The 144,179-nt window shown below is 43.7% G+C and overlaps 1 protein-coding gene across 6 annotated transcripts; it reads right to left on the bottom strand.

Moving 5' to 3' along the window:
• Nucleotides 1-63,050: 63,050 nt before the first annotated feature.
• On the bottom strand, nt 63,051-114,900 carry LOC142074890 (mothers against decapentaplegic homolog 2). 6 transcript variants are annotated; one of them, XM_075135848.1, is made up of 12 exons: nt 114,828-114,900; nt 102,997-103,289; nt 89,233-89,292; nt 78,609-78,698; nt 77,264-77,457; nt 76,622-76,756; nt 73,430-73,504; nt 72,070-72,123; nt 70,758-70,970; nt 68,852-68,989; nt 68,534-68,678; nt 63,051-64,959 (listed from the first exon to the last, which is right to left on the bottom strand). In XM_075135848.1, exons 2-12 carry the CDS (start codon nt 103,230-103,232, stop codon nt 64,836-64,838), a joined length of 1,464 nt encoding a protein of 487 aa, XP_074991949.1. In that variant the 5' UTR covers nt 103,233-103,289; nt 114,828-114,900; the 3' UTR covers nt 63,051-64,835. The 6 variants fall into 6 exon arrangements, with proteins under 6 accessions (XP_074991949.1, XP_074991950.1, XP_074991955.1 ...); XM_075135849.1 differs by lacking the exon at nt 114,828-114,900 and adding an exon at nt 110,643-110,867; XM_075135854.1 differs by lacking the exon at nt 70,758-70,970.
• Nucleotides 114,901-144,179: the final 29,279 nt, after the last annotated feature.

The raw sequence follows: 144,179 nt of genomic DNA, 5'->3' as shown, positions 1-144,179 counted from the left end.
CTCGGCAGGAGCAGGGGAGGGAGGAGGGCAGCCCTCTGCAAATGGTGCAGGACCAGCCCTCCCCATCCACCACAGGAGCATCACTGGGTGCTGTGGTCCCTCAGCTCAGTGGCTTGGTGTGGACCAGCCTTGGGGTGGTCAGCAAGGACCTCGCAAGATCCCCAATGATTGCTTTTAGGAAACTGCTGTGACTTCTTCATCCACATCCTCAGCTTCATCAAGAAGTTGCTGAGGACCACGGTGCAGCCTGCAGCCATTTTGGGGGTGACGGAAATGGGATCAAACTCTTCTTGGTGACTTTTAGTGACCAAAACAAGGCCAGAAAGCAGAGTACAGACCTCACTCTCATCTTAAAAGACTGGAGAGGGAAGAGGACACTGGTGTGAACACAAGCCATACCGCACCTCTTGCTCGGTGGGCTGGGGAGCAGGTCTGGCCCACTTTACTTACTGGTAAAGATACAGCCATGAACCTCAGTGATGCTAAAATGATTTACACCCTCTGACTATGTGGCCTCTAGCCCTGGGCTCTAAGAAGAATCTCCTAAGGTACATGGTCAAGTTTCCTTCCTTCCTTTTTTTTTTTTAATTTTTTTTTTTAAACCTAAAGTGAATATCCTCTGTAATGATTTTTTTTTTTTTTTTTTTAATATCCTAGTTGAGTGATACGGGGAGAAACAGGGGGAGGGGTGCCTGTGTTTTTCCTTCAGTATGAGCTCCTAATTCCCATCCATGCTAATGGGACTGGCATGCATGCATCAAGGGGAGAAGAGACCCCTGAGGGTTCACAAAATATGCAGATGACTGGTTTTTAATGAATGCAAAATGTAAAACAAAAGAAGTATCACAGTCAAGCTGCTCATGCATAATAAAGTCACAGTGAAAAGGGAGCAAATAAATAGAAAAGTCTTCTTGGCTATAACCATCCTTAATATGCAATGGACAATTGGGAACAGCAGGCCTTCCGAAGCCCACATCATCAAATAGCAAATACATTTTGGCAACATGAAACCATCTACGGCAGCATTTCTCAAGCTCCGTCCCACCAAGTTATGGGAAAAATATTCAGGCCTCTCCCGATGTACGTTTTTTTAGGGGAAGCGGAGAGGTCTCCCTGAGGAGGCCGGAGAGCTCTGGCAGGATATTACAGCAGGGTGGTGGAGTCGAAGCCTGCAGAGAGGGGTGGATGCTAATTTTGCCTTGTTTTGGGAGGGGTTTCACCAGGAGTTCACGGAGGCAGAGCCGTAGACAGAGCAGTCACACTGTGGGGCAGGATGAAGCGAGGGAGTCATCCCACCAAAGTCAATGCAATTTGTTCACTTGCTAATTTGATGACATTCTGGGCAGCGGACTTAATTAGACATAATTTGAGAAGTCCAGCATGGGAAGCTGCTCAGAATGATGCTGCTCCCTCTTCCTCCTCCCCCGAACAACTTCATCCCCTCCTTAACATCTCTTTGCACCGCACAAAGCCCCTTCCGAAATGGGACTTCACGTCACTGTTGCAACTAAACACACACCTCCATGCTAGCGGTGCTGTTCAGCCGGGTCCAGAAATCCAGATCGTGCCTTCCCCTCTTTTTCTGCCAGCCTCCAGTCGTTGGATCCTTATTTCCCAATTTGACCTGCTTTCTCTATTGGTACAACCCCAAATACAAAGTCCTGCTCAACCTGAACCTAGCTGGGACAATTCACTGCTTATAGCATCTATATCCAAACATGGGAACATCCTAGACTTTGGGCTTAGCTTTGGCTTTTTAGAGGAATGTGAATTTTTTTAAATCCAGGTCCTGACTCAGATGTGACTGCTAAGAGGTTCGATACCTGTTCAGTCTGCTCTGCGCTTTGCCTTGCCCCTAACTTGAGGGAGTGCATGGCCACCTAAAAAACCTTTTTCCCAAGAGCTTCCTAGGGAGCATCAAATGCTCAGATGGAGGGTAACACGACCAAACCCTTCTACAGTAATAGCGCTTATCACATAATGAAAGTATCAGTGAAAACACAAGGAAGGCATACCACACCAAAATAAGATACTGCAGAGCTGTACTTAGTAAACCTCAAAATAAAAAATGAAACCTTAAAATAAAACCCCTAATAAAACAGTTTTCAGCGCTTAGAAAAATCAGAGAAATGATAATATCTGTGCTCTGTACCAGGCAACTAGGGGAGAGATTAAAGGGAACACATGTATAAATGTCATTAGCATGCTAGCAGTGATATAAAAAACCCTCCAACTTTTAAAATAAATGAGCTGCTACAAAATAAACTACCTTACGACAAAATGTACGTAGGGGATATACAAAGTAAATTAAAAAACAGATTAAAGCAACATCTGTATATTAACATCGTCATAAAACAGCATAGTAGTAATAGCAGTGGCGTGCAAAGGTATTATAAAATTATAATCTATCCAAGATGTTATGTCATCTTAATGAAACTGTACAGCCAATACATCTCAAGTATTAGTCCTTTATGGTTCAAAAACATCCTTTGCTGCAGCTATGCAGAATCAGGCCAACCTCAGTCCTGGTGCGAGGGGCGTGCACAAGTGCTCGCGGGCTTGCACAAGTGATACCCGACGGTCAGCATAGCCCACTAGTGCAGTGATTTGCTTTCGATGCACTTTTTTGCCTTTACAAATCCCATTTTGCCCTTTTCTCCCTCTCCTAATTTGAGAGACGGAGCCTGAAAACATCTGTTTGTCTCTGAGTTTGCTTGCCCGTGACGCACGCAGGACAGCAGCAAAATCCCACTCCACGGGTGACTTCTGGAGAGGAATTGGGCATGGTTTCCATCTTTTGGCAGAAATGTTTTTTCCACTATTTCATATTCTGACATACCCTCCCACTGCTGTCAGTGAGCTGAAGACTCATGTCCATTGGTAAAAACTCACGATTCACAGCCTTTTCTGTCCCCCTCCTTGCCTCTCCCTGCTCTCTCTGTAAAGAGCTGCAGAGTCACGGATTTCTGCTTTACAAAATTTTCACCACCGCTTATTGGTAAAGTCTGGTTCTCAGCATTTCCATGACATCCAAATGAATGCTCAGCGATCTTATGAAATTGTCTTTCCCCCCAAAGCTACACAGATTTTGAAAGAATTGTGCTGCTTTCTCCGTGGGATTTGCTATCCCAGGTTTCCTACCATTTCACGGAAAAACTAAGCAGACCTCTGCAACATTGGACGAGAGGAAATGGCTTCAAGTTGAGCCAAGGGAGGTTTAGATTGGACATTAGGAAAAATTTCTTTACTGAAAGAGTGGTCAGGCCTTGGAACAGGCTGCCCAGGGAAGCGGTGGAGTCACCATCCCTGGAAGTATTTAAAAGACGTGTAGATGAGGCGCTTAGGGACATGGTGTAGTGGGCATGGTCGTGTTGGGTTGACGGTTGGACTCGATGATCTTAGAGGTCTTTTCCAACCTTAATGATTCTATGATTGAGATGAGGGATGCCTGGGGTGAGGGGCTGAAAGTTTTGCCATTCACCTGGTTCTCCCTGAACCTTGGTCCTTGCACAAGGACCATGTCAGACCAAGGAGCCCTTCACCTTTGCTTGCTTCCCTGCTTAGAGTTTGGTACACCAAAAATCTTGGATTTCCCATTTTGCGGGGAGGTCCCCATAGGAAGAGGAGGTGGAAAACATCACATGGTGTAAATGGGAATCCCCGACTGCCAGGGAGGAAGCATGGGCAGACTGAGCCCCTCTGCACATGACTGACTTGATCCCCATATCGGAAACATACTTGTCTGGATTCATCCCACCTAAAAGGAGATGCTTACAGGAGACAGCTCGCTTTGGAGCGTGGTTGCCCCATCTCCATCCCTCCTTGATAGAGACATACCTGCAGAGAGCAACTCAGTCTTCCCAAGCTCAGTGTTGCCCTGAAGTCTTTCACCAAGTGCCTAACAACAATGGCATTTATTGGCACGGATTTATGAATACACCTAAAAACCTCAGCATTCCCGTTTACTTAACACTTATCACTAGCTTGAAGCCACCTACAAGTTGCCATGGGAGAGTTATGGACACTTACTACCCGTTTCTATTATTTACCAGCTGAGGCATTGAAATAGAAGTTCATGTGAGTTCAAAAAAGCCCAGAAAAATTTACAGAAGAAAAATACACCGAGACCTAATGAATACGAAGGCTGGACCTGTAGCAAGGGAGGTCCCAGAGCCAAAGGGTTTTGAGGGCTGGGACGGTATCCTGGGGAGGAATCTCTGCATGCTCACCCTGTTCCTATATCCTCCCCAAGGCATTGAGTGTTGGTCACTGTTGGATAGTGGTCTGGATTAATCTTTAGTCTGTGCTCTTTTGTTCTTGTCCTACACCCTTAGAAGCAGCACGGCGAGCCAGCAAGACAGCAAAACATGCTCATTCCGCACTTGCAACTTCCCATTAATTTTCCATTACACGACGCTATGGCAGTAGAGGGCTAAAAACGTCTCGCTGGATTAGGACTAAAATCTCATAGATATTATTAGCATCACATAGCACAAGAGTCCACATTTGCTGCTATCACTAACTTAGCACATTAATGACTTATGTAGCAAGGCTAATGCTATACGAATTATGCAATATATATCATAATTGCTGAAGCAACTATGCAAGGCTAATGAGAAAGCTAAAGGAGAGCCTGTCTATGCGATACGAGGATGGAAAATCCTGATACCGTGTACCTACCAGGCTTCACCAGCGCCTTGTTTCCTTTCCAGGTGCCTTCTCTCTTGCTCCCAGAAAAAGGGCTGGAGGAAGACGAGTGAGCAAAAAAAACCAGCACAGCAGTAGGTGGGAGAAAGGGGTTCTCTATCTATTGGAAATGTCTTTCTGCATGGGTCTCGCTTGCAGCTAATTTTCCCTAAGATATTACCTGCAAAAGTGGGCAGAGGTGGGAGAAATGTTCCGTCTTTGAGCAAATGTGGTTTGGTTTCACCTGTTGCCCTGTAGTTCTGTGTTGGTTTGGCTCAGCAACCAACTGGAGCATCTAGGGTGGACAGAGGAGAGCTGGGGAGGGACAACAGTCCCATGAGGCTCTCCAAAAGCCATGAGCGATGGGGCAGGGCTCATGTCCACTCACGCATCGAGTTTAGCTGCTAAAGTTGCTTCTGCTTGTGACAATGTATTGAACCCACCTGGATACCATGGCTGCAAACCTTGGTGGGGAGAGGAGTTGTGGCAATCCATCCCGACAACGAGAAGATCCTCACCACATCTGCTCAGGCCTGGGCAGATGTTTGTCTTTGGCAGGCAGCTGAGCAGACAGTCTCAGGCAGGCTGCTCTTTGCATTAGGTATGGAAAGTTGGAGGATAACAAGAGGATTTGAATCCAGGATGTCTCCTATTCACTAAAAGGGTGGTGGCAAGTAAACCTTGCAGACGGCTATAAGTTGGCTCACTCCTGTTCCGCCCTGCGGTGGTGCCTGCTAAAAAAAAGTACATTTCCAAAGCCTCAACAGTGTGACTGTTGTTACTACCAGGCAAGAGAAACTCAAAGAAACCACCTCTCTCAAACACAAACCCAAGCTCACAACACCAGCGCAGGGGAAGCATCCCCTTGGTGGGCTCAATCAATCCAACACCTCCTACATCTGCTCTTCCTGCCTCTGCAAAGACGTGCACGGCCACGCGGGACATCCCAGCCTCACCCCAGTATCTCCCCCTGCAACCCAGAGCCATACGGCCGCCTCCATTATAAGACCTGCTGCGTGTCAGAGCCACAGGTATATTTTTGTGTAGCTCCCTGCTGATCGAAGGACGTATGGAGAGCTCACCCAGCCCAGCTCTGGCTTTAACCGCTGAGCCATGCCCTGCTCGTACTCCGTCCACCTTTGTGACTGTCTCTGAAGCAAATCTCTCGCTGGTCTCTCTGTTTTGTCAGTCTTTTGGTTGTTTGTTTTTATTTTAATGCAATACCTCAAGTGAAATGCAGAAGTTTTAATAAGAGAGGAATGATCATTCAGTGGATTTCACTGCAGTGGGAAGAAACCAAAAAGGAGGGGTAAAAAATGGGAACATTCACGGCTTATGGCAAGGGAAATGAAATATTTAATAAGCAAAACGCTGTATGTGCAAGGAGGGCTCCCCCAGCCCCCCGCTTTCTTCCTTGGCAGAAATTAAACAACTTTTACACACCACGTAGTCTTCAGTACAGTATGCTAATGATGTCCCTGATGCCCTCTTCATCTGATCAAACTTAATTGTCTGTGTCAGGCTGCCAATTAACAAAAGGATCTCCTAGAGTACCAACTTCCAGAGCTACCTTAAAGGTTAATTGAATCATGTAAGCCCAATGCTCTGGCGGACTCAACTTCAGGATCCTATTCTAACCAGGGGTCTGTAGGGGTAAAAAATAAAGGAAAAGTTTAATTGCTAAAGCAGCCAAATCTAACAGTCGCATTAGGAAAGAAATGATCTTTCACAGCTCTCCCTCCCCCTTTTTTTTTTTTTCCAAAGCTTTGAAATAATCTTGGGCTTTTTATATATTTCAGGCAGTTTCTAGATTTCACTAGCAGGGGGTAAATAGGAAGAACCAAGTTCTGCTCTTAGATGCATATGCAAACTGGGTCAAAAAAGATACTCAGGTAAATCCAAAAGTGCGATTTATTCTTTTAATTCACCCACTATTTTCTGAAATGTTCCCCTACCAAATGCAAAGCGGCAGCGGGTGGAGGGTCACAGCACAAGAGCCGTGGGGATAGGGAAGCAACAAGCGCTGCCATCGCTCAAGGCATCGAAAGCCAGCTAAAGGGTATCCCTGTTTCCTCTCCATCTGTCTCGTTTTCCAAGATATTCATTATTATCCATTTCTGATGGTTTCCCTTTTTTTTTTTTTATAAACACAGTTTTAAAGTGCCTGTCTTGCCATGAAAGAGTGCTATGGCTGTTTCAAAGAGGGTGAACTGAAAAACAGAGTGGCCATAGGAAGTATTCAATAAAAAATAATAAATTACTATGACTAGGATAGAGGCTGGGTGGCCAGTAGGGACCCTGAAATCACAGGTTGGAGCTGGGGTCCCCCGTTCTTTTGGGAATATTTACTTTTGGGAGAAATCCTGCCACGTTTGGACCAAGTGTGGCATCACCCCTATTTGCCTTGGTACCCCAGAGCTGGGGTTTGAACTTGGGGGACCCCGGGGCATCTTATTTGTCTGGTCCCAAAAGCCAACACAGAGGCCTTTGGGGCCTAAAAGTGTACAAATCCACGATGGAAGTGGTGAGAAATAAAGGAAATCCCAATATTTTCAAGAGTCTGAAGGGGATATGAAAGGAAATATGAAAATATGAAAGGAAATATGAAAAAAATTCAAACAGGCTGGCAAAGCTGTGCCCAAACTGCAGCACCACGGATGAGACAAGCAGGGGGTTGGCGAAGGGGATACCCGAGCTGAGCGTGATTTCAAATTAATTCCACGAGTATGTAAACAGTCTGAGGACCAAGCAGAAAAAGGTATTGCCAAAGGAGTAAGAAATAATGTGATAAAACCAAGTCAAATATCAAACAAAAATACCTTGCCAGCAGGATTTTATGAAGGCATCCGATGACAGTGCTTGGCAGGGTTGGCTTCCCTGGCGTCCTGTTAACCCTCTGGGTCTCCTCATGCTTCTTCCAAAGTGCAGGAAAGTGGCCGGTACCCTTTTTCCACAGCTAAAAAACCGAGGTGCAGAAGATGGCAGTGCCAGGGGCAGCAGAGGTGTGGTAGGACAGGGCTGGGGAGCTGTGCCCCTCCACCCATCTCATACAAGGGGCTGGTTTCACCGCTCCCTACTTGGAGGGGTGACCTGGGAAGGGATGCAAGGGTGCTCATGGACCACGCTGCCCAACGGCTCAGCGAGGGGGCTCTGGGGCAATTCCCCCATTTCCCCAAAAATAGCTTAGCATGTTGACACGTCTTGGCCATCCCCCAGATGTGCCGAGTGTCCCTTCGTGTCCTGAACCACGGGTGAGTTAAGCCAAGTAAAACCTGCTGCATCCACCAGCAAAAAACCCACGCTGCTCAGGAGGAGCAGACAAAATACCACAGCCAAGAGCTTAGGAATGCATTTTAAACCGCAAAGTCTAGGAAAAAAGGGCTATAAAGCTAACCCATATTATACCCACGGATGATATGATCCTGGAGGTATTTATCCAGAATTTATTCCCAAACTTCTTTTATTTGCAATTTGACCTCTCCACCCATTTTTCATTTAAATATATAACACTTTAATCGTCTCGGCTTGGTAAAAGTTATTATGCTCCCCTTACAGTGTAACACTGCCTTTTCGCTCTTAAGAAAAATAAATGAAAAATCCCTGCATTCCTCTCATTTTTCTGTTTTGTCTTTTCCAAGGGTACTCCAGCAGCTCTTGCGCTCTCCTGCAAGAGCCCTCTCCCCTCCCGCAGCTGCGCATCGCGATGATGTTGGTGCTTTGCACTTAACTGACATTGTCTGCATGTGAGCAAACAGAAGCAGACACGACCGCCCCTCTAACAAACTCCTACAAACTGATCTATTATCAACGGCAGGGGCCTGCTGTATCGCTGGCGGGCACAGTAATTAATTTCCATGCATATCATTGCCAGGATCGCTTACTGATCCAGGGAGCAAGATCAGAGATGTCACACCATAAATTGAGTCAGAGCCTTCACCTCTGTGTTCAGCGTGCAATTTTACACGCGCTTGACAAAGTAACAAACGGGGGGTAAAAAAGGCAGCAGTTCCCCAGGGTGATGGACGGGGGGAATTGGCCCAATAAATTGTTCCCTGTAAAAAGCAATGTTTTCCTCATTAAAAGGCAGTGAATTCTCTATTGCTTTTCATTAGTTGTGGCCTTGCTAGACGTGAGGTTTAATTGGCAGTGTGTTTACAGGACGCCGGCCCCAGAGGTGAAGGAGACAAAGAGGCTGAAAAGAGATTCTTATTTATTAAGGAGAGGTGACAGGCAGCCGCTTAATAAGTTTTTGTGTGGGTCCTGGAAGAAGTTGCAGCGTGAAGAATGGCTGTGCAGGTGTAACCCCTTCTGGGCCATTGCTTCATCCGTTTTTAGCATCAGAATTTAAAGTCTCCATCCTTCCCCTTCTTGCAAGGATAATAAAATAAATAATACATTTTAAAAAACAATAAGATAATAATATCATACTAAAAATAAACTTGCATTAGTTTTAAAGGCCCCGGTTGACCGCTCTGCTCTCAGATTCTTTTGAAATACTGAAGCATCCTCCCCCTGCTTGGTGTTTGTAAGAGAGGATGTATTGGGATTACCCCACTCCTTCTTATTCACAGGAGGGTACGGGTGCAGGATCAGTCCCTCTGCACCCCGGTAAAGTGGAAAAAGCCCAAGGAAATGGAAAAATATCCATGTGCAGAAGGATGGGCCTTTTGCAGCTGTCCTCTACAGGCAGCAGCATCTGCAAAAAGGCCCTCAGCACCCAGCAGTGGCACAAAACCAGCAATATTTTAAAAAAATTTTTAAAATCGCGTATAGGAGTGCAAGGATTAAATTAACTCAAATAGAAAATGCAAAAAGGGAGGTGCTTTCTAAGGAGAGAAGAGAGGAACAAAGAGGAGAGAAGAGGCTCTCCCCGTTGATGTCTGGCAGATTTTAGCTACAGATCTGAGCTGAATGGAAGAAAAAGACTATGACTTGGCAAGCAATGTTATCTGTGACACTTTTCCCACCAAAAAGATATATCCGTCTTTGAAAATTATACATAAAGCAAAACAAATCCACCCTTTTGGCAAATTCCAACTATAATAAAATATATCTATAATAAATATATCTGTAATAAAAAATATCTATAAAAATACAATACTGGAATTTTGTAGTGATTAAACACATGACAAAGAAAAAGAAAATCTTAAATGCCACAAGTTCTTGAAAAAAAAATAGAAGATCAGAGCACCTTTCTATCTAACGGAGCTTGAATGTTACAGTTCACCCCAATTTAGCAATCAGAGAAAGCCCTAAGTTTATCATAAAGTGTGTTTTGAATCCCATCACCTGTCACCCAAGATGTTTTTGTCTTGCCTCTTACCAAGCATACGTAGAAGTGCATCTCTCCAGCACGTCTTCTTCCATGCTTTGAACTATCTCCCCCAAAGAAAAGGATTTCTCAAGGTCTGCCTGAAAGCTTGTAGATGAAGAGCATCACATAAATCGTTTCACTCTGTTAACATGGGTCTTTCCTTCTGATCGTTGGATGGGCCACGAAATGAGGCGGATGGGCCACGAAATGAGGCGGATGGGCCACGAAATGAGGCGGATGGGCTGGAGCAGCGGTACAGACTCTGCTGTGCTGGCAAAGCCAGCTTGTAGAGCAATTGGGGGTCCCCTCCCTGGGGTAACAAATGGAGGGACTCAGTTTCTGGGTGCTACCTAAGGTAGTAGATGCTTTATGTAACTCAGGGAAGCAAACTGCAAATAACAGTTCCAAACAATATTGCAAATCAATGCTCCAACACTTATCCCCATTTTATATTTGTCTCTAATCAACATATTTAAGAGCAATACGGCCATCCCGGCACTCCGCAGCTTGTTGTGCTTACAAGAAATACTGGTGGAATGGGAGCCTTAAAATTAAGTAGCATGGAGTGTCCAGTAATTAATTCGATTTTTACATCCATTCTTTATTTAATGCAACTTTAAAACTATGTTAGAAGCTGGAAATGAGCAGTGTAGCATGAAAATGAATTGGCCAGGTTCCAAGTGAGGCAGGAATTAGCATAATATTAAATGTTGAGGATCATCCTCATCACCGAGCTTGGGAAGGGGGGATCCAATAGAGGGAGAGACCATCCATGTGCCTATCACCAAGAGATCAAAGCACAGTGCTGTGCCGTGCAAAAAAACCATCTCTGCTTCAATCCCAACAGAAGAGAGGGGAGAGAAGGAAGCAAAGACCAGAGCTTTGACCAGAGGTTAGGAGGAAACTGGCGTCTGGATGGGAAGGCTGGAGCACCAAGTTTGGGTTCTGCTCTGGGGACCATCACACCTGCACTTTGCTCTTCACAATTCATGTTGCATTTGTGCCTCCACGAGTTGCTGGAATGGTCCCATTCCCCAGGATCAAATTGTTTAAGCTATATTTGAGGGGGATTCCTATAGGAGCTGCAATGAATCGCTTTCTCCTCTAATCCCCATATTCACAGTCTTTCCCATCTCTCCATCTGCTACATTCAGGCGAGCTGACACGATAACAGCATTGCTCCTGTGATTCCCACCATTTGGCAGTACAACTTTTTCATGCCAAAGTTTGGGAATTGAGGGCTTGGTTTTCCATAGAGCAATGCCAAAAAAATCCAGAAAACCTAGACCTTCGGAATAATTTTAAATCCACAGAAATTCCGGCTAAATAGCAGCCAAATATTTCTTACCCTTCATGCTTTTCTATATCAGCCTACATACAGTTCCTTAGACAATCTGTGAAACTTCACCACCATCTAAGACTATCTGGATGAAGTTCTGCAATGGCCAAGAAAATGAATTTTTCACTGAGCTCAGCCCCGTGGCTGCCATCTCCCCGAGCTCAAACCACATCTGCCCTAACCTGTCTCACTGCAAAAGATGAGCTTTCTTTGATCTTCTCCATTTCTCTTTCAAGGAAGTGCAGCAAGAGGAGACTAAGTGATGGAAAACTCAGTCTGGGTCTCGACAGAAAATATACAAAAATTTGAGCTGTTTTACTTGGGTAAAGCAGCCTAAGGAAAGCTTACAAAATCACGTAACATCAGCAGTGACTGGCAGATCGGACAAAGCAAAGCCAAGTATTTTTTGAGGAACACATTTCTGCTGTCTCTAGGAAAAAAAAATAAATAAGGATGCATTTCAGTCCCTAAACAGAGATCTGGGTCTTGAAGGAAATAAAAAAAAAAAAACCCTTTGCACTACAGTAACTGAGTAAGGAATTTAGAATCACCCAAATTCAAACCCAAGGAAGTTTTGGTAAATTATGCCATCAGGTTATCCTGATTTGGTGGCAATGAAAGGAACGTCTGGAAACCAGGGCTGGATCTGTGCAAAAGTGACCTTGGGTGTTATCACCCGCAGCCTTTCAAACCATCGGTCCCAGCCTTGATTCAATGACCGGAAAGGTGTGCAGCAAAAATGTTTATCGTTCACAGATGCCATCCCCCAAGAAAGACATGATGGCTCATACTCACGTGCAGGCTAAGGAGCTGGAAGGTTTAGGGATGCCCATGCTCAAGCCTCCACCCCGACAGTGCAGGAGACAAATATTTCTGCAGGAAAAACAGGAGTTACAACAATAATATAATGTTTCAGCAATTTCTCCTAGAGTTTGTGTTGGTTCTTTAAGGTAACTGTACGTGACCAGTTCCCAGTTCTCTGATACCTTGTGTGTCCCCGCTCTGCATCTTTTTGGGGTATCATCTTCTCTGTTTCTTACCAGATGTGAATGTCTTTTGGGCAGGATTTGGTCTGGTCATTGCAGCTGCTCTTTGCTGGTAAAGCACCTGCTCCTGAAAAGTTGGGTGCTGTCAGGTTTGGAGCCAAGGAGGCACTGGTGCTAATGCACCGCTCTTGGATATTCTCTGATGTGTTTGTTCGTGGACACCCCCCCAGTTTCAGGCTCTGGTCCCTCAACACACAGCAGACGGTTGCCAGCCCATCAATGGGCTACCCTCTGTCTGCCTGGGCAACCAGAACCTGCTGGCTAGCTGGCACTTGGGACTGCGCCTCTCCACCACTGATGCCTCTGCCACAGTCAAACCCAAGACTCAAGGATGAAGGGACATCTTCATTTAAAAAGCGTAGTCTCCAAAGCACAAGGTGGTGGCACTGCGATTGCACTTGGTGGTGAGGTGGTCTCGGCTGGCAGGGCTGGCTCATTTGCCCCATGCCTCGTGGCTGGCCTGGCAGGTCTGAGGGCTGTGTTTCCCTCTCCTCTTGCTGAACACGACTGCCAGAGCCACCCAAGGCTGCTCCCCAGCGCAGGTATCCTGCCTTGCTCACTTGCCCCTGAGGAAACCTTGCTTCTGCATTTTTTGTGATGAAACGTGGGGGCTACACAGCCCTGCAGCAACACCCTCTCCCTCTTGACCCACCTTCCTTCACTAACATTACTTCTTCACTCCTTGATTACGTTAACTTCCTGGCCTTAAATTTCAGACTTTGAGCTGCTTTTGACCTTTTAAAGCACAGTAACATGAGCAGATGTGATGGCACAAGCTCTTGTGAAGACGTTCCTACCTATGGCTTTGCAAAGAGACCTTGCATTGGGTCCCAGCCCAACGAGAGATGACCCGTGGACGGGATAGCCACGAACAGGACCTAACTGTGTGCAGTCCGGTTGTGTGCCAGCAAGCCCTAGCACAAGTATGCATATACTGGCCACACGTCTATGATGGTCCACCACAAGCCCAACCTAACCCCCACAATTACAGTCCCATTGCCAACCCTGCTCACGCTGAAGCCAGCAGCAGCACATCTCTGCTGCTTGGTTCCAGCCGTTGGGTTTCCAACTCCAATTTGTAAGAATAAAACCTTAAGGTATTGAGTACATAAAAGAGGCCTCACAAGCCATTACTGCAGCGTGCCCAACTTTTATGCAGGCTTTTTCCGTAGCTCGTATGCGTACTGAATGGCCATTAATGTTTATGTTCATGTTAATGGGTGTTGCACTCCAAGAGCAGCAGCAAAGGCCCTGAGGAACGGCAACCTTTATAGCACTGCTGCTTTCTTTACAGAGCATGTCCTGGCTTAAGGTTATCGAAAATCCTTCAGGCCTTTCTAATTGCAGTGAGTGGGTTTCAAAGCCAACAGGAAAAGCATTCGTTGTCAGATGGGCAACGTTCGTATTATCGCACTGTCTCAAAGTCTGATGCACATTGCAGTATGTAACAGGTAGGGAAGCAGAAACCTGGCACGTGAAAAATCCATCAGTCATTGAGAAGGTCGTTTCTTGTGGACACCTGGATGGAACCCCTGATGGACATCTTGTGGACCTTTCTTCTGGACACCTGGATGGACGCTGATCGACATCTTGTGGACCTTTCTTCTGGACACCTGGATGGACCCTGATCGACATCTTGTGGACCTTTCTTCTGGACACCTGGATGGACCCCGATGGACATCTTGTGGACCTTTCTTCTGGACACCTCGATGCCTACTTAAAAAGAGATTTTTATGGGTTTCTTGAATAACTAGAGTGTTTTCTCCCAACAGCAGCACAGTTGCTTATTGTTGGCTAATGCATGGGACCCAAATTAAATACATGAAGCCGCAGTGCTGGGTGCACGTGGCAGAGGTGACAGCATATAAAATACTTTTCTAAGTTATTTCTCCCAACACAAGGGCCTGGTTATTTTCACTCCATTCTTGCCTACTGCCCAGTGTTTATTGCTCCGCTTGGGTGATCTGTTCTCCAGATCTTCACACTAATTTTAGGTTTAACCTAATGGAGTGATAGAGCAGAGCAGGATGGTTCCTGGATCTTCAATTGAGCCCTTTCGCTGGTGCTTTTGCAAAAAACTGACCCTGGGGCAGAGCCTCAGAGCAGCTTTCCAGCAAAACGTGGCTCCACAGCACACCCAGGCATCACCTCACAAAACATCCCAGCCTGCACCCAGCCTGAATGAACGAAAGCAAAGCCCACCAGCATCACAGAGATCATCCACCACCCCTTTTATTCCGGTTTATTCATGGGATGTTCATTAATTGAATTAGCAACAAAGCAAAGATACTGCTGCCTGTGCACAGCCCTACCTGCCTGGTGGTGTACACCGGTGGTGTACGTCAATGTTTTCCTTGGGAGAGCTTAATAATCCAAAGGAAAGTCTGTATTTACAGCTGGGGAAGAGGGAATCATCCCCCATGGCCACCCAAGCACAGCCAGGATCGAAACGATGAGAGGTTGCCGCTGCCTCCAAGCTTGGCTCTGCCTGTGGGTCGCAGGGGAGCACAGAAAGTTCACCAGAGGCTTGAGAGGGAAATAAACAGGTCCTTTTTATAGCATTTACCAAACTATTCCAGCATTTACCAAAATATCCCAAGTGTCAGCCAAAGGGGCTCCAGCAAGGACAGCCCAGACCTGGTGCAGTGGGATGCGATGAAGGAGGTCGGGGTTTGGCCGCAGGCTCCATCCCGGGGCTTTGCCAAGGACGTCTCCTTTGTGGCTGATCCCGGGTGAAGGGAGTTAAAGCTTTTCAATGACAAAAAGCGAATATCCTGTGCTTAACACTAAGATGCTGAGGGATTCCTTGGCATCCAGGGAAATGCCTTTTTTTTTTTTTTTCCTTTTTTTTTAAACCAAGCGAGAGAACTACCTGGGTTTTTTTTTCCCCTGTCTCTGCATACACCCATTAACATTAAGGACATTTTTTTTTTTTAACAAAAGTTTTAACACAACAAGCACCGGGATGGCTCTACACTGCCACCAGTAATGAAAGTCAGGCTTGCCAGCCGGGAAGGCGGTTTAACCCCTTGGTGACACCTTGCCTTTTAATTCCCTTTGAATAGGCCTGATACAGTTTTGATGGAAAACGCACCCGGTGCATGGTTCAGAAGGCTACAGAATTGAGAGCTATTAAATACTAAAAAGACAAGGTGAGAAACAATTTGCAAAATCTCCTCTTTTTATAGACTGCAGCTATTGAGAAAAATTGAGTAAATTCCCCAGCTACCAAGACTGCAGTCTGTTTCAAGATTCCATCAATTTTTTACGGTACAATCAATATTTATGAATCCCCAAAGAAATGTTGCGAAGAGAAACATGGTGAAACATTTTCCATGCAGTTGCAAAGATGTAACACGGGGACCTAAATAACTTTTAAAATAATCTCAATGACAATCAAAGTGCCTTACATAGCCAATATGGTTTAATGTCAGTGTTTATATTAGCTCTCTTCTAAAGAATAGATCGAAAAGGGAAAAAAAGTAAGGAAAATGTTTGCAGTTTAATCTCTCCTAAAGAAGACATTTTGCTATAATAAGTATTCTGTAATTTGGTGCTTAAAAATTCAAAGGAAGTATTATATTGAAAGTTCTTTGATTTTTTTTATGCATTAAAAATATTCACCATCATGCAAGCAATGGATTTTTCAGTCAGCTGGAAAAAAAAAAAAGATTTCTATAAAAACTAGGCAAACAAATCCACATTCCTTTAATGGCTACTTTAGGTTTAATATCTAAACTTATTTAAATAACTCTGAACCCTCCTGCTGAGAAATATTGAAAGTAATGGATTCCTTTGTGTGTAATCTCCATTTACATGTAGAGTTTAATTTCCCTCTGGGCTGAACCTGTGTAAAACTTGCCTTGAAATGTCCCTCTGTAAAAACACAATGTTTAGGGGGATGCTTTTTATTTTATTTAAAATTTATTTTGCGCATTAAAAGCAAACAGCCAACTCGCCTACGAGCTGCCAAAATGGTGACTGTGGTATGAAGTTGAAAAATCAGCAATCGTGGCAAAGGTCAGTCGGCACCCCAGATGCCCCGAAGTCCACCCAAAAGCAAGCTCAGCCCTGCTGTGCTCATCACACCAGTGAGACAGGTCTCTCCGGTGGTGCTGGTACCTCCAACCCCGCTGTGTAGTGGAAGCAGGAGGAACAGTTTTGCTACGACTTTTCTCCAAGGAAGTCAGACAGAGTTTGCTTTTTGGGTGGAACTATCATAGATTTTAAGCTTCTCCCTTGATATTTGGATATTCTTTGGCTCCTTCCCTCATCTCAGTCCTGTCCCACCTGGCGCCATGCAAATTTTAGCTGCAAATGGTCTATCGTGCACATTTTTATTTGATTGCCATTATCTCTTTGTTCTTCTTCTCCTTTTTTTTAACTCGGAGGAGACAATGTTAGGAGAGATCCCTGTTAATGAAACAGTAACTCAAAGCATTTAATTACCTAAAACAAAGTCTTAGCTTTGATGCTAATATTTTATTTTTAAACATTAGCGAGGGCTAAAGGAGTAAGGAAATCTGATGAATTTGCAAAACACTTTCAGTGAGGGCTTATTCCCCCCAAATTAATCAGGCAAGTTGCAGCCCCAGCTATTTATAAGTCTAGTTAAGTGTTGCTCCCTCGTGAGGTGTCTTTTTTTTTTCCCCTCCCCTCCCATACTTACTGAGGTGTCTCAGTAATTCAGCCTCTTACCTAGATATCTCATCCGGGGGAATCTCGGTGGGAAGATCTGATATCTGATCTGTTTCTATATTTAATGGCATATTTCATCATGGGGGAATATTTTATTGAAATATCTCCCCTGAAATTGTTTTTTTTTTTTTTTTTTTTACAGTGAGCTACATTCAAAATAGCAATATTTTAAAACATGTTTTTGCTGGAAAACATAGAAAAAAAAAAATTCGTCTCTTCTTCCAGGAGGATTAGGCAGGATCGGCCTTAAGGAGAGAGTGGAGCAGCAGGAAAAAGGGCTTGTCCTCAGAAAACTTTGGAACATTATTTGATTAAAAAAAAAAAACCAACAACCTCTGAAATAAAGGTACCTGAGGATGGGGATGATGAGGCGAAACATCCACAGCAGGGTGACCCGTGGGCGCTGCACCACGATGGAGATGGGGACACCCTGGCCGTCTGCACCCTCTTCTGATAAACACCAGAAAGAGTTAAAAGATCAAACGCTCTTCAACCCCACGCAGCTCTCCAGTTTATAAAATATATATTTTTTAAAACGCCGCCCCTGCTGGGACAGAAAAAAAAAAACAAACCCAATAACGCTGCAGACTGGTTTTGTGACAGAAGCCCCCTTCTCCACCCAGACATCCAGGGCCGACTTGGCCAATGTTTAATGAGTTTACAATGTTACGTATCTCTTTATCTTTTAATCCATTTAATCAACAGAATTTCAAACAAACAAACAAAAAAAAAGGACAAGACAACAACAACAACAAAAAACAATGCCCCCAATTTGTGTTTTGTTTGACTGCGAGTAATATTCATGTCTGCATGAGGATGGCATGTAATTAACATGTCATAATCAAAATGACTAAGTTTGACACATTATAATCACTGCATGGAGATTATAGCATAGCCACAGGCGATCTGCACAGCCTATCTTAATATCATTTGCATAATGAAAGCATGGTGGCAGTAATAGCTTTTTTCTCTTGTTATCATAATTTCACCCAGGGCTGCAAAGGGCTTTGGTACTGTCAGATGTTGCCTGTTAAAAGTCATTGCGAGTTGAAGACTCCAGTCCAAGTGACCTAAGTATTTCTGTGTGAGCCATCGCCGCGTGGCTGCACGAAAATACAATGAGATGGTTTTTTTTTTTCCTGTGATTTCCCAGAAAACGTGTGCGTAGCCTTCATTTGGGGTCCTGATGGAGGACCTGTTTCTTACCTGCGCAGCTGGACTGCATTTTCTGAGCAACCTCCAAATTTCCCATGCATTGGGAATAACAGGGCACGCTGACGCAGCACCTTCCCCGAAACATCCACAGAGGGCGGATGGATGGTGATGCTCCAGCCTGGCCCCAGCACCCCATCAGAGGATGCCGGTGACGGTGCTTTGCTCTTAGCCACCCGCCTGGAACAGATGGACCACGTCCCAGCAGCTCATCTGGCTCAGGGCATCGACCACGGCTCTCCGAAACGATCCCGGGCTCGAAGGCGACCGCTCACCCTCAACGGAAAGCGGTGGGACATGGTGTAGTGGGCATGGTGGTGTTGGGTTGATGGTTGGGCTCGATGATCTTAGAGGTCTTTTCCAACCTTAATGATTCTATGATTCTATGAAGTGTTCTGGTGACCTGTACGGTGAACCGGTGGTCACTGCTGCAATCTCCTTAGCGGGTTCCTGCTAAGAGATCAGCACTGCTTGCAAAATCAGAGAAATGTCTGCAAACGCAGGGGAAAAGAAAAAGAAAAAAAGAAAAAAAAAAAGAAAAGGCTGAGAATTGACACCAGGTCTCGCAGAGCTGCTCAGATCGATGCCCCGTGTTCCCTAAGCTGAAAGCAGAGCCACGTCGTGCGAAGGGCTGGCGAAGATCAACCCGCTGTCCTTTGCGTGCAAAATGGGTGGCACAGTGCAGAGGGCTGTTCTTCAAACCGCAGTCCTGCTTTTGACTCAAGTGGCTGCAGACCATATCTTGGCACCTCAAAAGGTCCCATCATGGGAAGGGAGTATCCCAGCAGCTCCCAAACTTTGTCCGTCCCCCAGAATCATAGAATGGTTTAGGTTGGAAGGGACCTCTGAAGGCCATCTAGTCCAACCCCCCTGCAAGGAGCAGGGACATCTTCAACTAGATCAGGTTGCTCAGAGCCCCGTCCAACCTGACCTTGAATGTTTCCAGGGATGGGGCATCTACCACCTCTCTGGGTAACTAGACCCAGCCAATGGCCACAATGCCTCTTCTCCTGGCCAAACCAAACTCCTAAGGACAAATACCCAGTACAGGGGTGCATTTGAGCCGGACCTTGATCTGGATATGAACCTTGTGCTTCCAGTTTTACCTTTGCTCTAAGTAACGCTTGTAGAGTTTGGTATTTCTTCAGGAGTTCACTCGTACCAGTAATTCCGTATTTTGTAACTCACAATATCAGGCTTTTCTATCATTTCTATATTGTTCCAGCCAGTATACAGTCCAATCACATTAACACACAATAATCCTCCGGCAGACATTGCAGCATTAGGAATTACAAATTTATCTTATAGTAAAGAGTGTTGCAGTAGCTTGTGTAACATAAACCTATATAATCCTCCCAGATACACTCAGGAAAGTTCCTGCAGAATTTGGAAAAGACCAGAGCGACGAACCAAGTTATTTGTGCAGTGTTCTAGCAGCTGAGTAAAATAGAGTCATATATACAGAATTATCTAAAATTATTTTAGCATGGTATGCTGAAATGATTATGTTAAGTTAGGTGTTGGTAATAGACTCAAGTTGTTTGCTGGGATCCTAGCAGAGATATTATGTTGGCTCTATTTTATTTAAGTGGAATTTTTATTATATCCATGTACAAAGAAGAAATGTGCTTTGTGAGGTAATTTTGAAATTGCAATGGTATCAGTTAAAAGATCAGCAGTTTTCCCTAATCTGAAATTACCCAACCAGAGGTACAGGTCTGTCCATACTACATCTATTTGTCCTTTAAAATACCAGCCTTGAGTATTCACCCAGCTAAAAAGACAGGACATGCAACATTTCCTAAATACTAAGAGGAATGATATAATTTCAGAACCAGCAAAGTGAATTACAAAATAAAATGTCTTTCATGGAAAAATCTGCCAGCAGCTCCTTTTCCAGTATCTGCCCTGCGTGATCAGTTCAGGCTGGTTACCACCTTCCGCTTCTTATATCGGAGGTTGCAACGTTGCCCCACGCTTTCTGATGCCCATTCAGGTGTCCGAGGGCTCTGTAGATTCACGTCAAAGCAGCAGGACCCAGGATAAAGCCCTGTTTTTCTGTCCAAGTCCTACAGCTGCCGGCAGTAGCTCCCACAGGACAATAGTGAGAAGCATTGAGGGATGCACAAGAGCTGCTGCCTGTCTCCAAACTTGCAGCCCCTTGAAGCCTGCAAGGAATATATATTTCCTCACGGTCCACAAAGCATCATCCCAGCTGATTAGGTGGGGACCCCAAACCAGAGTTTTCCCAGCTGACAAACCAGGAACATCATGGCCTTCAAGAGTGAATAATGCATCTTCTAAAGCAACGAGGGTCCTTCCAGAATAGGCTCAATCAGCAGCTTGGTGATACACCTGTGGGCCTTCAGGCCACTATAATCCAAAGCTGCTTCTGCTCCAGTTGTGGCCACCTCATGGAGACTTCACAACTAGTTGCTAAAGAGTAAAGACCCTCAAAACTGTCCCCAGTCTCATGGACCCCCATGTCAAACCTGCAGTGTCCTACAAAGACCCATTCATCTCTATCTAGATGGATGCTTTTTCCAGATAAAGCATCTTTTGAATGACAGAAATACAAATTCTCACGTCAATCACACGTTTGTCAGTGACATCTAACAGAGAGAAATGCCTGCCTATGTCTAGCTTCCTGGTAATTTCTATGCTATTTACAGCATATTTCTGTCCTGTCAAAGTCTGATACCTTTACACATAGATTATAAAACACTTATCTTCTCCCATAAAGGGACCAAGGAGCCGTTCCCAGCCTAATTCAGAATCTCTTCTTGTAGCAGACTGAGTGACTGTGCCCCAACAGATATTATTTATATGACAAAAGCACCCGGAGATCCTGACTGAATTGCATTCAACTCCATAGCCCTGCCTCATACGAGGGAATTCATGCTCCAGAAAACTGGTATTTTAAACCAACAAAGCCCTGAGGTGGAAAGCAGCTGAGCCAAGCTCATAGGCTGGTATTAGAGCAAGTACCAGGTCCTGGATGGGGCAGGATGCTACCAGGGACCCCGGGCCACACCCCACCCTTGTCAGCCAAACATCATCTTGTCGAAAGGGTCGGTGAAAAATGCCTCTGCAATTAGGATCATCCCAGTCCCCTGCTGGAAATACTGTGCCGTTTTCCCTTCTGGGTTGTCCCGTTCCTGTACCCCATTAACAGCAGTAGGCTATCAGGGACCAGCACCTTGCAACGTGCATCCCACGCTGAACGCACCGGGGTTTCACCGAGGAGGATGCCTGGACTCTGAAAACCCCTCGTAGGCCCCAGACACGGTGAATGAGGGTCTCACCACCGGTTTGGCTTCTCGCGACAGAAACGGCGGTGTGCTGTGCTCCCTCCCGGGGCGGCCGCCTACCGCTATCGCTGCAACGGCTTCTTGGATTCCCGTTCTTAAGTCGGACTAAAGTCAAAGCCCATCTCGCTGTCATAATTCCAGTAGTTCATGTGTCTTCTAATCACATGTTTTATGGTTAGCAAAAATGCCCCATGAGAGCTGATTAAAGGTTTATGAGAACGAAGAAAATCTGATAGGATTTGGTTTGAATCCAACCAGTTTTTTTAAGTTTCCTATCCATAAGCTTTTAAGTACTTACAAGCCATTATTTCTGTCTTTGATGCAGTAGGGTGGTTGTTTTTCCTTTTTTTTTTTTCTTTTTTTTTTTTTTTTCCGGGGAAGGGGGAAAAAAGCAACATAAATCTCTGAGCAGAGATTTTTAAAAATGATTATCAGATTTGGGTAAGATTTATCTTCCTCTTTAAAAAAAGCTTTTCACAATCACCATGTAAATGCATTAGCACAAAAGCAGTCTAAACTCACATTCAGAAAGATACAACCCTCTGATATGGGGCTCCTTTAGTGGAAAGTACCTGGAACGTGAAAGCAGCTTAACTCTTTGCCTCCTGGGTCTTCACCCAGACCTTGCCTTGGTTATAGCCAGAGATACTGAAAATGTGATATTTCAAGCCCTATGAAGTTGCCTCAGCAGAAGGTCTTTGCTCGTCTATACCGAGGGTTTGCAATGCAGCGGTTACACCGGTTGCCGGTGCACGTGAAGCTTGCGATGTCTTCCAAATCAGTTTCTTCTTTCCAGTAATATTGCACAAGGCTTTTCTTGGCTTTTACGGGAAATGTGGAAACATCGCCCTTTCAGCCTGTCACAGCAGCTGGGCAGTGCAGCTAGCTCCCGGCCAAAGATGGTTGGGAAATGTTAATTCAAAGACATTGGCCCTCCACCAAACCCTTTTTTCGCTTTCTTCTTTCTTTCCCTCTCTCAGTAGGCCTTCATATAGTCCGTGGGTCTTGCTGTACATGACGGATTACTTATTTTCCTTGACAGTCTTGGGTGCTTCCCTTCTCATAGCAATGAAACACATTTGGTTCCTTCCAACCAAAATTATTCTGTAATTAAGGTAGTCTATAGAAGACAGACTGCACGAGCCAGGAGGTGCCGAGCTGGACAGCTGATCGGTTCACAGCCATAACGTGGGCGTCAGGATGTCTTGGTTCTGCATCCAACCTCTCCTCTGAGCAGTTTGGGGTGAGCCTCATTTTATTTCGCCTAATTTTTTCACCTACAGAGGAAGGGGCAAGAGTGCTTCATTAGGAATACTGGTGAATAAATAGATTACAGCTGCTGAAGTGGCAGGTCCAAATCCACCTATATTATACCTATTTTATGTGTTTCGGTGCACGGCAGGTATAGGGGCTTGCTGGCTAGTTCTGCTCTGACTTCAACTGCAATCAAGAGCAACTTCATGCTGTTCAGCATTGGAAGAAGCCACAAAAACCAATGGGCACCAGAAGTATCAATTGAAAAGTGTTTTGACAAAAAGTAGATGGATACAGGAGCAATAGCCAATGCCAAGAACATGAAGAAGAGACAAACATCTGCATAAATGTTCAAAAGCCTTTCTCAGGGTCTGCAATACTCTCCCTCCATCAGGAGCTGTTAATTTGATGTGAGTTATTAATAGCTAGATTTCTAGTAGGCATCGAGCAGGTCTTTGAGAAGAACAGTAATCCCCGGTCCCATAAATTCCGTTTTTTCCCCATAAAATGTTTACTCCCATCCTGATAATTCTGCAGCACGGTCTGCAAACTTCCACTTGTGCCGCTACAGAGGAGGGCCACAACACTGCCTGGATGCTCTTCTTCCCCCTCCATCAGCATTGGAGGAAAGGCTTAAAACACATAGCAAAAAACAGAGAGGGGAAATATTTACTCACTTGACTGGCACTTATTTGCCCCAAAAAAACCTAATCCGACAACAAAAAAAGTGCTTAAGAAAAAAACATAAGATGATGGTCTTACAGCTGGACCTAAGGACCTGCATTTCTGCAAAACATGGTCTTACCATCCCTTGGTGTGTACCACTGCTCCCAGGATGCTGTTGGTGTGTACAGACGTTTTGGGAACGGCAGCACCAAAGGAAGAGGCTGGGTTCAATCCGCATCATTCCCAGCATTGAAGATACAGAGATATTTAAGCTGACGCACGCTCTATCCTGGCATTCAACAGAGAGCGATGCTAACTTCTGGAAAATAGAAGAGCCCCAGGGCAGGCTAATAACAGCACTACTTAAGAATGTAAGACAATTATTACCTCCAACTGTGAAGGAGTCTGAGTAATTAAAAAGGGTTCTTTATTTTGATTAAAAAAGATTCCTTTCAGTCTGTTTGAATCTTTAGTAAAAGCCCTGAACGATATTTTTAGATGCCAGAAAAGAGACACATCAATTGATGCAAGATGCATAACAAACTCATTTGAAAAATTCTCCTATTATCATCATATTGTCCAAAATCAATTAATTTCTCATCCTTCCACCCACATCACTTCCTGAAGACAATGCAGGTCTAACCCAAAGCTTCCGAAACCTTCTTTGGATTAACAGAAATCCAAAATTAATTGGGTTTAATTACTATAAATTTCCTTCCCAATAAAATCTCAAGAATTTCCAATCACGCTGATTTATTTGAGTAATTAGAAAGCCATTCACAGATGTCACACTGTTAGGTAGTGTGGATAATGCGGGGTTTGCTTAACTGGATCCTGAGACCACAGCGCTGTGAAGAATGACAACTAAAAAAACTCCAATAAAAAGCAGGAGATTAAGGGAAGGCGAATGACACAACCTCCGGCTGTGCAGGCAATGCCAGCGGCTTCCCGCGGGAAACTCCCTTCCCTCCGCCGTGCCTCCCTGTGTCTGCTGCTCTAAAATAACTTGCTCTGGTTCTTGCATTTTGCACCAGTAGGTCTTGAGGGGCTTTGCAACCATCCCTGTTTTACGGAGGAGGAACCCAAGGCTCCCACAAATGAGGTGTCTAAACTAGCGACGCCCTGAAGGATGGCGTCAAATCTAAAAGAGGAGATGCACTGAAGTTTGCAAAATTCTCAGGGCGTCAGGCAAGTCCTACTTCATAGAATCATAGAATCATTAAGGTTGGAAAAGACCTCTAAGATCATCGAGTCCAACCATCAACCCAACACCACCATGACCACTAAACCATGTCCCTAAGCGCCTCATCTCCACGTCTTTTAAATACCTCCAGGGATGGTGACTCCACCACTTCCCTGGGCAGCCTGTTCCAAGGCCTGACCACTCTTTCAGTTCTGGGAGTTTCAGGAATTTAAAAACTTGGGGAGAATAATACAGATTTCAGGTTCTCCTTTCCTCCAAGCAAGGAGACCGATATAACACACCCTCCCACAAATGGAACACACTTGATTTAATTAGAAAGGTCATTTGCTGATTAGTAAATGAAAAGAAAGCATGTCAGGGTCACCAAACTTTAATTTGGTGCCATAAATATAAATAGCAGTTTACAAGAGGGGAAGAGCGTATTTTTAAAGATTCAATTGTGAGCTGAATCTAAGCTTAAATCTGAGCCTTGACAGTGAATTCCCCCCTTCCCCTACCCCCCCCCCCCCCCCCAAATTATCTTGGGTTTATACATGCCAGTATTTGACTAATAACATAATATTTAAATACCACAGTAATCTTAGCACCATAATCCTGACACTCACAGGTTATCTTAAATAAGGGTCAGCTGAAGAACATAGTGTTGTTCCACCCCCCTGGGCTGTCAGACATCCTCAGCCATAAGAAAATCATCTTTACTTTTGGCCTGAGCCTTTAATGGCTTTGAAAGCTGCTGCTTTTGTCAAAATACATACATCGTGCGGCAGTTTAGGAAATAGGTGAAAAGGCTTTAATGGAGAGATTAGCGCTAGGCATTGTGAAACTGCAACTAGGTCATAAGAGATTTCAGAGGTCAGGAAATTTTACGGGGTTTAAGTGTTTTGTAATGTAGTTTAGTTTGCCCCTGGACCAGGACATAATGGATGCTTCAAAACTTGATTTGCATTGATTAAAAATAACCCGGCTAGTATTCTGGGCTAAGAGTCACTTGACAAACTCCAGCATGTACCAGCAACTGCTCTGGTTGCTGCAATCATTTTAATGGGTTGGGGTCAGGTGGGGCAGAAAAGGCATTTCTTGCCAAATAAAGGCCACCAAAGTCAATGAATCAGAAAATCAGACAGTTAACAAAACCAGAAGCTTTTTGTCCCTCTTGTATAGTCATAGTCTTCCTAGTCTTTGGTCGGATGGATTAAGGAACATCTCATTAAAAAATTATATACCAACCATTTAAATAAGGTATTCAGGGGGAAAGGAGGGGTTTAAGTGCAGAATGAGCCTTCCGTGTAAAATCAATGCTGTTAAACTCCATTACACCAGCTTTCCTCCATGCCTAAGCAACCACCTTTCCGATACCCACCAGAGCATAAACAGTGACCCCAACCGGCACCAGCAACAGCCAGGAAAAGAGAGGAGTCACCTTTCAGATGAAGCATTCTTGGAGGGTTATTTAAAAATGAATACCTCAAAGACATAAGGTCTTTGTCCCCTCCACTGAGAGCTGCTCTTTAACCTCCTCAGCCCAATTTGCTTCTTTTCTACTCTCCCACATTTGTATAATTCAGCAGAGATTTGAGGGAAGGCGACAGAGATGCACCAATATGGGTGAACATGAAATCAATGAACGTTAGGTCAGTGAGAAGCCACCAAAGTCAACACCACAGATGCTGACAGCTCTCTGCATCCCTACTTACATGTCTGAAATGACACTTTGGTGCAAATTTATTTGGGTATATAGAGCATGTGGATTATCAATAATCCATGCTCATCATTGCCTGAGAAAAGTTATTCTGAAATTTGGGGGGAAACCTAAGCTGTGCTCATAGACAATAGTAATAGCACCTCTCAGAGTCCCATTCATGTCCAAAGTTGGGTGTCACTTCAGAGCAGTTTCTCAAGAATTTCTCTATGAAAAACTCTGGATTTGATAAAATAAAGATAATCCTTGGCAACCAAAACTTGTGATGAGTCATGGTCACTCTGGAGGAAGACTCAATACTGAAAAAGCAGCCTCGAGCCCCTCAGAGGAATGTATTTCATGCACCAAGGAGAGACTGATCCTGGAGTACTGACATCCCCCAGCTCTAAAACAGATGAGATGCAAAAATTGACTGAGATACAAAAAAGTGCCATGGACAATTTGTGACTGGAGAAAACTTCGGACAGAGAGCAAGAGCTCCATGCATCTAGCATATCAAAAGAAAGAGATTAATTATTACCCTCCACCATGAGACCAAGAACCTGCCCTTCCCAGGGAGAAAGTACAAGGTACTAGACAAGATCTACAACTCTACCAGGACAGGCACAACAAAAACCCACGGCTGGAAGCGAAAGCCAGGAAAATCGTAGCATGGCATTAGAAATCATTGGTAATTTTAAAATTAATTAACCATGCATCAAGTAATAGCAGTGTACCAAGGGATATGGCAAATTCCCCATTGATTGATGTCTTCCAGCCAAAAGCGTGGTTGCTTCTCTGGAAGATATACTTCAGGCAGACACAAGTTCTTGGCTCAATCAAGGAGGTCACTGGACCGAGATACAGAGCAAGCCAGACTGGCTGATCCATTCTGGCCATCATAAATCTCTGAAATCCTTCCACAGGGACTTGCCCTGGGATGCAAAGGATACATAGACTAAGGTCAAAGTGTTGGGTCAGCCATGTACATCTTTGTCTGAGACTTCCCTCCCTCCTCCCAGCTGAGCGAAAGCAATGGAAGCTGTAGCCATCAAGCTGAGGGGCAGTTTGGTTAAAAACACTGATAATGCACTTCCAGTTCTTTCTTCAGAAGATCATGCGGTTTCTCAATGTGTGAGGCCAAAAAAGATGTGTGGCCCAGTGCACTCTTGACAAAAGCATAGATTCACTGAAGCTCACAATTAATATTTAATACCAACAAGTCTTCTGTGATGCTGTGCGGATGTAAATAAGTGGAGAGAACGTGATATTTACCCCACTATAAAACATTCATGAGAGCTAAGCTATCTACAAAAGCTAAATACGACACTGTATTTACTGTAGGTCACCTCCCAGGGTTAGCGATGAAAAGTTTTTGGTCTAATGGAAAGTAACATAATACACCATAATAACACAACCACTGTCTCGTCTGCAAAGAAATATCTCCTGGCTCCTTCTTTCTATTGCAATTACAGGTGGGTAAAGCCACTACAGGGGAAAAAATAACAATAATAATAATAAAAAAAAACCAAAACAAAAGGAAAGGGTGCCCTGAGGAGACTCGATACTTTGGGCTTGTTTTGCTGTGTGCTCTCCTCGCTCATTGTCAAACATTGTCATATTCATGCAGGAACTCAGGTCAGTAGACGGGTATGTGGGATGACTTCACTTTAATTGAAGTTACACTATCCCAGGATTGCAAATTAAATATCAAAGTGCGCTGAAGTGATCTGGGGCTTTCCTTCTACTCCAGTGTAATTCAAATTCCCCCGGAAAAGCTTCCTTTGTATATACCAAAACCCACAATCAATATAGACGGGTAAATGGGATTGTCAAAACTTAAAATGCCCATACGCTGGGAGTGAACTTGCTGGTGCAAGTCTCATGGCATTAGGTCGAAGATTTACAGACCAGAATAGTTAGGAATTTGTTTCCACAAACTAACACCCACAGCAGACCCCCCACCAGCCAGCTGCATTATTCGCTATAAGTCTCAGAAATCACCGAAGAATCGTCAAAGCCAAAGCAGAGTCCTGATTTAGGAAGCATTTGGGTGAAGTTTTATAATAAAGACTAACAAAAATATTTCTTAAAAAGACACGTTTATCTCAGAAGTCTGGCTTTTTGTTTGGTTTGACATCCAAAAGCAAGCTAAAAATCATGTGAGTAATTTCTAAGGTGATAGGCACTTTTGGTGGAGCAGCAAAAAATGGAAAAAGCCAAGGAAGCTTCAGTCTTTGGTGCATATGGAAAGAGAACGTATGTTACTGTGAGCAAATTAGAAATGGGTCAAGTGCCACCTACCTCACTTTTCCCCTTACTCACGTGAGTATTTTCCAGTTGGGGACTTGCAGACAGCAGTCTTCAGCCCTTTGAAATTTTTCCAGGGAAGGAAAAATTAGGATGGCCGGATGGGTTGTTTGTTTACTGTGAATTTAACAGATATGAAAACGATAGATAGGGTCAAAACTAAAAATAATAGAATATGGAAGGGACCTACAATGATCATCTAGTCCAACTGCCTACAAAATCAAGTTAGGAGTGCAGAGATGACTGCCTTGTGCGTTAGAGAGGATTTTGAGAAAACATTCAATAAAAATGGAAGTAGTAGCTAACATCTCTGCTCCTCCACACCTGCAGGAAATCTCCAAGTAAAATGGGACCGCCAGCACATATTTGCCAACCTCCTTTCCCTCCAAATCCCTTCCCAACAGCTGCCCCAAGGCACATTGCTTCAGTGGACAGCAGCATCCCAATGTTGCTCTAGATATCACCAAGTGACGCCTTCTCTTACAGCTCCTGCTGTAAGACCCTGCAGCCTTTCCACCTCCTCCATCTCCAGTGGACTCAACCTCAGGAGCTGAAAGGGGAGTACACACTGACTAATACGACACAAGCAAAGGCTCCACATCCTCAGAAACCCACAATCTCCCATCCACATCAACAAGTTTGAAGTGCTAATGTATTTTTGATGATGTAGGAGCAAGTGATTTGCCCAAGGTGACTCCACCTAGTCAGTGACAGAACCCCAAAGCGCTCTCCTTCTCTGGTTATTAAGCTCAGCTCCCTATACAACCATCTATAGATCAAACCAATTCTGGAACCAGTGACAAGATAATGAATAGAGACAGCGGTCTTTAACTAAGGCCTGAGATCTATCTCTGGGGGCTGCTCTTGGGGGTAAATCTTACTACTGATACGCTTAGCGTGCGTACTTCAGGATAGATGATCTATCACTGTGCCATGCAAACCCTTTGTGATATCTACTTACTGAATTCCCACAGAGACTGATGAAGTTTCAATGTGATTGATGAAAGAGAATCAATAAAAATAGGGAGGTCTGCGGAGTTTCAGAATTATTTAAGAAAAGATAGCTCACCCCATCCCCTCAAAATTTTCCACAAAGATTGGAAGATTACCCTTCAGCATTTGGTGCTTCTCAAAGCATGGGCAGAGGGAGATGCTGTGCTGAGAGGCCAACAGGAGAACCCCCACTATTAACCTCCTTCGCAGACCAAAGGTGGTGTGATTTTGGACTCAACGTCAAGTTTGGTGACATTTGGGCTCATTGGCAATGTGGTGCAGGAGCTTTAGGTAGCCTTGATGTTCGGACATCTCATCCACCACGCAACGATGGAGGTCAGCTGGATGGAGTGTCAACTGATCTCAATGCGTCTTCCAATTAAGAGAGGTTGGACAGCCTCTCTTGACCAAACTGCAAAGAGGGTGAGAATGAAGTGCCCAAGCACAGGTATCCAGTGCCAGATGCCATAAGACTAGTCAAAACATCGCTAAGGGCATGGCAGACTGAAGACATGACCTCCAGGAGACATGTCTTGCACAGCAGCTGGTGACCCCGTTGGGTGCATTGAGGCACCTCAGATGTGAGTGAACACCTGGGTTTTCACCTGAATTCAACTCCAGGCCCTGCAGATTGTAGTCCAGTCATTGCCCACACAAGCGTGATGACTGGGACAAACTGAGGGGACTTCCGGGCCACAAAAGCAGCCCATGCCAGAGGAAATAAACTCCCTTGAGATCCACCCTGCAAGTACAAGTGGGGAAAAAAAAAAAAAATATATTCCCAGTGAAACTGTAATACCTGTTGCCTTGCAAGAACTACCGCTCAGCCACACTGAGCAGATTTGCACAGATTTGTTCCAGGTGACTCCAGACAAAAAACCATGTAGAGATTAAAAGATACAACGGAGGAACTTTTCCATTGGAGCAAAGTGACATTCACCATGTCGGCAGCTCCCATCTTTGTTCTTTGAGCAGATCTAAAAGGGAAGACCTGGACACTAGACTCATTTCACCGCGGACTTCGTTGCTAGCGTATTCAACCCCACTTAAGTACATGTACAAAAGTGAACAAGAGCAGAATAAAGCTTTTGGAAACATACTGGATAAAAGCTGGGGCATGGGAATTGGCAACACCTATGGTGCAACTGGAAAACAATCGCAACATGTGAAAGTGAGTGCTTTTTCCACTCCCAAATAACTGCTGCTTCTGGCCCAGCACCAAGTCTCCAGGCTCGCAGTTTCATCTCCTTTCTAGGCAAACAGTCCCTAAAGCAAAGATCTTGGTTTCCAAAAACAACCAGAGAAACTTTGGCTACCTGAATTAGAGAGGGGGAACAGGGGGTACCTACCTAAAAAGCAGAGTGGTCAAAAAGTTTGTCATTAAAAGACGTTTTCAAGGAGCAATGAACTTCTGGCAACACTGAAGAGTTTCTCATGTCTATACCGACTGCAACAAGATTTTTTTGTAAAGAAATGGAAAAACTTTTTAGAATACTGAAGTGTCTCATTTCAATTATTTTCCAAACATTTTCATTTCATCTTGAGACATACTTTATGTCATCTTTGTAGCAGAACCTCCCCTCTCCCCTAATTTAAATTTAGGGTTTTTTTCAATGAAATAGTTGTCAGACAGACTTTTTCCCAAAATCTAATTTTAAAAATGCACCAAAATATTGGCTTTTCATCCAAATTTGGTAAAATGTGAATTTTGAAACCTTGAAGTTTTTAACAAAATTTCTCCAACCTGCTTTACAGGCAAAGCGGCTCCCCAAAACTGAGATGCTCAAAACCACTGTCATTAGAAATTCTTGTCCCAAGACCCTGGTTTTGGATCTTGTTCCTCTCCATTTATTGCTCTTCTCTCAAAAGCTGCTCTGAAGCGTATTTCCTTTTGCATCACTTTTCCCTGCATTTCCAGCTTTATTTGGGAATATTCAGAGTGCGAGTTATTCACAAGAAAGGAGAAACAACCCCAAGTGTAGTGGACGAGACATTTGGCCATAAGCGTTTTGAAATGCTCCTTCTCACACCAACCCAGGGAGTTTCTCTAATTACAAATTTCTCTGTCAGCCACAGAAAAGCGACACTTCTTGTTTATGAGAGATGAATTAACGGGATGCTGGTGAGGGTTTGCTCAGCATCTGCTCCAGTGGACAGCCTTTACCTGGGAGCAGCCCCTAAGCTGGGATTTCTGCAAACAAACCCTGGTCAAGCTATGGAGACACAAGAACAAGGTGAGGTGGCACCTTGTGCTTACGGATAAATTGTGAAGAAATGATGATAAATGCACAAAAATTGGTTGCAGAATGTGAAGGTGGGTGAAGTGCTCCACAGCCCAGAAGACCAGCCCACGTGCTGGGGCTCTCCTGCCACGTGCAGCCTGCAGAGATGATGTGCAGGATTTACTCTCACTGCTTTTCTCTTCTGCATCTTAACCGCTCTGCAACACGCGGCGATGCTCTGCTACACGCCATGGGAGGGAACATTTCTCCATTTACCCTGTCCATCATCCCTGTTAGGTTCACTACTACCAAGTTTCTCCTGCAATGAAACGTCATCGGAGGAGACAGGATGGAAGAGAAGATGCCCCAAATTCTAGTTCCACCTCCAAGATATGGAGAAACCTTGTTTTTATCTTTCCATTCCCATCTTCCTCGGTTTACTACCCCGTACAAAGGAAAGGCACCGCCTTTAAAAGGCTGACGACTAGAGCTATGACATTATGAAATTGATAATGCAAAAAATGTTTAAATATCCTCCCTGCAGAGCTGTACTGAGTAAGTCAGGTAATCACTAAGGGGTGCACAACCATTTTATGGGTCATCAAGTGATAAAGCTAATATGCTGCTTAAACTCCCCGGGAGAGAGGTCTCATTTGGTTGCATCAGGCCATTACACAGGGCTGTAAAAAATGCAATTGTTTGATTTGCCTAAATACAGGTGAGATGTAATAAAACCCCTTATTTGCCATCCCTTGCTGTGTTATGGCAATCTCCAAGCAGGGACTGACCTTTTTATTTGTCTATGAAGCACTATTCTTACCTATAGTACCGTAGAAATAAAACTTAAGTATGTGTATGCATACACACAATCTATTAACGACGGCGTGGGGGAATAAAAAGCAAAAGGTCTTTTCAAGATGAGGCCACGCAGATCGGGAAACGCGATTTCCTTGAGTTCACACCAGTATCTTCAAGCTTGGGGGAAGGGAGGGAAGAGGATAGGGGAGGGCGGCATGCTCCTGGTTAAAAGGGGAACGGATCCGAGCATCCCAAATGCCGGAGCAAAAAGGTCAAAGAGTGAGAAATAAAAGCGTTCGCCGGTGCAGTGGGGGAGAAAGAGAAAAAGAGAAGGACCCCGAGAGCATTACATCTTGATCAAGGAATGACTGATAATATTCCAGCGCACCATCTTTCAGGCCCCTCGTTTGATGACAAAGCACGGCCAACATCCCACATCCATTATCCGCTTCCCTCCCCGAGGCGAGCGCATCAATAACGCTCCCTCTGCCTCTCGATGCCGCGTCCCCCCGTCTGCGCCGCGGCCGCTGCTGAGGGCTGGTGGGCATTTCCATACAGCCCGCGCGCATCATTACAGCCCACCAATCTTTCACCGCTCGCGCGGCGGATCCTGCTGCTACACAGGAGCTGCGGTTTTAACCAGTTCCTCTCCTTCGGGGATGCTCCATCCATCCCGGGAGGGTTGCAGGAAGAGCGCAGGGGCTGCTCTTTTATCATGCAAGGTTCATCTCTCCTCCCTTTACACCGGATTGCAGGTGGTGAAAAACCTTCTGCCATTTTGGCACCACCACCTATTTTTTGGGGTTTGTTTTGTTTTTTCTTCTCCCCACCTTTTAATTAACAAACACCCTCATCCCGCCTAGTTCATCCAAGAGGGCGAACAGTTTGAATTTGAATGTGAACATCTTCAAACATCTGTTGCCATAATTTGGCTGGATTAACAGTCTAGTTTGTTCGACCATCTGCTGCTCTCCAAGAGCAGAGTTGGCTCCTGGCACACATGGTCCCAGCAGCCCGCCAGCCCAAACCGAGGTGGGGATGGCCTTGTCCATGCTTCGATTTCCCCCCAAAAACCAGCAATGGGCTCTGATACCCTCAGAAGTCAGGGGCAGGTCTGAGCTCCTCACCTACCAACTCCGGGTGAAGAAGTAATGGTTCGGCTTGGGAAGGAGAGGAGTTGGACACAGCACTGGGAGCCTGGTGTGGATCTTCTTGACAGCATTTCGGAGGGGTCCTCGAGCCTGCAAGTACCAACAGTAGGAATTATTTTAAATAATTGACTATGGACCTTTCCCAAAGCTGCAGATGGAGAGAGCTGCAACTGAGGTATTGTCGGTGATGGAAACGAGGAAGACACCAATCAAAGGGTACAGATTTGGAAGATGTGTTAGTCAAACCTCTGACTAGCACAAGGTTAAAAAGATCTGAAGCAGACTCAGTTACCTGCCTGGTTTCCCAGCAGCCTTGAGTGACTCCTGGCAGTTGCTTCTGCATCTGTGTTTTGCATTTATTCAGGCCCAAAAGGTGCAGCTTCAGGCGTGGTGAACATCAACATGGGAACAGGAGCCACCTGGCTGGAGCTGTAACAGAGGCAGCTCTTGCACCTCTGCCATGCCCAGTCCAAAACCAATTTGCCCCTACAAACTGGAGCTGGGAGCAATTCCCTTTCTCCCTCTGCTGAAGTCAACCCACCGACTGACCGCTCCGCCTGTTCATCACGGGTGACCCAACGAGATGGCTGGTGGTGGAAAGCAAAGCACACCTAAGAAAAGCAGCAGAGAGCTTTTCTTCAAATTGCTGGCTCAAATCCCAGCAGGATCAGTGGTGGGTTTGAAACTAGATCAGGTAAGTTCCGGGCAGCTTCGTGAGCTTCAGGAAAAGATTACTTAGGTTCAAGTCCTTTGAAAATGAAATCTCAGCAAATCAGGAAAATTTCTGTCTCATACAGAGTCTCCCATTCATTCCTGGGATAAACGGATGCAATTGCAGACAAATCAGCTGGTAACATTTATAATGAACCTTTGATAGTTTTACAACATAAATAGGGATTTTTTAAAGAGGTGAAGCATCCACTGTCATGAGAGAAAGAAAAAAAGTTCCTAAAAACATCCCAGACCCACCAGGGTTTTTTTTTTGCTCTAGAAGGAACGAAGGGGAGCTCAGCCCATTCCTCCTGCTTTCCCGATCGCAGGTTTGCACTGCCTAAATGCCACCGTAAGAGCCAGGACTCAGCCGTCACACCACCAGCTCTACAGACACCACATCTTTCCCCACCGGCAGGAAAAGATAAGATATGAGGGACCGAATCCTGTGCTTAACACAGAGGGGTGAGGGCCAGGCAGTCTCCAACCTGTTGCCTGCTCCAGGACGGGCTAGGAGGGAAAGGTCAGCTCCATCAAAGCAGCCAGCAAAGTAAGCTACTTAATAGAAAACCTGTTTCTAATTGCTTGCTGTATTATAGCTACACCTTCAACCACCTGAGACCACCAGGAACCCATTCAAAGCCTTGCTTCCTAGCTTACACATAAGCCTTTCATGTTTTATTATAACCCTGCCGATTTTTGCTTTCATTTACGAGCGGGAGAAAATGGCTGCTTTGCTAGCCTCAACACACAAGGGGACTTTTTTTTAGCCTTATTTCCACATACATTGCTTCCAGAAACCCCCAGCAGATCCCCTCCGGATTCCTGCAGTCTGATGCTCAGTGCACAAACGGCTGCGTGCGACACGCCGCCAGCACCCTCGGGAGCGGGTTTTTCATCCTTTCTTGCTCCGCGTTCACGTGGGCGATGAAACCACGCCAGTGCTCTTCACATTTTGGTTGTGCTATTTTTAAGTGCGGTCTATTATTTAAGTCCCCTACCTTCGCGACTGCAGCAGCTACCAACGCATAGAGGAGGTCCTCCAAGGAGCTCCACGAGAGCTCCCCGCACCAGCAGCTCTTACCACGGCCTCTCGCTCGTGCCCAAATCCATGCAACCTCGTATGACACCATGGGCATGCTCCTTCCATCCCATCCCAGCCTCATCCAGGTCCCCCAGGATGCGACTCAAGCAATGGGTCAGGAAAGGGTTGGGATGCAAAGCATGGGGAGCAACCAGAGCCAGCCCCAGCATTCCTCTCCTGACTCAGCCCCACAATATTTTGGCTTTTGCCCAGCAGAGTATGACCTTGGGGTTTTAATTCCTGCAGGAAGCACCAGGATCTGGCCGTGCTCTCCTCTGCTCCCCCAGGATTCCCAACATCTGGGCTACCCAAAAGCCCCATATTTCTTTGGTGGGATGACAGGTCCTGGCCAGGCATGGGAGAGAATTCCATCCCCTCCCCAGACCAGGTCCCTGGCACCCTGCCTGATTCTCCCCTGCCTGATTCGCCTTTCCCTTGGCAGCCTACACCTCTGACAGTTAATTCCTCATCACCGACTATTAATATTTCATAGCAGCAGTCAGCACCAGGACTCCACCGCGACGGCTGCTTCAGAAACACGGGTGGACCATCCAGACAGCCTGATCACTAAATGGGTTAGGGTCGCTCTGGCATCACGGGGCATTATTTCGGCATGGCTCAAGCTGCACCCGCCGGCAGCACTGCCTTGCCCTGAGTTTTCAGGCAGACATGGTGGGAACGCACCAAATTACAGCCAAGCCCAGCCACGCTCAGCGTTTAATCCTGGCTCAGCTGAGCCCCAGCTACCTTGTCTCTGCCTTTTTTTTTTTTTTTTCCTTTTCCCTGTTATTTAAATGATTTTGAGCAAGAAAGTAGGCCATGAAAAAGGGGGTAGCATTGTTTTAATAATTAGCAATTATGATCGCTGCAATATTAATTGCATATTTCCATAGCAAACACCCCCCTGGAGGGAAAAAGTGAGCGGTGGTTAGAGACCGCCGAAGCCTAAAACTGGAATTCCTGGGAACAGGGAGGGGGAAAAAAGGGAGAGAGAGAATGAACTTCTTACATTCAAGTAAATTACTACAGGGATTCCTTAGAAACCTTTAATTAGCCCTGCTCTGCTGTCGCATTGATTGGTCTGAAACTCATCAATTATTCAATGGCAGCGGCTCTTTCTCTCTCTTTTTTTTCCCCCCTTCTTTTCATCCTTTAGGTGGAAGAGCCTGTTCTTAACCTGCTGGGGCGTTTCTGTTTCCATGCCATCGAGCCACGGGCCAGGAAACTCAGCTCGATTTCCAACCTCCAGCCCAAACCCTACGGGGACCCGGTCTGATCTTCACGCATGAGGACTGGGGTCCCATGTCCTTGCCTTGCTGGGGTTGTCTCTCCCTGGCAGGGCTGGGATGGTTAAGAGGTGGCCCATGAGGGCTTTTAGGGATCCCTCACCGGCCCCGGCTGCTTTCCAGCTTGGGTAATTGCACACCAGCCTCCGAAAGTGGGGTTCTCAGGGGACAAGGTGCTCCTCACACCTGGCATCCCTGCAAAGGGCTGTCACCGGAGGGAAAGAAGGTGTCACGGCTTCTCTCGAGTGAGGGCTGCATTTCCATGTGGGGAAAGCCATTTGGGGGAAAGCAAGAAAAGGAGATCCAGCAGCCAGCCCTCATCAGCTCCAGCAAGACGATGGGGCTGACCGGGATAGGTAGTTAATCTCTCCCCAGCCAAATTTGGCCAGGGAAGTTGAGAATCATGCACGCAAGGCACTATTCGCAAGTTATTATTTCCACCGCCGGTTTGCAGCTGGGAATCAGTAATATCCATCCTAAATCGGCCGCTTTCTCCAAAAAGCCACAGTTTCCACATGTTCATTTTCCAAACGAGGCACAGCCCTCATTAGCTGTCCCCTCTCGCACCGGCAATGTCCCAGCACCATCTCGCTGGGCTGATTTTATCCCACCAAGTCAATAGCAAACCCCTTCTCGGTACCTGTTTTTTGGCTACCAAAAGCACTCTGGACCTGGTCCTCCCAGCAGCAGCGAGCCACGGCAGCGGCTCGGCCACGGCACCGGAGCGTCACGGATGAAGATGAACTGCAACGATCAAAATTCATCCCTGGCTGCCTTGCACTATTTAAAGTGTTAGGAGAACAGCTTTGCTCCCCATGTGTGTACACATATTAGCCTGTGTATTTTTCGATCCCACTTATCCCTGGGAATTTACTCTAAAGCTGGCTTTTGGAGACCCCTACGTATGATGCAGCTTCACAGACTGCGCGGCCGCACTTTGCGGTTCAGCGATGCCGGCTCCCGCACGGCGTAGAGGAGCAGCCGAACGGCAGCGAGCGCCTGCTCACGTTAGAGCTTAGGAAAGAGATGAACTCGCTGGGAATACAGGGCGCAGACCTAGGCGGGCTTATGTTTTTCAGGCTTGGGTTTAAACCGCAAGCCTTTCCTTGAATTTGTAAATTAGAAAAATTTTGGTTAGATATGCAAAAGTTTGGTTGATTCCAAATAATTTTTTTTTCCTTTAATAGATGATATTTTAATTTTTTAAGTTTAAAAAAAAGAAAATCCCACTTTTTAATGGATGAAATGGAGATGTGAGGTTTTTGCTTGTCCCAGTAACTTTTCTGTCCCCGCTTCTCCCCACGCAACCACCTTTAGACTCGCAGGAAGATAAGGTACGAGATAAAGGACTTCAGGGGAACGAAAAATCAATGGGGAAAACACAAAAATCAAAGCCTTGATTTTCACGGGCGGCTCCAAAAGGTGCCGGGGGAGAGGCAGGGTGGGCAGCACAGCGGGCTGGTGCATAGGCAGCTCTCTTGGGTCCAGCAGACCCCGGTTCCCATATTTGCAACAGCAGCAGAAAAACTGAAGCCATTTTCATGATGAAGTGCCCAGAATTACTTTTCAAATGGTTACTCACCTAATTGAATGCAAACCATTATCACAAATGGTGATGACCGGCTTTTCAGAGCGATGAACTTGTCTGCAAATGGGGTTTGTGTTTTCCTCTGACCGAAAGAAAACGCTGAAGAGACCTAAATAATATTGAGAAGAGGCACAAAATCGGCAGCTAGCTTTTCCACACTCAAAAAAAAGTCTGTTTTCAATGAGAACCCCTTTGTTTCAGGGAATCCCAGCCACCTCGCATGCATTTTTGTAGTGCTACGGTCCCATTTGTCTCACCTTCTCAAGGAAAACCTGGCAGAGTTGTACAAATTGCCCTGGAAAATGGCTTGTCCAGAAAAGACCTCTCACCTTTTAATGGTGAGCTTGGAAGGTTGAGGATGACTTTAAGATAATTAACCAAGAATTAAGCTAAAAGCGGATGCGCGCAATGTAAGAGAAAAATAAAAATGCCAAACCTGGATGAACCCTCCAAGTGCAGTGCATCTGTGCTTGTACCCCCAAAAAAGCCATATTTAAACCAATGGGGAGAAAAAATCAGGGCAGCAAAACCCCTTTTCCACGGGTGCTGGCACAGATCAGAGCCACCCCAGTGCCCGTCCTGCCCAGGGCACCCCGCGTCCTCCCCACCGACCATCCACTGTCCCACAGAGCGAGTTGACTTGTTCTCCCTTATTTTGGAGAAAACAAGTTTGTCCGACCCATAAGCAAAGTTCTTTAATTTTTTCTCTTAAAGTTAAGAACACTTATTTTAGATTAAAAGAATGTTTAATTTGACCCTAATTGTTTTACTTCAATTCATTTTTTTTTAATCAAGACAGCAGTGGGGGCAAGGGCTTCACATTTTCAAATTAATTTTAGATAGTCTCAAAATACTATTTTGAAATGCAAATATCCCATTTAGACGAACTTATATTAATGCTTTACCTCTAAATTTTTTGGGACACTTTTTTCCCCCCAGACAAAATGTGTTTAATTTTATACCATTTTGTGATGGTTCACCCCAAAATCCACCTTTTGACATGGAAATGATTTGTCTTTCCCCCCCTCCAGCTTTCATTCACCTCTAATACGCTCCGCAGTTTCCTTTCAGTTAAGCTTGTTTTAAAATTTGCTATTTAAAACAAAAAGAGGAATGAGTAATCCGCGTTGGCAACAACAAAAAAAAACAGACAAAAAATTGAAACTGATGACATTATCCAAAAAATAGGACTTTCAGTACCTCAGAGGAACCCATCCCCAAGCAGCGTGGATGTGCCTGGAGACCCTGAGAAGGTCGGGATGGTCCCACCAGGTACCCCGAGATCTCCCCGCTCCTACTCTCACGTTCAGGAATAGCTACAGAGAAGTCACTGCTGCATACAGGCAAAAAAAAAAAAAAAAAAATCCAAACCAAACAAAACCTGAACCCCTTGCCCCAAGAGGGGGATAAGAAATGATCTATTGACTATGAATTTCATTTATCTTACCACCTTCCTCGGTTTGAGCAGTTGCAACAGCGTCGCTCACGATGCGTGTACACATATTAGCCTGTGTATTTCCCATCCTACTTATCCCCAGGAATTTATTCTAAAGCTCGCTTTTGGAAACCCATAAGTAGGACATAATTTGGAGGATTTGATGTTCTGGTCAATGTTTTGTCAAGTAGTTATTCTGCAAGCCCTGATATTGTGGAGAAAGATGTCCTTAAAAAAAAAAGGAATTTTACTTATATTATATATATGTAAAAATCAGAGCCATAGGAAACACAAACATCCAGAAACACACAGGACATTTGGTTTGCCTATCTGTGCTGGACAAGCATTTTGAGCCTATTTTACCCTAAAATAGGCACAAACGTGTTCCCTTGTTCGAGGCAGCTCTTCGAGCTCCCGGCAGGCAGCCAGGCACAACAGTGCCACCCAGAATTGGCAGAAATGCTGCCAGTTAGAAACTTTTTTATTACAGATAATAATTTCTACCCCTCTATTGGAGAGCTAGAGCCCACATGCTCATCCCATCACCTGCTGCAGCTGATGGGACATGGGAATTCTTCTGTATCTTATAGTTAAAACCCAATATATTACTATTGAAAGTCTTCAGAAATATTCTTATTACAAGCTTTTTGAAAACAATTGGATTATTTTTGCTAGTTTTGAAGGGAGGAGGAGGAAAAAGATGGCAGCTATTTCCTGGCTCTCCATGTTCCACCACCCCCATCTGCCCTCTGAAAGCAAGGGAAGGGGAAGAAAAACCAAAAATAATACTTTTTCCTCATTTTTCAAATTTTGTTTCCCTTTTTAATTTCAAATACAGGTGGGAAGCGTTACTGTTTTCTGTGGATAAAGAGGAGCGTGCTCAATTTCTATCAAAGTCATGATACTACATGAGAATTGACCAAATTGATCAAAACATTAACCAAAAACATACTTTCCCCTTGACAAAAGAAACCCCAAACCTCTAAGGTGTCTTAAGAACAAGCTGTATTTTCAGGGAAAGTATTTAATTGGATTTTTATAGGATATGTTGAAAGACATTTGCTTCAAATGCAGTTTCGTCTTTGCTGTTATAATTTAAATTTCCTGGCTTAAAAAAAAAAAAATTAAAAAAAGCCAGAATTTTGCAGTTTTTCTCCCTTTTCACTTTGCAGTACAATGTAATTTTTAGAAACTTGTACTTTCAGTATAAACTTTTTTTGCTATTCCTCCATGAAATATATATTCTGGGGGTGCCCAGGGTGAAGCTGCGGGGAAAAAAATGGGGTATCCTGAGCCTCTCTGGCAGCTGCCTGCCTCTGCCTGCTGGGACGACGTGAAACCCCCCGGGAGACACAACCACTTGCTTTGCTGGATCTTGTCCTCGATACAAACCCCAAAGCCATGCTCTCGCTGCAGGTCAGTAAAAAAAAACCCTTATACATGGGGATGGCAGCAGGCGAGCCGACCCTACAGCTGCGGGGTAGGAATCAACCGCTGGTAAATTAAAATTTCACGCACCGGGGAAGGTAAATGCAAGCTCTTTAAATCCTTACCCCACGCCAGAGAGGAGGGTAAGGATTTAATTGTTGCTAATTTTGTTGCTAATTTTTTTTTTTTTTTTAATTTATTGCTCATTTTTTTTAATCCCCTGATCAAGCCATCATTGATCCCAACACTTTCCATCGGCATCGCTAAAAGGTAACCCCTTCCCAGGAACACAAGTTTACACCCCGACTCCACCGAGGAAGGATTGCACAGGCTATGGGTCCACAAAACTTGCTCAAAGGCATTTAGGAAGCTGGAAAAAGGGCTGAGTGTGAAAAACATCTTCTCAGCCCCCCAAGGAAACCTTTTATCCCCAGCCTTGACGCCACAATCTTGTGCCGCAACGCAAGAGGGCAGGGACCGAAACTCTACCTGGCTCGCAATTTTTTTCCCTCCGCTGGTGGGTTTAAGGCTACCGTACATGAGAAAAAGCTTTTTCTGTTGTGGTGGGCTTTTTTTTTTCTGTTTTTCTTCCCCCCCCCCAGTTCCCTCCCTATCACTAAAGCAAACACACGTGCACGCACCCCTGCCTTTAAGAGAGCGGTGGTTACTTCACCCCTCTCCTTCCCCTCCCCAAATTTCAAGAAGAACATACAGCTCATGAAAATTTAATGCCATATGTAACAAAGCAAAATGAATATTTAATTGGGGCTTTTATGTGAAACCAGATAACAAAACCAGTTACACACAAGACAAAAAAAAAAAAAATTAAGCCTCTCTAATGTTTGATAAAAACTGGTACTGAAGCAGTTAAGCTATTGGCAACAAGCGGCTCCTAATAAACACTCAGCTAATTCTGTAGGAAAAGCACTAATTAGAAAAGCAATAATAATCGGTGTAATTGCTCTAAATTACCCTCCTCACAGAGAAGTGTGTTTGGATACTGAAACGCAGCTGCTCCTGCTCCATCCAGGCGCTCGCAGCCAAGGATGCTCCGCTTTTCTCTGCTGCCCTCTCCAGGTCCAGGAAGGTGGAAGAGCTGTCACCTCTCACATCCCAGGGAAAGGCAAGGGGAAATCCCCCACCCTGGGCACCCTTGGGTGTCCCAACCTTCCTGGGCTCAGCCTGGGATCCCTGGTAGCATCACTTGGATGTCGCTGGCTCCGGAAGCATTGGGCTCCAGTGCTGGGATTGGGGTGGCTGAGGAGATGCGAGGAGGGTTGGTAGGTCCCTCTGGACATCCAGCTGCTTATTTATCTGTCCAAATAGAAATAATAGAGCTCGGTGGTTTGGACGCATTAGACAGGGCAGGGTTGCTTTGACGTCGCTTATAGTGTTGTAAGTCCACATGCCGAAACAGTCCGGGGGCTTGGAGCAAGAGCTGGAGAGCAGCATCGCTCCTTGGGGCTTGCCACCTTCTCCCCACCTTCTCCTCAACAAGGGGACCCACGGACACACAGAAGCACAGAAGGGATGAAACCCACAGCTCTTAGACACCGAAACACAGCGGAAAGCCCAGAGCTCAGCTCAGGAATATTAACTCCTCTCCAATGCACGCAAAGGGCATGTGAGGACCAGATCGGCCCTTCCTCCGCAAGGGCTTTGTGGTGTTTTATTTTAAAAATCACAGTTAGGAAGATGAGGACACTGAAGACGCTGTGTTTTTCACGGTTCAGATTACAGTTAGATTTTGGACATTAGGAGTCTCCAAATGCTCCCCCGTGTTGTATGCAGAGCATTGAAATTATTAGCGTAGCGATGTTCCCTTGCGTGATATTTTTGATTATTGGCAAATTTGTTTACGCTAACTTGAGTAATAATGAACAGAATAACAAACTTCCATTGATTGCATGGCTGTACCAGCCAATGAGGTTGCACTAGGGTTGACAACCAGCATTTTCAGAGCAGTAAATTACCTCCCCATGCAGTAAGGAGAAGTTAAAAGACAAGTTCAGAGCGACAGGAGAAGGCCACCATACAGCTGGGGCTTTAGCCCAACCTCACTGGTTTCCCCCAGAGCTCTTCCTTCATCAAAAACAGTTAAATTAGCCGCAGACTGACAAGCCTTGCAGTTAGTTGCCAACCTGCATGCCTGCACAAGTCAACACCATCCTTGGCTTGGTGCTTCGGTGATATGGGTGCTTTGAAGACAAATAATCCCATCAGCATCCTATGGTGCTTCCTCCCTGGTCTCACCTGCTTTAACAGCACAGATTAATTTAAACCAACCATACTTAAGCTGTAACCCAGTGACATGCAACTATTAACTGATAACATCGAAATATTCACCTCTTTGAGCGTTCTGCGACTTTGCCTGGGAGCTTTGCCTTTCTCGGTGCCAGGTTGGTGACTGTAAGATCAGGACACCCCGTCCCCAGGTGACCACGGCGCAGCTTCCAGGTAGGGTTAGCCAAAACCAGCCCAACGCCCAATTCTTGCTCACCGATGCCAGGCTGGCCAGCACCTGGGAAAACAGCCCTGAACATTTATTCTCTACTGGTTGGGGTCTGAACATGCATTTTGCACCGCAGAGGCCACACATCGTGCCGTGCTTTCATGCAGGCTTCGCTTGTGTTGCATAGCCCCTCCTGGCAGCAGGATTTGGCTTTTATTATATAAAATTAAATTTTTAACACTACATTATTCTATGGTTTGAGCAGCTTTCCTGAATAAATCTGCATCGGCTCTGCACGCTGCAAAGTCCTCGATAAATAAGAAGGTGGGTGGATGTCCTCGAGGTTGGGGTTTTCCAGGCTGGTGGCAGAGGTGGTGCGGCAAAGCCCCGGCCGGCTCGGCTGAAATGGTCATCGAGTTCCCTTTCGGAGCTTGAATCTATGGATGGCAGACACACAAGGACAACTCCAAAATGTTCTCCAAAACCGGCCCCAAATGACATGATATCTTCATTCACTTCACTTCCAGCAGCTCCTAAGGCTGTAGAAGACATGGTCTTTTTTTTTTTAATTAATTTCATTGATCTTAATGCAATCATTACAGAGGAAATTATTCCAGGAACAAAGTAAAATGGTCAGAGCCTATCCCCAAATTTTCTCTTTAAGCAGAAAAGAAATGTAGAAGCTTAAAGCAGTGCCTTGGAAAGTCAAACCCCTCCTGAGCTCGGTTTAATCCCCTTCCTTCGGTGATGCTATTCATGCTGCACCGCAGCCTCAGAAAGCGGACAGTCACGCTCCAAGTTTCCCTGTGTAATTATGTTTAAATCCTCGTTGCTTCCATGCATGCTTCAGTGTTATTTATATCGGTTTAACGATCCATTAAACGAATACTGTACTTTGGGAAGCGCTACTTGGCTTATGAACAGTTACAGTTTCTCCAGCGTTCAGCGGTGCTAACCACAAAGAAGAGGACTGTGGTGAAGAGCCGGCTAGGAGTGGGGGCGTGGGGCTTTTGGGGGTGTGGGGAAGGGCTTTTAGCAAGAGTAACGTAACCCTTTCTGGTTTTGTGTATTTAAAAAAATATTTCGAGAACATTAGAAAGGGTTTTTTTGTTTGTTTGTTTTAAAAAGAACTATTTTTTGTAGGAACCCAAATTAATTACAACTTGATCGCACTCAAGAGGGGATTCCTACCTGGGAGGATTTACTCAGCTGGAGCCCAGTCCTGCAAATACTTCCAGAGTTTTGGTGCTGCGGACAGGCTCCAGGCAGTGAAGCACATCCCATGAGCCGACCTCACCTTCCTCATCGCAGACACTGCGTGTCCAGCCATGCACACTGAAGCACGTCCCATGATGATCATGTGTTTGGCCAAGAAGGGAAGACGTGGCCCCGGCCCCTGTGGCGAGCAGCCTGGTCTTCAGCCCTGGGATGGCCATGGGGTGGGAAGGAGGCCACAGACGCCCACCCAGAAAACTGGAGCTGCACCGGGACCTTGGGAATGGGGAGCAACAGGTTTACCCAAAGAGGGTCTTTGCAGGCAAGAGGCTCAAGGAAGGAAATCCCAATGCAAGGGAAGAGATGGGATTTGGGCCATTGCCCTTCAAAGGCAGATTTCAGCTAGATCAGCAATGCGATGTAACGGGCATGGTGGTGCCTTGCAAGCCCATCGCTTCTGCCCACGATTAACTGAATTTTTTTTTTTTTTTATTAATTTTAAACAGTCTTCAGTTGAGCTTATTTTACCCTTTCGGTTTGCTGCACGCATTAGGTGAGTCCCAGCACAAGGGAGGAGGATGAAAAGGAACCAGAAGGTAGAGGTGGGCAGGGACCTCCCCTGACCCTGGCAGCATTTGGGACTGTAAGACCCCAGGAGCGCTAGCAGCAGCTCAGGTCTGCAGGAGCAGGGGGATGGTTTTGTGTTCCACCTAATTAGGGTGGCCGGATGCGCCTGAAACGCGTGCCGGCTCTTTCATTTGCCCATTCACCCTTTACTCCTTTCCAAAGTGGTCTCCTGTGTCTTAAGACCTGTCTTATTGTGTTTGGTCTGGCAGAGCGGAAAATTTAATTTTAAACTAATTAGTTTCTAAGTTGCCGAATATCCTCAAATTACCGGGCATCACCTTTCCCAAAGGGGGAGAACAACATAACTCACCTGTATCCAACATTTGACACTGCTGGAGTCAAGAGCACAGAAACAAAGGATCCCCAATCGCTTATTGTCTGGGCTCAAAGGTCAAGAGTCGTTTATGACAAAGCTCTAATTAATAGTTTATTACCCGTAACTGACCATAGTCTCTTTTGTTAGCATTTAATATTATTAGCTAAAGGTTTGCTTTGAATGCAGAATGAGGTTATCTTTGAAATCAACTTGTCCAGCTTTCCTTGGTCTTCAAACAAGGCTGCCCTCCAGCCCGTCACTGCCGCGTTCCCTGAGCCATAGGCCTATTGGTGTCAGCAGTCTTCACCCGACACCAAATCATTGACGTGCTCTTGCTCTGATTACTTGGTCACTGAAAGGTCACATGGATATAAATACTATTTTCCAATTATTCTCATAAATGGGCCGGTAATCACGCAAGGACCAGCCAGCTCTTTAAAACTAACAGCAGCAGCGATTACCATCCAAATTTAATTTTTCAAATTCATACAACATGGGTGAGTCTACCAGCGTGTTATAGTTTTCAAAAGATTGTGTTGGTTGTGTTGGGTATTTTTCCCTCCTTGGTTTTTTTCCTTCAGTCCTTTGAAAGGCACAAAAAGGAGAAACCAGGCATCGGGGTGTGGATACAGCTGCCTTTGGGATGATGACAAGCTTCCACCCCATGGTTGGTTTTAGAAGGGGCTTTGGGTTGAAGCGACCCAAAGCATCTTCTCTCCTGGCTGGTGGCCTGAGCAGATAGCAACAGCGGGGACGTCCTAAGGGGATTTGGGGAGGGAAGGGGCAGGAGGGGCTTTGCACTGAGCAGCGTGACACCCAGTGGGTGCTTTTTACCTTCCTTACATTTCCGTACAGTCATTTATGAGTTTATTTAATGTACTTACAGATGAGCATTATATATAACAGGTTGGTGGAGATGCTGCCCATTCCCATTTGAGACCTCCTGCCGCCGTCGCAGCACGTTCTGCGAGAAGTCGGGTGGAAAGGGGCCGGGCAGAGCAGGTTTGGGGGGCAGCCCCTGCCCCAGAGACCTTTCCTATGCTAAAAAAATCTCCAACCTCCCCGTTGCTGCCTTGATGCCATTCCTGCACGTGGGATCTGCACAGGGCAAGAGAGGAGAAAAGTTATTCTAAGCAAAAAAAAAAAAAAAAAAAAAAAAAATTATTCTGTGCTCCTTCCACCCTCCTTTTTCATGTAACTTCATCTCACTCCTTGGCACAATAGCTATTTGCCTAGTGCCAAGTATGCCACAAGGTCCCAGCGACAACATTAATCACTGCAGATGTACAGCAGATTTTTCCATTCACTGGCAACTAAAAAAGATAACGTAACTGGGGGTATAATAGCAAAAAGTATTAGTAAGTTTAAGAGTTAAATGACTTTAAATAACTTTAATAACTTCAAATAACTTTTTTTTCAACTGGAGCATTTAAAAGTATGTTTTTCCCCAAAAGAATTAAATTCAAAATAAAAAATATTTTGAATAGAAAGTGTTATTTTGCTTCGAGAGTGTTCCTTTGAGATATTCCCTAAAGCTTTTCTTAAATCCCCTTTGTGACCCAAGCAGTTTGGCAGAAGAGACACTAGAAATCAAAGAATTGGGGTTATTCATCAACAAGAGTTAAAAAAGTTACCCCAAGTTTCCTTTAATGCAACGTGCCGTGGGTGGCTGCATCTCCATGGCACGTGGGAAGACTCACGCCCTTGCCTGTTCCAGCAAGCCCTGGAAAGATGCGGGCGGTACGGCCAGAAAATGCCATTTGCGCTATGCAGAAAGGTGCTTGCTCCAAAGGGCGGTCGCTGGTGGGTCTCACCCCTTTCCCTGAGATGTGCTTTGGTACCAAGACTTCTCCTGCTGTTGATGACTTCTGTCCCTTGTGAAATAACTCCCCAGTTTTGCTTCAGGAGCTCTCACACTTGAACACCCCATGGTAAACTCCCAAATTCCCCAGTACATCCATCCATGTCCCCTTCTCACTCTCCTCAACACCTCCGGTCGCCGCGGCCAGATCCAGCACCACTCGCAGGGGCAACCGTGGACACCCAGCCTGCAGCCAGACCACCACAGCCCTCGCTGCCTGGTTTTCAGAGATGCTGATGCTCGGCAGAAGCAAACCTCCAAGTGCGCTGGGCACTTCACGCTGCTCATTACATCATGGCATCCCCAAAAGCGGTACCCGAACCCTGCGTGGCCTTTTCCTCTCCAGGAGGGCACCGAGATGCTGTTGGCGAGCTCTCCCTGGGGACAGGGGACATCGTCTTTCACCTTGGGAAGGCCACATCGCCAAACCACGCTCCGCATTTCAGAAATCCCCCGTGCACGTTCCGCCCTGGACGGACAGCCGGGCTGGCCACCACTCGCCCATTCCCCGTTCTCTGCTGCCATCAGGTGGATGTTTCATTTTATTCAGGTTAAAGCTGCAAAATCCCAGTGTGTTTTCCCAGTTTAACCATCTTGGCCCCGGGCAGTAGATTCCCTGGTCTTTGGTCATGCAGGCAAAGCCATGGGAGTCTGGAAATGTCCCTAATAATTTTCCCTTTTCCAGGAACGAGCTGATTTCGGTCATGACAGAGAGCTTGGCAAGACCCAACAGACAGCACTGTTGGGTCTTGTCTCTTAAGTCAGTGGTCTGGATCCAATCCCACCTGGTTGACCGGCATTATTTATTGCTCCTCTTAGCCATGCCATCAACATCTCCCTCGCAAATCCCACCCCAGGAAGGGCAAGATGTTAAGCAGTGGTAGGATTTAGCGCTAGCACCCACCTTGGCACGACCCCAGGGCCAGGAGCTTTCCTGCACGTGCTTGTTGAGGAGTCAGCAGTTCTCCAGCACGGATGCCCCAGACAACACAGGGCAGGGTTTGTGTCAAGCGGGGCACCACAGCGTTTTGGAGATTTTTCTGGTGCTGAATGCACTGGAAGTGAAGTTGCTGGCAGAGAAAGAAAAGCAATGCAGGTCTGCATTTCCCAGCCAGCTTTCCTGAGATGATCACCCAGCAGCCAAAAGCTGCCACAGACAAGGACCGCTCCCATCTAATACCACAAAAGCATCTCCTTCGTGACGTGCCCTCCCACACGACTTCGGAGAATTGCTTCGAACTGCAGCATTTGTAAAGGTTTTTGGCGGTGTTTTGCACTTCCCCTGGAAAGCAGTAGCTAATTTAAAAAGCTATAAATCGCTATTTTCCATGCCACAGCACCAGCACCAAAAGCCCAGAGTATTATCTCAGGACTGAGATCTGAACAGATAGCTAGCATGCTTGTGCAGAAAAACTTTGGTAGTTTGATGGAGGAGTCAACCAACCTGATCCTGCTGAGACCCAAGATGTTCGGTGCTGATGCACTACGATGTGAAGTGTCACCTATAACCCAGGCCAATGTGTTCTTTTTGTACAGTAATTAACGACTACGAGGCCAACTCGTTCACTGACCTCGCACAGGGCTATACAGAACTAGCGCTAGATGTGCTGCTGAGCGTCCACCTCTGGTGCTTTATTCCTGGATCTTCCATTGCATTTCAACCCCTTCCATCGCGGAGAAAGTCCTCAAGGAGAGTTTCCCCACCGATCGCATCTCCTCTTGCCAGGCTGCACGCTCGCTCCCTGGCTGGCCAGTAGATACTGGTTCACCAGTGGTGGACCAAACAGAAGAGAAATATCACGCTCACATTGCAGCAGGTTAGTGGTGTGGATCTTCCTTCTAGGTGGCCCTAGAAGATCCTACAAGACTGAGCATCCCCTGTTAAACATGACCTAAAGTGGGGAGTGGGTTCAAAAGGCAGGGGAGAGCCTGGACCGACAACAGCGCAGGTGCAATTGTGCAAACTGAAAAACCACAGGAGGCATTTTCAAGTTAAAAAAGCACAAAGCAGCAAATCAGGCCAATGAAGAAGGTACCTTAATTTTTCCCCCCAGTAGATTTTGATCATCTACGAGTCGTGAAGCACTTCTCTTCCCATCTTGGTGGAAAGAGGAGGTAGGAAAGCAAAGCGACCACGGTGCAGGAGCCAGCACCGCTTCTTGAAGCTCCGGCATCTGCTGAGCCACAAGCAGAGCGCGGCAAAGGCAACGGGGGAGAGAAAGAGAGAAGCAGCCACAGAAGCTGGCTCCTACTTTCCAGGTATACAAAGCGCCCGCGGCCTGAAAGTCAGCTCCTATTTTTCCTCTGCCCTTAAAGTAAATGGGATGCTCAGGCGTTGACAAAAGACTATCAGCAGAAAGCAAGGTTAAAAAAGCAATAATTCAGCCAGTTAACTGCCATCGTTGTTCCTTCCTATCTCTGCATTCTTGATAAACAAATTCATAAAAAGATTTTACTGCTCCGTTCCCTGGAGCAGTCTATTAGCCTGTCGTTCAACATGCACTACCAGTCGAAGCCGAGCTCCCACAACACAATATCCCTTAAGATGATCTCCTTTGCATTCGCTATGATGTAATTATGCTAATTATCCAGCCGGCTTTAATATCCTCATATTTTCCAGGAGGTTTACGATCAAACCTGTTCCTTTAATTTACTTTCCCTGCCATCGGAGCCGGGGTGTTTTGATGCGCTCTGCCACACGTACGTCTCTCTCTGCGGGCTGTTACGGCTTGTCAAGGCCACGGGGAGCTTAGACATAACTTTGTCCCAGCTGACAAGAATTAAAAAAAAAAAAAAAAAAAATCACTTCTAACTAGCATTTAGCCAATGTTTGATGGCTTCTCCCATCTATAACATTACGCCGACAATGCCTGTGCATTTCAAGGTTTCATCTTTTTTTTTTTGCGGCGTAATATATTTCCCGGGAAACCTTCACATATTTACCCTCCCACTTGCAATGAAAGCCCTGCCTGTTAGATTAACATTTATCTGTGAGGGGGGAAAAAAAAAAAAACCCAAACCAAAACAACCTAGAAATTTTGGAGGCCGGATCCTCACAGCTAATATAAAACCGACTCGTATTATAAAACCGATGCAGCGACTAAGAAGCTGGCCTTTCGATGTCTGGAATGAATTGCTTTAAGTAATACATATGAAAAATATCATTTGACATAAAAATCTCATTACCTTCCCAACAGCCCTGAAATACAGAGTGGTTCAAACCCTACCAGAGCAGATGATAGAAAGTCCTTTGCGTTCAAGGAGTATTCGCTTACTTAGGAATATTTTCTTTCATCTTTATAAAGTTTCAGCGCAAATGCTCTGCAGAACGTGGTTTCGTTCGCTTTTTCATTTCAAGTTTTGCTGCGTGCTTTCTTTTTAAAAAATAAAATAAAATCTGAATTTTCATGGCTTGGGGCTACCACAAATTTTTCTCCCCATTAAATGCGATTTAAATACCAAGAACGGTTGGCCATAATCGTAATAAAATAACCAAACATGACCCAGATTCCTTTTACAGAGGGTTTTTTGGTGTGCATCATTTCCATAAATTCCTGGGGTGTGTGGTGGCCTTTAGTACTTTGTAATTTGAAAGTGTTTTCACAAACTGTTTCCTGTTTTTTTTCCCCGCTCTGTTACCGTTGAGCTGAATTGCCTCATGTCATTACGTGAGAAAAATGATGTTCTTTGTAATATTTTATGGATTTATTCATGGGCTGTGCAGAGGGTTTGCATGGCAAGCTCGGTGTCTCCTTGCAACAGCCCCAGTACAGCTCTGGAGACATGGAAATGGTGCGGTGACTTCTGCAGAGCCTGGACCAGCACCAGAGCTACCTGCAACTCGGCGCGTGGATGGGTGAAGGTCCATCACACCCCTTTTCCTCCCTATACAGAAATACAACTCCAGATGACTCCGTGCAAGCAGGTGGGAAGAGGCTAACCAGCACGCACGTTCCCTACGTACAGTTGTTTCACTCACACTGGATTTTATCTTCAAGTGACAATCTCCACCTAATCCCAGACATTTCCCCATGCCGTTAATTCAAAGGGCAGAGGGTCAGCCCTCCATTCCAAACGCAATCACGAAGCTGCTCAGCCCAACGTTGCGTCTGCCCTCAAGGCTTCAGAGACGGGACGCTGCTTGGAGAGATATGGAAGATGACCCACGACGCATGAAGGAGCACCTCAGCTCCTTCAACTTGAACGAGAGGACCTGGCAGCCGAGACTGGTGGTGGAGGCACCTCGGCAACGTGGCAGCAAGCCTCAACGCACCCTCCTCGCCTTTGCTTGGCATTGTCAAATTCTTACCTTGTAGCAGCAGTTGCCAATGACCCACCAGAAAGACCTTCAAATAGGAGAACTTTCCTGACATGAAGGGTGTGAAAAAGAGTGCCTTAGAGGTGTGAAGCTTGGGGAAGGAAACAAGATTAATCTCTTGGCCGAATTAGACACCGTCTTAGAGAAAAATGCGAGTAGACTCTGAAGGAACACTCTTCCCTTGAGAGCTGAGCTGTGTCAGCCACGAGGAGTCAGGTTTCCTCTGTCCTCCCACCACAGGCCAAGAAAGCAGATGGAGGAAACAGATGCCCAACCCACAACCAGGCATGGGGACAGAATGGATCTTAACAGAGGCAAAGTGGAAATCCAGGCTGCTGGCTCCACCAAGTATCCCAAAATAGTCAGAAGCTGTAACATGGAGAGGGGGAGGATCAGTTAGCTGCTCCTAGGAGACCTCTCTTCCCTAACTCTGACCTCTGGTACTACAGAGGAAGAGGAGTCGGTGAGCAAGAAGACCTGTAGGGCATCCCAGCTCTGAGGAACAGCATTTCAGAGTTGGGACGAATCAAGTGGGCAAGTCTCCATCTCAGGGAATAGCCCAGATGGATTTCAGGGACCTCAACAGTTTTTACCAGATTGTGATATGTAGACTGCCTCCAACCTGCTTCAGTGACTAGAATCATCAGAGCATCACCCCGTCTTCCTCAGAGCTTCACAGAAGAAATAGCAAAGCTTGGGAGAGCAACTCCAGGAGAGCTCAGCCATGCAATCTGAAACACCTGAGAAAGGACCCTGGGCACGAACCTCCTCAAAAGCAGAAGCATCAATGTTTCCCGGTCACATGGGAAATAAGCAGGCTGGGTTTATTTACATGGGGCTAGCCCCGCATCACATGCCCTAGAAATAATTTCAAAATAGATCCCCTACCTGGGGGGAAAAAAAGCAAAACTCCACTCAATTCATCTCCTAGAGCGTTCAAGGACAAGCAGGAGGGGAGCTGCTGAGACAAGCAAATCCTGTCGTCTTTCCACCAAACCCACAGGGAAATCGGGACTGCCTGGCAGAGGAAAAGGTAATCTTTTTGATATAGAAAACGGTGGTTGACAGACCAGAAAGCTTTGCATGAACGCCTTTTAGAAGAGCCCAGAGCTTTAGGGCATGAATGTGAAATTTCTGTGTCTACCAGGTCTATATCAAGGCTACTGAAGTTGCCTGTATGAGCTACTCCAACCAGAAAAGATGGTGCTTGCTAACGCTAACCTGGGGAGAGACAGGTTTTTGTTCCCAACCACCGAACAAGTCTTGCCACAGCACGAACGGTGACCAGGTTGTTGTGGGAAAGTCTGGCAGGAGAGTAAAGAGTGCAGCTCCATCTGGGAACACCTGAAGCGAAGCTTATATATGAAACCTTATGTGAAGAACAAAGACCATGTGCCCGAGAGCGATAGACACCGTCTGACCACGGTGGTTGGCTGGGACGTCAACTGCAGAACCAAGTTTAGCATAGTGGAAACCTTGCCCATAGGAAGTCAAGGTTGCCTGGCTAGGGAGTCTCAAGATGCTCTAACAAACTCCATGCTTACAATAATACAGGATTCGAATCAAGCTTGGCACCTACCTGAGACCACAAGGTCTTAGCTGCAACCACTGTAGGATGTCTTCGAACCATGTTTTTGTGGCCTTTTTCCAGATCCTAGCTGTCCTAGGCTTTGTGAAACCTAGGGTTTTGCACACACCACCTTCAGAGGGGAAAACGACCCCTCTCAATGACGCAGATGAAGAGATTGCTTCCCCAGGTTGTAAGATAATGAGGCTGGAGTGTTTAATAGCAGCATAGCACGGACAATTTTTGGAAGAAAAGACAGCCCTGTTGTTAGAAGGTAGGGAGAGGAGTGAAAACCATGAAGGGGTTTAGAAGTGGCCTGAATTCATACAACAGCTTTGAGAAAGGCTCACATCCAAACAGAAGTTATTGTGCCGTATATAACGGCTGGAGGAGCTTTAGAACTGAGTGCCCACCCTACGTGGGGAGAGTCAGATCATTTTCATGTTATATGGGAAAGGAAAATGCAAAGTGAGAAATATTCAGTACAAGACTTGTCAGAAAAATTTAATTTTGAAATAGCTGGAGACACATGGTGTGACATAAGCTCAAGGAGGTTTCCTGGCTGGAAAGATGACCAGGGGACCAACTTGTCTGCTTTGCTTTTATTCAACAGTCCCATGTAATCAACACTTTTCCATGTAACATTTCATCTCTGTCAAAAGTGCCTGGCTTTTTTTTTTCTTTTCTCTTTTTTTTTTTTCTTTTTTTTTTTCATCCGAAGTTAACGAAATCTGGTGGCTTCTTTTGTGTAGATTGAAAACTACCATCTAGCAGTGTTCAACAAAGGCTTTCTTGATAAGTTCCTTAAACCACTGTAATCAACACAGGTACCCCCCCTGCTTTGTTTTTTGTTTGAGAGTAGTAATTTTCAAAGGATTGAGTTATTCTCAGTGCAACACTAAAGCCAAGGTGCTAACTTGCTTTTGTTCTTTCAAACCTCTTCACTCTTACAAGGAACAGGTTATATTTAAAACCCGGCTAGCTAGCCGTGAAGCAGCATGTGTTACTGGTCATTCTCACCCACCTTCTCTGTGAGGTGAGAAGTGCACAGATTGTTTATCAGATTGCTTTGGAAACACGCACTGGGTTGATGCCTAAGGTCAAAGGAGCTTGTCTTACATAAGGAATCAAGGTCAGTGAGGGTCCTCAGGCCTTGTGCAAAGTAGCTTTACCCTTACAATGAGCAAGGACGGCTTGTAGTAGTGTCACATCTGCAAATTCCAAGACTACTAAGAACAAAAATAGTCCGTCAACTGATGTACAACTAGTTTCATAAATATCAACACCTGTTTCTCATTATTTTGACTCTTTGAAGAAGATACTTTCCTATTTCAGCTGGTCAGAAGGCCAACCCCATCTTGAGTTACAGTCTGGTCACAGTATCTCCACCACTGTCTCATTAAATAAGGACAAGAGAGCCACCCTGATGGGTCTCATTGGGCTGAAACCACGCCAATTCCACAAGCCAAAGGAAGGGGGACACAAAGCAAAACACATCTCTGTAGTCAAATACAAGTCACTTCAAAGTTTCCATGACTCAGAGCTATGGGCTGCCAACGGTGGTACCCTGTCGAAAAAATATTGTGGCTTAGTGAAATCGGCCTGAGGCTGGAAGGCAGGAAGATGTGGGTTTTAATGCTGGCTCTGCTGCTGCATCATCGGGTAACGGCAACCAAGAAATTCCCCACGAGTTTAAACTTCTTTGAAAGTACGTAGGGTTGACACACGCGAGAAGTACCCGAGGACTCCAGCAAAACAAGGACATAAAATACTACCCACTGACTGTACTTATCTGCTTTCCATCTGCACATAGATACCGTTCATCGTACTCTAACTCTGTCTTCCTTGGCACTCCTCCACACGAACTTCTAACAGATCATTTTCCCCCTACTCCTCCATAGTTGTGGAGGTTTGACGCCCGCGTTGAGTGAACCTGATGCCTCTGCTGTATAAAACAACCCAAGCAAGCACCTTTTAAGGGAGTGAGGTTGAGAAAGAGATCTACTGCTCTTTTTTTTTTTTTTAAACTTCTGAAATTATGGTCATGTTACCTCTATCGTATTCAGTATCAGTATTTCATCCCTTTTTAATCTTCACACTTAATTAGTTCTTTTCTGTGGAAAAGAGGCTCTAAGGGACTTGGCTTGTGATAGAGCTGACATTGCCTTGACCACACTGGATAACAAGAACACAAAATACAAAAAAGATCCCAGACTGCTAGGTTTCATCAATGCCAGCTAGAGCAGAGGACATTTAAGAATATCAAAAGAGGAGGAATAGCTCCTGTACACCTCAAAAGGCACATCTTGGGAATCATTAGTTTTGGAATTAGCTCAATCACGGCTGGCAAAAAGTCTCATAGCCAGAGCTCCATGGCTGCAGACACGCCGATATTAGCATCAGATACATGAATTTTGGGTTGAACTGGAACCACTGCTTAAACATCCCATGACATGGGAAGAACTCCACCAATTGCTCCCTGCTCCTTCATTGTTTTAATCCACCTACACGTTCTCTTAACTAGACGTCTTTCAATGATTGGGCCTAATATTAAAGAAATACAAATGCATTTCAATACCTAGCTAACTCATTAAGCTGGCTTTTGACAGGGTCCTAGCAAATTTAGCCTACCAGCAGCCTCTGCAAGCAGACTGGAGCACCTCAAGCCAGCATCTGAACCACAGTCAAAAAAGTCAGTTAATCCATTGCCATCTGTCTTTATTTTGTTAGCCGCCCCGTTGGACATAACAGTCCCAACGTTAGCAATTAGCGTGGCCAGTGCTACCTACTGCAGTGCTAATTAACAGCACATTAGTTCTTCTAAACATACCCAGATCTTTTGACAGCACCAGACATGGGGGATTGGGGGAAGATAGGGGGAGAAGCATCTTTGCTTACCCTAGGTCAGAGATTCAACTTCCCAAAATCCTGCACATCCTCCCAATGTCATGGTAAATCATTCTTTCTGCTCATTTAAGTGTCTCAGCTCTCAGAGCACGTCCAGGGGAAGCACTGGGTACAAACAGATCCCACAACTTCACAATCACCTTTTGGTTCCATAACAAAGACAACGCTCAAGGGTTTTGCCTCCAAATAGCGTCCACTGAAGTTTAAACTGGCCACAGCTCTACTAACATCAGGTAGAGCTCAGAGAGAACACACAAATTATGGTCATTATCATGTAATTTTGGTATTACTACAGCAGCAGCAAAGCCTCCCGTTAGTCCCCCTTGATTTCAACTAGATGATCAGGAATAAGGTCTGAGAGGGTACGTATGAACGCACACGTGAGAAATGGGACTACTGAGTTTTAAGCTTGTGCCCTTGGGATGGCACCAAGATCAGAACTGCCTTCCCATAAGCACCAAGTTCATTTCTCACATCACACAAAACCAATAGTTCAACTGATGGCTGACCCGTTTTCAAGTGTCTTCACCGGAGACAGGACACCTCTGCCATACTGTTTGTCAGCCAAACAAAAGTACACAAAACAACGGTGTCTGTTGACACAACAAACTAAAAATATAATACACATTTGTGATCAAGTGTTCTACACTCGAAATAAAGCCCCTTCAAGCTTAACTTCGACTAGGCTTCGGTCCATCAGCCAGGCAAGTTTCAACCCAGCGCTCTCAATCCAAACAGAATTCAAATATTTAGACTGTTACTTGCACACTAATTCCTTTCCCACCTCCCCCCCTTTTTTAAGTAGATAACTTTGAAGCTGTTTTTTCCTCCCCTCTTCTAATAGGACTTCCTGCTGCTGGCAAATAAGCATTTTGGAAAAAAAAATCCTTTTTAATATTCTTCCTAAGGGCCTCAGAAGAGCATAGTGTTTTCTCCACATTAAACAAGCACAGCTGCTGTTTGTCATGCAAAAATCCACTAACTTTAGATTTCAGCGTTTTTAGAACGAAATCAGGAGACCAAGAAGTCTCGCAGAGTTTCAGTAAGTCAGACTCTCTAAGTCCCTAAAAAAACAAAAATCCCCCTTCATAAAATCCCAAACAAAACACCGTCATTCCACAGGATGAGATGTACTATTTGCTGAGGAGCACTTGAACACTCCCAAAGATCATCTGAGCATTCTCATTAAAGAAAAAGCAGAATTGTCTTCTCCAGAATCAAAATTCATGTAGATATTACCTAAAGAGCAAACCTCTTCCCACTGAGGTTGTGAGCTTTTTATTACTATTACTAATTTGTAAGACTGCTTCTCCTTGTGGTCAGGTAACAGTCTCCTCCATCCAGTGCCAGGCTGCAGGACAAGTTGTGTCAGTTCTTCAGTCTTGAGCTCAAGTTGCTTCTCAAGGGACTACATCGAGCCTTAGCTTTGACAACAGAGATGCAAAACTAGATCTGTGCTCCCCTCAGCCCCATTTCCATTAGGCTTGCTCCTGTGCTCCAACAACTCTTTCAGTGCTGTAACAAAAGGAAAACTAGTTTTATGATCTTTAACAAGCCGATACGTATCAAGAGCGTTCAGATAACTGCTAAGGGTGCTTTTGTGACCGCGTATCACTGCTGAAGCTGAGCATCAGCCACTCTCTTTTTATTTCAGCTCCACCACTTTTCCTGTTCTACTAAATCTCAGTATTTCTCAGCCCTGGCTCTTTGCCCATTTTAATTTCCTACGCTACTCAAAACCTCAAAGTCTGAGTACATTATGAAGATATTTTCCCTCACATCAGTACTAACATCAGTGTTGCTAATACCTGTGGTTTTTCCTCCCATTGGACTCCCAGACTTCTGAAGCTGTAAAAGAAAAGATAGTGTACTTGTCTAGAAGGGGATTATTGTTCCTGAATTAACGTTATCATTTCCAAGGCTTAACTACAAAATAAGAGAGAGGGTTTATGTTGGCGTCTGAATGCACACCTCAGTGCTGTATACGCAACTCTTCTGTAAACCAGGATCCTGTTAGGTATATCCAGTTCGGAGGTGGATACTCTCCAGAGCAACCACAGTCCTGCCCAATCCACAGCCTGCCTCAGCGCTCGACAGTCCTCCCATACTTCTGAGACTGCTGAGCTCCTCAGATGCATGACAGCTCTCATCCAAAAGACAATTTCATTTGTTCCCCAGTACAAATCTAGTTTTTTCCCGATCCTCCTCTACCAAAGTCAATGCTCTCTGCTATTACAAAAAATACACGGCAACTAATTCTGAAGTCCTTTCTCCACCTTTGACAGTAGTCTGGGTAGTGAACATTCATTCAACCTTCAAGTGGACCCTGTTGAGCTCTTATCCATCTACACTGGCAGCAGAGACAAGCCCAAGCTTCATCTGCCTTTGCTAGCTTTGGAACCAAGCATGTGAGGAGGCACAGTACAGACGCACAGCACAACTTGGCTCAGGTCCGTAAGAAATTTCACCAGGACCTGTATCTGAACTAACATCCCCTCTGATAGCACACAGTCCTTCTCCATGCGGCACTACTCGGATTTCCACCAGCTCACAAACCTCGGCACTGCCTGCGCCACTGTTTTGTGGCAAGATAAATTTTGCTCTTCTCAGAGCTTCAGTAGGATCAAGCCTTGTTCCTCTCCTGAGGAGCCTGCCTCTCCTGCCTGAGGCTTTTTTATTTAACCACAGGCTCCACCAGTGATTCCACAGGAAAAAAATACACCAACACCCAGCTGTGAAAGCCCTGGGGAGCCCATTCTGAATAACCCCCATCCAAATCTCAACAGCTTAAGCACATCTTTTTCTCAGCTTCACTCTGTGAATCCTACAGATCAACTCTTCAAGGACATGCAACACAAACAGAAGAGACCCGACTTCTGAAGTGTTTCCAAACTCATTAGTCATTAGTTTTATTTCAGAGTAACTCACAAATCTAGACAACCTAAGCTTACCTGTATACTACCCCCTGTCCAACTGTTTCCTATCTCTGGAGAGTTTGGAGCATATGACAATTAACCCTTGGGAGTCTGTAATGCCCTGGTCCAGAGTATGGCTCTACAGCTTGACCTGCCTCTCCTTCAGCTTCCTTGTAAACTGGCGGCATGCTTGAGGCTCCAGCCTCCCTGTCTGGTTATTCCTTGATCAAAGGTGGCCAACCGCCTAGACAACTCCCTTCAAAGATTAAGTAAGAACTGATGGACACCACCCACCCCTTTACCCAAAGATAAACTGGCAACCTAAGTTTAATGATTTTTCTACGCTTGGTGCCACAACAGCTGTTCTTGGAATTTTACTTAAAAATGAAAAGGCAAGTAAGTAAGACTTTAAAGCAAAGATAAGTTTTAAAATCAAACGGAATTTGCAGCCTCAGGTACACATTGCTCATAAGCTCAATTAATTCAGGAGGCATACATAAATTTTTTATGATAGCTTACCACAGCTTTAGACAAGCACATAGCTAGATGCTGTTAACACAGAAAAATCAAGAGTGACAGCAGCTTTGTTTCAACTTTCACTGTTGCAAATTAAAAGAAAAAAAAACAGTAGGGCTGGAGCATATATGTCCATTGCCACTTTGGATCCTATTCCAAAAGGAACAGAACAAGCAACTGGGCTTTACTGAATCCATTCTGACAAGATCTCGTACATGGGGGAAAAGGATCAAGAGCATCGAGGTCTGACATCTTTACATATCCATTATTTGTCATTCATTTTTCTTCTGCCAACTAACTAGATTTAATCCTGATTACAGTTAATGAAACAACAGCTAATGTAACATCAAAGACTGTTCTCAGCTTTGAAGCCTTGATTCTAGTTTTCGTAGCTGTGACAATCTAGTTCCAGAAACTTACTCCACAAACTGTGCTTTCCCAAGAGAAGAAACAGCAATCCTACTTGGAGAATTTTTTACAGAAGAGAGATGGAAAAGAGGACCAACATGACCGAAGGTTAATTTTAAATGGCCTCCTTTAATACAGTTTATGATGGTTCTTTACTAGCCAAGCTTAAGTGGTCAGGAAAACACACATTTCATTACTATTTTCTTAATAGTAATAAACTTTCAGACCAGCTGCAATTTAATTCCCTGAGCAGGTCCTTCTAGAAGCACTTTCTAATACAGCTGGCATGTTACTTGTGATCTGTGTAATTCTTTTAACGAAGACAGTACCTCACTGACTCTTCAGACCTGGTATTAAAGCTTCAGTGTCCCCAAAATTAGGTTACAGTCAAACTTGTTTTGGTAAAAGGAACACTGCTTCATACTCAAGTAAAACACTCTGTGGGTGGAGTATAGTGAAATCCTGTATTTCACAATATTTTAACTCAAAACCCAGCTGCAGTAAAATTTCAGTTTGCAATGCTAAAAAAAGCTGTAACCACAACGAAGTATGACAAGTTTGAAGGTTAAAACAAAACACTTACAGTTCACTGTGCCAACAATTTAGAGCTGCAGATGATTATCAAACCCCCAAACGTCACACCCTCCCACTTCAACATGAAAAATCAAGTTGGACACATAAAAATAAAAAGCTCAGTTAAGTACCGTAGTTGTGATTTCTAGTTTTTACCGTGTAAATTAGTTTAAAGCTATTATTCCTAAACATCTAAGCTGACTACTTTGATAGCACCCAGGAACTTTTTAAGGCAGATATTCATACTTTATGCATTTATATCAGGCACCTCAGCCAACAGCCTAGGCTCTCTACCAGACAGCAATTCAGAGCCCCAAATTCAGACTTTACCTCTCCCTGCTGATTATTATACAGGAAGCCTGAAGTTAAACTATTTACACTGCCTGCTGGCAACCAGTCTCAAGGAGGTTAAGTCCTGATTAAGCAGAATAAGAACAAGAAAACACCACAGCAATCACCATGTTCTAGATCTGTATAACAGCACCTGGAAGCCAAAGGACTCCATGCAAGATGCTAAAGTAACAGCAGAGAGCTTACCCACCTAGATGGGAAACATGCACAGAAGAAGGGGGAAATACACAGGTGACGTTCTACTATCAGTTCTCACAGTTTAATGGTGCAGGACTCCAAACATTTGACATTGTTCTTGAAGCCCCAGCCCTGGCACTGGAAGAACTTCTACATGAAATTGGGGTTTTCTTTGGAGAGGGGAGGGTTCTGAAATGTCAGCTCAGGGCATCCAAGCTGCTAAAAGGCAACTCAAAAATAATTTTTAGGCTCGGGTGTTTACATCAACTACCTGAATTTTGGTTACTTGGCTTTGGCAGTACTATGAAAATCAAGCTCAGACAGGGCTAGTGACAAGAGAGATCAGAACCCAGGCACATGGTATCCCAGTCCAAACTTAAGGCAACAGCTGCATATAGAGTTTTTCCAGGTTCACGATACAGATAAGCAGCTGGCTTAAAGCATCTCCAGTTGAGATCCCCTGCTTGTTAAGTATTTTATTTAACCAAACAGCCCCATCGCAAAAAATAATTCACTTTTCATTTGTACTTTGGACATCAGTACTTTGACTGACAGAAGAGAAGAGGGATGAAGTCACATTCCTTACATACCACAGGCATTCCACATTAAGATGCTTGAGCAGGCACTGGTCAGATTTTGAGGAAGAGCAGAACAGCAGTGGGATAAGTCAGAAGGGCACTGGATTAAGAAACAGGAGTAGGTTAAAGTTACTCAAGAACTGCCAAAGGCATTTAAGTGAAATACAGGCAAGCAAACATTTCGAATGCAGATAAGTTCCCGTGTTCCAATAAGCTGTGGCTGAAACAGTAATGGCAGGAGAGAATATTTTACTGGTACTAACAGAAGTCAAAAAAAAGTGACTTCTACACAGACTGAGATGGCCTTGCACATAGGCAGCACCACAGGTCCACAGATAGTGTCTGCAGTGCCCTTGTACGTTACTTGGAAGTGCGCACCAAAAAAGGGCACAGTCGAGGTTATTACAACGTTCAAGGCAAAGCAAGCAATATCGCCATAATTGAAAGAACACATACAAAAATCCACAGTAAAGAGACTGCAGAATTAGGTCACCCAACTGATTCAAGTTGCAACCTGCTCATAAATGCAATGGAGTCTTTCACCCAGACAAGCCGCTCTTATCTAACTGTTTCACAGGTGACAGTAAACATCTGAGCTAGTAGGATGTAATTTGATTGTGGTAGAAAAAAGCAACTGCTTTAATAAACTCGATCTGGAGTAGAAGCCTATATCATTAAACACACACAGATCCAGAACCTCCACAATAGCTGTATAAGAAGTGATTTTAACGTCTAAACTGAACCTTTCCAGCCACAACACGCAGGACACTTGTGCCATTTCTTTGGGTGGGTTAGAACGATTCCTAACCTTCAACAGAAAATATATACAGCAATTAATTAAAAAACCAACCATCATGAGAATTAAAACTTTTATTAGTGTATTCACATATTAGGCAAATGCAACACGCATGAAGCTTATTTCTTAGGTTCACAAGTTCTACCAATACATTAGTCTACTGGTAAAACTAGCACAAACTGGTAACTGCTTTGCCAATTTTTTAAAGGTGTCTGGCCCACTTTTTCAAGGCTTGATTTTTGGTATTGCTTCTATGCCCTAGTCATTATGGCATAAAAATATCCATCAATTCAGTCAACTGATTAAAAGCTGTAACACTGGCCACATTTTTGTTCTCAAAGCTAAGTTATCACTAGCTGTACTTACAAAGTACAGTACTAGTGTAATGGATGAAACAATGGGAAAAACAGACAAAGGCAATCCTGCTACTGCCACAATAACAAAAGAATGACAGACAGCTAGATCACAAGATTGTTAGTAAGATGTATATTTTTCAAGTCAGAATAACCCTTCTATACAGTTTCCCAACCCTTCCCCAACCCAGACTTATTTGTAGAATATATTTCAGAATATTTTTAATATGGTGCAGCTGTAGTGTCCAAGGGTTCACAATAACATGCACTGTCACGAAGAACCTAGAAGTCCTCCTTCGCTGGTCATACCTCAGCAACCACTATCCTAGAGGTTTTGCAGAAGCAACTACTTTTAATAACAAGGCCCATTATGACATAATGAATGCGTATGATCTGGTACGTAAGTAAGCTATACAAAGCCACTCAGATCAGAAATTTAAATTCTGTTACTGAAATATGTTAAGAAGCTGCATCTATTTAAAACCTATAGAAAGAGTCTAGTTTACCCTGGGAAAGGATTTTTCAAGGTATTTGGCTCCAAAAACTAAAAACCATGATTTTTAGTGACATCTGTTTAATGAAAAAATACAGATGTAAGGGGTAAGCCAATAACCTTGCGTACTTAATCCAGTATCCAATGCTATGGTAAATTCTCATTCCGTGAGAAAAAACACTGATTTCAATGATTCAAGGTACAAAAAAGTCCTAAATTACATCCATGCCAGCCATACTGCTGGCAACAGATGCATCAACTGAGATGGGTAGGGAAAAGTAGACTCCTAGTGTGATGGATACTCGGAATTTATAATATGAATTCATTTTAGGCCCCATTAAGCATATAAAGTGTCTTAAGATTTCACAGATGAATCTCAAGACATTTCTCTCCCTTCCAATGGAGGGATTTTTTTTTTTTTCTTTAAGAAGGCAGCAAAAAGTTAAGCTTTTCTACAAGGAAAGTCTGCTTTTTATGTTTAGGACAACTCGAAAACCTGCTTATATAAAAAAATATAAAAGAATAAAGGAGTAGAGTCTTGGAATTTTATGAGAGATTTGCCCCAATCAAAAAAACAAACAACTATTTATGGGAACTAAAATGTAGAACAGCACAATACTGTGATATTTGAGATCATGATACATTACCTGTACATATACTTAGCTATTCATGTTATTGATAAACCATTAGGACACTCAATTATATACCCAATAAAAACACCATTAAGAGTCTTTAGAACTGTCCCTTCTTCTTTCTGAAGAAGGCATTTCTATACACTAAATTTTCATCTAGTATCAGAGTATAGGAAACAGAATCCACAAGGTGCTTTAATTGATGAGACCTCAAGTGCTGTTTTTCTTTTTTTTTTTTTTTAAAAACCTTTTTGGATAGTAAACAGTTCATGGGGACCACACACAAATACTACGACAGACGAGCTGTTATATTAAGTCTGTTGATTGGACTCGGTATTTAGCCCACTGGTAACGGAGGAAGGAGTTTTACGACATGCTGGAGCAGCGTACTGAAGGGGAGCCCATCTGAGTCAATACTTTGTCCAACCATTGTAGAGGTCCATTCAGATGAAGTTCAATCCAGCAAGGAGTGCTTGTTACTGTTTGCCGCCTAGGAAATAACGAATAACAGCAAAGTCAGAGAGCAGCTTTGGCTGCTATAAAGTTCTCCATCATATGATCAAGCATGTTTCCATCCATATCTACTACACAGAAAGATACCAATCTGCAACCATTACCATAACTGTCACTAAGCTTTTTTCAGACAGTCTTTGAAGGGGGAAAAAAACCAAAAGGCAACAAAAAACCCCAAAACACCCCATATCTATAAAGCACATCAATATTACATGCTTGTCCATAATACATCAAGAATATTCTGCTCTGGAGAAAAAGATAAGAACTGCAGCATTTGCTTCAAGTAGCACACCAAAAGCCTTACTTCTAAAAAGAAATTAAAAACTGAAGATTGTCCAGCCAATGTGGTGTTCACATCACAGATAGCTGTGTGCAGCTGCATCTCAATCTTCAAAGAGTCTGCATGCATAACTGCATTTGAATTTTGTAGACAACTACTGAGAAATATGGAATAGAAACACTTGGCTCTGCACTGTCAGCGTGGCCAAACAGCACAATACTATTGCAGTCATAAGGTCTGGCTTTTTGGAGCAATTGACAAGATAAATGTATAAGGAAACTGCTAGATGTTGTCAGAAACACTTCATCAAAACACAGTGTGTGGTTATACTGTGCTAACTGATGCTATCTCAGAGGAACACCAACCTTTATCTCTGATTTCCTGTAATATTACACCTCTACATGTGTTTTGTACTGTAACATCCTCACACAAACAATCTGAGTAAAAATGGTGTTTCCCTTGACTTCTATATAAACTTGCCTATAATTTTCCACAATAGAAGCCCTTAAACACCATATAGAAAGCCTCAGTAAAGCTGAAGGACTGACAGCCATAAAAGCTTCATTCACTTTCCCATATATGCTTGTTTCAGAGACCTGTTATTCAAAATCTTCCTTCTCATCTCCAAAGTAAAGAAATCAGTATTGGACATACTGCCTGAGAAATCCAGTTATTTCACTGTACCCACTCCAGGCATGGGAGTTTTCCCAAACTAGACTGGCAAGACTACTGTTGCTAAGCCAGTTTTTCCTAGTAATTCTAGCTATCCCAAAGTCAAAGCAAGGAGGCATTAAGATTCAAAGGCAGCAGATTAGTCAGACACAAACCCAGCCCCTTCATTTTTACTGTCGGCACTGCAACCCTTTGCTTTAAGGAAATCTGTTTATATAAACAGAGGAACTGAAAAGGCAGAAAGATTAAGTCAGTGAGAGGATGGATTTCAAAAGTTGTCTGTGGTTTCACATTTTCTAGGAGAAGAAAGCGGCTGGGGTCTGTGCTCTCTCAGCACTCTAAAACACATTGTTATCTTAGCCCTGAATGCCTATGCCAAAACAAAGTGATCCAATAAAAGAACAATCTAAACCACAGGAAATATAATTCCATTTAGTCTCGAATCCTCTCCCAAAGAAGGAAGTTCATTATTCCACCGCTGTCAACTCCCCTACAATGTGTTCCACAACACACTTCCTCAAAATTTTCTAACTGGTTCTGTTCAACAGCCCTGGCTTTGCACTACACTGGCAGAAGTTGATAAAATAGTGACAGTCACTTAGCAGCTGTCTCAAAGCTAAAAGTCAGCCTCTTCTACCCATGGATTTCCAGTTCACGTATCACTAAGTCTCTTTGCTGTAATTACCTCTACTTAACTTTCTTCAGAAGATGATCCGAGCCCTGGATAGTTCCTGCATTAACGTGAACACTTGATAGCCGATCTGAACTTCTACCACCATCCTCAATTCAAGCCAACAGGAATCGAGCAAAAAGCTATAAGCTATTTTGTCTACCAAGCTTATAAAATCTACCACCTTGCTGTATCTACACCTTTATGCACATACGCCATAAGCCTAAAATATAAGTAACGCTTTGGCTTTGCCAAAGCCTCTTCTATGAGAAACGTTTTTGACATAATAATGAAGCACGGAAGTTTTAACAAGAATGATGGATTTTACCCTACTTCCTGGTCTATTTTGACAATTCAGACTACATTCATCTAAATTTGAGGTTGTGTTTGCAGGAGCAGCCTCTTCTTGCTTTCACAAGAATCACAACTGCAGCATAACTCACAAGTTTTGTGCATCAATAATTTATTAGCACCATCTTAAACAGAGATGCAAAGAAACTAGTTCAGCATTATGTCAGAAATCAGTTTCTGTGCTATTCTGGCAGTGTTTCCACTGGAGCTTTTTCAACCCTATGATCTCTGAAAGGTTTATAGACTACTAACAACCAACATTCTCCCTCCTTAGAAATAACTTTACCAAAAGCCTCCCCACTGTTTTAACCCAGCAGTTACACTCCATTCACTTCAAGTTGTCTCCATATCATCTGAGTGATTAAGCCTTTCTTCTGTTCTGATTTGAATGTTGTATTTAATTATGCATAAGCATATACATACTCCTTTTGAGCCAAATCCAACAGTTCTTTAAACTTGAGCCAGATTCTTTCTTGTGTACCTCTTGCTAACAGAGGTACCAATTTATTCCATTACTCAAATTTCTCATTTCATCTAATTAGGCTTTTACAAAATCGGCTTCATTTAGCCGAGAAGCCTCCCCCATGTACTGACGCTGCTATTTACATGTATATATTTCAAGAGCAGATAAAAGAATCAAAACCCCAGGATTTACAGTGAAACCTATATGCCATTATTCAACTTCAGAAATTATATGGATTTAAAAAAAATCATTATGTATTGCAATAGGGTATTGATATGTCAGACTTCTATTCTTTCAGTGGACAATTTCTAGAGAGGTTTAAGGAATTTGTTTAAAACCACAACTCTAGCTCTCCAAAATAATGAAATCTTTAATACTGCTCTGTTAGAAGTCAATGCCTTTTCTTCCCAAGTTCCCGTATTACATTAAAAACAGGCACAGCCCTCAACTATAGTTCTTAGTTTGCGCTAATAGGGAATACCGTTGGAATCTATTCAAAAGCAGATAAAAAACTAATTTTTCCACTCAAAAAACTGTTTTTAGCAGTTTTACTACATAAACACAGTCATCTTACTCCTGCAAAGCTTTTTCCACTACAAGTTCCAAAATATTTGCCATCCCTTAAATGCGTGTTCGCCAGCAGTTTTATTCTGCAGAACGCACTCCAAGTGACTCCAATTCTTTCTGTCGAGTACTACCAGCTGCATCCCACACCACAACCTAGCAAACTCATTACACTCCATACAGAACAGGACAGAGAGCAAAATGACTGTACATCCAACAAACATCATAGCACAAACTGTGAAACTTCTAGATGTTGTCAGTGGTTTCACCACAATAAGCAAGCAAGCAGGAAGGAAACAGAGCTTTGACAACATTCCTTGCTCAACAGCTGACTTCAGTGCCATACTAAAATCAGTTTACTGGTCTTTATGACTTAGGAGCGCCATAGCTGAGGGGGAGAAAAAGGAAAACAGCAGTTCAACTTGCAGACAGCATATCTACAATAGCAGTAAGAAGCCTGGACGTATGGCTTTCAAGCCAGACAGAAACAGTGTATTAGCGAAAGAAGAAAGATTATTAACTCTAAATTTAAAAGCAAAGGTTTTTCTTACCTGTATTCAGCTCCCCACCCTTTAACAAAACTCATTCTTATGGTACACATTCTAGTAAGCTGATAAACTGCTTCAAAACCCTGATTCACAGATTGAGCCAGAAGAGCAGCAAATTCTTGGTTATTAAAGATTTTTAGATTGCATCCTATAAAGAAAAAAAGTCAAAAGGGTACAATCAATGAATGAATACTTGTGTTTGCTACACAGAAGCCTGAAACTATGAAGAAACCCCTTCTAGGTATCAAAAGGAAAGCAACTGTCATGAAGCGAATACGTTCACTAGACTTTTTTGCATGAGACCTTTGGTAGGCTACTAACCTGGTGGAATTTTGCACACAGTTGCAGGATGCCAGCCGTATCTTTGATTACAGTTGGGGCTCTGAACAAAAATCGCGCTATCGCTTAGGCACTCAGCAAAAACTTCTCCACCAATGTAATAGAGACGTACTCCCCTTCCTGTAGCAAAATTCAAAGGAACTCTAGTTATGAAATGACCCAAGCAGATTAACAAACAAGGGAGTATTTTGTTTCAGAGAAGGCCAAGGTTTTTCTTTATAACAGAAACAGAAATCAATTATCTGCAGGACCACACTGCTGGGCTGACAGCTGTAGCAGGAGCAGAACACAATTAACTTGCATTTTTCTCCCACGAACACACAATATTTGAAGGAGAAGCAGAATAATTTTTGGTCAAGAGCGAGATAGAATTTTCTAGCCATGTAACCAAATCCAAGTTAGGAAGCAGTGTTCATTACCAAATAACTTTTTCACTTAAAGAAATAAAAAGATTAGATTCAAGAGCATTAAAACTTGTGCTAATATTACAATGTCATATGTGAAGCGGCACAGGCCACTATGGCAAAAAAGGAAAACACAAGTATACCACTTCAACACTCTCCGCTTACATGTGCCCACACTATTTCACAACCCACTGCATACCTCTTCTCTGTACTACTTTGACAAAAACAACAGGACTTCACTTAGCCCTATTATAAAAAGATACCCATAAGAAATCCTATTGTTCACTTTTAAGTTGTGATCTTGCTCTCTCTCTCTCAGTGGAAAAAATCTGTATGGGTTATTTCTAGCACAAGTAAGACAAGTAATGTACAATTGATCTCCCAAAGAAAACTATTTATAATTAACAGGTCCTTTGTAAAGGCTATAGTTTCTCTTCCCCTTTTTCTTTAAAATTATTTTTCAAACAAAATGCAGGCTGCTCTATAAAAAAGTGAGAGCTCATTACATTTCTGCTTTTCCTCATCATTGACCATTTTGATCAGTCAGCACAGGCACAGCCTGGGTTTCTGCACATCTGATATTTTATTAGACAAGCATTTGGATTTGGCATAGAGGGAGTCAGAAGGTTCTACTAAAGAGATTGAACTTTTTTACTAAAAGTAAAAACAAAAAAGTCTCGTCAATGTTGCTAAACAAAAGAATCCAGAAAAAAAAGTAGTTTACTGAAGAACTTAAAGCCAAGATGCTGCAGTGTGGAAAACAATATTCTTTACTAACCATTACAAAGAAAATCTTGATCATGTCAAAACAGCGTGTTATCTCAATGGCAGCTTTTCCTATTTCAGAAAAGAATTCAAGAAGTACTACCAATGTCCATTCTGCATTTTATAAATTAGAATAAACTAAGCAACGTGTTAATATTTTGTCATTAAAGCTTAAATTTCAATTATAAGCAACTCTGAATATAAATGCTACCCAGGGCAGAGTGGTCCAAGGAGGAGCCTGAAAGCCAAAAACCTGCCCCTCGGGATGCTTTGATGCATCATCTTTTTCCAGAAGCCAGAGAACAGCAATGTGAGCAACAGAAATCCCGTACAGTTGAGTGGCTTCCTCCTGTGCCGCTCCCAGCCTGACAGCTGTGTGACTGCTGCTGCCACCAACTTAGTGACTACCGATTGAGGAAAGGCAGCTCCTTTCAGTTCCAGCCATCACTACATCTCTTGGCAACTGCAACCAGCTGTGGTAGCAGAAGCTGCTACATTTCTCCCTCATTTGAGAAGGGGTGACCTCTGCGTCTTCCCACTTCTGTCCTTAGCAAGGGAGACCAAGCTCTCCTTGTCAAGCCTCAAGAGAGAAGTTCAATGGCTGGCTGCACAAGGGTGACAGGATCCCAACAGACAGATCTGCTCATCCTACCTGGATCATTCCAGATAATTTAATGGCTAAAATGAAATTAAATACTTAAAAGATCAGAGATTTTTACCTATGTGTCGCCTTGTCATTTCCACTGTAGCATTTCTGTTTACATTGGAAAGCAGACCTAGACAAAATCGTTCTGAATTTGATGGATCTGTAAAGCCATCTACGGTCAGGGAAGGCTGGGATGCATGGAAGGTTTCTCCCACTCTTTGATTCAATTCGTAATATGCTATTGAACACCAAAACGCAGGCTCCGAGTAGGTAACTGGTTGCAAGTCTAAAAAAGATTTTAAAAAACAAGCTTAACATAGAATTTGAGGCTGAAAAGAAATCTGCCCTGCTATTCGTCTCTTCCAGAAACGACAGCGGTAGTCTCCTCAAACTACTCAAATTATATTTTGCTTGCTGTCATTTTTACCTACCCCAGTAAACAGAATGGAATTCAATATTCCACACAAGGGAAGGAGGAGGGGAAGGAGGGGTGATCTAATCTGACCACAGCTCATGTAGTTCAGTACTTGCATTTTGCTCAGTAAAATGATTAAGCTAATGTTGCTGTCAGTGCCAGACGTTGAGACATTTCTGTTGCCTTTCTATAACTTGCAAAAATTTTGGCAACGTTAAAGAAAAGATTAAACTATCAAACACTGAACCACACGAAGGCAAAAAATATTAATATGAAAATGATGTTCCCTTGTATCACACCATGTCTTATACTGTCTCTTTATCTAAAGGCAGCTCTAAGCTCCTTTTACTCTCCCCTACTAGAGCTCAGTATCTTCCCTGTGCATCTTCAGCTTTTCCTGCGCTGCTTCCCCTTTTTACCTACCCTAATTACTTACTCAGCGTTCTGAACAGCATTTTCCTGTCACATCCTGTCACCATTCCTTAAACAAACCCAAGGGAATCTGATCTTCCTGAGGCATTTATACAGACACACAGCAATGGCACCTGATCAAAGCAGGTGGGCAACTAATGTGGGAGCAGCAATTGTGTTGTGGTCACAGGTGAAACAGTAGATGAGAACAGCAGCAGAACACACATACAAGGGAGACAGCAAGTCTGGGCAGCACTATGCATAGACTAATGTCATTTAAACTATTTATTTTATAATTGCTATTCCTGCACACACAACTACATTCTTCTTTCTCTTTGCTAGAAGCTCAACAGTTACAGAAATAGAGTAGTTAACGAGTTATTAACCCAGCCCTATTATGTTTATCACCAGGAAGCCAACCTAATAGTCTCCTCCTAATACAGCTCTTACTGTTTTAAAGTACATTTTCATTTTTAATGTAATTATATATATATTTATCTCTCTCTCTCAAGAAGAGTCATCACACACAGAGAAACAATTAAAAGTATTTCCAGCTTACCCAAGCTATGATTAACTGGGGAGAGAGTACTAGGAGACAGCTCTGCTGGAGATCCTGTTGAAGCAATACAGATTGTTTCAGAGCAAATGATTCTTGTTATTTCAGATGGGTAGGTATAACCATTATCTAGATATAGTTTTACATTACAATTCTTTGGAATAAGAAACCTCAGAAATCCCACAACCAGTTTTCCAGCATGTCACATGCTTATTCTGAATTAAGATTACATTTAATTTACCAGACTCCTGGGAACCTACCCCTCCTTGTAAAGACTCAATTAACATCTTAGTGTTGCATTTGGCAGAGCTCTCACTTCATGCACACTCTGTGAACGTAACTTTATTTATGCACTTCTCCAGTGAGAAGGTAGTGACTTCTTCCCAAATTCAGTGAAAAAAGCTAAGAAAAAGTGGATGAGACAATCAAGATACTACCTCTCTATTCTCAAAGGAGAGGGTTTACCTCTAGAAAAGAACAAGCTGGATTTCCTCATTTGAGGAAGTTATTCCTTCCTGGAAGGACGAAGGAAAAAACTCAGAAAAACATGAACTCTCCAACACAATTTGTGCACTAGTAGGCAAAATACAGAGAGGCTTTGCACAGAAACACTCCTACAGTGACTGCTGATGTCAGGCTTTTTTAATTAAGGTACCTATTGTCACACAGTGGGAAAATATTGCAGTTCTTACAAAAACTAGTGCAGTTGATTCTAATTAACTGAAAAAGGTTGCTAACATTAGCTAACCAAACATACATTGGAGGAGTCTGCCAGCACAGAGCAGGAGGTTCTTATCCAGCACATTAACTGTGCTTTGTCCAAGTCTAAGGCCAACCAGATTATCTAGAATCTCTTTCATACTAAGGCACAAACGCTTAATGTTTCTACTACTCTTTCAATAGAGCCTTCCATACAAGAATTAATTTGAAACATGGCAGAAGTGATAAGGTTGTCAGAGTTAGGAGACAGGTTCCCAAAATGTAGCATTTCTTTAATTTGTTTAGGCCAAATAGACATTTTGCTCAATGAACCTGTTTCCAGAAGGTAAAGCTAGGGGTAAGTTAAAACCAGTAAACTACTAAAATCTATTTCAAAGCTTTCTGATGAAGACTTAATTAGACCTGTATGCTTTTGTTATGAAACAAATGAAATGTATTTAATATGGCACAGAATGTTTTAAAAGCATTCCCCTAGCAAAAAATTATTTTGTTTACAAAAGGTTGAAAGTGATATTTTAAACAGAAAACACCAGGTTGTACAGAGGGCTGCTGCCATCGTCATTTGGGCTGAATTCATGCCACTATGCAGAGGGATCACAACTAGTAATCCCAAGTCTTTAAAGTAGTGAAAAATAAATGTTACCTGTATCCATGCTTTGGTTCAACTGCTGGTCACTCGTTTCTCCATCTTCACTGATATATCCCGGAGGTGGTGTTTCTATCAAACAAAAAAATAAAATCCACCTATTAGTTCAACGACTGGGGAAATTTCTAAGATTTAGCATTTGGGGTTTTTGTCCTCAAGTCTTCACAAGCTCTGTATGATACCTGAATACTGAATTAGAATTTCATTTTGCTGTCCCTTTTTCCTTCCAGTAGGACTTTAAACGCATTACCTGCCTTACTGTCTATGTAAAATGTATCATCTCTTGTACACCAGTCAATTGCTCGAATATGTTATATAATTAACATAAAAGCCTTATTTGTTCCATTTAATACAAGATACTTTCACTACAATGAGTAACAATTTTGCAATTGTGATCAACAGCTTTCACATTTAGGAGAATTACAAATGAAAAAAAAAACCATCTGGTGACTTCTACAAAAAAAAAAAAACCCTGTGAGTTGTCTTTATGTAGTATAACCATCAGATCAGATGCCCTCCCACGCCTTATAGAAGTTGCTAGATTTAAAGTTCAGTCCCCAAATCCGTTTTTCTTCAATATCCAACAGTTGATTTCACTCAATGATAACTGTATTATCTACCTAGTCACGCCACACAAGCTCTATTATCATTATTATTCTTACTTCCAAGCTCTATTGAAACAATCATCTATTCTTTTAACTAGCTTTCTGTAAAGATGGAGTTTCATGGACCAAAGTAAACTCAGTAACAAGTTTGAAGGATTCTGATACTAGAAACTGTCTAATTCCACAGAAATATCTTCAAAACCCAGGAGAGTACGGTTGTTCCTTTCCTCCATTCAAAATGTACTTTGTAATCCAGATAATGAGTTAACCAACTGCCTTTCAGGAAATAATTTTCTTTGAACTGGGCAAATGTCTTTTCCTATATATTAAAGGCAAAACCTGGATTTCTTTAGTAAGTGTTTATAGCCAACTATCTTTACAATCGCCTTAGACTTGTCTCCGAGACATCTGAGAGATTAAACACATTTAATTACATTATTACCAAACAGCAGAAATTTAAAGATAAAGCCTTTTGCTTAAAAATTAAAATCAAATTATATCAAATATCATGTCTGAGATTTACAGCAATATAGTAAGATCAGAAGGAAGTCAGCGAGAGGAAACTAGATCAAGTTAGTTGATTAAATAAAAATGAACTGAAAGAGTTGTATCTTTGGTTCATTCTGTAAAACTAGTGTGCTAAATATAGATGTGACAAAACTCAAGCGAGAATTTAAAAGGAAGATTAAAGGAAATCTTTACTAGCAAGAGTATGATGACAAAAATCATACTTGTTTTGAACATTTTTATAGAATTCATTGTGATAAAGTGGACTCCACCCATCTCCAAAGAGCCATGGTAAAAGGTCAATAACCATTTCCAATCCGACCCACGCCTCTTGTTTCCAGTTGCTAATCTAGGCTCTTTGGCACAGATTATTTTCCATATCTAGTCTCTGTCTGAACAGAGAAGATTTCCTCCACCTAGTACTATTAATACTGTTTTAGGGTCAGAGGTTGAGCACCACCACAGCTGGAAACAAATGCCCAAGTGCGGCATTAAAAATTCTTAGCAGAGCTTGAATGCTGCCAGCAGTTTGGACAATGCAGCTCAGCACATCCGTAACCTGAAAGGGAACATACAGCCCCGAAGGCCATCCTGCACCTTGACGATCCCCATCTTCCCAGCTGTAGGTGAAACCAACCTCTCTGTAGACCAAGTACTGCGACAGTATTGCGGTGCAAAACTAGCATGGTTGTTAGTCTGGCCTGCCGCTAAAGAAAACGGTTCTCTGAAGCAGGCTGTCAAGACACACGAGACTTATCAGAACCTAGCTAAGTATTCACGATTAAGTTAGCAAGGTCAAATAAAGTAAGATGCCATGATATGAATACAACAGGAGGATGTCAGTGACAAAGAGAAGGAGGCAAGGTGTGGTTAGCTGTACGAACATCTGAATATCATGCGAATACCTGCAATCACCTTGAACAGACTTCCTGAAAATAACTACCTAGAGTTGTTTTAGCTCATTTTCACAGCACTGGATTTTCAAATGGTGGCTTTCCAGTAAGTTGCTTGCAAATGCTATCAAAAGCCCTCAGACTGAGTCAAGAAAGTATGCATAAGTTAAGAAAGCAACACCAATTTCTAGCACCTTAAATTGCTCTTTGAAGATCTCCTGTCCCTAGGCACAAATTAAACAGATGAGATCAAATTCATTGAAAATTTTTGGTGCCATTTCTGTTCTTGGATACATTTAAAAAAAAGACAAGCAACATCCTGTTTAAGACATGTAGATACAATTTGTACATTGCACATATTTGAGTTTCAAGGAAGTCCTCTTGTTTTTCGTGAGAGTCCAGATCCGAATTTTCAGCTTGTTCATAACATAGCTGCATTAAAAATTTATGGGGAAACTTCAGCTTTGCTTGGTTTTACACTCCAGGCAACTTCCTGAAGAGATAGGAAACAGGAAGTTGGGGCAGGAAACAAAGGTCGCTGATTTTATGTATCAATAAGGGTACAGGCTTTCGGGTGCACTGCAGCAGATTAGTCTTGGTATTTGTTTTGGGGTGGGGAAGAGGCAAAGAAGGGGAGGAGGAATTTGTTAAGAGTTCAATATTGTTAGGTCGTTCTTTCATCCTAAAAAGACAAAACTGTATGCACACAGTAGTAACAAATACACAAAGCAGATCTTGACTGATTGTGAACTACAGATCAAAACACTTTTTAAGTCCCTGTTTTGCAACGCGAAGCTTTCTCCACATACTACACATGGTGGGATTGAGAAGCAGTTTACTACTCGATCTCCAATAACCAGCATTTGGCAACCCCTATATGTTTGTAAAACAGGCTTAAAGCATAAGGTGAAGGTCTACTTTGTAGTCATTAGCATTTTGAATCTTAAGCTATTGAAACCGAGTAAGCTATTGTGAAACCACAGCAATGTGGTTTCACACAGGATCGTGTTCTGCAAATAACAGTGTTCAGGTATTTCCATTGGAATTAATACACAAAATCAACTAGATTTAATTTATTCGTGCATCTTCCAATTAATCTGATCACTTAGAAGGATGAAATTACCATCTTTGTTCCAGTGGCACAATGTTAAGTGTACTCTTTACAGTGGGAGTTAAGAAAATACCTGGTATGTAATTGCTCTGTGGTTCAATTCCAGCTGGAAAGTTAGTGTTTTCAGGAATGGAATGGGTGTAGTCATCGAGAGGCGGAAGCTCCGTTAGAATCTCAGTGTGCCGTGGCACTAGTACGGGAGGCAAGACTGGAAAAGCAAAATTCAAAGCATTAGTAAGACCTTCAAAATACACATTTCTGTGAGCTAAAAGAAAAAAAATAATCTAAAATATTAACTATTTCTTCAGATGTTTTGAAATTTTCTGACTCTCAGTACTGCTAAAACTGCAATTGTACTGCTAGTTACTGGAAGAAACAGATTCCTGAGGTGCCTCTTGAGTAAGACTATTCCACATCAGCAAAGGTAAGTCATCTCTATTCTCCTTGCCATGCCGGACCGTACTTAGCCAGCTGGAAACTGCTAGCAGTACTGGAAGTGTTTATGGGGTTATTCAAAACATTCGTAAAGACAAGATTTTTCAGTATCTTTACTATTAAAAACTTCCAGAGGATGATATTCTCAAAAGCTGTATCTCTAATCATCCTGTACTTCTGGCAAGAGAAAGCATCATCTTTCTCTATTTTTCATTTAAAACATTGTGCTGAACAAGTACGTACAGATGCTGCTACAGAAAGTCAGAAGCAGTCTTCCTACCTGGTGTCTCCACTCTCTGGTAGTGGTAAGGGTTTACACATACTTCATCCTTTTTAAGATTAAAAGCATATTCACAGTTTTCAATTGCTTTAAGTTCATGGTGACTGTGAAGATCTGGCCAGCGCCACAAACGACAGTAAATAACATGCGGTAATCCTTTACGATGAGATACCTGTAGACGGCCATCGAGAGATCTATATGGGAAAGATGTTGAGAAGCATTTACAGACTGCATGCTGTCTCTTAATCGCTAAAGCAACAGTGTACACACATGGGATGGGCAGTTTATTTATTCTCAGAATTCAGTGGATTGACACTGTTAGTGACATTTATACTCTTGTTAAAAAGCTTCAAATGTGATAAAAATGATGGTATCAAGCAGTGTCTTAACTTATTTTTGAGCTGCTCAAATTATTGCCAGTGAATTTAGAGTTCATTAAAAGCTACTTTACCTCCAACCAAGTATTTAGGGTGATTGCTTCATATACATTTTTTTAAATGCAGAAGACAGTTGTTAAAAAAAAAAAAAAAATCACACACTTAATAGTCCCTTCCGCTGCTAAACCTCAAGGCTTTACTGTGGCATGGATGCTTTATAGCTTTAAGTATAAGAATTCCCACAGGACTGCAAATAAGCCTATAAGCAGTCAGCTGCCCAAGTGATCCACATGGCAGTATAACTGTAATGCAAAAGGCATGAATGCACATCTTGTAAGGGCTGTACAGTTTATCTTCTTGACTTCATCTGCCTTGCTACCAGCTGAAAACGTTTTGCTAGTTTTAAGACAGACTGCATATGCTTACACAAATGCAGATGTTTATGATTGTTATGGGATGGGAGACAAACCTCAATACACAAATCAAGTAATGTGACATGAAAAAATAAAGACCCTGTTTAGAATTTGCCCACCATTAACTACTGAAGAATTTACAAACAATTCTTTAGTAGCTCGTATCTGAGCCAATTAGCAAGATTTAACTGAAAGCTTGTGGCATACAAAGCAGTTTAAACACTTTGTAAGATTAGGTCTAAAGAATTAAATATCCCAACTTTGTTAATATAAATACCAAATCACATTAGAGCTTGCATTTAACAAGTCTTCCCATTCTTTCAATGGCACTGGCGTGAAAAAGGAATATTCCAGAATTAGAGTTTCATTGGTCAAAACATCAGCTGAGAACACTTGGATTTCTACACTGGCAAGCAAGTATTTTAAAATGCTGTACCATGAGAGGCCTAGGAAGCATTTTAGTCTATTTTACAGCTAAAGCATCCCATTACAGACCCTCCAAAGCCAATCCCTCCCACAAGATTTCTATGATGCGAGAGAGGGCAGAATATTCACCTGGTTTGTTCAGAGAAGCTGTAAAGGCCTGTTGTATCCCACTGATCTATCGTGTTTGGTGTACTCAGTCCCCAAATTTCAGAGCAAGTGCTGTGCATAAATTGAAAACAAAAACAAAAAATTGATATGAATATGGAACATGGTTATTCAAAACACCATGATGTCAAACATGGAAAAATGTACAGAATACTTCCTTTCACATAGAAGATAGAGCATTGTTAGACTTGCATTTAAACTGACATCTCATGCTATATTTTCTATATGAAGGAGGCTATCAAAATGGAACACGTGATTCAAGGTAAATGATAATGTTTTTAAAAGGTGAACAAGTTCTCTGGTTTTAAGTAGTCAATACAGTTGTAATGTTCCTTAAAACAGGCAAAACTTCCTCAGCCTAGCTCTTAACAAAATTCAATTTTCAAGGGTAGTTTCTGGATTGGGTTTTTTGTTTTTGTTTGTTTTTAAACATAAGCTTCCCTAAGACTTCAAACAAAGGCCATGTGTATCTGAAACTGAACATCACAATCTACCTTTCAGGTACCACCACTTAAGCATTAATCTCATTCTCCACGCACATACTAATTTGCTGCTTTTCCCAAAACAGGAAAATTTGGACTCTGGAAAAAAGCACATTGTAGCTGATACCTCTCGCTGTTTTCCATTCTCTCCTTGATTAAAAACCTAAATATTCTTTTCCACTGTATACAAAACACAGGATGTTTAACACAGTTTTACAACACAGTATTTTAACTCTTAACTATAGAATAAGAAAACTTTAATTGCTAAATCAAGCAGGAGGAAAGGAAAGGCAACTATTTCTTTACCAAACTGGTTCAATGACAAGATCACAACAGTAAAGAAAAAGGAGCCTCCAATGATAGGCACGAACTAAAAGCAGCAGCAGATTTAAGTAAAGCAAGAAAACAGCATGGGCTCGTAAACGGGCAGCACATTTTCAGAATCATAAATCAGGCTCAGCTCTATCCCAGACTTGCTGTGTGACCATTGAAAACTGACAGTTTAATTTACATAAGTAACACACAACTAGACTTCGCACCTCAGAAATAAAGAGAATTTGGTTGACAAGCCACTTACAACTCCACTCCTTAATGATAAAGTCTGAAGTTTGACTGGCTGCTACATTGCCTTTAAAGTTAATAGTCTCTGAAAAGTTGCAACAGAAAAGAATCCAAGTTCACCAATCTCCTGGTTTTAAATATAGGCTTTGCTATTTAAATTTAAGCTACTAAGCTTAGCTGATACACTCACAAGTTTGGATTGAGTGTTGAAGGGAAGTGAAGCAGGTATTTTTATTTCTCAGAGAAATAAATAGAAATTTTATTTCCTTCACAGAGAAAATTCATTAGTATTATGAAACAAAAGAGCAGACAGCACAGCACTGTACTTAAAACCACTTTCAGGGCTGACAACCATCTCGGTTCCACGGTGACTTTAATAAAATGTAAGTGTGGGCTACCGACAAAGGGAACGAATGGTTCTCGTCCCCTTCTTGCCTTGTCCCACACGCCTCATTTCTAATGCCATCCCAGGGAGGCCAAAATGTCCATGCAATTGAGCAGCAACCCAAATCAATGAACTGCCTATCTGACCACAGAATATGTGGCTGAAAATTAATGTTTTGAGTTACTTTTCAGCCAGACCAGTTTTTCTATTCACTGTGGAGCTACACAAGCACTACAAAGGAGGAGTGAGAGTGTAATTTTGGGCAGCAGCCTGCATTTATCACAAATAAAATTGTTGAATAAAATATGGCCTTTGACATTTTACTGATTATGGACACAAGCTAAATCTTGTACTAGATGACTTTTTGTCTAGCAGAGAGCAGCAGAGCCACATGCGAAGGCCCATTCTCTGACATACATCCAGCTCTCCAAAAGAGCCAACTGTCCTGAACAAGTTACATCCATCTCAGACACAGGCAGCATCACAGCTCTCCAGAAACAGAGTGGGCAGAAGAGGGATACTGACCATCGCTGCATCAGTAGAGCCTGCGACCTCTCCTCTTCATATTCCTAAGACACTTCAAGGACGGTGGGCTGCCAGAAGCTGCGTAAGGAGCGAAATAGTTGCCCTGAAGATACACAGGCAGCCTGTGAACAGGGAGCATCCCTGCACTGTACTGTGTCCTTAAATATGCACCACTACTGCTGGTAAGACAGATCATCACGCACATTAAATTAGAAGAACAATCAGCAGACACAAAGCCTGCTGCATATTAATTGACGCAGTCAGCTCTGACAGCTTACTACCTTTGAGCAATGGATCTTTTATACAAAGCAGTGCTCCAAAGCCGATGCTGTCATACAGATTACATGTTCCCAAAATTGTGGGGTGCATCACTGGTGTAAATGGGACGTGCCACACAGTTGCTGCATAGGACTTAGACAGCACATGCAAAAATAAAATTTTATAGCCCTTGACCAAGCATGATGAACAGCAGCAGTATTTTATATTGCTAACCTCTTCTCTCTATAAATATTCAAACTATCAAAGCTAACAGCGTATTCCATCACCTACAGAAAAGACAAGCAGTGTCCTGAAGAGACTGTGTGACGGAGCCATAGCTTGCAATGAAACTCAGGACACCATGGAGGGAGGGCAGGCCAGGAGGTACAGAAAAAGTGATCAGTTAGAGCAAAACTGCTCCAATATTCAGCAGCTTACATGATGTGCTGTCTTCCAGGATGTATGCATGCTTAGAGCTAGGATTAATATCAATGTTTTACTGGCTCATCTATACTAGAACTATACTCCAATTCCAATAACCCACAATCCAACACTGAAGAGCCTGCAGGAAATCATCCTGTATGATCAATAAAGTCAGCTCACAGTTTTTACTGTTCACTGGAAGAAACGTCTGAGGAAATAAAGTGGTCTCCCCACTCTCTCGCTCACATAAAAGATCCACTGCCTAAAAGATGCAAGACCGTTCCCCCACCACGTCACCCAGAGAGTAAACTAGGGCTCTTAATATTCACACACACACCCCAAATCAGAATGAAATTCCTCACAACCATAAAAAGCATACTTCATACACAGCACTTCCAAGAAAGGCTACAGTATGTTCATTCATACGCAAGCAATAGCATGATGGAGGGCAGACACTCCTACTCATCCCAGAAAGGTAGTGGCTGGAAAGAAGATGACTGCATTCTGAAAGATGTTTGAACAACCACTAAAACCATCTAAAAGGGAGACAGAAGGTACAGACTTTTTAGTAGTACAGAATTACTGCCCCAAAATAAATAGGAGGCATTCTCTCCTAAACCTACCTTTCTGAAGCATCCCAAATCCCTTGTGAAGCGAAGGGTCCTTCTATGCCTTAGTCCGTAAAGAATTTGGAAGAATCAAGGACTAACATCTGTACTCATAAGTTAAGTCTTGTCTGGAAACATTCCCAGGCCCTGGAACACGATCATGTGTGCTAGAAAGCAGCTAGGACATTCCCCAGCACTGGGCCGTGCCAATTACTGTTCTCCCACACAATTCCCAGGTTTGCGAGTCGCATGCCACCAGGACCACTCGCACCAGGCAGTTCAGATGCAGCCACCCTGCCCGGGTAGCTAAGAGTTTAAGAGTACGCACAAGGCAGTCCTGAGCCAGTTGGCCACGGTGCCTGGGAACATTCCCAGGCACGTTTAATTTATTAGGAAGGAGGCAGCCAAGACATATCACCATGTCACCTTTAGAACACAGACTGCCCTCAAACTGAAGTCTAGAAGCACACTTCGGGCTTCATGTTTTACCAAACAGGGGTTTTTGGTTTTGAACTCACTGTATACTGCGGCACTGGTGAGCCATCACTGTTTCCAAAATATAATTTCGCTCCTGCATCCAAGCTGTACTTAAATCTTTCCTGTGTAGACAGCACTTAAATATACTCCAAAATACAAGCTTAAAGCTAATATATTTCCTCCCACCAGCGCGGACGCTTTCATTCCAAGGAGCATTTTCATTGCTGTTCTCAAAACAGTTTGTCTGTTGACAGAAACGAGGTCAACTATACAAAAGCTAATATTTTTATCTTTTCAACACTAGCTTAGATTAGCAAATCACCATGTTCTGTGGCCTCTAGCACTCCCAGAGCAAGCCTGCTTGAATACCAGATTGCGGCTTTTGCAGACCCCACAAAATAAGTGAATTTATTATAAGGGACTTCAGGAATATAAAGCATCAAATTGGCTCAGTTTCCGAGGTGTTCTGAAGTTCTAACAAAAGAAAACTATCTCCTAGAGAAAGGAGAAATGCTCAAAGGATACTTGCAAGGAATAACAACGACTCTTTGAGACCCAGGGATTTTTAGGGAAAAGTCAAAGTCTAGCAGACATCTGGTTAAGCTGCACTAAACCTCGGACAACTCAGTCCTGCAATTCCTATCTCGGGACTGACCAGAGGACTGATGTGGTTAAGAAAGGATCAGACGAGTTATTACTGACCTGGGTGGAATCGAAGCCACTTCTGTCGGAGCCTTTCCCTAAGTGGAAAGGGTTGCAAGAGTTGGCGTTTCAACCTGACTTTTCATCTGCTTGTAAGGAGCAGCATCTCAGATGATACTGTACAATTCTGGCAAGAAGAATCTTTAATGTGGCTATCAGCATGCAACAGCACACAGTATGCCTTCACTTCTTCCATTTCATCATTTCCTTTAACAGGAAAGTCTGAGTTCCAAAAAACCCTACTCTGGGCAAGAAATTACCTAAACAGCAAAGAGCTATAGCAATGCTTCACAATTTTGAGAAAAAGTGCCAAAACTGCCTTTCTTTAGTAAGACAGAAAATACTGACACACACAAGAAAAATGTGGACACAGGACAAACCTAAATGTCAAAGATAACCAAAAAGTATTTGTATTGCCTAGTCTACGTATCACGGATGATGTTCCCTATCAGCACCAACAGTGCAAACTATCTTAGTGCAATAATAGTATCTGTAAGCCTACTGCAAAACTGGACTATCAAGTCCCTGTTCAAATACAGATGAATTATTGATCTGCTCATGAAGAACGAACATGGACAAACGTGGTTTGTGCCACACTCATAAGTAAGCAATACGATTGCCTGCTTTAATGTATTATATGCCTATTTGAACAATCAAAGTCCACATCAAAATCCATTAATAACCAGATATTAACTACATGAGATGAAACAGTCTAAGGTAACAACACACTATAGTCACGTTCTAGAGTCCAAAAATACAGACGGTTATCATCTCAACTGGAACACACTGCCCAAAAATAGATTCTTGTAATTGCAATATGATTAGGTGGCAAAGGATGCTGACCCATCTAGGTGAAAAAAGGAACAGGATAAAGCTGAACAGGATAAGATAACCATTGCCAACCAGCATATTAATACGACCTCATCTTAGTGAATACAGAAAGCCATTTGCATCCTGGCTTGAAGTGGCAGTAGTTCTGAATCAGAAACTTCAGTAGTTGGAGATGCAGCTACACAGAACAATCCACAATCCCCTCACTGATGTCCAGATGCCAACAAATAAACCCACCTCAGGCTGGTACTCAACCTAGGCCGGTTAATTAGGTCCAGTTTCTCAGCACAGTTAAAAGCCAGATGTACTGATTTGTAGATCCAAGCAAGTATGTGCAAGTCCTGTCCAAACAGTCATGACCACAGCATCAAACAAGCTGGTGCCTACGCACAGCACTGCGCACACTCCAAGACATCCCTGTACTTTCCCCAAGTGCATTTGCAAAATAGAAGATACAACCAGGGATAAAGGTGGTAGGTCTCGTCAATAATACTCAGTTTTATAGAGATGCTGTTTGAGGCTATAGTTTAAAGAACCTGAAGCCAGCAGAGTTTTAAACAGTACCTTACGTGCACCAGAACTGTCACACATGTGCTTAGGCTGGTATATGCATATTACAGGATGTCGCTATATGAATTTATTACCAGTTTTTACCGAAAGACAGAATGAAAAAAGCAACTATCCTACCACTAACACCATTTACAGTATTGGCAATGCTGCATGCTCTAGGTACTTTTTGTACTAAATGAAGTGCTTGCAACAAGTACAACATCAGATGAAAATAGGCAGAACCACTTCAAAGATATTTACATACAAAGTACCAGAAACTCTACAGAGAAGTTGTTAAATATTGTCACAATTCATACATAACTACAATTCCACTTTCTTCTTCAAAGTCTTGCAAAGAAGTGGCACAGCTCTAAAGGAGCTAAAAGGCACAGAGTTCAGTTGACAGCCTCCTCTTTACCTGAAGTGGTAGCACTAGAAAGACGACAAATAAAACCCGAAATCAAAGTTGTATCATGCTAGTCAAAGCCCGTATTATAAAGGAATCATTATGGAATGGTCTTGGACATTTAACTTGCATATGTGTGAAGTACTACACTGAACCCCTAACATTTTCCTGAATCTTTCATATCTTTCAGAATCTACAGCCACTAAGAAGCTTGCAAGTCCATGGTCAAGGCCATCTTCTCCATTTGTCTTTCTCCTGCATCTTATAATCACGAGCCTTTCTTCCACTGAATCTAATTTGTCTGTCCCTACATTTTCTGAGGCATTTGCAGTGCTGGAACCGTGGCTGCAATGAAAAATAATTTCAGTAAACTGTGATAGTACCCCATTTATCTGTTTTTAAATGGGAGACGAGAATTCTAGAATTCTCATGCAAAGTCTTCCCTACCAATGTGAGACTGACATTTGTTTTCACTCAAAGACTAAACAAGAAAAATGCAACAACAACAGAAAAGATCATCATGTTTTCACTTGAACTAGAGAAGTTACTTTGCACATGCACACAAACACCTTTATACCAGCCTAACATTTATAGGACTTACTACCTTGACTGAGATTTTGTCAAGGGGGCAGAAGACAGGTACAGAATTTGCTTCAAGAGCTACACCAAGCTATCCAAAATGGAGTCACAGCAGTAAGAAATGGTCACTAGATTTATGGATTCCATTTTCTCATAGCAAATGGGCAAATGCCATTGCTTTAACATTGCTCATGGCTGCTTCTGTAAAATTTGCCTGAGAAAACAGGTTATAGTCTACAGATTGAAGATCTGTACCTTGCATACTAAGCTTTTTTGCCTGTTTGTTTTAAATCTTGCTATGTAAGACCTTAGATCCAAGACTTTATACAGCAACATACTGAGCAGGAAACCAAGGCGGGAACACCGCTATATTGACTTAGGCTCTGGTTCATCACTGATATAGCTGTATTGAAGTTGCGCTCCTGTGAAGACACTGCCCATTACTCCACTGATACTAACTTTGAGAAGAGGATTGACTGATGGATGAAAGAACAGAATCCTTCCTCTCATACCGGTCATCATCTTCCTGACGCAACTGGGGTTCAAGAACCCATAAAGACGGGAGGGAGCTATACCAAACCTTTGGAACTAGCTCAGAGAGGGTCTCAAAGACAACAGTAACAGGAAAGATGGATTTGAAAGGCTTAGGTGTAACACAGATGAATCAAAGTCAGCAATTAAAAAAGTTCATTGGCTTACATACAGTATTGTATTCAGCACAGATGACAGTTCCTACCAAATCTGCCTCATCATGGCTTCCTTAATTCTGGGTTTCAAATGAAAATATGTGTAGCTGCTTTTATGTTCTGACTTGACAGTCCTTTCTATATACTGGCAATTAGCATTTCTCCCTACTACAGCCTAAAATGTCTACGTACCAGCCAGCAGCAATCCTAATTATACTACCTGTCTTTGCAAACAGCACCTCAGCCAGCTGTATAGCCAGCTGTCTGAACAAAAGCTTACTGTAAAAACATAGTTTGGCTGACCTAAGCGTCTCAACTACTGAAATGTATGTTGCTCATGGTTTCTTTTCCCTATGCTGGGGGTGGCAGGGAAATGGTTATCTGCACTATGCTCGCTTAGAAAACATTAGAGAGATCTGCAATAACAATGCAAATGTTAAGTTAATTTCATGAGATATCCACCCTACTCCTCTTTGAATCTACATCATTTTGCATCCCTGAAGAATTGACCAATCTTTTTACTTGCATCTCCATCAGCCCATATTACAGTGACAAAATGTCATCTACTCACTTAAGTGTACATAACCAGCCATACACATTCATCAAATGGTGTGACTCAAAGCTACAGCAGTTCATTGCTGCTTGTGAATGATGTGAAGTAACACAGAGGTCCCGATCTTGTTTTCTTGCAACAGAAAATGTAAACATTCAGTAATTCAGTATTAAATAATGATTTTTCTTCTAAGCACCTGCTAGAGGGATGAGCTAATATCTTGACCAATGCCGAATAAAAAGCACAAGTGTGAATTCCTCTTAAAAACAATTTACACAGATCGCAGTGGCACTCATCCTTAAGAGGAGCTGGGCAAGATTCTTCCATGGAAACCATTCTGTGATAGACACTGGGGTAGAAAAGCAGACCCCTAGGAAAGTTCTGTTAAAGGGTAGTATTAGCAACCAGAGTAAATGGGTATTTACACATTGTAAGTACAGGTGGGCAGTTAGTTTGCCAACAGATTCTCCCATTCTTCAAAGGAGAAGCAGAGCCTGTTAAGTCTAGGAAAAGGATATTAAGTAATGTCTGAAAAAGCCCTGGACTCCACAAAAGAAAGCTCTTACAGAACTGAAAGCACAGGTTTCTCTGAGTACAAACTCAACAAAACAATAGTAAAACTGGCAGCTGGGGCACTCAGCTCCCAGAATTATGAGTGCTTCCCCAAGTGTCTCCAGTCCCTTAGATTTACTTTTATTTAAGCAATTGGTCTTATATACATAACAAAAAAGCCTTGTTTACCCTCTCCCCCAGAGTCCAAAAGCAGACCTTTTTTCTTCAAGCATATGCAACACAGAAAGATTACTTGCTCAAAACAGTAACTGTACCTTCTCTCCCTGCCTCCCTCCTCCCCACACACACATTCAGGACATACTACATCCAAGAAAGAAAGGTTTATGTGTGTGCATATTTAATGGAATATAAACCAGGAACCATTACACAACTTCTTATTATCAGAACCCTTTTATGAATAAAGTTTACATAGAATTTTATACAATACATTCAAAATCATTACATCAAATATAGAATGCAGCATCTGAATTGAGGAAAATTACTTAAGTAACCTTCCTTATAAATGGATGTATGCTAAAAAATTAACACATCAAAATAGCCAGAAAAGCAGGAGGCACAGGATACAATTAACCTCTCTAACACTGTGGGAAAAGAAAAAAGTCATTGAACAACTCCCATTTACTTCAGCTTAAACTTTAAGGATGTCCACAGGGGACGCAAAAGGGGAACGTGAGGTACAAAAGATACTCTGTTATAGCCTAACATCTGAGCCGCCCATTGCTCATTTCAGGGCCAGTAGCTAGTTTCTTCCAGTTTTGCAGAGTGCCAGGCCAACAAAGTCATCTTGATGAACAGTATATGCTTCTGTTGCCTTTTCTAAAGGCATACTTCTTCCCGGTCACATGTTCAACAAACTGCCTATAAAGGCAAAAATACAGATATAAGGCGGGCCTCTTCAAAGCACTTTATCCTCCTCCCTTCTCCCAAATCCTGACATGCTATCCCAATGCTGTCAGACAAAATAAAGCAGCCAACAATCAGCGTTACCTTTATTTTTCTCTCGACGCTAGGAGATGCTGGAAGGATAGCACCTCAAAGTTCAAGAGCAATTTTTCCAGGATGCCATGGAAACCACGCAGAAGTAAAATATTTATTTCTTTTCTTGTTGTCCATATGGTCTGTTCAGATGCAGATCCTATCAAGGAGTCTTTACTCTCTGTTCAAAGTCAGGTAGAGAGCAGCCTGCAAACTTGTAAGCTTCTAAATGGCAAGGTCAAGCAGCGCAGAGATGGTGTTCAGGACTGAGAAATAAAAAGCATGCAGTACAGCTCAGCCTCACTTAAGAGTCAGCAGGGAGCTGGCCACAAGTCTTATGCTAGAGAGACTGAAGACAGGGAGCACGCAAAAGCAGCCTATGGAAATCATGAGCTCACAGCTTTGCTGGGAAACTTGCCCTACAGTTCCCCACTCCCAACATAACACCACAGCTTTCAGCAGCTGCAATTTGTATCTCACAAACTCTGAAGCAGTCTTACTGGAGATAAGATGAACCACAACACAGATTTACTCCCCCCAGTCATATGTTCAAAAAAAGCCATCAAAACCAGTGACTTCTAGATGCCCTGCATCTAGTGAAGATGACAGATGTACAACAGCATTCACAATGGCAGCACCCCAGGGATTAACCAGGCAGGACAAAAAAAAAAAAAACAACAACAAAGAGGAAAAAAAAGAAAAAGACTATCATGTACACCCACAAGTTCTGAGGATGTGGATGTTTGTACTTTAAGATGGCATTCTTGAAATGATAACTTGGAATTCATACACTGCTTTCATTTGTTACACTATTATAACCAATCAAGGTTTTCTGATTGGCTGTATTATTTTGCAGTTTCTCACAGTACCTTCAGAAATGTAAATACAGCACTTTAACTGAGATAGAAGTTTGCAAGTTTGAAACTCCCGTAGCTGAAAGTACTGCGTTCATTACATGTCTGAGCAAACTCATGTTGAAGATAGGCTATCTTTTTTTCATCTGAGAACATCGCACCTGAAAACATCTTCGGGCTTTCTGACAAAAGCTTTCCAGAGAACACAAGACCACCACCTCCTAAAAGAAATAAAGGATCAAAACTCTATTATCGGAGTAAAGGAAGCATAACCAGGAATACGTGCTCCAAAAACATTCACTTCGGAAAAGAATCAGAGCTCCAGGTAGCTAGTGAGATGTTGCACCACATCATGTAGCAGGCAGCTATGAAGCAAGTATGTTCAGCAACTCAGTCTAGCTGAGAAATCACTATCTGTCCTCCACTCTCATTATACCATGCCTATGAAAACAGTTGATCAAGCAATTCCTTTCTAATACTTAAATTACCACTGAAATGCTCCAACTAAAGAGACAGATGACTAGCATGGCCTTCCAGACCGGGAACAATGTCAAGCTATTAAATACCTTTCTTCTACTTACAAGTTACCTAAGGAACAAACAACCTAACAGATTCATCTCAATTTCCTTTCACACCACATGTGGTTACTTTTTCTTTTTTCTGTTTTGTATTAGTAAGCAGTATCATGCAGCAGGTTAAGATGACACCCAATGCAGTTTCACAGATTAACGTTCTGTATCATCCTTAACACACCTAAACAGAATCAGAAGTATCAAAGGACAAAGTATCTTTATAGGAAGACATAGCTATCGCAATACTGGCTGATATATCCACAACAAATTGGTTTGTTAACTGCAGATAGCAATCTCATAGAAGATCCTACTTTCAAAAGACATAAACAGAGCTTGGCATACACATTTCAGGACTAGCACCAGACAGGCATTAAAAAATGACCTTTATCTCAAGTTCTCTAACCACTATTAGTCATAGTAGGTGCAGTGAAAGCTTTTCCCACAAGCTAAGAAGTACAGCTACCAAGGGCTAAGTCAAATAATTTTTCTCAAGTAGTCCGTCATCCTCCAAGTGGGTGAGCGGCTGATGCCACCGCATGAGTGGGCTGTTTTGCCACTGACAGACAGCTGAAAAAAGATGTGACGTTTTGATTAACCTTCTCAAACTAGTGGGTACTTGGGGTAGCGAGGGGCAGGGATTAGCTCTGCATGACATTTATCTTGTCCAGATTCCTTGCAAAATATGCTAACTTGGCAAAAAGATTACTCCTAGAACAACAGTTGCAGTATCTTCTAATGCCTCATTTCAAACTGAAGCTGCCTCTGGACAGCTTCCCCTATGAATTACACACCCGTCTCAAGAAAACCAGGAAGACAAGTGAACACAGGATATACAATGTAATTATATATAAAGTGCTCAATGCAGGGAAGCCACTACACCATGCCAGAACGACCCCTGTTGCAGCCCAAGCCATGTATACCTAGCAGAAAATTGGTGAAACAGAGAATACATTGAATTTGACCCATGTCCAAACAAGAGACTATCTCTAAAGATGAGGGATATGAAAATTCAAAGAAACATCAAGTATTATATAACTAAGGCATGCAGTGTTTCCTGTAAGATATTTCAAATGAAGTTAAGGTTTGAGCCATAGAGGAAGCTTCCTCAAGCAACATATTGAGGAAGAGTACTGAATGGTACTTCAGCCGTGACTTTTATATCATTTTGATAAATAGGTAAATACAAAAATTAAGTCTGACAATGATGTTACCTTCACTCACAGCAGTGCCCATATTTTATGAGAAATATTAAAGAAAAGTCACAACTAGCAAGGAAGCCATAAAAAGGCTTGAAGAGTTTCAGTGTTCAGGTACAAGAAAGCAGTATTTTATTTTTAAAATGAACTTAGTGTGTTTGCTGAGATATTATACTGCCTTATGTGCTTAGCAAAGGCAAAATCAAGAAAGCATCTTAATAGCCAAGGTGGCTAACTTGCCCTCTGCTCTCCTCAGGCTCAGAACAGAATAGAGGACCCCACATTAGATACTATTGATGAGTATGCAGGGGACACCCCTACAACAAGAATCAAAATCTATTTCCTGAGCTTCGCTGCCTAGAGCTAGACAGAAAGGAAGTGTTAAGATCATGGACGAGTCCTGAAGTCTTCTGCATCTTGCTCACGATCCACACCCAGAATACGCAACTGAAGACGATGCCCACAAGCACTGTTGCCTCACATGCAATTGCTTAAGTTAAAGCACTTTCCCAGGACATCCAACAGTTTCTTTTCGTCACTCCACCTAACAGGAGTCAACCCTGATCTACCACCATTTGCCCTCTGCTGAGGTGGCAGTTGCCCTGCTCTCCCTCTGTCCTACTGCAGCCAAGAAGATGAGAGTTTCAAAGGCTTGAGGAACATTAGCATTCAAGTAAATGGTTACGTGGCTTCTCGCTGCAAGGAGAGCTGCTTAAATCCTTCTTGGACCGCCTGTGGTTATTGGCCAAAACATTGAAGGGTTCCCACATGATGATCAAAGATGCTGACACTGGGCTCCAGTAAAAATGTCTTCCTATCATTGAACAGAGTATTACAGCATTTTTAAAATGGCTGCCACCAATGCAGCTTGCAACAGGCACAATCACTTTAGTAGGCCTTCTGTTCTCCTACTATATTCATCTAATTGAGACATACAGGGGACAGCAAAACATTGATTTTTGGCTACTAACTGTGCTTAGACAAAGCATCAGTCTGCAAGACAGGTACATGGCACACATGGAGAACATGAGACACTCAAAATTTAAATACAAAGGAACCAAAAAGGTATTCTCATTATTAGCTTTGTGGAATTCATCACAATGGACACACTTGACTTCCTCCCCGATATGGCCCTTAAGTTTACAGAAGGGAGAGATTTATTACAGAAAGATGTAAAGACCTATCAATAAGCTTTGGTGGTTGGATGCTGCACTGCTGTGAGCTTACGCAAACACAGCAAGGTTCAGAAAAGGTTCTTGGAAAATGTAGTTGGAGTCCATGAAATCAACATTTGAATTGTCCACTAAAGAAAAAAGACCTTTTCAACCAAACACCCAAGAGTCAAACACCATTTCAAACACAACCTTCCATGTCACAAAGCTGAAAGATTCCACATTCTTTGTTCTAAATTTCAGAACTACAGCATGAGTTAAAATTATTTCAAATACCAACAGAGGAACTTGACTTGAAGCTTCCCACAAAATTAAGAGGAAGTGAACACCAGTTCTGGGATGTAACTCACCAATTCAACTAAACAGCAACTTTGAAATTCTGCATTTAAGCAAAACTCAGAGTTTGCTTTTTTTGCACCAGGCTTTTTTCTATCCAGTACCTAAGAAAAGATAACCCAAGCATCTGAAGAAATGGTCAGTTTACAGGCAAAGACTATAAATGAAAACTTTCAATTCTTGACCTATTGAAACTTGCTTGTACGTTTCGGAATAAAAAGCCACAATTTGGGGGATCTTTTCTGAACAAACGCTGAAGTCAGATTACTGTGCAGCACTTGTCCAAGGGGATTTCCCCAATCTCATTGTTCTTCTGCCAATTTTGAAGCATATGCAGCGAGATGTGAACTTACTCCAGCTCCCGATTGTTCTCTTGTATCCTGCTGGTCTGCTGCAAACAATGCAGCATAACAGAAGCCAACGAAAGCTGTTCATGATGAGACTACAGTAAATTTTAGAAGTTTTCCACCAATCAGCACTGCAACCAAGTCGGAGTAAGTGAACAGAAACAAGCAGTAAACAAGACTTGGGAAATTACTTTTATTAAATTAGCAGGTGTAGATTACAAGCAGGATTAAATCAGTAGGGGACCCGTTAACTAGCTATTTGTGTTCAAAACTGCAGCAGTAAAAGAACTGCAGTATGTTGTTTATCCTATAAATTCTTCCTAGACTAACAGCCTGAGCTACACAATTGGGAAGTTTTTCCTGTAAAATTGCTCTGGTTGCCATAAAACATTCACACTAGTAAAAACAGCACTCAGGTGTTCTGTTACAGTACTAGGAAAACTAAATTGGCTGCCTTCTACAAAAGAAGAATATAATGAGGAGAGGAATCTTCACCACACTGAATAGTTGGCCTGATATAAAGACACTAATTACCACAGTAAGCCAGGGAATAGTTTAGCATTGACTTGGGCTGACTACAGCCCTGATTCCTTTATTGGAGAAAAAATAAATACTATTTATGAGATAATTTGGGGCTCAATATTGACAATAAAGCACACATATTTTTCTTGAGTGACCAATATGTCTTCTTAACAGTAGCATGAAGTGTCAGATACAGATATTACCCTTCCTAGTTAAAGCTCTGTACTGGGATCCACTGAGCAGGTAAGTTGCTAAAGTAATCACAAGTAGCTATTTTTCATTTGCTTAAAATTCAGCAGCCCCAGCATCAGTTGTTAACCTGCCAAACAATTAATGGCATATACAATCAAGCAAGCTTTAACAGTTTTTTTGATTCCGACTCTTCCTGCTTCTTACCATTAAGGCAATCCTAATGAGAAGCAACAGTAACTTGAAGCTAAAAACCTTCCACAAATTCCAACAACTTTTCACCCCAACATTTGCTTTCCGTATCACTGCTACTCCAACGGGAACAACGCCTTGAACTTACACTCCCTAACCAAGTAATTCAGCTTATACCAGGGAGATGAAGGGGTGGCATTATCACATGTCTTACAAAAATTCATTTCAACTTATAGACTGAAAAATGACAGCAAGTTAAAAACTTGTAAGGTTACCTGGGAAAAAGCAGCAGAGCCAAGGCCAGAATCCACATGCCCCAAATCTTTATCCAGTGCTCCAGTTAGTATACAACAGAGTCCCCAAAATTCAACAATTTTTCCTCCTGACTCGACAGGCAAGCTCCTTTGAACTACGCAGCATTTTTCTATTCGCTAAGTATCTTGCACATTTATATTTTTACATGTTGACCTACCTGAAATGACATGCCAATACTTTCTGCTTGGCATACCAACTCTGTAACAAAGTATGTGGGCAAGTCACATGGCTTCCTGAATTGCACGAGCTTAGAACTGGCAGCCTTAAGTTTCTTTGTTTAATACTCTAAGACTTCCTTTTTCAGGATGACATCAATATTATAAGATGCTGTAACCTGAACTATGTCTACATTAAAGCTTAACCTTAGTTGCAGCAATTCAGTCCTCAACGTCATCCACAGCTGTGCAACAACCAAGCTAACAGTTATGTTTTAGTATTTTTAATAAAACTCACTCAATTGTACATGAATACAGTCACTACTCTAATTTCAATTAACACTACATTAGAAGGCTTCAAAACTTAAGTTTTCAAATTTGTCTTCTAAAGAATGACTTACCTACGCTAGAGCAAGGCCCTGACAGCTGTAATACGCAGTGTCTGGACAGCGCCCTACTGTTGCACATACATTCTTCCTTACACAGGTATCAGGAATAACGTCTTGCTGCTAAGTGGCCATTCAAGTAGGAGTGTTGGTAGAGGAAAAATGTTCTATTGGAAAAAAGACATTATCTTAGGCTCATATTAATCCTGTATCCTACCCTACATATCAAATACACTGAAGCTATGAAGCAAACAGGAGAAAGCAAGCAAAATTTAACTTGAGGCGATAATTTTTAAGATAGTTTTGTAGTTCAAGGAAATGCATGAGAGTAGATTTCAAACAGATGCAGGCAGCGTCACCAACACTGTCTTACTGATTGCTTACCTCAAGTTTTAGAAATTAAATTTCACAGAGACTTGAAGTCAAACCTGGCATGACATTATATGTCCATGCAGCATCTAAAGCTGTTCTGCAGTCTAGAATGCAAATCTATGTCATTTTACGTATGTATAATTAGGGCCAGCATCCTTCTGTCTACAACGACACCATCCTGAACATTTGGAAACTAAGAAGGGCTGGACTCATTTATCTTTGGGCAGGAGATGGTCTTGGGAAACCAGGTGCCAGCTTCTGCCACCCCAGGTCCAAGAAAGACCCCAAGGAAGTTAGTGCAATCTCTCAGAGCACTCTCGTTCTCTCTCTGCACGCTAATCCAGACTGCACAATACAGCACTATAGAACATGGGCCAGCTGAAAGCAGTCATCATAGAATTATTGAAAGAAACTCTCAACAGATTAGAAGACACTGCAAAACGTCAGAAAAACGTCCCGAAAGTCAACTGCTTTGCAGTCGCCGCTTTCAGCAACAACAGACTGTTTCTCTTGCAGGATCATCTCTTCGCATTTCGTCTTCAGGCTATGCAGGCGGACTCTATTCACCTGGCAAGCAGCTGCCTGGCTGTTTGCTAGGCCTGACATTCGGGCTGCACAACACCATTTACTAAGAGGAAGTCAGGAAGCTACACAGCAAGCTGCTGGAGGCGTACGTATGTACGCACGGGGCAAACCGAGATGAAGAGATGTCACACACAACAGGAAACCACTGCAAAGCACACCATCGTCCTGTCCTTACTGCCCTGCAGAGGCCAGAGCCTGGTGCCACACACCTGGAAAGCACCAAGAACTTCCTTTAGTCTTTTACAGAGAATGTAGAGACAACGTTCAAGTCCCACCATAATTACAGGACTGAGAAGATCAAGGGCAACTTGATCCTCTTGCTACACCTTTTCAGTGAACACATCCAAAGCCTTCACAGCATCAGCTATCACAAGGAGGATCGGGGATTTTGAAGCTAATCTTGGCCAACACTCCCCAAAATCTCAGCCATCTCTTGCCATGCTTCCAGGAAAGATCTCTTTGGCTTTGTTCTAAAGCATTATTTTTATTGAAATTCCAACAAGAAAAAAAAGCAGAGAGGGCTCTGCTTCATCCTCAGTAATCCTGTCATGAGAAAAACGAGTCAGCTTATCAACAAACAATTTACAAGCACGCTCTTCCTGTAATCTCGGCAATAAAAATGGTGCTTTAGTGTATTCTGATGTACTGTCTTAAACATTTCTACTTAGTTTAGAAAGCTTAAGATGTTCAACTGTAGTCTTCAAACATTTATAGAACCAATTTACATCTGAGTAAATGCATTCAGACTGAAATACGGTATATGGCTTGAGGACATTCTTCATACATAGCAGTTCTCAACTTGTGAGCTATGATTAAGAATCAATGTCCATCCCCAACCTGAATCGTGAATTATCCCAGCTCTGCTACAAACTAACAGACAGCGCCAAGTTCTGTTTCTGGGAAAACAGACTTCACCTCTGTTTGGATAGCAATGTTATTTTAGCATCTACTGTGCCAATCCAACTGCCTGCTGTTGTCCTCTTAGCTAACTCGCTCATAGCTTAGCAGATGTTGGGAACTCTCCTAAAACAGTTTCCGGAAGAACCTTCCCCCCACCCAGTGTAATTGTTGAAATCACCCACCTCCTGTGGCTTTAACCTGAGAAGGAACAAAGGAATTTCTGTATTGCTATCCTCTGAAGTAACCTATTTTGGGGAAAGATCTTAAAGCTTGAAAACAATCTATTCTAGAAGGCACATTAGCTTGACAACTCTGCTCTACGGGTGATCAAAGGCACCCCCAAAACTAGGTTACTGCATGCAGCCATGTGATCACTTTCCTGACAAATATTCCCAACGAATTCAAAAAAACATGCTAACTGGTAACACAGGTTATATTCAAGAACTGTGCCACCACAGCCCTTTACACCTAAATTAGAAATTACTTTTTACTCAGTTATGTGAAGAAAAAAGCATCAAAATGTCATCATTTTAAAAGATTCGTTTGCTCTCGAACAGCAGTTCCAAGCCAGTTGTCCCATCTTTAAACAGGTCTTGTCTTTGCCTAGTTTAATTCTGCAGTTAACTCCTTTGTAGACACTTTGATCAGCACTAATAAGTTCCATGGATGGAGGCTCGTATTAATTAAGAAAGAGAGCTAGCCTTCAGAAAACAATTTTAACATGTGCCATAAGCTATGCCTAGGCTGCTTATCTTATCCATAGTGCTAACTCACAGCAGGGAATGAAGAAAGGGCTGCGGGACAAGCAAGCGAAGGAATAACACTAGCATAATGGAGAAATTCATAGCTTCTTTGGAGAATTTTGACCACGTCAAATGGTCTTGCCTTCATGTGTTTGATGAACTTTCACTAGATTCTGCAGCTTTAAGTATCTTAATACTTGTAGAATACATCAGAAATACAACAAAATTAAGATGTACTGGATTTACTTCCTGGACACTTGTAAGCAAGTATGAGAAAAGAAGCGTCAATAGCATTAGTCACTTTAACATGAAGAGCAGCCTTTTAGGCTCAGAAGTCACATGGAAAAGAAACTCCTGGATATGTAGACTTTTGCTTCACAAAAAACCCCCACCACATTACAGCCTCCAGAAGCAGTCAATATATATTACTACATTTTTACTTTCTTAAGGAAAAAATATTAAAAAGGTATTCTGAACGCAATGCTTAAATACCACTGCCACGCTATTTCCTCAGGGGAATCAGGGTGTGATTGGTTCCATGACAGCAGTTTAAAAAGTTACCAACCCTCACTATTGGCTGAAGTGAAAGATATGCAACAGGCATGGCTTTAAAATACTACTACTTCATCCTAACAAGCTCTAAGAAACATCAGTGTAAGTGAAATTGGTCAGTAAGTAGCTCCTAAGTTCAATGTCAACCAACCACTTCACTCGCAATTGTCTGCTTCACATTCCCAACACTCCCTCACAATCTTCCATATTCCCAAAACCATGGAACCCATTGTAAGGTTTCTTCTTTGCTTCTGGATAGTACAAAAATGCAGAATTCATCTCATATTTGAAGCAGAAGCCAGGTCTTAATTGTTGACTGTAAATTCCAAAAATCAGCTACATTCCTCAAAAAATAATGGCAGGATTTGAGCCCCTCTCGCTATCTCTCTCACTTAAGTCAGAGCTGGGAGGCTGCAGAAAACAAAGCAAAAATAAGCTTCTGAAAACCAGGCAACATAGCACAGGGATGCCATCCTCATGTTAAGCAAGAAGGACAGAGGGCACAGATAAGACTACATTTTCTACATACATATTGAACTGTTAAGCAAGAAAAAATTTTTCTGATAATACCTTCTACAACTCTAATGGCACAGCAGGCTGAAAGCAAGGGTTTAACAGGAGTATTATTAGCCTTCTCTCTGCACTGGAAGCAACTGCTGCATTTCCCCTAAGACTCTAAAGCACTTGCATGGTACTAGCACCCCAGCAAAGAATCTCTGAATCGGGATTTAAGGAAGTTGGTCTTAAAACCTTCCTTCAGCCAGTAATCTGCCAGATCACTTTTCATCGACATTCAACATCGCTTTGCTTTTGCACTGTAGTTTCCTCCAACATCAAGCAGTGATAAAATTTGCATCCTCTGCAGAAACTCAGGACCTCCCAATAAAGCTGAGTCAAGTGTTAAGTACTGTTCCACACATAGTATCAAAAGCAAGTTTACGTAATAACCGTAATTTAACTACTATTAACGTCAACAAAAATTTTCTGTTCAAGAAGAAAGTTTGTTATCACTCAGGAAGTTGTTTGATGCTGTATCAAACCCTTCTACAGTACTGAGATGAGTACACAAACATCTGGAAAGAGAAAATAGAGGTATACTGTTATAGATGCATCTTTTAGCTGCCCCCTTCCTCCCAACTACAAATAGCCTTTGTCAGGGCATGCATGAAAGCTGTATTCACTATACAAAGCTAAAATGAATGAAAGCTAGAGACGCTGAGACTGATGGGAGGCATCTCTCTCTTCCTTATCCTCCCACATATACTGGAAGAAAAAAGGTGCACCTATACATGGAGTGATCTCATATGCCTCAGTTCAGCATTGCATCGTGCAGACCGTGTCAGCAGTAGAACAGGGAAACTGCCAGCAAGGAGATGAGATACAACAGTGCTCTGCGGGTTCAACAACAGGTAAGCCAAAGCACAGTGCAAGATGGAATCTTCTGGGGAAGAGTGAATGGGTTACAACATGCAACAAATGAGTACTACCGTTGTACCTGGGGAGTACTCCATAGAGGCAGGTCATCTCCATTACTACTGATCCTTCATATAAGATAAAACCCTAATACAGTTGTCAAATTACCCAAATTTTGGCATTGAAGCAGAATTCAACATGTGATATGGATGTTACAGCTCAGGAAGGACACAGTTCTGCATTAGTTTTCAGATACACGTGTTCTAGAGGAACATAAGACATCACAAAGGAGTCTAAACTCAGTGCTTCCCTTCCCTTAGCTTTTTTTTAGATTTTAAAAGTACAGGAGCTACAACAGTCCAGGTCAACATTATCCCAAACCTACTCCAACTAAACTCTATTATTAGTTGTACGTTATCAGGCATTTTACAAAAACAATCGCATTTTATTAAGTTTTATTTAAAAGCAGCAAGAAGAAAGCATGAAGCATATCTGTTTTCTTTTTAAGACAGAAAAACCACACAGCTGATCACACCAAAATATCGGGACACTGAAACTAGTGATTTGTGTTTCCCTACTTTGGATTCCAATACCCTGTACTGTCACCACTGAAATGACTTTTTAAATAATGAAGATAGACTATGAATATGCCAGTTGACTATTTACTACATGGCATGTTTGGTTTGTTAAAGGCTTGGATTTTAGCTATCACTAGTTACAAAGTATTTATTTCAACAGAACAATCCATGCTAATAAGGAATAAACTGCTTCATCAGAAGATGACTTATATAAATGGATGCTCATGCTCTGTTTCTTCACTGACTGCTTCTTGTGCCCCACTTGCGTCAAAACGGCAAGGGAAAGCATAAAGACGGGATCTTAAATGCTACCGAATTCATTACGTATTTTAGAAAAGTGAACTCACGTGCCAACATTTAGTTTCAGGATACACACGGATTACGCGATTAGAATCCCACTGGCTCCCTGGGAGGATTCAGCAAGATAACTACAAATTACTTAGAGGGCTAGTGTCAAAAGGACCTCTGCACTTATTTAGCCTCTGCTCTAGATTACTGACCCACTTATGAAGAGATAAGCACCCCTGCTGTGTGATGCCAACACCCACTCCATCTGTTTGCTTCTGCTTTCTCAGAACCTCTATTAGTCTGTGTAAGAAGTTGTGTTAATTACCACGAGCAGCTTTTGCATAGTACACACAGTATCAGCCTCACTTAGTGTGTAGTCACCTTGAGAAACAGCACAGAACCAGAACAATCCTAATCGCAGCAGGATTACCAACGACATACAGTAAGTATATGCAGATTTCTGAAGAGGCAATTTAATTAAACTTTTGTCCAAGTTGCTCTCAATTTTGAGAAAAGCTTGTAGGTGTTTAGCTGTTTTAGGTTTCAATGATGAAAAAGTACACCAGAGTTAAGTACCGTATCAAACTCTCTGGAAGTCTCCAAGGGGACAAGAAACTTGTGAAACCACAAGTGAAACTTCTGTTGAGAGAATAATGCAACAGTTGCGAACAGAAGCATCCCACAACACTTGTCAATATTTACACTGAGTTAAACTGTATTAGTAATTAAATCTAAAGCTAGTTAAAAAAAAAAAAACACACCACCACACAAAACCAAAAACCCTCCCCAAGCAGAAGAATATTTGGAAAGTTAGCCCAGCTGTCACATCAGAACTGCATCTCAACAGCTTAGCACCTCAAACTTCCTGCTAACTAGGAAGAAAACAAAGAGTTTCAAATTCAGCATTTTATTATTTATCCTTGCTGATCTGCAGATCTTAAGATATTCATTAAAGTGGGTCTCAAGCAGTAGTTTCATTAACTTACTAAATCCAAGAACAAGAATCTCCAGAAGTCATTACAGTACTGAGTTGACATTTGTTCTTTCTTGGGAACCCAGACTACTGCTGTCAAAGTGAAATAATATCAACAGTCCAAAAGCCAACTGTGAAACTCAAGAATTCTGTACAGCACTGCTGGCAACCCTGATATCATCTCGTCCCTTAATACCAAAGCCATTTCTTACTTTAAAATTAAACCTTGTGTAATAGCCAACACCACTTGAAGAGCTCTCCAGGTACCAGCTTACTCCTAAGGTAGTCAAGAAAAGTAAAACCTAGGACCAGTCCTTTTTACAGCTGACTGGAGGATAGATGAGAACAGTACATCATAGCCCAGCAAGAACTGCTGGTCACAACAGGGAGGCTATACAGAGTATAACAGAGCTTCATATTCTGTTTTAAAGAATTATTTACTAGGACTACTTTAACACAAAAGGTCATGCAAGGAGGAGATACTCAAATACAGACAACAAGTAGACTAGGAAAACAATGATATATTAGCATACTGTTGTATCTTCTAACATCATCTGCAAAATTAAATTTAGACAATTATTCTTCTGAAGTACCAATATTTACTGCCCCAGAACCCCGCAGGAGAGATCTAGGAAGTCTCTCTAAGAGCTCTAAAAGTTAGATATACATTTTATGTCAAGTGCACAGCATATTTAGCTTCTGTGGTATGAAACGCCTTCCAATTAAGCATTTTGTCTTTGTGATGGTAAAGACTTGCTAAATACATACAGTCATCTCATGTCAAGTCAAGAAATATATATCCCTACAGGTTTCAATCTTAGTCTACTGATATACACTAAGACAAGAAAGCTCTAATATTTTATTTCTAATTGTTTTCCAGCTAGCAAAAGGAAGAAAGCAGAAGGGAAACCCACAGAATTTTGGGACTGCTCTAGGGAAGAAAATACAAGCAGAGGGCAGTATTAGAAACAAATTTGCGAACAGAAGAGAGAACAGAATTAAAGTAGTCATTCATTCAGAGCATAGTCGTGATTTTCCCAGAAAGCTGTGTCAAATCTAAAAGAGAACGCTAAAACCATTATCAGATAACATCTATAACACATTTGATATGTGGAAATCATTACTGACACCAGTCAAATCTAGTTTGCGCTATGATTAATACGAAGTTTAAAAGTAGCTGGGATTAATGTGCTAATACAGAAATTAAGGTCATAAACCAGATGCAGTTTCTCTCTCCTAGAAATTATTTGAAGCGTCAGGGGACTAAGTGCCCAGAATATTCCTGTGCCACCAGATCCTCTAACTTTATTTTCATAGAAAAACACACCTGTGAAGCGATTTGGTACTTATGTCACACATAATGAGTTTACACATGCACCTTAGTGGGACTTCTGTACAACGTGAATTGAGAGCAAACCACATTATACTTACAAACATAACCCTTGCCTCTCGCACAGCAGTTGCTATGAATTAAGTTGAGAAAGTCAAAAGGGGTAGAATGCAAGTCGTTCATCTAAATGTATATACATATCAGGAGCAGAAGAACAGTTCTAGAAATCCTCCAAGTTATTAAATAAAAAGCACTTTCATTAACCAATAACAAATAATAATGACAGTAAATAAACTGGTCTTCAGACAATCTGCCTCCAAAGATAAAATTTCCCTTCAAAGGGGAGAATGGATGCAGCTTGTACAACTTAAATGAAACTACCATATACAACTGAAAATAATTAGATGACTGAAGTGTTGACCAAGGAAAAACTAGTCTTTTTTTTTTTTTTAAAGTGGAAGTTTAGGTTCAAGTATGCCCCTCCAATTATACACAGGGTTATTAAATAAAAGCATAAGGCAGTGCTACAAACTAAGAGCTGTGCTGGGCACCACCAGAATACATATAAATTGGAATCTACGTAGTAATGCAAATTGAAATGTAAAGTTATTATTAGAAACTGTGACTTCACAAAGCATGTGATTCAGTTGTAAGCAAGCACTATGTAAAACCAAAATAGATTTTAAAGAATTGTTAAAGAATCAAAAGCATGCAACTGATTTTTTAGTCATTTGTTCACAGGATAGCCTAAACACCCGTTCAGTCATTTCTTAAGTGGTTGTAACAACTTCAAACACAACAGCACTTACCTTGGTATCGTCACACATTTTGTATTGCAATTCTGAGTGGTAATTGCCTTCTCAAGCTCATCCAGCTGTCCTGTTTTCTTTAGCTTCTTGACCAAGCTTTTCACTGCTTTTTCACACCACTTTTCCTCCTGACCATTCTGCTCACCACCACCAGCCCCTCCAGAGCCACCAGCAGATTTTTTCCACCCCAGAAGTCTCTTCACAACTGGTGGAGTGAATGGCAATATGGATGACATGACTTTCACCAGACAGAACACTCAGCAAGCAATAAATTAGAGATTCCCGTCTGATCCCTAAAAATACAAACCAAAACAGACACATTAGCACTGAGATTTTACATGAAACAAATACCTTACTTAGGACCTTTCACTACCAAATGCAATAGGACACTGCATCCCAAAACAAATCAGATAATAGTTCAGAAGTAGTCTGCATCATGGTTAGATACTTCATCAATAAAGTTAAAATGCAAGTCTGCTGCAGACTCTTCAACAGTTAGTGCAGACTAAGGTTACTGTTGGATTAGACATTTAATTTTTCCTCAAGTCTTTCCTGGCTAAAGTCAATTCCAGAAAATATAGAAGTTGAGTCTAGTTTTGTACCTAGGCTGGCTGGTTTTAGTCATTTATTAAAATTCTCCACAAGTGACTGACAAATTGCATACACATATATGCATGTTCTGCCCGTCTCCAAATTAATTTAGCAAGTAAAATTGTGTTTGGAGTATCATTTAGTCATTACGGCTTGACAGAAGTCTTCCAACAGCCAGCCATTTCACAAGCCTTTTCTCATTTTGTTTGTCATGTTTTAAATAACTACCAATTTTTGTTCTACTAGGGACACCGATTTGAAATTCACATCCTAAGTTTGGTAATAAGCTTATTCCCATCTTTCAGTCCAGAGTTCAATGGCCTGCAGATAAGGAATCTTCTCAAGTGGCAGTACTTAAAATCATCAAGTCTTTCAAAATTCATTAAAGGATATTTAAAATCTTAGTTTGCAGGCACCTGAGTAGTAGAACTGTCTGTTTTCATTTAGCATCAACTACCCGATCAGGATGATTATATAAAATAAAAGAATAGAAGGGATGCTGAAACTTGGGCCATGTCTAGCATTCACTGCAATTTGCACTTCAAATCGTTTAAAAGAAAGGTGCTTAGAAAAAACACCTTGTTTTTGCAGCTTCTGTTAGGCTAGTTTTCGGTTTTAAAACATAAGCCCCAAATCAACCATATTATTTCAGGCAGACAGCTGTTAGAAATCGCTTGAGGACATAAAGGTCCTATGGATAGAAGTATGGCATTGAAGTCAAAAACCACCTTACTTCCAGGCAGCAAATGGGTATTTGAACTCCAGAAAGTTACCTTACTTCCAAACTGTATAAGTTAGTTCAGTCAGCTGAAAATATCTTGTTTAAGCTAAGAGCTAACACTACCTTCAGGCTACTCGATTTGAGCTTTCAAGGCAGCTTACATGCCTCTCCATCCTGTACGGGCACATGCCTCACTTCTATCCAAAATATACCAACTTAATCTTATTGGAATTTCCCATCCGCAAAACAGCCATGGTTGATTTGGGATACTTCAGGATACAGTATTCATGGCTAATTTATGCCTTCTCATGTCTTTGCTGTTTCAGTGAGGACCAACAAGTCAACAAACACTAGATTATATTCTACAGGTAACTTTAAATCATAACTTTCAACTTCCACAAGACAGAACATTCAGTAGGAATGACGTTTCAGTTTCAACTAAATTATACCTCTATACACCAGCTTCTGAGAGCACCTAAAAATACAACTGAAGCAAGAATTGTAGTTTTCTGGGGTCAAAGAGACAGAGGTTCCAAGTAACAGGGACTCAAGATTAACACTGGTAACTTTATACAAGTGATTCAAAATAATCGATCCTAAATCAGAGAATCATAGATGGGTTTGGCTTGGAAGGGACCTTTAAAAATCATCTAGTCCAACCCCCCTGCCACGGGCAGGTTCATCTTTCACTAGACCAGGTTGCTCAAAGCCCCATCCAACTTGACTTGATTTCAACACTTCCAATGATGGGGCATCCACAACTTCTCTGGGCAACCTTTCCAGTGCCTCACCACCCTCATCATAAAAAAATTTCTTCCTTATATCCAACCTAAATCCACTCTCTTTCAGTTTAAAACCGTTGCCCCTTGTCCTGTCAGTAGAGGCCTTGGTAAAAAGTCAAAGCATTCATTTTCACACAAGACTATAATATGAAAAGAACTTTTATTCTTTCAATAACGTTAAATTATTACAGAATTGTCCCCAATATTTCAGACTGCAGGTTTTGCAGATTGCCCTGGCTGCAGCAAACACAAGAAAAATAAACTCAATATCCAACATTTTCAAATTAGACACTGACTAGGACACTCAGGGTACAGTTTCATAGGGAGCCAAGCCAACGCAACAGCTTGCTGCCACAGGAAGCCCAGATCTCCTTCCCTTCTTTCCTGTGGCACCACCACCACCTCGGCACCAGCGCCGATTCCTTTCTACAAAGACTCAGCTAGATAACCAAGTAAAAACTGACCAAGTTCTTTTTTTGCTGAGTTAGTTCTTTCAGGTTAACAAGTTGCACCAGCTCACACATGGTACTGTAAGTACTCATGCTAATGTCAGGTGAATTACAGGAGCGTGGACGGAGGACTCCAGCCCCAGCCTTCAACAGCAGTGTTAGCGTTGACTGCATCGCTGGAAATGCAACCCAGGCATGTACTTTAATTTAGATCATTTATTTTGGTGGCAAAACCAAATTAAGAAGTCTTACTCCCTTTTCCACATGTTTGGAACTGTTCGTGGGCCTGGAGTGAAACACATTAGACTCCTAATCCAGTACACTGGGTAGTTCCAGAGACGAAACGGGAGGCTTGCATGGCCTCTGCTGTTTTAAGAAACACTCGCACTAGGTTTCTGAAACAGGGAACAGCGTTCACTCGGAGCTTTATAAAAAGACTTCAACTTTTGAGCACGGCCAACATTACATGCTTCAGAGGCATACACAAGAAATTCAAAAAGACCAAACCAAAGAGGATAGCCTCTTTTGCTGCGAAGATCCTGTTTTAAACATTAGCTATTGATGGTGTAATATCTGAACATTAAATTCAATGCTGACAGATGTAGGCAACCAAGTACCAGTATCATTGCTTATCCACACACCAATTCTTCTCCCATTTATGGAGCTCACTGACACATAATGTATTATTTCCTGTTCTTTAGCTTCAAATTTGACACCTTTCAATGCCCCAGAATACTCCTTTGATTGTCAGCCTTATAAAACACACACTTCAGTAGGGTCTCATTTACCACCAAGGTAAATCATCTATTCTTCCAGGCCCTCTACACATTCTCAATGCTTTTAACTAATTTTTCAGCTTTACAATACCCCTTGTGATGAGGTGTCCAATTTTGTGGTATTCTCTCCCTTAAGACATAACACTGATCTATATATCATTTTCTGTATTCTCTGGTGCTTTATTTTTTTTAAACTAAGATTTGCCCTTCTGCTTCAAAAGCACATCCAGTGATTTAAGTCTTGCAGCAGGAAAGAATTTAGAAACCCCATACATTTCAGTTTTTCTTTATATTTGAACTCTCATACTATTTTGACATTACTCAGAGGCAAAAAAAGAAAAAAAAAAATCTTTCTTTTCCCATTTCCAAAAGACTGTCAGCTCAGACCCAACTAATCAGAAATTTCCAGATGTTATACTTAGTTTTAACCAGTTCCCTTACAGACACATTTGCTCATCCAGTTTCTGTAGTTGTCAGAAAGCAGAGGTTGACCTGCTACCCCTGTGAAAATTAAGCTTTTTTTTTAAAAAAGAAAAAAAAAAAAACAAAAAACAGAAAAGAACACGCTTAAAGAGCCCTTTATTACAGTGATTATTGCAGCTTGGCAGCCATTTAAAAAAAACCCAAAACACAACATACACCACAGCTGCAGACTAAGAGTCTGGGAGGCTTAAACTAACTTCTTCCTTCTAGCTATTGTTTTGCCATGTCAGGGATTTGTCAGGAGTATCAATAAGAATTTCACTAAATTATTCCAGTAGTGGCCCCGTATCTTTCAAAGGCTGAGCAGAGAGAATGTGACACAAGTAGGACAGGACTTCATTCAACTTAATACTTCAGCCGATTGTGATGAGTACTCATAGGAGAATGTTTCAGCCAGCTTAATTTATGCAAAAGTGGCACTCTGCTCCAAGCCTAGAGGAGGCACTGCAAAGTGCAAGGCTGAATAGGTTGAATTCTGAGCAATTCCGAAATGCAAATTATGCAAGGAAAAAGTAGCAATGAAGAAATGAATAAGAAATATCCTACTGGGTCGGAGGAGTGGTGCATCTAGCCTAGTGCTCCATCTCCAAAGGTGGCAAAAGGACACGCTACGCAAGGAAAGCACATGAGCCTGGCCATTTTATGTAGCCCATTCTCCTCACAGTTCTTCAGCATCCTTAACTGTTACAGCAGGAAATTAAAGGCTACATTCCTACCTATTCCCTTTCACAGCCATTTATGGATCTGTTGTCCACAAATTCACCTAACCACTTTTTGAACCTGCCTCCACAACCTCTTGTGGCAGACAGCACCAGGGTTTAACTGCCCGCTGTCTAAAAAAGTACTTTTAGCCGTTTTAATTTGATCTCTTTCTAATGCCAGAAAGTGCCCTTGTTCTACCACTGCAAGCTTTGCTGAAGAACTGTTTGTATTCATCTCATCCACAAGCTTCATGATTCTGTACATTTGAATCACGTCCCTCCCTCAAACAGGACTATCAGCCTTTTGTCACAAAGAAAATATCTGAACACAGCTCACACAGTTTGAGAAGCTCCTCTGGACAGATGCCAAGCTTGAAAGCTTTACTACTTCAATTAAATTACAAGTACTTGAAGACCTGATCCAAAGACCACAGAAAAACTGTATCAGTCTATGGTTATCGTTTCACTTATCTTTTTGGTCATATCATCCTAAAGCTCTCGATATGATAATCAAAATAAAAAGTACAAAGACAGAAATCTATACCTCATGAGGGATTTGGAGACAGAAGGCGGACAGCACACGTCTGCTGCTGAACATCTGGCAGGAGCTCAAATAAAAATGAGGAGCCCTACATTTGCGTTGGGTTCTATCTGTATCCACCTGGACCGTCTCAGACACCATGTTTATACTAATGGGTTTAGGGGTCACTGTTGCAGCTCATTTTTAACCAGCAAACCTCATTTCAAGTCATCACCTGTAACTTTTGCCTTCAAATTGATACAGTAATGTAAGGAGTTTTGATCTTTGTTCCTAAAGAATCCTCTATACACTGCCACTGTTCACACTAGCCTTTTGCTAAAAACATTCCTCTAGTCTTTTTCCTTGTACACTTTCTTCATCCACAAAAAAAAACCTAAAATGCTTTTTCCCTGAATGCACCCAGAAAACAGTCTTTGCCAACACTGCAAGAAACACTTCCACATCGCTAAAATGGCCACAGATGAAATAAATGCTAAATATTTAATATCCCTTCTTCCTTGCCCTATAGTTTTTGTGATTTCCTTGTAGTCCTTGGCCAACCACCTCCAAAACCTGAGTACTTATTTACGGCCTTTACTTTTAAGGACCTTAAACATGCTTTGCCATTGTTTATCCTCTGCACTCTCTCTCCTTTGCTCACTCTCTTCTACTGAGGCCCAACATCATATCCCAAAACTGATCTTTTACCTCCCTGTGTACTATTCCCCTACAACACACCAACATATTGGGACTCGGTGAGCAACTGCAGGGAGATTTTCAAGACCCCTTTCTGAGCTCAACTATAGTTGAACTATTAGTATCAAGGCAGCAGTGCGATACAGAGCAGAAAGCTTCCACTGTTTTATCCCCTTCCATGTTCTTTGGATTGTGCCTTAAAACCGCAGCTTTGAATATTCAAGGAGTACTCTGTTGCCCAGAGAGGTACGAGTGTTTCTTTAGGTTGCTGGAACATAGGGAGCACGTGCTGTTATTCCCAACAGATTAATACTGGAAAATTTACAAATTGCCTAACTTTGGTGGTATTTGTTTTATCTCTGCCCCCATAGTGTATCTCTGCCTCCTGATGCACACATGTTTCTATAGTTGGTCAAACAGTGTCATAGTTGGCAACTTTTAAAGTCACAGTTTGAGTCATGTCTGCTATTATTCCATTCTACTGTGGTTCTCTGGAACAAGTATTAAATATTAAGCCCATGATCCCAGCAATAACTAAGCATAAAAGATGAAGAAAACCTTAAGGGCAGCATGCTAGCAGACTAAAATCTTCAAGGGAAATTTTCCTTTCCTGAGTGTCTGGAACAGACTATAAACACACTGGTGCTACCAAAAATATCAAGTGATTTCTGGCTAATTTATTCTAAAGCCTTATGCAACATATTTCATATCAGTCTGCTTATTCATCTTAAACTTGAAATAAAGAAATCTGATCTCTCCTGGTTTTACTAAAAGTATTCTGGCTCAGAGGAATTTCATTTGCAAGAGCTCTTCTGGAATAAAGAGGACAGAAGTTAAGCTCCTGAAGAAAGAAGATCGAGCAAAATAATTTGTGGCATTTGAGAGAGAGTCTACAAGTTCATTTCCTCCCTATTTTAGTCCCATTTTTGTGATTTTTTTAAAAGGCCTTTTTTTTCCATTAATCCTGGTATTTGGACAAGATTCTTTATCAATTTCACCAAGTGCACAACGTTTCAGATCTTTTAGAAGAGGAGGGACTACCCCTTCACATGCATCCCTATGCTACTAGTGGCTTCAGAATAAGGTAACATTAATTGAAGCACAGTCTATTTAAGCCAGCATCAAGACCTTACATTAGGATAAACAATATTGAGAGTTGAAGTTTTAAAGTACTGCATGTCTCCTATATTAATCCAAAGTCATTAAGACTTAGAGAAACAATAAAACAAGTATTTCGCCTTGCATTGAGCAGAAGCAAAACAAAACTAATTTATGATCTGCTTCTGGATCCTTTAGGCTGTGTTATTCCAAACAACAAGGAGACAGCTTATTCTCAGCAGAATGTGAGAAAGTTTTCCCCGATGTTAATGATCTCAACTCGGAGGAAAGCTGAATTCTGTATGAAGTTCAAACTAAAATCAAAGCCAGTCTTTTCCCTTTCAGCTACAACACACTCTAGTTTAAGCACTCAGTGGAACAGCCATGAGAAGACATTTCACTACTTCTACTGCACCCACAACCTCTCCAAAAACTGCCTTTTGAGATTCCAGAAGGGCTAATTCTTCTTCCCCTACAAATGCATATTAGAGACACCTGGTTTTGTCATATTGGAGAAGCTCAAACCTACTGCCACATACACACTTTTCTGAAGAACAACCACATGGGAAAGTGAGATGGCGCCCATCCTTCTCTCCTCATATTCAGGTCAGAGTCGGACAGCTTCAACTATTCCCTTACCGGGTTTTGGGTGTTTGGGGTTTTTTGCTTTGGGGAAGGTGGGGGTGGAGAGCTGGGGGAAGGGGAATCCAGCTCTACTGAGCAATGCCCTCAGATCCACCCCCCAGTTCAGCTTTTCAGCCAATTAGGCCAGCAGTGGGGAGTGGCTCTAAAGAGCTCCCTCCCAAGGGGCTCCATCTGGCCAGCTCACCAGCCAAAGCTCCAAGAAGTACAGCCAAGGTCCTGGGTCAGCTTTGACACGAGCCGATGAAGTTCAAGGCAGGCTGCTTGTGATCTGGGGGGACAGGAGCGAAGAAAATTCTTCCTCTGGGACAGATTTAGAATGAGAATTTTGTAATGTGCCTATATACAGAATCGATTTACACATTAATTTTTAAGTTTATTATGCTCTAGTATTGCAATGCATCTTGAAACTCTGCATAACTGTATTATCTTTATACAGCTCACTGAAAACAGAATTACCCACCTACTTTGAAAGCAGACTTTTTTCCTCTCACTCATTTCATGAAGTTTGATTATGAATCAAATGAGAAAACTCATGTTTCTCATACACAGAACTAAAATAAGCATGATCATGATGTTATGAAAGCTTCAGAAGCTGGATTTTTCTTCAATTACTATGGACTACTGCAAATTACAGACAAATGTAATAACGAAAAGCTATATTGCTATTAGAAAATTAGCACACTGTATTAACACATGCATTCATAGGCCACTAAAATTGCATGCAACTGGAGACATGAGAAAGAAGAAGAGATGTTAATTTTACTGACCTTTGATTAAACTACTAATAGGACAGATGTATTTTAGCAACTCTCCTAGAATTACAAAAGAGGAAAATTACTACAACTGCAGTCAGCCAATCCACCTGTCTCTGCAAAGCAGCAAACTTCTTCCACGTACTCAGTATTATGAACAACCTCACAGTATTGCTCCTTAAAACTAAAAGACCTTAATAGCCCCACCAAAGCACCGAATAAGCACTCCAAACCACAGCAGTTCAAGCCCTTCTCACCTCATTTGTTTTGACCAAAATTTTCCATGTGTAACAGGCAAGTGCCAGTTTCATTATTTTAGAAAATAAATACTCCTGGGGTAAATTCAACAGGATTATTCACAGAACTGATTATCAGGTACCTAGGTACTTGTTTCAGTTTTTATTTGTATAGCTTAGCAGCTTCTCCACTTTGTTAAACCATAAATAATTGCATTTAACAATTAGTTAATGCAAGTTCACTTTCAAAACAGGCCTAACGTAAATGTTCTTCAAACCCCCCTGATAAGCAGAGTTCACTCTGCACTGAAGAGTGTCTTATGTTAAGCTCATATTGCTCCAGTGTAATTAAATCAAGCTCGAGCCCCAGACTAAACTGATAGGAGACCCAGGAACTGCTCTCTCGCAGTCTCTTCTTGGTCTTACTTCACACTAGGGCTGTCAAACACACATAATCGTAATAAAACGTTACGTGGAACGAAGCCTTACTGCTTGTAACACATTTTCTCTACTGGAAGTGGAGAGCAATGTTTAGGCAGGTTTTCTGCAGTGGCCAATTTCTTCTAGCCCAGAGAGTATTGAACACAGGGCTGCCTGTACTCTCCATTCTATTACAAAAAACTAATCCCATCGCATGACCTGCAGCAATTCAGTTTAACAAATCAACAATTACAAATATTTTGGCAAAGTAAGCTTAGGTATTGTTTGCCTCTCGGCATAGTTCACAACCAGTTTGTGGCTTTATGATAGAAGTCATTAAATCCAATCTGAAAAGCAAAATTTACAGCTCACTTAGCAAGTCAGGCCCATAAATGGACGCTTTCAATTACAGGGCATTTACATGCACAATCATTAAGGCAGCGTTGAATACATTTGAAAACTCTAGAATACTTTTTATAATAATTAAAAGTTTGCGTACTGTTCTTTATACAAACAAAACTTAGGAATTCTCTTCAGTCCCAAGTAGAGCTCAGATTCATTCTTATCCAGAATCTACTACAAAGCCTGTTCTCCCAGTACTTTTGTGGGAAAGGGATTAGAGAGAGGGAAACAAGTTTTGTTTTTTAAAGTTGCTCTCAGTAGCAGAGATTTTTTTGAGCACCAATAAACTCAATTATATCAACTGGTGCTCAACAATTCTGAAAGATCAAGTGGAACAGGAACATAGAGGAGGACCCAGGAGGGCCTTTCATTTGGAGATTCACTGTGTAATTCAAACTTATTTGATTTTGTTCATGAATCTAGCTTCTGGGTGGAGGAAAAGAAGAGATCAGTCAAGAGACCAATTCTTTTAACTTCATTTTTTCAATTGTGTTCTTCTTTTTATCATCAAACAGAACTCAGGAAAGTTGATAAATTATTCTCCAAGATTATATTACACACACCCAGCTTCTTCCATAAAGAAAACTGGATCTTCAAACACTTTTGTTCGTTTCGGTGACTGTCAGCATAGTCCAAGTCTGACCCACGCAACTGCAGAAAAACAATCAACTACCAGGTTACTCTACTAAACATCCCAATATATTGTTAAATATGTGCTTAGGCTCATCTTTGAGTTAAGTTTAAACCACCTTAAATGTGATTCTCCCCTTCCTCTTTTTAAAGGCATTTGTAACTAATGCTATCTTTCATCATGATAGTGCTAAGCAAACGGGGGGAAGGGACTTCAAAAACCTCCCCTTTACTTACATTCTCATTCCCCTCTAATTCACTAGAGTTTGTAAATGCCAAAGTTTTAAAGCTACGCCTCAGAACAAACACACACACAAATAATCTACTCGCACACCATGCAAGCTCCAACACTGCGATAAAGCATAGGAAAGTCTAAACAGCAACCTCGTTCTGCTAAGAGAAGCCTTTTGCCTTAACAACAAGAGGTTTTTTTTTTTTCAGTCTGGAGAACAGAGCAAAGACTAATCAGTCTCTCACTACAGAGTCCAGCCCCCACAGAAATAATGTCATGAATCAGTCTGAAAGTACAGCTCTTCAGGCTAAGAGAGGAACACTTAAGAACAGACAAACCTGCTGTTATGTGCAGTCTCCTAATAAACTGGCATTATAAACTTCTTGCTACAGATGGAATCTGACTCGTTTATAACCATGAACTGTGATAACATGAGCCCTACACGCAACATCCAATGGTTGCAGCATTCACTAGCAGCATTTTCAGAAATACTTGCTTGGTAAACCCAGTAAGCAAAACTTTTTCTTAACACTATCTACTTGTTTGTAAAGTATTTGAAAGGAGCACAACACACATGTGTTGGGCTTTTTTTTAGTCAAAAACTGTGACGGACAATCAAAAAGACGAGACTAGGCTGCAGTCCGAATCCCAGCTATTCAATTCAACAGCTCTCCAAGACCATCACAAGGGCTCTTCACCCACCCACTTTTTTTTCCTTCTTTTATTTCCCCAGAGCGAAGACTAAAAGCCTGCACTGTGTCTCACTTTTTCCCTTCCCCTCCACTCCCCACAAAAAATTACAAGTAGGAACTCTACAACTCTGCAGTAACACCAACTACTCAGTGGTAACACAACTTCTCCCATATGCTTATCTAGGTAGATGACACACTTAACAGATTATGTTTGTTTACATCTTACAATGCATAGATAGCTGCAGCATTAAAACCAGTGCCATGAAGAAAACCACTAATCTCAATTGGCATGTACATGTCTCATGTAGGCAGTCTGTATTTCACATCCATGGCTCTGGACTAGGAGAGGAACAGACAAAAGGGCACTGGCTGAAGTGAAGCCTGCAATCCTAAACGCTTCTTTACGACTTGCTCCTAACTTTCTCCACCGCCCCGGCACGAAGTTTTACACACCTGATCTCTGCAAGAAAAAAAGACCAGGCGGAGAGGGAGGGGGAAAGGAGGGAGAAGCACAACTTTTTCTTCCCCTCCCCTCACCCCCCATGCACACACAGGGGGGCACAGTCCGGCCCTTCCCACCCTTCACCGCCCCGCGGCAGGGGCTATCCCGGCGTGTGGGCGGCGGGGGGTGACAGCGACCTTCTCTCCCCCCCCCCGCCCCGCTTTCCCTCACGCAGACTCGGCGAGCGGCCGGCAGCAGCCGCCCCCCCGCCCCACGCGGCCACTTCCTCCCGCCGGGAGAGGCAGCCCCCCCCCAAGCCCCAGGTCGCCGCCGCCGGGGCCCACCGCGGCCGCCCGCCGCCCTCAGAGCCGGCCGCGTCCCACCACAACAAAGGGGGAGGAGGGCGTGGGGAGGCGCCCCCGTCCCCCGCCGGGACCAGGCCCGTTCCGTACCCGCCAGCCCCTGCACAGCCGGCGGGGCACCCCTTCCCGAGGAGCGGCCGCCCGGTGCCCCCCCTCCCGCGGCGCGGCCGGGCCGCCCGCCGAAACCGCCCCGGGACCAACCTCTTCCTCGGCGAGCTGCGCGGCCGCCCTCCTCCCTCAGCGCTGCCTTCCCCTCCGCGCCCGCCCTCCCCGCGCCCATTGGCTCCCGCCGCGCCCCGCCCCCGGCACTGGGCGGGGAGGCAGCGCACTGGCTACGCCGCCCGTCACTTGAGAAAGTGAGGGCGAGGATTGGGCAATAGGCGCGGAGGCCCGGCCCGCGCCGCCGATTGGCGGATTGAGCCGCCAATCGAGTGCCCGCGGCGGAAAAAAAAAATAAGGCGAGAGAAATTAAAAAAAAGACGCGAGGCGAAGGGAGACGGAGCCGGGTGGGCGGTGCTGCGTGCCCCGCGCCGCGGGGGCGGGGCGGCGCCGCTCATTGGCCGCGCCCGCTGTCACTCTTCGCCCCACGCGCCCGCTAGGGGCGGTTGATCGGGAAAGGAGAAGCGGGGAGGCGGTTTGAGTGACCCGCAGGCGCGCAGCCGCATTGGCGCTGTAACCTGCCGCCGTTTCCCGTAACCTTCCGCGCCGGGCGCGGGTGGGAGCTGAGAAAAAGTAGTGCGCTGCTTCCCGCCAGAAATTCCCTCAGGGACCGCGGCGGGCCCGGCACGGGGATATCCCCGGGCCGCCTGCCCTCGAGCGGCCAATAAAGCCGTAAATAAATCAAAGTTTAAATGCTCCTTGGACAAGGGAGGGCGAAACCTCATCCCTCAGTGGGCCGGTGCGGGGTGGGAGCCATGGCGGCCCCTCAGGGGACACGACGCCCCTCCGTCCCCACAGCCAGGGCCTGAGGGCGGCATGGCCCTGCTCCCCCGGCCCCTCGCCAGGCCCCGTTTCCCTGACCTCATCCCAAAACAGATTTAAACAGCCCGAGGCTTCATCCACTGCGATCAGGTACAGCTTCAGGCGGGGACGGTCCCCAAGGTGTGACACTGAGATGAGGCCACCCTGAAGCCTGCCCGGCCTCCCTCTGCCTGCTGCTGCCTGCACCTGCCTCGGGGCTGCCCCCCTCACGTTCAATGGCCCTTAAGAGAGCGGTTTTCCTCTCATGTTGGTGTTTTTTTTTGGTTTTTTTTTTTTTTCAGTGACTGCCTTCAGTAGACTCTTCACAGCTTTAACCACCTGTGGTATGGTAATGATGTAACATAACCAAATTCCTGCGCTTAAGTAAATGCCCAGGCTCACCACAAGTAAATTAGAGCCCGTTGGCGGCCGGGGACCCGCCAGTGTGCAAAATCCGTCGCTGCTTTGTCTACAGAGGTCCTTGTGGTGATGCCCGGCAGGTTCCCCGAAGCATGAGTGGGCAGCCACAAGATAGGAATTTAATGGGGTTTGTTTGGGGTTTCTTTGGGTGAAAAGGCCTGTTCCTGCTTCGCTGTAAGTCTCTTGGAGATGCTCTTTTTTTTCTCCTGCTTTTTGATACTTTTCCTTGTTCCCCCACCCCGCCATATATCTCAACTGCAGGCCACGTCTCTTATACCTGAGGTCCCATCTCACCAGCGTAACAGCTTGCTTGCCACAGGCACGCTCCTCTTCCAGACTGAAACGGTTTCTGCACTCGATGACGTAGGTGTTATGATTCAGCGTCTTGGGCACGTATCCCATCTCAACAGGCTTGGTATTCTCAGGAGCCAGGTGAGGCACCTCTCCCATCATTTAGCCCTTCTGACAGAACGATAGATGTGGACTCGCAGAAATCTCCCTCTTGCCTCGTCTGTGCTTGGATTCTCCCAGCTTGAAGCAGAGATGTAGCTTATTCAGGTTTTTTATTCTATTTTTTCCCCCAATTCCATCAGTTTGAGATTCAAGCCGGTCATGAAATAAACACAGAAGTAAAACGGAGGAGATACCCGCTGCAGACAATGCAGAGCTGCTAACAGATTACCATCATGTTTTTGAAAGATAAGGAGGTGTTCCAGGCGTGTTGTACCTGGAAACAGATACAGGCTATTCAGCCAGCACAGCACTTGCTTTGTGGAGGTTTCACTGCATTCAGAGAGAATTTTTTTCTATGAACAGCAAGTTAATTAAGCTCAGTTTTTCTATGGGTTTGTGTCAGACGTTCCCTTCACCTCTCCACTGCAATAAATCCACAGCCCCCTCTCCTCTTACATCCCCGAGGCTAACTTCTGATATATCCAAAGCTCCCTTCTATGTCCCCAACCCACTTTTGTCGGCCTGCCGTCTGGGCACAGAGCAGCACAAGCTATGGCTGGTTCAGGGCTATGCGTGTGCTGGCTGGCCAGCTGCCCACCGTTTCTCTACTGCCAAGGAAGCCAAACAGTGCTGATAAAGGCTGAGCTTTCTCTGCCTTTCTCCCGGGCGGAGCACTAACAAGGTTTTTCTTTTCTAATGCAGCTGCCATGAAACTTGACAGACCTTGTATTTCCAAAAGCTCTGCGTCTCTGTTAGGTTTGGTTGAAATAGGTCAGAAGGTTGACAAGCTTACATTGGGGGACTCTGACAAAAAAACCAACATTTGCATAAACCTCCTTTCTTTAGGAAAGGAAATGGCAAGCGGCAGCAGAAATAAAGCAAATGGAAGAAGGCGGCATTGGGGCTGCAAATCACAGAGCCTAGAGGTTACCTGAGAAGCGTGGTTGCCGTGGAGAAGCCAGCCAAGATGTGCATCTGCAGCTTAAACACCGCTCTAGAAAGGGCTCCCAGCCACACACCTGCAACTGCCGAAATAGTACAAGATTTGGTAAAAACAAAGACACAGCAAAACTCAATCCCTCATACCAAAGCTGGATACTATCAACTAAACGGTGTAGCTCAGCACATTTGGGACGTTAGCGGTTAGGTACAGATGGTTGACAGTCCCATTTGGATTTGAACCTGCAGTGGAAGAGCATCAGCATCGCTCGCAATGTATGTTAACGTGTGTCAGATGGATCAGTATCCTCACAAACGGCGTTCTTGTACGGACAGAAACGGCACAGTGGTATTTCACGTCTGCTAGAAAGAACAAGGGAAATAATTTAAGAACTAAAGAAAACACAATGAAACGGTGGCTGGCTGCACTATGCTGCAGAGAATACGTGTCGACTTCCCAAAGGCTGTGACCAGATCCCCTAAGAGGTAAAAGAAACACAACACCAATATCAGATATCTTCAAAGACACCTAGGCTGTCTAAATGACCCGACACTATCAGATATCACTACGTGAAGGTGGAGACAAGTGTGAAGTGCAATGCCAGGAAGGCAGGGCTTGGAGGCAGAGCAGATAGTTTTCGTGTTGAGGTCATTATTACCGATATGTCAAAATGACCTGTTAAACTGAAAAAAAAAAAGGAAGAGCTTTGAGCAGAGTTGTGATACAAAAAGATCAGCCAGCATGTTCAAGACAGGAAATAATGTATGAAAAAAATGACCATAAATCCATGGAGAACCACTGCTAAATGCTCCCAGATTTCTTAGCTCATTCTGTTGAAGCACTAGCATATACTTGAATAAGTGCTTTGTCTCTTACAGCAGTGACTGCAGTGCTGCTTCCCTGCTTACTGTAAATGCCATTTGAGCATGTTATTTTCTCTCTAAACGTACATGAAGGTAGCTTTCATCATCCACAGATCTGCAAAAGATTATGAAGGAGAGAATGGCGCACAGAGGAGCTGGGTCTGGAAGCTGTGAGAGGGACAGATTCCCTTTCATGCTGCATTACTTCATGATGGCAAAATGGCACGAGAGCAGCCTTTCCATGTCATTGTAGGACTGCCTGCTGCAGGGGCGAGCGGCGCAGCACTTGCAAAAACTTCCCCCCGTGTAGGTAACAGCATGAAACAACTCCCCGAGGATTGAGATTGTGTCTCCCTCGGCCTCAGAGGGTTAAGTACAGGCTTAAAGTACAGGCTTAAACCACTTCTGCTTGTGTCACATGAAGTTTGCAAGCAGCTTCACACTTCTTGTGGCAGCACGCAGAGGGTTAAAGAGGACACCACACTATGCTTTTCCCATCACATAATGAGGAGCGTGTCGGTTGACTTTCAAGATAACTGATTGCTGGCGTACTGTCCAAACAGGCATTACATTAAAGTGACTAGAGAAGAGCTTTAACATCATAAATGAAAACTGTTGCATGAGGCATTAAAATCTCCAAAATGAATAGGAACTTCTACTCAGTCGTACCGGCGCATAGTAGATTAAATATGGGCAAAGGGCCAAGCACTCCTCAAACTTTAAAAAAAGCTGTGACTTAAGGCTGGGAGTAACAGCAAAATACATAAGAAGGCATTTCATATTTCTGCTCTTCTATTTATCTTTTCAGTAATGAAATTGCTCTGAAATGTTGAAACTCAAATCTGTTCACTACCTCTTCTAAAATGCAGAAGTATGTTTCCAATATTACATAAATCACTGTCGTTTCAGACTGGGCTGTTAGGAGATTTCAAAGCAAAGCAAAAAAAAAAAAAAGGAAACAGTCCCACAGTGCAAAAAAATTTGACAGCCCTTGATGTAAGCCTGCTGTGTCTGTCTTATGCCCCTGTCAAAGTGGACTTAAGAAATAGCTAGTATTCAAAATAATGCGCTAAAAGCAAAGCTATGCCTTTCTGACCCATCATAGTACAAACTGGTTGGTGTTTATGTTATAAAGGACATTACATTTATCAGATGGTATGGAGTTAGACAGTAATCCTTAGAAGTGACATCTCCTGTAAGAAATTCATAACACAATGAGAAGATCTATATATCTGCTCACATTCCTGTATAATTCTGATGAGTAAATGAGTTAACTGCCTTAACTTATCTTAATTCGAGTGCCTATTTGCACATAAACTCAGTTGCCCTGAGTAACCAAAAGCAGAGTGAGTTGAAAGAGTCAACTTTGTCATAGTCAAACACTTGAATTTTGAATTCTTTTGAGGCTGCTTTAACTTGCTGGACTTTGCGCTGAAATGGATTGGGAGCTTTCATACAATCGGGCAGGAAGATCTTGCTACAGAAAAATCCCGAAGGCCTGGATCCATCTGGGGAGCTTGGTAGCTCAGATGCAATCACAGATGTTATACATAAGCTCGGTGAACTCGATTTCGTACTAGTCTCCTGGCTTCAAAGCCTCGGTTTTACGCCTAACTTTAGGTGTGGTCAGCCACCACCAGGGAACGGTAATGTCTTACACTGCTTGAACTCAAAACAGTTTTTAATTATGCTTGGCTGGCAGGGGAGGTTGCAGTTAAGCAGACTGCGGCGCCTCCGAGGTGGTTTTGCAGGATGTCCTTGGGGTCCAGCAGCACTTCGCTGCTCCCTCCCGAGATAAGGAGGGGCAGGGGCTCCCCCGGTGAGCTCCCTGAGGACCCATTTGGACATACTCCCCCCACTCACTGCTAGCTAGGTAACGTCCGCTCTCAGTCGCCAATAGTCACCGAAACGGGCTTTTCTTTCCTCTGTTTTCCTGATTTTTATAGATTAGAAACTATGTTGTCAGCATTTCTGTTTTTTCTCGGGTTATCCCTCTGTCCTTTCTTATTATTCCAAATACTACACCATTCATCTGCCTACATCCTTTATTTTGGATTAGCTGAAGTTGATTAGAAACACATTTATGCTAACCCCAAATAAGCCATCATTAAAGTGAAATAGCCTTGTTTACAAAGAGATTTACGCAAGTTTATCTTTATTGACTTAAATAAACAAGTGTAATTCGTGAGTAAGCCTAGGGGACAATAGCTTTGTTTCTGAATTAATGGTAGGCCCTGGTCCAGCAAGGATTTGTGTACATGTTTAAATCTGTGCAGTGAATAAGCCAGCTGAAGGCAGTGGGATCAGTCATAGGAATAAAAATTCAGCATAAATGCAAACCTTGGTATGATTAATTTTTCTATCATCCTTATTTCCTTTTTCTGTTTGCTTTTTCCAGCAACCTGAAATGAATTCATTACGGTGAAATCTGCAAAATAAAAAAAATAGTTTGTGCCTCCCTAGGAAGGATCAAAATAAACCAATTTATGCTGTGATCAGTTATTGCAATACAGTCTGTTTCTGTTTTACACTGTGTAAGATGCACTATGCTAATTAAGCATATGTTTGTATAGATTAGTCTCAATGAGATTTACCCCAGTTTTCTACACCATCTGTGCAAGATTGGTAGCCGAGTTGGAAGTGATCTCTGTATATATTGTCTATATTAGTTGATGAAGTGTTTAGAATCCTTTGAGGTAAAAGTTTTCTTCATGTTATTATTGGTCTTGCAAAGCTTTAGTTACAGGTTTTGAACATTCTCTTTGTGCTTTCAAAAACTAGTGATTTATGACAATATAATTTTAAAAGTTATTGTTTTTTCTGATGGACAGAATAGATCAAGCAGGAATTCAAAGAACCTGAAAAATCCTTTCCTGCTTAGTTTTATTTAGAGATATAAAACATATATTACTGTTATGCAGGTGAAGCTATCACCAAATAAAAATGTTGCCATAATAAAAAAATTAGGCCTTAAAATATACTGGGACTTTATAATTACAAAACTGTCATGTTGTTTATTTCAGCTCTTGGCATTTATCATGATGAATAACTGATGCAAAAAATCTCTATCCTTCTAACAACGCTTGAAGCCAGCTGATAGCTTTTTCTGTGTAATCCACAGGGAAGTCTCTGTTACAGCCTCCATCCCTGGCACTCTGCATTACCAAGGAGGCCGGCTGATTTCTTTGACTGGGGTGACAGAAGAAGGAGCTCTTTGCTCTGGACAGCCGTGGCGTGACACTGTGACAGCCATCGTATTTACAGAGAATGTTGGGGAGAACTCAAGGGGTCACCCCTGCCTCTGCCGTTTGGTCTGGTATTGTCCCCCCCAGCTTGGGATCAAGCTGGTGCAAGAAGCTGGCGCTGGGCATGTGTCCTCTCTCAGCACAGCAAAATCTACTCTCCGCAAAAGTTTTGCCCTCTTGTACTTAGGAAGTGCCTTGCGGGCAACAGCTTCTCGCCAATATGTGGGAGGATATAGTCCTGATGCCATGTTCTGGCTGCAGGATTTAAGGCACTGAGAGGTTAAAAATCAGCATTTTGCCAGAGTCTGCGAATTTATGACTAAGATGGACCGTTACAACCATCTACTCTATGTATTCATTTCAAAGGCCACATAATTTCCCCCACAGAATCCTTCTTCGAGCCCGTAACCTTTGCAGCTCTGAGCTATTGCATATCAGCCATGGAAAAGGCAGCTCAACAAACCTGGGGCGGGGGGGGATCCACCAACTGCCTGGTAAGTTGGTGTGGTGAATATGAGCACCTTTTATCTGTAAGGGATCTGTTTAGCTTCGTCTTTATGCCATTAGATCTCATTATACCTTTTTGTTGGTTTTGTTTTGCTAGACTGATGTCTTTACATAGAAATCTTTATTGCATGGAAGTATTTAGCGACTGGGAGCAAGTTGCATCTCAGTGTTTTTTTCTTAAACAAACTAAACTGAGTTTCTTTGGTCTTTCACCGCAAGGAGGGTTTCCAAACTTCAGCGCTTATCCCAAATCCTCTTTACCTCTACAACTTCCTTTTTGAAATACGGACACTGAAACCATGAACAGTCCATTTACAGTGTCAGAACACTTCTCTGCCTTTATTCAGTTGTCTTCTGCTTATGGATTCAAAGGCCCTGTTTCCTCTGCCGTGTAAAACTGGGAATATATGCTCATAGTGTTTTCAGCAGTGACCTGTAAATCCTTTTTAAAGTCACTGCTTTCCAAAATGCAGTCCCTGCTCTTAAAGTTGAGATGTGCAGCCTGGATTCCTTGAGACAGCTGTCTTAAAACCACCAATCTGAGTGACTACATTTACTGCACTGTGCAGATCGCTCTGTAAAAGTAATTTGTCAATATTTATGAAACATGGCAGTAGGAAAAGACTCCCAGCTTACAGCCACAGGCAAGGACAGCTTCTGGTTTGTCAGACCTTAGCATTTACAGGTGAAGAAAGGTCAGACAATAATGAGATCTTAAATGCTTTAGAGTAGTGTTGCTAGTGAAAATGGAAATAGAGCAGTATGTCTTCTGATAGATGCGACCAAACAAAATCTGAAACTGCAGTCTAGCTGAGTTAGCTTCTTCATGCAAGTTTGACACAACTGCGAGCAAACATATTACAGATCATATAGTTTTAAGCACCAGAGATAAGGAAAGCAGAGCAGATAGGCTGCAAAAGTCAGATTCAGAACTTAATCAGCCTGTTGATATATGTCCCAGCAAGGAACAGGGCAAGAAAAAGCTACAAAAGATGAAATCCTTAGAAAACGTGGAAGACGCACGCCATGCACAAATAAATAGAAGCAGCAACTGAAATAGAAGCAGTGGTCTGCAGAGAGCAAGAATCAAAGGAAAGAGGCTAATGTCCAATAATGGTGTTGGACAGCAACTGAAGACAAACAGTGACATCCCTCAGAAGCAGTGTCTTGTTCCCCCTCCACTGGCTTGAAGATTAAAGTAAAAAAAGTAGTTTGCACCTCAAGCACTGGCAAGACATGATATTAGAGATGTTCCAAGGACGTTGTGTCTTCCTTTGCAGAATGAATGTAAGTGTCTTGCACAAACTTAAAAGCTAAATCTGATGGCAAGGATTTAAGGCAAGTTTTGGCAGGACTCAAGGACCCAGCTGCCCTCTGTGTGTAGTTTTGACCTTAACTGTGGTAGGTGTAACCATAGGCTTCTCCTTAGCTAACGCAGGTGATAGATGTTTGTGCTTTTGCAGGACAGAGATTGACAATCCTGTGAAGCCCCAAGTCATCCCGATAGGTGACTTTATCATAGGGTAAAGCCTTGAAGGACCTTTAATTGGGTGCCATTATTACTGTTAAATATTGTGTATGAAGCTCAACTTGCCTCTGGCCCACCAGAGAGAAAAAAGCCCTGTTGAAATTAAAGGAAACAGAAGAATCATCGGGAAAGCCCTTTCCTAGATGTGTCTATAATTCAATCGGAGTTGAAAACTTCTTGATTGAACTCAATCAGGGTTTACGAGTGCTGTAACCAGAGCAAGACGGAGTTCAGGGCTGGCTGCTTACCCAGGTCCTGGGTGGATTTTGCAATGCACCAAACTTGGTGTTACAGGTGACTACACTGTCTGGGGAGGGAGAGAGTCGGGGAATGTCATTCTGAACTCTGTCCACCCTTAAGAAACACTGCGGAGACATACCTCGAGCGGGCTTTGAGTCCAGGAGTCGTTCTGCCCACGAAAAGTGCCCAGCACAAACCCTAATGACTCTGCTGATGGGCACTGGCAGCTACGATGCTCCAGGTATGAATAGTCCTCTCCTGGAAATGCTTGGAGAAATGACAGCCAGTGTGCTTGGGCTTCTTTCTGATTATCCATTCCTGGCTGCTATCTTCTCATCCTTCAGCTGATGTTCCTGTTATTTCTCCTCTAGTTGATCCGGAGAAAAAGCGTATGTAGCGTCTCACCTACCACGTGTCAGTGCCAGACAGCTGATTGTCAGCCTGCCCGTGAAACTGTCTAGACACAGTGATGTGCTGTCAAACGCACCAAGTTAACAAAATGATAGGGGAGAATATTCTCCCCGTGAATCCTCTGTCAATCATCGTCTCGGAGGTTATTTGCGTCAGTGGCAGGTACAACATTTTCAGATGAAGACATGATTTGATTAATCAACTCTATCTCTTTAAGATGTTCTAGGTTTTTTTTCCAAAGTCCATCCCTGACATCAGCTCAGGCTTACATAAATTCCCCAGGCACATGCAATGCTGCAGTTACAGGTAGTTTGCACTTATTTAACAGGTAATGTCAGTAGATAATGGTCTCCTGCTGCTAGATAAAGCCAGAAGAAAAGCCATGACATTTTACACTTGGCATAAATTTAAAAATGAAGGCTAGTGGTTTGGAAAAACATCTATTTTGAAACAGATCATCAGTTTCTCTTCTTAGGTTGCTTCTCAGCAAAAGGGTGAGGAGCGGAGAGGAGCAAGAGAATCATCCCAGCACCATTTACAATTCCAGACAGATAAGATTGTCGCCATGATGGGGTCCTGCCGTTCCCCCCTCCTGACTTTTTGCCCCTTTTGTGAGTACGATGATTTAACAGTGGCTGATGCAGCTCAAATCTGTGACATGGCCCGATTACAGTCTCAGCTGGAAACATTGGCAAGGCCATCAGGTCGCTCATGAAAGGCATTACCTGAAAGATCTCCGTGCTCTGAGCCAGGAGCTGCATCGCATGGCCACTGTCTGGGGCAAGAACAAAACCTAGAGAAAGGAGATCAGAGAAACAGGGCTGAACTCTCTAGCCATGCTGGTATACTTACAGTTCCAGAAAACAATATTTGGAACATGGTTTTGCTCTATAATGTACACAAGAAAATGCATTTGTGGGATTAACAGTCTAGATCTGTAGTGTCTTTTGAGGGGTGCCTTGAGGTACCTCCAAGAGCAGCCCCTTATCCCTGCAGACAGATGGTTGGATGCGCTTGGCGAGATGTTAGAAGTTAGATGTCAAAGTCTAAGTTAGCCACCCTGAACTTTCTGCAGTCATCAGGAAGAGAGGCCCATCTAGAGGACAGTTCATCTGGCCTACTTTAGAGCTTGTTTTAGGGTGGGATGAATAACCCCCTGGAGTTCCTATTATTCTGCACTAACTATAAAGGGAGCCTCTTCATTTTTAGATACCTCGGGATGCTTCAAATCTGCAAGCCTGGCCCCAGGCACCCAGCAGAGCATGTGGGGGTCTAAACCTGACCGTGGCAGTATCATTTTCTCCTTCATACAGCATTGTGAACACATCTGGTTACCAGTGCGGAGCAGTGCACGGTGTACGTACCATGCCAACTGGCCGCAGCCAGAGACGCCAACTGGTGTGGAATGAGCAACGCCCAGAGTTCCAGACTTTCGGCTTTCAAAACAGGGCGGGCACATGAAAAATGTTGTTGCAAATGGTCCTTGGTCTGACCTAAATCCCAAACCATGCCCAAGACTCGTCTGGAAGAGTGCAGCTGGCCCAGGGCCAAGCCTTTGCCAGGGACTCTGGCAGCCAAAGAGCACGGACAAGGAGATGTGTGTGTTGGGCTTTCCCTGGGACTTCCCATCTGCATCTAGATGGTCCTGGGATCAGCCCGAGCTGCCCCCAGGCTTTGGCATCCTGTCCTTCTGCTGCCGAGCAGACCTGACATCCTTCTTAGAGCAATTTGGAACTATCCTTCAGTAGATTAATCATACCAGGCAACAGGCTGGGGCACAGATTTTTATTTTTTATTTTACAAATGGGGTAAAAAACCTTGCTGTTCCAAACATCCTCAGCACAGTCACAAGGTCAAACCTCAGTTCTCCAAAGGCAGACAGGTACATCGGCATGATAGGCTGAAGAACTAAAATACAAATCTCTTGACTACCAGGAGTCTGCCTGGCACGTAAATCTCTGGTGTAACACCTAGTGCCCAGCTGAGCTGGGAAGACTGTAGGCATGCTCAGGACAGGGTTTGGTCCAGGAGCACTGGAATTCCCTTCCCTGCTGCTCTTGCACAACATTGCTACTTCCCAGTTGTTGCCTTTGCCTCCTGCTCTTCATCCTACAAGTTCCAGCTTTTTAAACTATTGTACAGTTAGATTACAGCGTGTTCAGGAAAAGAGAAGACTAAAGAAACACTGGCTAAATTTTTTCACCTTATGTTATTTGTTTATATTTACGCAGCTTAATGTCTAGATGTCAGGTATGCTCCTGTAGGACTGCGTAGGGGTCCTGCAAAGGGATTTCAGATTTGCTTCTGCTTATATTCAAGGTAACCCCTATTTTGCTGCCCTTTGTGCCAGCGGACAGCGAGCCGTATCTGCTAGCTTTGTCACCGACAGCAGCTTCATCCTGCACGAGATGGAGGAGCTGGTCTGCGGTTGCAGCTTGTGTATATCCCCCTTCACAAAGAGCCAGTAATTGTTAAATAAATTATATGCTTTAGTGTCCGCATGTTAATAACTCTAATCCTACCTCCAACTACCAGGTTTAGAAATGTGATTAGGGAGGATTATACCTCACCTAATGCCTAATCGCTTGTCTGTTCTTAGCTGGCCTTTTATTTCCACACACGCAGCATAAGGGATCTAACCAAACATCTCGCACGCACGGAAAATGCCAAGTGAGTTAAAAATCAGTTGAGTGAGAGCAGGTAACAGCTAGAAACCAGACGTGACTGAGCACTGAAACATTAACCAGTGTGGTTATGATTCTGGGCAGCACCCAACCACTCCCTTTGCACCCCGACCATTTAAACAGCTGAAAAACCAAAAGGTCTGGAGTTAAATCTCCAGCAGACTTTTTTTTTTTTTCCAGATGAAACGTGGGGGGGGTTTTCCATACAATTCTTGATTTTTTATTTTACTTTACATAGAAAAATATGGATGCCTTTTCCAGCAATACTAATGGGCATGTTACTAAGTGCCACAGTTCAAGAGCTGCCTAAAACACCGTCCCCCACAGCTGGTCTCTGAGCACAAGACTTCGTTAACTCTTTGCTCCCTGTCTTGATAGGAGATTCAGTTGCTAGGAAGTGGCAATGAACATGAAGTGACATCCTGCTATCCCTAAGTAGTCTGCGGGTTTAACATCAGCTAGCAGAATCAGGGGACATGATGCTTTTCCCTTAACTGTGCAAACCGAAATCACCAGCTACTCCATCCTTTCTAGTGCTCACCCAGAGATAATTCACGTCTTCCCCTAATGATGATGAGGACGGACAGGCAGCTCCTCGTGGAGTTCCCCAAGTACCTATATCACCAAGGGAAATGGGTTTATATGAGAACAAGTAGGAAGAGGGTCTGAAAATCCTCTTTCAAAAAATGAAGGACCAAGTCCTTCCCTGCCATAAGTTGGCATAATTCTTCTGACCCCATCAGGGCCACTCCAGTTGACCAGCTGAGGCTTAAGTCCTATTTCTTGGAGCACCAGGTCCATCTGCTCCCTCCTTCCTTTGCCACATCCACACACCCAGCAACAGCTCTCAGCCAGGCAAGGCCAAAGGGACCGAGCAACAGGGCACAGGGGTTAGATTTCACTTCTGTAGCAGCCATCCAAACAAGAAGATTTGTCAAGTCTGTGTAAAAGTTTGTTAAAGTTTAAAAAAAAAAAACGAACAACAACAACCGACCTCTTTTTCAAGTGGTTTCATGTTGTTGGCATCTTTTGTTTCAATATAATTAATTATCATTTGCTTTGAAGTTTGTAATTACAGCACCCTGCTGAGGTATGAAGTGTTGGGAGCCTTGGGGAACCTGGGAGGGGTTGGTGCTGTTGGTCTTTCTACAGTGTTTGCTATCGGGAAAATAGGGGACTATGTTTAGGGGAGAAGAAAGGAAAAAATATTGTGAGAGAACTGAAATTATGTCCTGAACATGAACATAGATGCAAATCAGTCTGATAATGGAGAAATACCCAAGGATTTAGCAATTCTGGATTAGAAAGAGGATTTCAGCGTGTACTTCAAATCTCTAATCTCGAGTGAGCAAGTAATCTAAATCCACCTAATAACAGTGAATGAAATTATAGCTTAGCTAAGTAATTACTCCCTTTTTTCCTTTGTATCATTCAGAATAGGTTTATCTTTCATTAAAGTAATGCTCCAATGAAAGTTAAATTGCAATGATTTTAACTATTGAATTTTAAATATCTGTTCTCTTGGTTGATCAAAAGCAAACTTGGTCTCTATTTTTAGTTTTCAGTGTTGAAAAACCCCACTGTGCAGCCTGGTGCTAATGTAACCCCAACCGCTTCCAAACCAGACCTTGATTTGTGAATTTAGCATCTTGACTACTTCAGAGAGTTCCAGCTGTGCACTAAATATTGAAGCATCTGTCTCAGATGGACACAGGTGGGTTGTGGTAGAGGCTGTAGCCAGCCACCTTTCTAACGGACACCCCAAAGTCTCTCCCAACAGCCCGGAGATGCTGTTAAAGCAGGTCTGGTGGGGCAGCACATGGGAAATCCAGCTGAGGACTGATGCAACACAATAAAACCTAGGAGATGCTAGTGGTTAAGCACGAGACCTAGCTTGCTTATGCTTGAGTGTAAACTTACACTAAGTTCTGGAGTCATCAGGAGGAGGGGAATCGGGGCATATCTTAAGATGGACCCAAAGTTCATATGACCTGGCTGGACTTGGACCATTTTTTTGGCCTTGAGTCCAGGCTGTGCATAGTGGCTGGACCAAAATTACACGCTTGGCTGTGAATGAATGTGAAGTTCCTGTTGCCATACAACATAATTGTAACTCCCGATTTTTACTCCGTGCCTGCAATAACTTTAGGGTTTTGTTGCAGCCCACCAGACAAGATGTCATGCAGCATGGTGTGGCCACCTTGTTGGCCATTGGTGGCAGGGCCTGCAGCTCTGCCTCTCACTCAGTGCAGTCCTACAGCACAGATGGGCTCAGCCCTTGCCCTCTCCCTTACGTGAGCTTAAAGAGCCTCGGATGGATGCGAGAAGTGGAAGCCTTTGTGGACCCACTCCATGGCTGAGCAGGCAGAGAGAGGCAGTGATGGAGGAGAAACAGGTCTAAGCTTTGCTAAGGAGCACATGAGCCTGAGTCAGCGTATACCGGAATGGAGTAAATGTAACGATTTGCCTTGTAAGTGATTTCAGGCTTGGGGAAGAAAAGAGAAATCATAACCCCAAGGAGTGGTGACTCAAGGGGTGTGCGTGTGGCGTGATGCCTCCTGTGGCCGACGCCTGCTGGGGAATGTCCCCCCTACACCAACACCTGACCTGGTGGTAAGCTGGCATGCTCCTCCTGCTAGCCTGAAGCCTCTGTGTAAACCACAGTCTGCTGAGACAAGGCAAACAGAGATTTTTACCCTTTCCGTGCCTTCCCATGCTCTCCAAGCTGATCCCTCCCCAGCTGCGGGCAGGGTGCAGACCTTGCTGCCCAGCTCCAGCACTAGCCTGGAGCCTACGGGAGCACGGTTATGTCAAACGCTGCCCAGACCTTCCTCCAGTTTCCACATCTCCCAGCTGGCTCAAGAAGTTGTGACCTACCATTTTTTAACCAACGTAACCCAGTCTTGGCTCTTCATGTAGCCAAGGAGGGGTAATTATTGGGTTTGAAGACTAGAGTAAATGGGAGTTTAAAATACTGAAGGAAAAACTGAGGCAGGGAAGGAGAAGGGAAGGCAAAAAGCATGGATGAGGTTAGCAGGTTTGGGAGATACACAGTTAAAAGAGTTTGGTGTTCACAATGCTAAACTCTTGCCTCACAGAGCTGCTTCACCAGGACGGCAGAGTATCCTGGAGGAGGCAGTGCCCGGGTGTTTGTGTCTTCCCATCCACAGAAGATGAGTTTCAAGGCCATGTTGAGGAAGACGAGAGCAGCTGAGGGCTAACACCCTTCAGCAGCTGATGAATTACCTCTCCTGTCCCAGAAGTTTCCAGCACAATCTAGAGACCATCTCACCAGCTGTCTGACAACTCTCAACACCAAACAAGGGAAAATGCTGCCTACTGTTTGGTCACTTCTGCTGGTGAAAATTACTCACCCAGCAGCCTCCATCTCTGGCTGTCTGGTTGTGAATGATCCACGGGTGGCTTTTTAGTTATCATCAGACTTCTTTCCCCCCCCCCTCGTCTCTGCCTCTGTTGACAGCTGAAAATTCAACTGCTGGATGAACGCTGACCTGCAAATTGGAGGCAGGGCAGGCAAAGAGGAGGAACAGGCTTGTGCCTTCCCTGCTCCTCCAAGGAAGGAAAGCAGGACCTACAAGCTTGTACTTTAGAAAAAAAATTAGAAAAACAGCAAGATCCTTTTTTCCCCCCCACCATTATTTGTATTTTGCCTCAGCTGTATCTTGGATGTGAAGATGGGTGTTAGAAGCAGGGACCTTTGAGGGCTTCAGGACATAGTTCAGCCTTGACCAGAGCAAGGGCAACATGCACCAACAGACACAGGGGCCTGAGAGCTACTGAACTGGCATTATAGGGGCCACACTTAAGGCAACAAGGGCAGCTCTTGATGAATCACTGCCAAATTAGGCAGCTGAATCCCATTTTAGGTGTCCACATCCAAAATCCAAGCCCTGAATATCTATTTTCAGCCACTGTTGATGTTTGTCATCACCTGTCGGATTCCGGCCGAACCACTCAAGTCACTGCAGAGGCATCATCTTCCCACCCTCCACGTTCAGCACTTGTTGTTTATCAAGCCTGAGTTTCAGCTGCCATCCTGTGGCCTGCTCGCTCTACACCACGAGCCCTCTGCTCCTTTTTGCATTCAGCTACTCTGAAAAATATAAATTCCCTGCAAATGCCTGTCCACCCATTTTCCATGCGCTGAAGGGACTTCTGCGTATGTTGAATGGTGCAGTGTCCAGCTGAGATCTGCTGGTGACCTCCCTTCAGACTGGATAACTACTCTGTGTTGGGATTTTTTAGAGCAACATTGGCTTCTGTGGAGGCAGGATTAGGCCATAGATTTTTTTTTTTTTCTTCCCTGTAGTCTCCCTTTTTAACTTGAGTTTGCCACCAGTCCTCTCCTCTGTAAGGGTGGTAACAGTGGTGTCTCATGTGGAAGATCCAGCTAGCATCACTCTATCAGGGTCTCTCCAAGGCAGACGGATTTATAGACCTATTTCTCAGTTGATTAAAATAAATGGGTATTTTTTCCTCCCAAGACATAACAGTTTCCACTGAGAATGCCAGTGGCCCCCACAACTGTCCTTTCTTTGATTAGAAGAGAGCTTTGAAAGGACATTGCTATTCAGTCTAACCACGTGTTTTACCTTCTCGCTAATCGAAAACATCCCTGATTTTCCTCTCATAAGCTGGCACGGGCTCCCATCCCATCTTGTCTTTGAAGTTACAATTTCACTATCTTTCCGCCCCGCCCCCCTCATTTTGAAGTAGAAGATCATCCGAGGGACACCAGCGTATGCAACGCTCCAGAGCCCTCCAGCTCTGCTCCAGAGCACAAGCAGGCAAGGCTGATGCACCAACATTCGCCCTCCGTCTCCAAGGCAAAGGCTTACAAAACCGTCTGATTCCCAGCCTGGGAAGCAGGACACGTGCCATCTGCACAGCGGTGCAGGCTCTCAGAGGGGTGGGCAGGTAGTGGTGCCCACCCCAGGGGCAGAAGAGGTCTCAACAACAGATCTGTCCTCTTAGAAAAAATAGATATTGCAGATATAAGGGATTTCCTGGGACACAAATTCTAATATTCATCAGGAGCCTACAGCCTGGGGGAAATCACTTTGGGAAAGAAACTGCCACTTTCTAGTAACTTTTGGGAGGTTTTTAGTCCGTGTTCTTCAGGACATCTTTCTAAAACCATCTGTTCCAGCTCAACTAGAACTTATGGGTTTGACACGTAACCTGTGTCTTAGCAGATGGAAAATTAGCCATCAAATCTGTTTGTCAAAGCTCCCTCTGTAGCCAGTTTATGTTTTATTCTGCCTTAGACATTTGTCATAGAACAGGATGAGTTATTCCTTGGATACACCTCTCACCACTGCACACAAACGTAGCCTGGATGCCAACCCTATAGGTAGCGCAAGCCACCCTACACGGGGAAATTCTATGTTTTGTGTTACAGAAGAGTTGAGCAGATGATCGTAGTGACGGGAAAGTCATAAAACATCAGTCACGCCCAAGGGTTAAGGCTCAATCTCACTCCCTGGACACAGAAGGAAGCAAAATTAGTCCTTCAAATTTCAAGGTTCTGGTGAATTTACGACATAAATTATTCATTGCCCTAAACAAAGACATTCCCTTATCTACCTCATCTCTACTTTCCTGAGCAATAAATATGGCTGCAATTAATTCTGGTGCAGAAGAGCCAATGAAATGAATTATCTCCCACAAACCTTTCCTTCTGCATCCTATTTTAAGGGCAGTAACAAGAACACATTGCCAGAAGCTTGTTTCAGACATACCACAATGAGTTATGAAGACGCTGGAGGACAACATGCACATGCAGATCCTCTTAGGCTTTGGTCCTGCACCAACAGAGACAACTGCAGCTCTGTCCTGTTGCCTTGACCGAGCTCAAGGCTTGCAGGGTTGGATTTTGTCTCTCACGCGGGCAGGACTTGTGCGTACACGTTCACAGTGCTGCAGGGACTCTTCCTCCCTCCATGTCTGCATGTCCAAGGCAAAACTGCCCAGCTGGATCCTTTAATTTACAGGAGGTGAGCTCAAAATACAAACTGCCCAGCTGCGTGGCTCCCATGGCAGCCCCTCGGGCACGCAACCCAGAGCAAGCACTTCGTAGCCCTTCAGAGGGGCCCTGAGCTGAAGCAGAGGACAGGGTTGAGGTTGGGCAAAAGGACCTTTACTGAGGACTGTGCATTTTGCCATAGCACCTTGATGCACTGCCTGAAATCAGGGTTAGTTTTGGTGTCTACAGAGCGTGGGATTCATCAACCCTAGCTTTAAACATCTTAGTAAGGAGACCTGCACTTGAGCAAGTCTCTGGGCTCCCTTTGGAGTCAGTGGAGGACCACAGGCACTTTGGGGCATGATCCATTTGTGACATTTAAAGGAAGGTAAGACGAATCATGCCCTAAAAATGCCTGTTTCATCTGCAGTGACTACCTGGAGATGTCACAGCAATGAGCTCAGATGGTCCAGCCCCATTGTCAATCCAACCCAACACCGCATGGCCAGATCGCAGAGTCCTTGTTTGCCGTAGGTGGACACAACACAGCCCAGCTCATGCCGAAAGCCTGGGCAGGGCAGAGAACTGAGCACAGATTTTACACGTCTTGGGTTAATGCATTACCAGAAAAACACCTTTTCCTTTCTGACCATGTTTCCAAACCTGAAGCAACCCCCCCAAAAAAAAAAAATATCATACTGGGGTTAGTTTCTGCAAACTGCCCAAGTCCCTGAGCGCAACCAGGCTTCACTTAGTGGTACACAATGGCATCTCGGGGATTTTAAATGTCTCCTAGCAATTAACAATCCTGAAGCAGGCTGAGCTTTTTCCTTTGGATGCCACAGCAACAGGAGCAAGGGCAGATATTGGAAGAAATATGCTAAACAGCTGATGGTGGCTTGAAATACCAAAAGGTCTTTGGTCAGGGTACTGGTGTGGAGCGCCTAAACTGGTTCCTTTCTGGATATTATCAACCATGTTACCGATGACAAGTGCGTTGGGAAGGAAATCGAGTTTTGTTCTTAATCATTTAGTTGGAAATTTTGTCAGTAATAGGAAGAAAAGATTAGACGTCAGGTCAGTCTGGCACGTTCAGTGGTATTTATCCCTCCACCAGGCCCTTGTCCCCGCAAGCCCCTGACCCGCACTCATCCCATCTCACTTCGTCCTCCTGAGCTAGCACGGTTCTTTCTCCGTCTGCATCTGGTAGGGAGAAATGAGCACCTCCCAAAGGGGTTTCTGCTCACCCAGAATTCAGCATCTATCCAGGAGGTGCCTCTATGGCTTCTCCAGAACATCAGGAGACAAGACGGTCTCCTGACTTAGGCGTTAAACTTGAGCGTGTACAGCAAAGTAGGCTGAATTAATGGGTTTGCCTATACCCCCAGGCTAAGCCCCAGCTCAAACCCCCTTCTGAGACCAAAGCACATCTCTATCCACATAAACTCTCTGCCCAAGGGGAGAGAGCCCCCAAAAAAGCTTGGCAGAGAGTGCTCTGGACACCTTAGCTTATGCTTTCTGGATGGATCTGGGCCACTTTAATCATTGGCCCATCCACCAACAGAATAACCTGGCGCTGGCCCAACCTGTGCTGGGGTCAGGGTGCAGCTGGGTTAATGCGCACGGTGTAGGGGGAGGGCTGGGGGTTGCTCTCAAAACCACGCTCTGCCCCACAGCGCAGAAGACCTGGGGCAGCAAAGGAGATGGCTTTCTTTTCAAATCACATCCCTGCCATCCCCTGATATTTTCTCCTTTCCAGGCTCCTATAACTCCTACTGTCCCACCAGCTCCCCGATTGCCTTTTCTTACAGCTTCTCTGTCACCTCCTTGTTTCAGCTTTTGCCATTTTCATGCTTTTCAACGCTTGGAGACGTTTCCCATGTCTTGGCCGATAGTGGACCCACACACAAGAGCATCAGAACATGCACACGGGTTAAGGGCACCGCAAGACTCATCTCTCCTTATAGTTAAGGTTCCCCATCTCTACCTGAGCAAGCTGCTGCCCACTTGGGAACAGGGATGAGCATGTACCTGCTCACCCTGACACCGAAATCAGCTCCTAAATCCCTCCCTCCCCTTCTCCATTCGCAAATCCCACCACATCCGTGGAGCAATTACAGCCATAGCAGGGAAGCAGCATCCCAATCAATACGGCTAATACACGCTCTCACGCCGGGCTCCCTCGTCAGCGCACAGCGGAGTTTCAGATTAAGCAGTAATCCTCACCGCAGCCCGTAAAGATGGATAAAGTCATCATTTCCATTTTACAAATCGAGGAGCTAAGGCAGAAAGATTAGCCGCCTTCCCTCAAGGAGCCCAAATCTCAGTCCTGAACTCAAATGAAATGAGTTTCTCTCTAAGCGGGGAGATGGAGCGGGTTACAGCCGCGGGCTGGGAATCACGGGCGTGCCTGGGGAGAGGACACAAGACAGTTTATTAAATGTAATGGGAGGCCTCTAAACCTGGCTTAGGTCCCCTGCTTTGTTTGCGACCAAGACTCTGATAAATAGACAGGGTTTTTTTCAAGCCAAAAAGTTGCTTTTCAAACGCTTTAACTAACCTTTTGAATGACGCAGGTCTCCTCTCTCACCCGTATCTGGCTGAGCTACCAAGGATGCAGGAGAAATCCCATTCACCCTCTGGCAAAGAGCTGAAGGAGATGCAAATCCCACCATCCCCTTCCCTGGCGATCCAGGATTAACTCAGTGCAGCCTAACGCCCCTTTTCAGTGCTTCGGGCTGAACCTGTGGAGCTTCAGCTGGTGGTGGCCCTCGTTAGCCCTTCATCTGGCACCTAACGAGCTGTTGGCACACCCACAGCCTCCTGCCTCTCTGCTCTGCTGATCCATACAGGGAATTTTGCCTTTAGTACCATGCCATATCCCAACCCGGGCATTTAAATGTGTCGGGCTCTTCAGTGGTGATGAGCGAGAGCTTTGATCGGAGTTTATGGTGATGCTGGGTCTCCTGCAAAGGACCAGGTGGAGAACGCGTGGCAGGAGGCTGATAAGCAAAGGGACAGTGCGTGAGAGGGGACGCTCGGGACATACGTCCTCCTTTCCCGGCCACCGGAGTGCAAAGTGCGGTTTATTTGACCCATTTCAGATGCTTACCTGGAGCGGGATTGCTCTCCCCTTGACTACAGGAAGAGCCTAGGCGGCAAGCTGAGACGGCGGCGTCTCTGCTGCGGGTGTCTGACCTAGATGAGCTGAATCCCTTTCCTTCATCCACCCCCTTGCTTGCCACCCAGGCAGGAGATGCTCCCAATGTGCAGAACCACCGAGCACCTTCAGATTTCCAGCGTGAGATTTTTCTAAGCTTGTTGGGTGTCTTGAAAAGCCCTTTTCGTAATAAATTCTGCATGTGCCGAACTGGTTTAGAGAAACACGTTGCAAAGGGTTGGTGGTGCCCTCCGACACCCCCTCAACATCTTCCAGATCTTTTTTTTAGCCGCTTCACATCAGGGGCCCGTTGCTGCTGTTGGGCTCTCGCACCCGCCGAGCATCCTTCCCCGACACCCGCATCTCCGGTCCCCGGGGCCTCTCTAAACCATACCTGCTCCCACGTGCTCAGATGTCCCTTTTCCTCCCCTCAAGGCCCATGCGAGCATCCCCCCCCCGGATGGATCGAGCATATGGCCTGGCATATGGGGTGTTAATGCAGCAGCTGGCGCGGAGCAGCGCGGGTTTCAGCGCGGGGGGTGCATGCGTTTGCCGCAAACAAGAAACCCACGTGCGTGAGGTGACCACGTCCTATGCTTCGGACATCCCTGCCCGATTAGGGGGCTCGGTGGTAGCTGCATCCCCTCCCCGCTGCTGAGTTTTACTCTGAAGGGGGTTTTCTTCCTCATCGGCATCCGGAGTCATCCCCACGTTTCATTCTCCCTTGTTCTCGCCCGGTTGCTTCAGAGCATCACCGGGTGGGACGTGGACATTTATCTCTGGTGTTGCTCACTATTATTTTGGGGGGGTGGCAGCCTTCCACCCTTGGAAACAAACCTTTATGGCAGACGCCTACTAATGCAGAGGACAGTCCCCCTGAACCAGGGTCCCTGATGGCTCCTGCTGCTCTCACCCACTCGTCTTAGCATGGTCTCCTTCAAAAAAGTCCTCTCTTGGTTACTTTCTTTTTCCCTCTTGCTCCAAATTTTTTTCTCAGTGGTGATTTGCGCAGTGGCCCACTGTGTCAGATGGGGATGCTGGAGACAAGGAGACGAGGATGCACGGGGATGCTCCCTCCTAGCATTTTAATTTAAATTTAATTTAAGCCGTTGCCGAGGTTGACCACTCCCCAGTGATGATTTCCACCCGTGCAAGGACCATGTGTAAAGGGTAGGCTGGCAGCGCACACTCAGATACCTGTGTGCTGCAAGGGAGCCATGAATAAATCTCTGTGCCCCTCCGTGCCTCAGTTTCCCCCCAAAAAGGAGAAATCATACTGTCTTCTACCCGAGATCTAGTGAGGATAGCAGCTAAACACGTATTATATGTATGTAGGGCTGCATATGTATTTATACATACATTAGGGTTGTTGAATCTATCTTAGAGTAGATACATATCTTATACAGCTTGGCTATTTCTGCTCCAGGGAAAAAGCTTCCCTGGTGCGTGGAGCTACAATAACCTTTGTCATCGGCTGAGCTGATCAAGCACAAAAGAGCAGGACACCAGCCAGCTGGATGAGGAGCACGTCTACGTGTGGGCTGCTGCTCCGGCAGTGATGATTGCCCTCAGCTCCACCGTTTCCCCATGGGAGGTCATCTTCCACCTCCTGCGGAGCCCCTGCTCGCGCTTCGCTTTCCTCGTCCGGCTCTTTTCGAATTCCGGTGTGTCACAGCCCGGCTCCCTCATCCCCGCAGCAGCGCTCGGAGCAAATCACTGCCCATGTCTCAGAAAGGTTGTGAACGCGGGGGGAGAACTTCGCATTTCCAACTTGATTTTTCAGTGATTATCACTAAAACTTCCCGGCAACAGGGAAGGGCCAGAAATAATCTCATAAAAGCCGCTTAAATGAGAACCCAGGTTCTGAGAACTCAAGAGCGAAGCCTTAAATATTTCCTAAACGATGCAAAACTCCAGCTAACGTTGCAGAAGTTGATCCCACGGAGAAAACACTCTCCTGTTTACTATGCAAACCGAGTTAACAGCTACACCTTAAAGGCAGGCAGCTTTACAGCCATCGCTATAAGGATTTGCCGGAGGTTATCCGGCAGAGCAGAGTTTTTAACTGAGAGCCAGGGTCTGTCCTTCAAACCTCAACCCCTGCCTGGTCCGAGCAAGCCAGCGCCTTGCGCAGCTTTGCATCGCCTGCCTGCAAATTGCCTGCCTGAATTTAAGATGACCCCTGGGGCTCGAGGCGCTGCGGGAACTATTAGGAAGCCCGACCAGATTTGTGACTTCTCAGTCGGTGTCTTCACTGCAGGAAGAAAGAAATAAAATAAAACTTCCAATTATAAAGGGGGGGGGGGGTTGTAGCTTGGCACTGCTGTTTGGTTTCTTCCTTGGTATTTGCATTTATGGTTTTTAGCCTCAATTCCTAAGGAAACGAGCTTTATACAATCGCGTACGATTTATATTTGTCCCCTCTACACACCTGAACTGGGCAATATTATTAGTGGTACCATGAGGGGAAGAGGGAAATATCAGCTGGGGCCGTGTTGGGCATCAGAGGGTCCAGTCCCAGCTCACCCCTGGGCTGCAGGAATAACCTTCTCAAAATTAGGGTCCCTGTGAGGTCACCGACGGTTGTGGGTGGGATGTCCCCAACCTCACTGGCCTAATTATGTGGTTGTGGTTAATTGGGGCGCAGAAAACTCTTAGAATCATAGAAACATCTAGGTTGGAAAAGATCATCGAGTCCAACCGTCGAACTCCATCTTGATGTGGTTGAGCTTTGTATTTCCTCTGCCTGGCAGGGAGATGCGGCTGGGCACGACGGGGGGGGATGGAGGACGGTGCCTGTCCGGCTGCAACCGAGACCTCCCAAAACATCTCCAGATACGCGTACAGGAACATCCAATGTCCCCAGCGCTGCTGCGGTGGCAGAGCTGTCACCAGGCCACCACACGAGGGCAGTGCGAGTTTGAGCGTGCCAAGGAGCTGCAGAAAGCAGATGAGCAGAAATGGGGAGAAAAGCCCCAAATTAAGCTTATGGGTTTGTTTTTTTTTTTCTGCAGACAAATTTCATGCCGGGGTATCGGACATCGCCAGGGGTTGCTCCTCAACCCAAGCACCCTCACGGTGACAGCCCAGATGCCACACGAAGGGTCAACCCTGGAGGGCCACCACGAGGTGGTCCATCACCCATCTCACCATCATTTGATGCCGTTAACTTCTCCATCCCCCAGCCCCACCGCAGCGTTAAGGATACACGAGCCACTCACCGCTTCAGGCAATAGTTTATTTTCTCCAGGGGTGTAAAATGTGCAGCAGGTACGTGTATAGGACTGCCGTTTTCTTAGCCAAGAGGAGTCGCAACCAAACAAGAGACCGAAACAAAGAACCCTAACAGTATCCTGCCCTACAGCAATTAGTGCAAGTCATCGGTTCAACACAAGAAAACAAGGAAAAAAAAAAAAGGCATTTCCAAGCCACAGGTATTTTCTCCGGCAGGGATCCCGGAGGTGGGGCTGGGAGGTGGGACGGGGCTGCGTTCGCTTAGGCTACGCGGGAAGAGTAGGTGTACCTTCTACAAGAAAGATTTTTTTCTCATTTCTTCCCCCTTTTTTTTTTTTTTTTGGCTTGGAAAGAAAGTCACGTGCGGACCAAGGAGACGCAGGCTGTAAAAAGGTGGCAAAAGGTGACGGCAGACCCTAAAAACCCAACCATGGGCGACCGGCTGCAAAACACAACATTCTTAAAATGAGATGGTTGGGGTCTCGCTTCATTTACTCTCTTAAAACTTGCCTCTGCAACCACACAATCTTCCAGCTTCAGGGCACCGAGACTGTAAATAAAGCACTAATCCCCTCCAAAATGGGTGGGAAAGTGCCCAGGACAGGGGGCACGGCAGCTCCCACGGGGCTGCGGGCAGGGCAGGAGCAGGAGCAGCGTTTGCAGCCCCACCGTGTCACTGGGAGTCCTGCTGAGGACCGCGCGTTCAGATCTGAAGTATTTTAGGGGGGATTTTAAGAAATTATTCACTTTTTTTTCTTTTCCCCCCCTGCAGGTGACTGCCAAATGGAAAAACCTCTCGCTTCCCAAAGTGCAGGCTCTTTCTTTCCTTTTTTTGGTAATTTTTTGGGGTATTTCATTTCTCCTGCACAACTGGAGGATGAGGCTCTTGCACCCCTCGCCAAAGGGTTTCGAGCCAAGGGCAGGGAGTTGCCCCTCCAGCTCCACGCCGCCCGTACGCAGGAGATGCTCCTTTTTGCAGCAACACCTGCTGCAAGCAAATGCTGCGTGCGCAGCATCGCCCCGGCACCCTTTCCCCCACCGCGGTCCGGATGATCCAGCAGATAACAGCAGCTGTTCGGGAGCAGGAGCGTAGCCATATGTTGCTGCTAACAAGCATTTACTGAAGCTGGTTTCTTTCTGTGATTCCCATGTGTCTGATTAGCGCACAGCTCCTCCGAGCAATTTTCAGATTTTTCAACCCTCCCCTTTGGGAATCTTTTTGAGTTTTTTTGACGTTATAAGCAAAGCAGAATATGAGCATAAAATGGGGTTAAAAGATTTAAAAAAAAAAAAATTAAAAATGTATTTAAATAGCTAAAAAGTAATTCACTTAATTTTCATTTTGTAGTTTTTTGCGCTCAGAAACACACTGTTTATGTGCTGACCCGGCCGTGGTCCTGCAGGCTCTGAGCACAGATGAGATGCTCAACGACCGACCAACTGCCCTGGGAGGGGGATTGATATTTCCATCTTCTCAAGCCACATTTTTGGACTGTGCCCGCAGGTCCAGACCCCTGCCCGAGCACCTGATGCTGTGGAGCGCTTCTCGGGGGCGTAAGGGAAGGAAAATAACCGCTGGTTGTGAGAGCTCGGGATGTTCTGCTGGGGTTGCAGCGGGGCGTACAACCCGTGAGCCTGAGTCCCTGGTCCTCAGGCTTGGGAGGACGGACGTGGACCTTTATTTCCCATTGCATTCCCAGTGAAAACGGACTGGGAAGAAGTCAAGCCGACCGAGCTGGGAACGGTCCCCGGGCTGTGCCAGCGTCCCATCCTCCTGGGAAAGGTTTTGCCAGGGACTGCAGCATCAGCTGAGCAGGGAGGAGGGAGGGAACATCCCTCCCCATGGTTAACTTTATCTCACTGTAGCTATGGGAAAGGAAAGTTTAGTCCAAGCTAGTTTTTCCAAACCACGTTGGTAGGTAGTAGATAGGCAGGTGGTGTCGAAGGTGATTCATCCCACCCTTGGGAGGTCCAGCGTAGGTGGGGTGAATCACCCTCCAGCAGTACCTGCCTCCCTCCAGAGCCAGGATGGCATCAGAGGAAGGCTGGAAATCACGTTGCAGGTTAGGACACCCCAAAATTAAAGTGTCAACATGTAGGTGTCTCAATGTGCACAGGGTGTCTGTTACTTCACTTCCAAATGGCTGAATGACGTGGGATGAGTCCCACCATTCATACCTGGGACCTGTTTTCCCGGGTTTTGCACCTCTTTCACAAATAACAAGGAAATTCTGCAACTCCAAAGCAGCAACATGAATTACAGGGCTCACGTTCGTGTCAGCTGGATTCACAGAATCATAGAATCACAGAATGGTTTGGGTTGGAAGGGACCTTTAAAGTCATCTAGTCCAACCCCCCTGCAATGAACAGGGACATCTCCAACCAGATCAGGTTGCTCAGAGCCCCGTCCAACCTGGCCTTGAATGTTTCTAGGGATGGGGCATCTACCACCTCCCTGGGCAACCTGTGCCAGGGTTTCACCACCCTCATCCTAAAACATTTCTTCCTTCTATCCAGTCTGAAGCTCCTCTCTTTTAGTTTAAAACCATTCCCCCTTGTCCTATCACTACAGGCCCTACTAAAAAGTCTGTCCCCATCTTTCTTCTAAGCCCCCTTTAAGCACTGAAAGGCCGCAATAAGGTCTCCCCGGAGCCTTCTCTTCTCCAGGCTGAACAACCCCAACTCTCTCAGCCTTTCCTCATAGCAGAGGTGTTCCACCCCCCTGATCATTTTTGTGGCCTCCTCTGGACCTGCTCCAACAGGTCCATGTCGTCCTCATGCTGAGGACCCCAGAGCTGGACGCAGCACTGCAGGTGGGGTCTCACCAGAGCAGAGCAGAGGGGCAGAATCACCTCCCTTGGACCTGCTGGCCACGCTGCTTTGGATGCAGCCCAGTGCTCATCGGTACCTGCTGCAGCCGAGCCCTGGGAGCCATGGTGAGAAGATGAACAAGAAGCCACCACATCGTGACCTGGGAGAGCACCCCGCATCCTTCCAGCCCAAGGCTCGGTGCTCACCACACCCGTCCCAGCTGGGGAAGGGGAGCAGAGCCCTGGGAAGGCACCTCCATGCTTAGCCGGGCTCCCACGTGGATACCTGTGGCCTGGAGTCACCGTACAACATCGAAATGGGAAGAAATAGGGTTTTCTCTAGTCCTCCCTCCCCACCCCAAAACATGATCACCACCAGCACCTGGCTCCATCCAACCCAACCCAACCCAACCCAACCCAGCGCAACGCGGGAAAATCAACCTTAACTCGTTAATCGTCATCAGCATCGCAACGCCAACGGCCCCTTTGGGCCGGAGCCCGTACCAGCTAGATGCTTAATTAATGTGTGATTATTTTGGCTTTCCAAAAGGTGCCTTTGGAAAGCACCAAATCTGTGTGTCCAGCAAACATCCGCAGACCTGAGGCCACGGGGATGGCCACGCCGGCCCAAGGGGGGAGGCAGCTCAGCATCTGCAGCGGCTTTGCCTTCTCGGCGTGGCCACAGGCAAGAGAACTAAGTCCTGCTAATAATTTAAGAGCATCCATTAATACAGTTTAATAAATACAGAAAAAGATCTAGTCTCTTTTTTTTTCCATCCACTTTCTAGTGTCAATGAAAGTTAAGGGTGATTGTCCCGTGAGTAACTAAGGCAAATTTGTTTTTGTGTGTGTGTGTTTCTCTCTCCTTTTTTGTTTTGATTTTTTTTTTCCATTGTTTTGTACATAAAGCAATCACATAAAAATAGTTATAAATAGAAAAATTGCAAAGTTTTTTTTTCCCCCCTAGACAAATAGGAAAAACAACCCTACCAACCCAACAAACAAATCGAGACAGAAAAACCACCTTGCTTCAAGTCCTCGTAGATTATACAGTACTCGGCATCTTTGGATACTTTACAATGACTCCAAATCGTAGACAAAAAAACACCTGAAGTAACCAGTCATCTGCAAAACGTCGCTTGTGTAAGAAGTTGATACGGATTTAAAAAAAAAAAAACAAAACAGTTTGATGCAGTTTTAAGAAGTTTTCTTTTTTTTTTTTTCTTCTTTTTTTTTTTTTCTTTCCCCCTCCATTGACTTGTTGCACGCGGAGTCTTTGTGGATTTCTTTTTGGAGGAGGAAGCGAGCGTTGGGCAGTTCCTTGGGATCGTTCTGCTATGGATGGTCTCAGAGCAGATGTCCTTCATGCCCTTATGGGGGGCTGTGGATCCTGGACCCCTTGTGTCCCCCCCCCATGCTGCGGTGGGGAGACCCTCATCCAGCCACCCCTTCAGCGCGGCACCATCGACGGGCAAACCAAAAAATTAATGAACCGACGGTCCTCTCGTTCCCTTTGATTCTGCTGATGTTGAAAGGTAACAGTAAAAAGAGAAAGAAAAAGCCCTAATCTGTAACATTTACATTTTTGGGCGCTGGTTTCGTGTAAAACAGCTTCCCAGGGCACCCGCCCCAAGCCATCTCAGCTGGTGGTGAACCTGGGGTCCCACCACGTCCAAGAGGAGCCGTTGGAGGCAGATGGCCATCAAACGCCTTTATTCTTGAGAGTAGCTCATGTTTTTAGGGGCTGAAGGAGGCTGACGGGGCAATTCCAGCCAATCTGCCACTTTTTTGGCCTCGAAAGAAATATTAGATAGGGGTGGCCAGGCCAGGGTCTGCAGGGGTGCTGGGGAGGACCATGGGCAACCTTCAGCTTGGAGCACCCTATCATGTTACTGCCTCAATTCTTGAACCAACAAATGGTGAAGAAGTAGTATTTCTACTTGCTTGCAAGTAGACAATCTCATCTGCAAGACATCTTTAGTGGACTTCTTTTCCACAAAGATCCCTTGAGACAAGCAGCAGGGATATTTGCACACCCAATTTTTTCCCATCGACATTGCAGATTCGGGGACACTCAAGTGTTTTGTAAATTTTTGTCATCAAAATATACGT

This window comes from Calonectris borealis, chromosome W, assembly GCF_964195595.1.
Source record: "Calonectris borealis chromosome W, bCalBor7.hap1.2, whole genome shotgun sequence".
In the NCBI taxonomy this organism is placed as follows: Eukaryota; Metazoa; Chordata; class Aves; order Procellariiformes; family Procellariidae; genus Calonectris; species Calonectris borealis.
The sequence above is the reverse complement of the archived record's forward strand: the minus strand, read 5'-3'. Positions and strand labels throughout refer to the sequence as shown.

Coding starts and splice junctions, on each gene's coding strand:
- LOC142074890 (XM_075135848.1), bottom strand. CDS start 103,232: ATGTCATCCATATTGCCATTCACTCCACCAGTTGTGAAGAGACTTCTG. Junction 89,293..102,996: donor AAATGTGTGACGATACCAAG/GTAAGTGCTGTT, acceptor TATTTCTTTTAG/GAGGTGGTGGTCTTGTGTTC. Junction 76,757..77,263: donor CCAGAGAGTGGAGACACCAG/GTAGGAAGACTG, acceptor TTGCTTTTCCAG/TCTTGCCTCCCGTACTAGTG.